Genomic DNA, 140673 nt, shown 5'->3' with positions numbered 1-140673 from the left:
TGCTGATTATAAATCATAGTGTATAGTATGTCAAGCCAATGAATGAGAATGTTTGATTTTTTTGGGGGGGGACTGCTTGTGATTCCATGTAAAACATATTGCACGGTTGCATCTTTGTGTGCGCATGTACTTGTGTCTATACTGTATGTGTTGCCATGGCATGTGTTGTCATAGTGCAATTATTCAGTGACGTAAGCCGCCTTCCTGCACCAAGCAGTGTCTGTTGCTGTACAGCAAGACCACTGTCAGGCACGGTAAATCAGACGTGTGTGTGTGTGTGTGTGTGTGTGTGTGTGTGTGTGTGTGTGTGTGTGTGTGTGTGTGTGTGTCATGAATGTGTGTATGTGTAAGGGAATTAATAACTGGGTCCCATTACGTACTGCACTTGTTCAATTTGTCTGCACGCACATACCCACACCAAAAAAAATCACATCTAAAGATATCGCAGAATGATACAGACAGCTGTAAAAAAAACAAACAAAAAAACACACACACATGCAAGCACAAATGATCATGCACAATGCATTAACATGTTTACATATTAAACACATTAGGGAGGTCCTCAACTCCTTTTCCTCTTGTACCTTTCTCTCAGCCAGTAAAGGTCATCTAACTTGTTTCTTTAGGCTTTAAGGGGAAGTCTGGATAGGAATGACTTGTATAACAAGTTTAGTACTCAAGTTGTAAAAAGAAATCAGGGGGGATGGTGGATTTTATCATATGGGGACATCATTTGTGCTGATAACGCGCAGAGGGTGGGAGACCAACCAGCATAAAGATAATTATTATACTCCTAAAACAACATGCATGTTATGGATGTTCAGATACTCCTGTCATTGCTCTTGACCAAGGCACCTCAGAATTGGAGTCGGTCCCCGGGCTGCCATGGCACCACTTACATTTAGGGTCAAATGCAGAGGACAATTAGTGCAAAAAAATGTTTTCACTTTCATTTAAAGGGGGGGAGGGGATCAACAAATGTGGTTATAATGGAAGTCTATAGGCGCTTTCACACCGGAGTACTTTTCCCAGTATAGTTCCGATATAGTTCCGAAAATGTGCGTTCACACCAAAAAAATCCGGAACGAGAACTTAGTTCATGAGAACCTTTTCACCCTCTTTCCCGTCCCTGCTAGAGAGCAGGTACTTTCATGGGAGAAAAAGGTTCCCATTTTTGATTGGCTGGGCGGATTGCAAACCACGCCTCGTAAAACTCCCAAAAAGTTTTGTGAAGCCGCCATTTTATTATCCTCGCATTAGCATTATTAGCATTAACATTAGCCCAGCGCACAAACGAAGAGAGACTAACTTATGGCAACACAAAAGAAAACATGGGAGCGGTGGAGATGAGGAGGTGTCGGCGTTTCTGGCAATTTACTCGGAAGGCTTCAGAAGCCAGTCCCCAACTCCGGGGACTTCCGGCCGGGGACTTCGGTTGGCAGTGAATGCCGTGAAGTTGTTTGCGGCCTGCCAGTAAACCCAAAGCAGAAGAAGAAGAAGTAACGTCAGCGGCTTAATTTGCCTAATCCTCCCTCAGGGACTTATTCTGGTGTGAACGCGATCTGCTCTTTAGTTCATCAGAACTAAAGAGTTCTGATGAACTAAGTACGGCAAAGTACTTGGTGTGAAAGTGCCTTATGGTACAAATTTTGTAGGTTAACAGTCCCAACGTACCTTTTTGTTCAATCTGACATTATACAAAAAGTAAAAATGCACCAAAATCAATCTTCTCATTTATTATTCAGATGGATCAGCTGATCATACTAATAATAAAGTAAAATTTGTTTTTAGAATATTGAATTATAGTGTATTTTTTCAAAAAAGCAGTTACTGGTATACGATCAAAACTGGTATCTAAAGGGTTAATTTTGTATCGTGATTAATTAAATCATTATGTAAATTAAACACTTCATGAAAAAATTGAGGAAAAAAATTAGAAAAATATTGATCCGTCATCATTTTATTGCAGTTCAAATACAAATATTTTATGTTAACATTCCCAATGCTACTTTTTTTAACAGGGCATTAAGTGCAAATTGAAATTGTTTACAAAATATGAAAATATATTAAAAGATTATACAGATAATACAAAATAGGACCAATTTTGTCAATGGCTGCCTACTCCACTCTCCCCATCTAATAGAAGTTTCCAAAGATTTTCATAATCATGCTTTTTGGTCTCAATTTTTCACAATCTTGTAAACTGTGCGAAATCAGTAGTTAAGAAGTGATCCCTCTGCATATCTGGTGTCAACGTTTCCATTCTTTTTTCTTTTTCCGTTCCATGGTTTTCTCAGCTGCTTGATGATAGTCTGACATTCTATGCTTGTGTATCTTCTTCCGAAGAGACTGCAGCTGTGCTGCTCTGGTTGCACCATAGGCTGTCACTTTAACTTTAGACCACTCATCAGCAATATGCACCTGGCTCCCACCAGCATTTGGCCCAACTGCTTTTATCTTCTGGCAGGTTAGACAACCAAGTTTTTTGTTTTGGCATATTAGCCATGGGTATTGCTCAGTTTTCTCTCTAAACATGTTAGATGTCCAGCATTCAGGGATATCTTGATCATTATTGCTCTCTCCCTGGTAACTTGGGCCGTCAGAATCTGGGATGCTTGTTTTTTCTGCACTATCTTGCCCTGCTGCTGCTTCCTCCTCTCTTCTTCTTTCCACTACAAAAACGAAAATAAAACTAATTTGCCTCTTGTCCACTGACATAATGAGCTGTATTAGGCCAATTGAAAAATAACAGTGTCTTAACCCAACATGTAGAATTAAGAATTATCAAACCTGTTCCTCCTCCAGCTCTTCGCTCTCCTGCTGTGTCATGTCCTGCTTCCTGGCCATGGTTGTCCTCTATGTGAGGAAAACAAGGTCATTATGGTTTTGTTAGAATGACTGAGCAGACTTGTCACGCAAGCACGTGACATTACTCTTCTAGTTGATTTATAAGAAAACTACTATTATTATTTTCATTAAAATGCCCAACATTCAAGTTTGGATATAATAGGCTAATAACAGTTTTGGGGCTGAAAAAGGAGTTTCTCACCTTCCTTTTAATATCACTATTTAAATATTCATATAACAACATATTCTGTGAGTCTCCAGAGATTAATATAAATGCCCAAAAATGCACTGGCTGGGAAAGAGTTCATTATTACATTACATTACATTACATTGCATTTAGCTGACGCTTTTATCCAAAGCGACTTAGCGAATGCACTTATTAGTGCATTCGACCAAGAAGGTACAAACTTGAAGAAAACAGAATCATATAAGTACATCAGGTTTCATAGAGCCACAACATTTCAAGTGCTACTCAACTGGCTTTAGATAAGCCAGTCCTTTATTACTATATAAGTGCTTTGTTAGCAATTCTTTGTTAGTAATTCTATCGCTCGAAGTGGAGTCGAAAGAGATGAGTTTTCAGTCTGCGCCAGAAGATGTGTAGGCTATCTGCTGGCCTAATTTCAATGGAGAGCTCATTCCACCATTTTGGAGCCAGGATAGCAAACCGACGTGTTTTTGCTGATGGGAACTTGGGTCCCCCTCGCAGTGCTGGTGCAGCGAGCCGTTTGGCCGATGCAGAGCGGAGTGCACGTGCTGGGGTGTAAAGTTTAACCATGTCCTGGATGTAGGAAGGGCCAGATCCATTCGCAGCATGGTACGCAAGTACCATTGTCTTGAAGTGGATCCTAGCAGTTACTGGAAGGCAGTGAAGTGAGCGGAGGAGCGGCGTGGTGTGGGAACATTTTGGAAGGTTGAAGACCAGACGAGCCGCTGCATTCTGGATGAGCTGCAGAGGTCGGATGGCACATGCAGGTAGACCAGCCAGGAGGGAGTTGCAGTAGTCTAGGTGTGAGATGACGAGAGCCTGGGCCAGAAGTTGCGTCGCTTTCTGGGTCAGGAGGGGACGTATCCTTCTGATGTTGTAAAGAGTGTATCTGCAGCAGCGGGTTGTAGCAGCGATGTTTGCAGTGAAGGACAGTTTGTTATCTAGGGTCACACCCAGATTCCTTGCAGTCTGAGTCGGGGACACAATAGAGGTGCCGATGTTGATTGTTAGGTCAAGAGTGGGACAATCTTTTCCCGGAAGGAAAATCAGTTCAGTCTTGTCAAGGTTGAGCTTGAGGTGGTGAGCAGACATACACTGAGAGATGTCAGCTAGACAAGCAGAGATGCGTGCGACGACCTGGGTCTCTGAGCGGGGAAAGGACAGAATTAATTGGGTGTCGTCAGCGTAGCAGTGGTATGAAAAACCATGCGGGCTAATGACAGATCCGAGCGAGTTTATGTACAAGGAGAAGAGGAGGGGACCAAGAACAGAGCCCTGAGGGACCCCTGTAGTTAATTGACAAGGGTCGGACTCGGACCCTCTCCAAGTTACCCTGTAGGTACGGTCTTTGAGGTATGAGGTGAGGAGGGAAAGTGCAGAGCCTGAAACTCCAAATTCTTGGAGAGTGCGTTTCAATTATCTTGAAATTAATAGTTATCAAACCTTCAATTCTGTTAGCTTCTGAATCCCCTCCAGATCCCCTTGTCATGCCAGCACCATCTTGGTACTACTGGGCATCATCTATGGAGAAGACAGCAGTGGCCAAATGTAGATTATTATTACGTTAGATTTACGCCCAAAGCAGTCACCAGATTTTGAGAGACTGTAAAGTTCAGCACATATTACTAATGTTCATGCAAATGCCTGTGTGCTCTGATTGCACTCTCTTGACTATGGTTCTCTTCCTCTTTTTAACATGATTTGCTGACGTTAATGCTAGCCTAGTTAGCTAATGAAGTTCAAGTCCTCATCTTTTAGCTAGCTAGCTAGCATTAGTCCCTCAGATCGCATTGTCCTCCTGGTCGCTTTGCCATTGTGATGACCGTTACCTGTGCTAGTGCTGCTATGCAGCTTCTAGCATCAATCAAACAGGCGCATCACGGCGCTCTAGCGCCCTCTAGGGCACTCGCATAGCATAGCGTCAGTGACTTGGTAAAAATGTCATTGCATGTGTGCGTGCGTGCTCCCTCGCCCACAGTATTTTACTCAATATGCGCAAAATTAATGTTGAAATAGCAGTAATACCAGTGCCACGTTCATTGATAAAATGACATAAGGGATGGAAAGGGGGGATGGCAGTTTTAGAAGGGGGATGATTTGACCGTTTTTATTTCAGGGGGGATGCCATCCCCCCTCATCCCCCCTCAACTTGAGTACACCACCGCTCCTTTCTTTTTAGTAAGTTCCCCTTCAAACCAATCCATTCCTTAAATTGGTTTACAGTTATTCACCATTGTTGCTATTGTGATCTATAAAACACTCAAAGGTTCACAAAAAAAAATGTAAACATGTATCTGTGAATTATCTTCTTGTATTGATTTTGGCATTTGTTTTGTGCATTTTTGGCGAATGGAGAGCTTTCCCACAGGTTGAGTAAAAAGTTGAATCACCATTGTGCCTTTTTAGAATAGAGAAAATGTGTTCATCCGACATGCCCTGCTTTACATTCATAAGGTTAGACACATGAGTGTCCAGTGAAAAAAATGGCTACTGGGCAAATTGGAGTGCACTGAATTAATTAGCTCACCTCAGCAGTTATTGTGGATGGAAAGGAGAATTAAATTACGATTTTACCCATTTAGATTTTGCAAACACCAAGAGAATCTGGCCAAAAAAACGTTGGTTCCAGACTTACTTCCAACCCTCTGGATATCGCTACATCTTCATGTATGCAGTGTTGCTGCCAGTTATAGTCTTTGATCTCGAAGTACAAGGAAATTCGAAAAAAAATGGTTTAGGAAAAAAGCAGTTTCCATCTGAAACTGCCTTGTCGTTGTGCGCTGAATAACCAAAATATATAAAAGGATCTTTTATCTCAAAGCTAGCTTTTTCTCTGACGGTAATCAAAGACTAATATTTGCTTGAATGGCATGGAGGTCCCCTGACTCCCCTCTGTGCTTCACATGTAACCTGCAGCCATTTGTAGAGAAATGTTTGATTTAAGTGTTGCAGACACGATGACAGCGTGGTCCACTTGTCTCTCCTTTACAGCTTCTGTCACCACCAACACACCAACAGCGGCTTGAGATCAATTACAGGGAAACCTCGAGCGAGCCCCTCCCCACTTCTCTCCCACTACAGATGCAATTTACTCGACCACCGTAAATCAATGGAGACAAGTGGGGCTAATTTAGACCATTTGATGCCAATTTGGCCTTGACCTCTCCCCACCACACACACACAAGCATTTCACTTAATGACTAGCTGCACTGGAGTTTATTACGCAGAACTGAGAACCACCTCTCCGTCTCAATGGCAAACACACACATGAACACACATATGCACAAAAGCACTCCTATTTCATGCACACACACACACACATACCATGTTGCGTCCATAACTCGTAGCCTCACTGCCTGGGATTTCCATATTGGTTCTGTCAGAGATAATTTTGTTTACAGGGCCCTTTGGATGAAATAACATCTACGGGCGCCATCAATTACTGTGTGAGAGGGAGGGAGGGGGGGAGGAACGGGGGAACTCAGGAAAAGAGAAAGACAGGGGAGAGCATTGGGAAAGGAAAGAAGGAGAGGGTGTAGAAGATCAGGACACAATGGAGAAGGATGCAAAAGAGAAGAACAAATTGAAGAAGTGGGAAAGAGAGGAGGTTAGGGAGGAAAGAAGGGAGGAGATGAGAGGAGGGAGACAGAAGAACAGAGTCAGAGTGAGATTTGGAAGGATTTAGTTTCTATACATACATGTCCAAGTTATATGTGAACTGATCGAGGTTTGTGAACCAAGGTCTGGAAATTACTCAGTGGCAAGCAAAAGTCCCCAAAACAAATCTCACACACAAAACTCACACTCACACAAAGCGCTATGCATTTTAAGCTAGGGATTTCAAAGGATGCCAAATCTGAAAAAGAAACAGACAGCATGAACAAATGTGCTTTATAAAAACATTGGTTATTTCCCAAGGTTGTTCAGTATTTGTATGTGGATTACTAGTCTTAAAGTAACAGTCTACCTATTTTTTGTATTATCTTATTTTCAAAATGAACACAAAAGTCCGCCAAAGAACTCACATTTAAACTGATTAGACTCAATATTTTTTATCAAAGTAGAGTGAATCAAGTCTTATTATACTGTGCAGCAGAATGCTGCATTAGACAGCAACTATAGGTAATCAAGTCAAAATGACTTGTTTAACTTCAGTGTCTTTTGAGCCATGGGTCTATATTTTCTGCTTTACATAAACATTTGTCCAAGGCAGTTTAGACTGCAAACTTTGTAAAAAGACAAGATAAATGCTTTAAAATAGTGCATCCTTCCTTAACAAATTCCTTACTGTATGTTTAGCACTACAGTAGTACAGCGAATTGTTAGCCTCTGGCAGAAGATGCAGTGACTCTGCTGTCCCGACGCCAGTGGGGAGTTCAACCCACCACTGTGGGGCAGGAGCAGAGCTTTGAATCAGAACACCTCTGGTTTCTCACAGTGACGGGGTAGAAAATCATCCAGAGGAGAGATGATTGCAGTGGTCAATATCTATATGCTTTGAGTTATTTAGAATTGATTAAAGGGATACGCAAAATGCTAATTACACAAATTCCTATCATAATGTTTGTTAATAAAGCTCAAATCATGGATGGAAAACCATGTATTTGCCTGTTTGGCTGTACAATGTGTAGTTCATGGACCTTGTAATTTCTCACATTTGCCTTTTAACCAACTTATCAATGGTAATTAACAATCTGTGCCAGATTTTACAACGTGTTTTTGCAAGTGTGTCAGCCCACATACACAACTTAGTACAACTAGAGACAGGTGTTCAGTTTGAAATTTCAATATCAGAACCACTTCAAAATGTACTCCGCCCATTCATTTTAAAAGACTGTGCCAATCGTCAGTTTTTTCATTTACTCTTGCTGATCAGACCTCTGCTATATGCATGCTGGGCATGCTTCAACAAATGGTCCAAAAACACCAACAATCTATGATGTTTGTGACAGCAGAAAACAGCAAGCTACTGCGTAACAGTCCAATGTTTTGTTGGCAAGATTCACAGGGCGCTTTCACTAGCCAACACATTGTCCGTTTTAATCAAGCTTTGGTGAGTTTAAACCCCTGGTGTGAACACAGTAATCATACTTCAGTTCAGAGGTGGTTGTGCATTGTTTCAACGCAAACTCTAATGCGGCTCAATTCCTGTGAGAAAAAATTCATAAAGCTGTGGTCAAACCCAATTGTGTTCCCCTTTCAAGTCAATGGGAAGAGACGTATTCTCTTCCAGATGCCCCTCGCTAGGAATGCTCCGATAGATCGGCCGCCGATCGATATCGGCCGATACTCACTCTCTGCCGATCGATCGGTGCTCTCTAAAAATGCCGATCGCGAGAGCAGATCGCATGACGTAAAATGATGACGTAAAATACATGACACTTTTCTCTGTGCGCGGCAAAACAAGCTCGCCAAAATGGCTTCACTAGTCTGGCAGTATTTTAAGGTGTACGAAAATGACAATAAAATAGCGGTATGCAACGTGTGTGTGAAGCAGAAATCCTGCAGCTCCACCCGCTGTGACGGACCGCTGAGCGGAGCAAAACACACACTCAGAGTTAGACCTAACACACTTAGCTATTTTATCTACCTCTGGAACAAGCTAAACTAGTTATGAATATATTTATTCTTCACTGTCGGTGTCGGGTCACTCATTACTGGATCAGTGAGCTGCAGGAGACGGATACTGACAGGCTGTCAGGAGAGAGAGAGAGAGGGAGAGAGAGAGGGAGAGAGGAAAAGAGAGCGCTTCCGCTCATTTCTCCCGTGTTATTATCCAAAGTGAATGTAAACTTGAATAATGTACTTCATTTGAATGAAATAATTATGTTGGTTGTTGTTTGTGGAAGCGCCAGTGAATGAGCCCCATTAACTGAGTTGTAAACATCACTTTAAATGGAAGATCCCCATAGCCCCCACCCACTCGATCGGATTGGCGATCGGTATCGGCCGATACTGATTCCGGCGATCAGCCCCAAAATTGGCGATTGGAGCATTCCTACCCCTCGCCACACAAGTAATTTCCTCTGGCAAAACCTGGCTCAACAAGAACTTTAGATTAAATGGTAAAAAAAACACAAGGTAGAGGCAACTTTCATGAACTTATGCATCTCATCACACTAATTGATTGGGAACCAAAGCATTGACCTTTTACATGGAGGTCTCAAACCAGTGCAGTTCCCATGCACCATGCTATCTTTATCCATTTGTGTTGTCACATTTTGACGGCACCATAGAGGGGCAGAGCAGCACATCACTATGAGAAGCTTTTAAACACTTCAATGAACAATCCTTTCAGATTCATGATATTGTTTTAAAGAAATCTCAGTCTAAGTCTTAGTGAATGCTCACGGGCCCTGCTGTCAGCAGATGTTGATATTCACCATGAGTCTTGTGGGTATCTGATTTCAATCTGTGTCTTTACTTCTTTATCTGTCCAACTGTGTGGTTATATATGCATGTGCGAGCATACATGTGAACCCTCAAAAAAAGAGAAGAGTTTCACAGCAGACGGCAGAAGAAGTACCGGATGATTACCCAAGCATTCTTCCCCCCATCACTTCACACAAACACATTCTCCCTCTCCATTTCTTACATGTGCTTTATGTGCAAACATAAGCAACGCAGACATGCTGACACTGACAGAGGGAGGGATATAAAGAGATATTCCCAATGTGTATCCTTCTTGAATCTTGTTTATTTGTTGGAAAACCTCCGAACACCACCCTCCACTACAAAATTAGTCTTCTTTCTATTACCTCCCTCATCTTTAAATATACAAAACATGTCATACTTGATTGACGGTGTCTGCTTTTTAATTCTGCAATTGTGTGACTCAACAAGTAGGACTTGCGTCAATAAATATTCAATCTTTTTTTAGTATTTTCAATTTTGTCTGCTCTCTGCCTTCAACAAAACACAATTCAGGTCAGCAGCGACGAGTTGTGTTCTCAAATCCACAGTATTTTGGTTACAGTATGGTAAGAACGATAAGAAACATGGTAAACACAAAACCTATAATACAACATTACAATGATAAGTGAATGATTTCAGATAATTTCTATGCAAAAGCATTCAATCAATTTACTCAATTTGTTTAGTTTTGAAGCTGACTGCACTTCAATATGTCTCAATATTTGAAAGAGCCTCTGATGTCCAAGTTAGCTACTGTCTACTGCTTTATTCACAAGTTAGTGTCTGTCAAAACCATGGGCGCATTTACTGCGGAAATGTGTGTCATTTTAAATAGGTTACACAATAGATGAATGACAGTTTTCTCCATCACTTAGACCTCAACGTGAACTGTTCCTTTATGTTGCTGAACCCAGACTTCACACACTTGCTTAGTTGCTAAAGGTGTTTGCTAATGATTTTTCAACTGGCAAAAATAAGACAAGCAATGCAGAATCATGCTTCATTTTATATCTACAGCATCAGCTCATAATCCTTGTTAATGAGCGTTGGGAGTTTGGAGGTAGTGAGTCACGTGACCGCTTAACTGTTATCTTGATGTTCACAGTTTGTCTAAATTAGCTAAGGAATATAAGTTTTTTTCTAGACCAAAAATGGTATAGTAAAGACTTGAAGTCTGTCATTGTAAGGATACTGAAGATTTGAGGCTTTATTCAGTCAAGTTGATAGTTTTGTTTTCTTGTTTGATAAATAAAAGACAAACGAAGGGAATATATGGTTTCTGTCGGATACAAAAAAAATAATTGTAATAACGAGTGTAAATTACATTACATGTTACTTGTTAGACGCTTTTATCCAAAGCGACTTACATACTCAATACTATGAGCAATCCCCACAGGAGCAATTTGGGGTGAAGTGTCTTGCCCAGGGACACAACGACATGTTGACTGCAGTGGGGTTTGAACCTGTGCCCCCCTGATCCGAACACCAACGCACAACCCACTGCACCACACGCCTCCCTAAATGACTAAGGCTTTGTTATAAAAACTTAATCGAACAGCACATTTGAAAGGGGACTGAGGGACATAATGGGAGAATGAGTCTGAGCGACATTTTCCACATTATAACATATCACAGATGTACACATTCAGCTGGATAGCTTTCTAAGACAGACAGACACACAGACACACACACACACACACACACACACACACACACACACACACACACACACACACACACACACACACACACACACACACACACACACACACACACACACACACACACACACACACACACACACACACACACACACACACCGTCCTGAGCTGGAAAGCGATTCAAACAAACATCCAATTTGCTGGGCAGATTACCCAGGGGGCCTCACTGTTTGCCACCTGAAAGGGGGTGGGAGGTGACTCATCAGTAAGATGCTAATATCAATTTTAATACACACACACACACACACACACACACACACACACACACACACACACACACACACACTAGACACAAACACACATACACTGCTGGTAAATATTAATTTTCGACAGAAGCCCGCCGCGACTGGCAACTTAATTACACTCATTTCGCTGTGATTGTCCCCCACAGGAGCACACTAACACGCACACTCACAGCTAAGACAATTTGGCCCTAACACCCTGAATTAAGGATGTTGTCATATTGGATCATTACCCCAGTGAATGAGTGAATGTGAGAGTGTGCGAGTCTCTGTGTTTGTGTGACCAAGGTCTGCAATTAGAAGCAGCAGAAGCACAATTCTTCTCTCACAGATATTTTTGTGATTTCCATTTGCAGAGATTCAAGTCACATTTTACATACTTAAGTTGTACTTGTCTCAACAATGGTGTACAATGACTCACTGCCACACTCAGATTAGATATTAAATTGCTACAGCAATCACAGAATGAGAATGTAGCATATAATTGAGAAGCCCGAGCAAAAATGAAAAAGACTTGTTGAGCAAACTTAGAAAAAAGGTTTTATTTGAATTCATTAGAGTAGGATGGTAAGGGAGATTGCGCCGAAATTACTTTCTACTTCCAAATTCCAGCTCCTATTATTTAAGTTTTGAATTACTAGTTTGAGATAAATCCACTTAAAGTGCCCTTTAAAAGCATAATTTCAAAACCAAAATACTCTTTAAAATCTATTCTGAGTTACTTAGAGTGAGTGTTGCTGATCTTCTCCACCTGATTTTGTACATGTGAATACTTGTTGGTATTTGTTACAGTCTTTAATTGTGTCAAAGGGCGTCACAGACCCACTTAAAAAAGGAACAAATACACTTAACACAAATAAGCAGGAATTAACTAACAAACCCCTTGAAAAACTCAAAAGAGTAAACTGTTTAATATGAGAAATGAAGTTATTGCAACCCCTTTTCCAGACTTTTCCTACAAGAAACTACTCACAATAAGGTCTGTTGATTTTCTTCAATAACTGGGACATGATTTTTTGAAAGAGACAATAGAGTAGAATTTCTCAAATGTCTGCACCTCAAGCCGAGTGCATGTAATTCCATTATTTTAGAGAAAAATGTCTCCCACTAATACAATCTAGCCTGATAAATAGCACTGAAGAGATGAGGAAAAATATGTTTTTATGATTTTAGGCTGTGCTGTTCCTTAAGGGGTTAACACAGTCTATTTGATGTAACTGAGACACAGCAGGAAGATGGGATTGTGGGGAACCTTTCAACTGTAAGAGCAGAAGTAACTCTGCAGGCAACATTTCCCTACAGAATGAATGGCAAAAGTTGAAAGTTGATAGCTCCTTTTATTCAAAATGCATGCCTATGCCTTTGCTTATATCCTATCCACGACTGTAGCAATTGATACTGTAAAATGTTTGGAAAATGGTGCAAAATTGTGAACGATTGATGAATCTTGAGATGTAGAGGGCTGACAAAAACAAAGAAATGCCCAGGACTTCTGAGATTATTATAGTCATCTTATTTTACATGTTTACTGTCATCATCTGAGCAAGAAATGCCACAAACTAACAACTCTCAGTTTGGCCAGTATTGAGAGTTTGTAGCACACTGAACTATCACAAGAGAGAAAAGGTTGAGCTACTAACTTTTGGTTCAATGCTTTAGTTAAAGTTGCTTTCGACTTTTTGGATCAACACAGAGAAAGATGGAAAATAAGACAAGAGAAAAAGACTGACAGATTGAGGTAGAAAGTAAGCAAACACTCAAAAGGTAGAGGGACGAGTGAGATAGAGGGCATAACGATAGAGACAGAGGCAGACAGGCAGATGGGGGGAAAAGCAAGCAAATAAGAGAGAGTTATCGGCGGATGGATGCTGTGATAGCAGTGAAAGTGAGCAGGACAGGAGTTGTTTTGAGCTGGTTGTTTGGACAGATGGCTGTCTGTGTGCTAATTACAGACTGAGTGCTTGACACTGAACACAATCAAAGAGGAAAATAGCTTTATTTGTTCAGCTTCACCCACACATGCACACACTGCACATGGAAAAAGTGACACTAACACACACACATAAAATACCAATGAAAACAGTTTGCCAATGCCACAAAGAGGCACAGGCAAACAGGCACAAAAGCACACATTTATACACACAAGAGGGCACAAATAGAGTCCAGCACAGAGGCAACTCTGCATGTTGGCCAATGCACACTCTTATCAAAAATGCACAAGGCAAATGAAAAGCCACGCTTGGCACAAATGCTGAAGGACAACCAGATCACACAGACCTTCTCTTTTGTCATTTCTCCTGTGAAACTCACATGTCATCCCCTTAAAGAGATGCATCATTGATTAACATTGAATCCTGGCAGTTCACTCTTTTTATGATTATCTCCTCTTAATTTCTACTGGGGAAAACGACAAGAACACTAGCCAACTTAGATGAAAAATCTGCTTTTCATTCCACTAATATATTTCAGCAGAGGGCAATATGCACTACAAGACGACTGGATATTTGTCAATTATCCAATAAGATTACAAACCTCTGAAGGATGCTGAACAGTAACACAGAAGCTTCAAGTCACCACACAACAAACTGTCAATACGGTGAACTATACTTAAGCAACACAAACAAGACTTCCCAACTCCAGCAAGTTCAGTTTTTGGAACATATTTGAACGTAAAAAACGAAATACAAGTGGAAAAGGGCCACTCAGACAAAAAAGGGTCACTTGTAGAACATGCTTTAACTGTTAAACATGTATATATCGACATCCAAACAAACTTTGCCTCAATAAAAGACTATATGTAAATAACAATGATCAATGACATTTAAATACATTGAAAAATCGCACCAGCCTTCATTCACTCAAGTTGCTGCTGAGCTAGCCCTTTGTTGACATCTGCTAAAGTGAAGGCATATATAAGCTTACCTTACCTGTACAGGAATCATGAGGCATGCATGATTCAAAACAGAGAAGGTAGTCCAAACAAATCGAAATGGCAAGGCATGAAATCCAAATTCCAAAAGATCAGGTAGATGTTAATGTCAACACAAATGTGGTAGAAGCAAACGGTAACTTGGAATAAATCTGAAAGGGATTTCATGGAAACGAGCCAGTTAAATGTTCAGCAGGAGAGCATGTGAGCAGGTGGGTAAGGAAGGTCAGGTCATGTGACTGGACCTGATGGGACAGGAGAAAAAGTCAGAGGGCATCTGGTGGACAGGAAGTGAATAGCCATGAATGGGTTTGAGGAATACGGTTGTTCATCTGTTTAAAATTAACATGCTGTGTGAATTAGCCATAGTTTAATTAAGAATTTTAATCTGCAGATTCCAGTTAAAGGGGTGTGGTGATGGGGTTCAGGCTGTTCATGAAACTAAGTTAAGTTAAAACAAATGTAGAGAGATGAAACACTATGAGGATGTGGAAATATGCTTCATATTAAATTAGTGTGAAGGTTACACGACACAACAAATGAAGATACAGCATGCTGTCTGAAGGGACTGTAACATTGATTGACAGGTATTATTGTTAGATGACAGATTTATCTTTAATCTGGGAACTGTCTCCTCTCCCTGTAAAAGTTGTCAATAACCTGTCCACCCCCGGTGCTCTCGCTCGTCTATTTTCAGTTAGGGGCCCTAATTTAGGGCTAATTACTCTCCTGATAAGGTCAAAGCTGTGTGGAGCTTTCCTAAAGATTTGAAGAAGAGGGCTCCAACTGCACATACCCAAAATACCCAGTTATAGCTTGAAGAGTTTAATTTGTATTGATTTTAAAGGTCCCATGTCATGGCCATTTCTACTGATCATATTTCCATTGTTGAGGTCTACTAGAATAGATTTAAATTGCGCAATTTTCCAAAATCACATTGGTTTCTCATACAGCATCTCTGTATAGTATGTGTATTCACTCTCTGTCCTAAACGGCTTGTTGGAGCTCCTGCCCCCCCCCCTCCCTGTGAGCCCACTGTGCTCTGATTGGTCGGGACGTTGCAAGGTTCGCTGCTGCTGTGAGCTGCTGCGAGGAACGGACAGGTTTCCGGGTCGGCGATACAGCGAGACACAGCGAAACTCATCCTGAGCACACACAAACACTCACATCCGAAGTAAAAACAATAGGTGTGGCATGATATTGAGTAAGAAAAAGGTTTATAACGCTGTGAGCATGGGTCTGCGGAGAGCATTTCTCCGCGATCCCAACTCGTCTATTACCAGCGTTCAGGGAGCTCTATGCAAGTCAATGGGGACTCCCTGTTAGTTAGCCAAGGGATCCTGGTGTGTGAGGTGCTGGCGTTTTGGGGCAGCATAGACAGGTCTTTTCTGTGTTAGAGTTGTACTCCCTACAGGGTGTACTTTGAGGGTTTTTGACTCTGCAGACCGTTTACATGCATAAAAACCTTCATAACACACATGGGGACGGGTAATAACCTGAAAAGCCCTTTAAAGGTCCCCTATTATACTGTTTTTCATCAATATATTATACGTCTCAGATATATACAAAACATATCTCTGAAGTGTTTGGCTCCAAATACCAAACAGATCATGCATTGTAGCATCCCATAAACCCCTCTGTTTCAGGCCTTTTTCAAAAGTGCTGATTCTGCATCTGTTACTTTAAATGAAAATAAGGAGCCCCTCTGCAAGATATTTGGTTAAAAACATGTTAAGCCCCAAGCCTGTTTTTCAGGTCTCAGGCTCGAAAATGACATTCCCAGAACAAATGACTATAGGCGCTTTCACACCGGAGTACTTTTCCCAGAAATAGTTCCGATAGTTCCTGAGATGTTGCGAGATATCTTTTTTTTCGGGAACCTTTTCTCCCCTTTCCCGTCCCTGCTAGAGAGGTGGTACTTTCCTGGGGAGAAAAAGGTTCCCATTTCTGATTGGCTGGGCGAATTGCAAACCACGCCCCGTAAAACTCGGAAAAGTTTTGTGAAGCCGCCATTGTATTTGCTGGCATTAGCATTATTAGCATTAACATTAGCCCCGCGCACCAACGGAGAGAGACTAACTTATGGCAACACAAAAAAAAACATGGGAGCGGTGGAGTGATGAGGAGGTGTCGGCATTCTGGCGATTTACTTGGAAGGCTTCAGTAGAAGCTGCTGGGAATCCCAGGCGATTGGTTCACAACCATCGACCCCAACTCCGGGGACTTCCGGCCAAGAACTTCGGGTGGCAGTATATGGCGTGAAGTTGTTTGCGGCCTGCCAGTAAACCCAAAGCAGAAGAAGAAGAAGTGACGTCAGCGGCTTCATTTGCCTAATCCTTCCTCAGGGACTTAGACCGGTGTGAACGCGGGTAAAACGCCGGGAACAAGAAGTCAACAAATATGTCCGTGCGGAACAATACCCCCAACCCGTAGTTCCATGAGTGAATTATGTCAACCACTACAAGATATACTTTTAAAGTCTTTGCTGCTGCCTCAAAGAGGAGCAGGGGGGAGAGGAGGGAGACAGGTGAGGCTAGTTCAGGAGCCCAGACACACTCGCAACTTTAAATGAACCGAAAATAAATAAATAAACAAGTTTCAATGTTTTTTAATATTGGAAATGGTATGTTATTGGTTATGGCCATGTTCTTATGATTTTATGATTATTTAAATGTATACAGTTCTGTTTCATATGGGTGTTTCCATAGATCTAGTCTCTTTATTTTCCCCTCAAAGTGCACCAGATTGATACATTTAACTCTAAAAATATATCTTACCGGGGGAGCATGCCCCCCGGTAAGATATATACACGTATTGAGAGGAGAGAGTAGTAACATGGAAATAGTAAATTAATGAGTAAAGAAGGTCTTCCTGGTTGAACTTGCGCTGAGCTTCATTAGTCTCAGATCACTTCCACATGTTCTCCATCAGCTTCGTATGGCACCTTGGACATAATACAAGAAGAACATCCTGTTTTTGTTTTAAAGACAAACCGTTAATAATGATCCAAACATTTAAGTTGATCACACATCCCATCAGTAAAGTCTGTTCAATGATTTCATGATCAGTTTCACTTTATCCACACCATGAATGTCTTTAATCTCAGCTATTTCAAACAGAATCATACATGATTTCCTTATTGATTATGATCATGATATGTTCTATAAAACATCAGAGTACCCAATTTCTATTTGGATAACAACAACAACAACAACAATTAGTCTGCAAAACAATAACATTTTATTTCCCAAGCAAAGACTCTAAGCTATTTACAGCAGAATAATAAATGAGGTACTTATTGATTATGATCATGACAGTAAGTAATATAATTTTGAATAAACATTGTATGATGAAATAAGTGTTATAACCATCTGGGGAACTCATTTGTTAGTTAATTTGGGCAACAATAACATTTAATCTGTCAAAATAATACATGTGATTATAAATGTCTCTATTGTTTTAGAGAGTGGCCAGAATAAAATGTGTACAATAAAAGAAGCTCTGCTGCTTTCTCTCTGAAGACTCATGCATTACAAGAGAAACAACAACATGAATCAAAATAAATATCCAACACATATTTAGAGCAAAGTTTACATATCAGTTGAGGTGAACAAGCATCCTCCTGAGCAGTGACAGCCTCCATGGCTAAACAGACACAGGAAGGAGCTGGAAGAAAGTCCAACATTTACAGAACAACTCATGAGAAGATGTTGAAGCACATCCCATAATGTTTGATTGACAGCTGATCTCTGCACAGTGAAGACATGAACAATCAGCTCTGATGGACACACGGTGAGTTTAAGAAGTAAAAGAGTTCCTCCAATGACTTCAGGCTATTTGAGTTTACAAAACTCAGCAGTGTCTCCATCATTATAATAAAGACAAAGTCCAGCATGTAGCGGCTGAGTGAATGTGGTCTGGACTCTGTGGAGGAGAGTCATGGTTTCAGAGACGCTGTAGAAGGACAGAATACCTGCTCTGTGATCCAGGTACACTCCTACTCTGGAGGACTGAGGACCTGAGACGGGGGTGTGGATATTGTTGTAACAAAATGAATAACTGTTTTGGTCACACTCTAAGGACCAAGATTTGTCATTGTTTCCAAAGACACTTTCATCCCCTGCTCTGATGATATTCTTGTATGTGACTGCTACATCAACTCCTCCCCCTCTCAACTCCACCTCCCAGTAACAACGTCCAGTCAGACTCTCTCTACTCAGGACCTGACGAAAATCAATGAATCTGTCTGGGTGACTAGAATAAGACTGATGTTGTTTCATGTATGTTGCTTTTCTGCTCCCCTCAGATAATACCAGCTGTGTGCTTGCTGGTTTTGGATCCAGTGTGATTTCCTGTGAATATTTGAAGAACCCAGCTCTGGTGGTGGGCTCTGCTGGTGACAGTAAAACATCCACTTCAGTCAGTGAGACGTTTGTCCATTCCTCTCTCAGGACGTCCTGTAGTTTGTCTCTGACTGCTGACAGGGCCGCCGTCACGTCCTCAAAGTAGCTCAGAGGACGGATGTTGATGCTGGATGAGTGTGTAGGTTCACTGAGGGCTGACAGTGAGGGGTAGCTGTGCAGAAACTGGTTGTGATCCTCTGTGTGAGACAGCAGCTTCAGCTCAGCGTCTCTCCTCTTCAGCTCAGAGATCTCCTGCTCCAGCTTCTCCTGAAGCTATCTGACTAGACTCACTTCCCTCTTCTGCTGAGATCTGACCTGCTGCTTCACATCAGAGCTTCTTCTCTCCATGAGACGGATCAGCTCAGTGAACATCTTCTCACTGTCCACCACTGCTTTATCAGCAGAGCCATTGACGGCCTCCACCTCCTGCTGAAGCAGCTTCACCTCCTTCTCTCCGTCCAGGATTCTCTGCTGGATGTTTTGTCGACTTCCCTCCAGCTCTCTCTGCCTCTCAGTCCTCTCTGCTGCAGCTGACACTGTGTCGTGGCCTTTGTGTTCGTCCATAGTGCAGAGATAAGAGATACACTGCTGATCAGTGCGGCAGAACAGCTTCATCACCTCGTCGTGACGAGAGCAGATGTTCTCCTGGAGCTTCTTGGAGGGCTCCACCAGCTTGTGTTTTCAGGCAATTCATAATGACGCTGGAGGTGTTTGTCACAATAAGAGGCCAGACACACGAGGCAGGACTTACAGGCTCTCAGTTTTCTCCCAGTGCAGACATCACAGGCCACATCTTCAGCTCCAGCATAGCAGAGATCAGCAGGAGCAGGTGGGGGTCCAGTCTTCTTCAGCTCCTCCACTAAAGCTGCTAACATGGTGTTTTTCAGCAGGACAGGCCTCAGTGTGAAGCTCTGCCTACACTGAGGGCAGCTGTGGATCTTCTTCTCATCCGCAGTTTCTCTCCACGGGCTGCGGAAGCGAAATGCTTGATGGGAAACGACTTGCTGGTATCTCGAGCTGAGCGCTCATTGGTGGGTTTTACCCCGTGCTGGTGATGAAACTCTCCATTGGCTCGGCAAAAGTGTGTTGTTGTTTTGTGTCAGTTTTACGTCGCCACTTCCATTCACATTTTTAATCATTGTTCCACAATGTTTATCATCATTAAATTAATATCTATATATTTGTATACTATACTTGCACTGCTTACCGTTGTCATACTTTATATATATTAGCATATTCATACAACACACTGTTCATACTAGGCTAGGCTACTGTGTATATAGTGTATTCATACCCCTCACTGTTTATTCATCATTCAATTCATTCTATATTTTATTCTGTAGATTGTGTACATTACTTTTCACTTTACTGCTTTATGCACTCCTGGTTAGAAGCTAAACTGCATTTCGTTGTCTCAGTACCTGTAATCTGTGCAATAACAATAAAGTTGAATCTAATCTTGAGCAGGAACAAATGTATTTACTTAGTACATATCTGACATTAACGATTAAACACATTTGTCCATTCTTTATCAATCAATCAATCAATGTTTATTTATATAGCCCAATATCACAAATGTTACATTTGTCTCAGTGGACTTCACAGTTTGTACAGAATATCAGTATGACAATACGACACCCTCTGTCCTTACGTTTCACATCATACAAGGAAAAACTTCCAGAGAAAAACCCACAGTTTAAAGGGGAAATGGGAGAAACCTCAGGGAGAGCAACAGAGGAGGGATCCCTCTCCCAGGACGGACAGACGTGCAATAGATGCCGTGTGCATTTATAAATGCAAACCGAGTCAAGCCGACTCCGGAGGTGGCAGTAGGCTATGCACCTTAAAGTTGTTTGAAATCCGCCAAAAAACCGAGAGAAGAAGAAGAAGAAGAAGAAGAAGAAGAAGAAGAAGAAGAAGAAGAAGAAGAAGAAGAAGAAGAAGAAGCCGACTCCGAGCTGTCCGACTTCAGGCGAGCTTTTTGAGACCTCCCCCGGCTGCGATCGGCTATTCTCGTCTACTTTCGAGGCGAGCCGCAGCTCGTCTCAAACAAGCCTACTGACTCATTCAAGGAGGAGGAGAAGCGCTCAGACTCTGACCTACACAGAGCCTCGGTTACAACCTGCTCTTCATTTGAAAAGAGCTTTTAGTTGTAAAATAAGTTGGTAAACTTACAAAATCTGAAGGGGGTTAAATACTTGTTTCCTCCACTGTAAATGTATAGCCTCAATGTCCTGAAATAGCTGATTGATTTGATAGTTGAATGTACAGTAAGTCGTTTTTTACTGTCAGTACTAGTAGTGGTGGTAGTATTGTGTGTGGGGGGGCTTTTATATAGGAAAAATCCTTGTCCTGTGCATTCGCAATAAATATGAACCTGAAAACTATACGTCCTCTTTAATTGACACCAAAATGATGATTTGTGGTTGAAACCTTCTTTTAAATATTTTCTTTTTACCCTCCAACAGATGTGTCTCAATGGAGAAGAAGAAACCTCCGATTCCTTAGAGTCCATGGAGGTGAGTTCCTCCGAGGAGTCGTCTCCCGCTATGTCCCCCCCCCACAGGACCCCATCACAGAGACACCCCTTCCTAACGTGATCCAAGAAACTGAACCTCCTTCTTCACTCCCTTCCTCCCCTCCTCATCTCCTTCCCTCCTCTCCTCTCAGAGGACCCTCAGACCTCCACAGACCCCCCCCCTCCGCTGACCTCCTGAACGTCCTTCCACATGTGGACGCCTCTACCTCCCCCCTCCAGAGTTTTCTCACCCTTTCTCCACGGCAGCCCCCCCCCTAAAGGTCCCTCTAAGCACCGCTCTGACCGGGGTCCCTGTTTGTGTCACGTTCCAGTTCTACACCCCCGAACCAGAACCAGAACCCAGAGGAGACAGCAAGTGATCCAAAGAGACTAAATGAAGTGTTTTGGCCGTGCTGCTTTCTGCCTGAGGATCTGTGAGGGTCTGAACGTAATCTGATTTTAAATAAAATACATCATTGCGGTCTGGTTATTATGTACTTTATAACTCTATCATCTTTATTTTACATTTCATTGTATTTTGGAATTACTTTTTTTATTGTTTTAATCTATTTTATTTTCACATTTTTATCAATTGCTTGTCAAACCCTTTGAAGTGTATTAGAGGAGCTCTAAAAGGTGCTATATCATTGTTTAAATGTGATAATTGGTCATCATTTCATCGTTATTTTTACTTTACTTCCTTTATTCTACCTATTTCTATTATTAAGATTTAATCATTTATTTTATCATAATTTTGAATTCACTGTATTTTCACTTAAATGTTGTTTCTTATGACTTTTATTAGTTTTATTTTCAACATTTTACCACTTTTTAACATCCTCATGTTTGCCAATTGGTCGTCAAACACAGATTAATAAAGTATTTTTGTTATATCATCAGTTTTATTTTCTATTTCCCTATAATTGTCGTTGATCATTATCCAATCCAATCCACTTTATTTCTATAGCACATTTAAAAACAACATAATTGAACAAAGTCCTGTACATCAACAACTGTATAAAAACTAGCATAAATACATAAAGAAGAGACAGGACATGAAACAAATGTAAAACACGAGACAATGAAACCAGATCAGAAGCCACAGACTGAAAAACTCTCCTACATGACGTAAAAACAGTACAAAACACTAGTAAGATAAAAACCCAAATGTAAAAGCACAAGTTTCACCAGGCCTGTAAATGCAAGGGAAAAGAAGTGGGTTTTTAAACGAGATTTAAAAACAGGCAGAGTTGGAGCAAGTCTAACCTGGAGCGGCAATTCGTTCCATACTTTTGGAGCTGAAACAGCAAAGGCTCTGTCTCCTCGCTGCTCTAACCTTGATTTAGGGACGACCAGAAGGAATCTGTCAGCCGACCTCAGTGACCGTGTGGGTGTGTATGGTTTTAAAAGATCTGCCAGGTACGTTGGGGCTAAACCGTTTAGGGTTTTGTATGCAAACAGTAACATTTTAAATTGTATTCTAAAACTGACAGGTAGCCAATGTAAAGAGGCGAGTACAGGCGTAATATGTTCACGCCTGCCTGTCCTTGTAAGGAGGCGTGCAGCATCATTCTGGACCAGCTGTAGGCGAGACAGGGAAGCCTTGCTTACTCCAATGTACAGAGCGTTGCAGTAATCCAGTTTAGTGGATATAAAACAATGTATTACTCTCTCAAAGTCATTCAAAGAAAGGAAAGGCTTGACCTTTGCTAAAATTCTTTATGACTTGTTTTATTTAATTTTTCACATTTTTACCACTTTTAACATCCTAATTGTTGTTGTTTGTCAAACACAAGACTAAATATCCGACTCCACTTAGCTTCACATTTATTACGTGTCCTTAAATCTGTGTTTTATTCGTTATAAATGTTGCTAATGATGGAGCTTTATATGAGCGTCTGAAAACGTAATCTGATTAAATGTCATTATCTTTGTCAATAAATCTATCCGCGGACAACACTAGTAAAACAAGATCTTCGTAAAATTCTGTATTTTATTGGGTATTTGTATTCATTAATACAAGTTCATTATTAATTAAAGGAAAAGGCAAGACATATCTCCATAGCAACAAGACATTTTCTCTGAGAGTTAGCACATTGAATCGTCCCGATCAGTGATTCCTTTTTAATCTGGAAGGTAAAACTTCTGTTCTTCTCTATGAAGTCTGAGCGCTTTGATTACAGCGAGGTGTCTGAGGGCTGGGTAAAATATTTACACTATGTAACACTTGCACTTCTATTGGCTAGTGCTCCAACACAGTTGTACGTGATAGGTTAGGGGGCGGGACATCTCTAAGTGGTTGACCAATCACAACAGAGCCAAACCTGCCTGAAACGCCTCTATTGGACTCCTGACATTCTAGTTATCTTTTAACGCTGTCAGCTATATTTTATTATCTGTAAGTAACGTGTTTTGTGAAACATGTCACAGTAGAGGCACAAGATACAACTAGAAAATGCATTTCCTGCTGAAAATGCGTGCAAATGCTGTAAGCTGTGCACATTTGTTGCTGAATTTAGCTGAAAATGCAGAAAAAGCTGAATATTTTAATAGTTGAATGGTGACTGTAGCTGCTTTTAGCTACAAACTGCTGAACTTAGCGTAAGAATGCAGAAAAGTGAAATGATTTGAATCAAAATTGTTAAAGCTCAAATGCACTGACTTTGTTGAAAACAGTGAAAAAAAGTGAAATGTTAAACTGGAAGAGTAGGACAAATAGTGATGAAGCTTAATATTTCAAAGAAAAGTTGAAAAGGTATAAACAACTACAGTACATTTGTATTAAAGCAACCCTCCTGTGATATATAACTATGCGTAAAAATATGTTTTAGTGAGGGAGGGGTCAGACTGAGTGATGATGAACACTGTGCTTTGTTTCAGGAGGAAACTCAGTTATAGGTTGCTGTCGAATAGTCCAAAAATCAGTTCCTATCGTCTATCCTTATCGTCTATTCCTTGACCTCTGTGTGAAACGTCACGTGGTTAAGGGATAGTGGATAGGAGATTTCAAAAGGTTTTAGGAGAAGAGACTGCAGTGCTTTGAGAATCCGACTGCACTTTCACTATCCGACGTGTTTATGATGCGCCAGCAGACGTCATAAATGTGCGTCTGCTGCTGTGGGGAAACTATGGAAACTACAGTTTTCTATACAGCGGAGTCCACCCCCACTCAAAATACCTTCCCGCGCCTCTGCATGCCTATTACAGCTGAATGCGGCATTACCATTTTGTTCAGCAAAACGCCTCACAAACTTATTAAGATCAGCTTTAGTGTGTTTTGATTCAATGTAGTGATGTTACGTATTGCGCCGAGGCTTCGGAGCGTGTGTCGAGTAATCCCCGAAGCTTTTTGTGAAGCTTGTATCGAGGCTTGTATCGTTTTGGGCCAGTGACGTCATCGATGACAAACGAAGCCTCGCTGCCTGTCGATACGACGTGACTGCTTCAGGAAGCGATTCAGATCGGTTGAACCGTTGAACCACAATGCTCATATTACCCATGGATGTATAATAAGAACCATATTACCCCTCCTGTACCCGGGCCCGGTGACACGATGGAATTAAGAGAGCTCAGACTCTAACTTATATAGAAGTCGGAACATGTCATAAGTATAAATAAATACAAGCATAAATAAATTTAGGAATTTCTGATAAATTAATAAATACAGGAATAAATAGGTTGCAGTGTTTTCAGGTAGATTCAGTGTGTGGGCCGTGGCTCAGCTGGAGAGCAGTTCACTCACAACCGCAGGGTCCCTGGTTCAACGACTGGTCAATAAGTATTTTTTTTTGTTTAAAAAAAGCTACAGCTAAATGAGATAATGTAGTTAATAAATGTATTCTTTGATATGGTTTAGCCTTTCTCAGGCTACAACATGGTTAAGTTTACGAATATTATTAAGGAATACAAATGCCTCTTTGCAATGTTTACCAGCCTCCTTCGGCTTTTCAATCACAATCATTAAACTGGAATAAAAACAATATTGTTAACATGAAAATATGATTGTATGTTCGTTTAGAGTTTAGAGTTATTCTAAGGCTTTACTCATTGGGAACTCGGTATGAGATAGCTGATAGAGCACACTGTTGAGATGTCCAATCTGCCTGTTTTACACACTTTGACCAACAGGGGGGTTTGTGTTCAAATGAAGCTCATGATGAAGCCTCATGAGATGAACCCTTTTGGCTGGAAAGCTTCAAAGCTTCATAAGGCTTGATCTCGCCATCACTAATTCAATGAGTACAGCCAAACTTGACAGTCTCTTCTCTGTCATTGTAGACCGCAAATACCTCATTCCTTCCGCGTCTACTTGGGTCCGAATGCTTCTCGTTTTGCGCCGTCCCGTTCAAATGAAATCGCCACCAATCATATTTCCAAGCTCGCGCCAGGGCCGGAGGAGGGGTTACAAGACTCGCGTCTCGTGCTGCATTCACTTGCACTCGGACATTAGAGATTTTCTCTCATAAATGTCCGATGAGCCACAACTTTTCTTTCAAAACAAAGATGCCAACTGGGGTGATATCTGGGGTGGCAAGGCTATTTTTTAGGGTGGCAGTTGCCACCCCATGCCACCCCAGTAGATCCGCCCCTGGAGGTGATCGACCCGAAGAGCCCTTCCGTGGATACGGGGGCCCCGTATCCACGGAAGGGCTCTTCGGGTCGATCACCTCGGTCACCCAGCGCTTCAGTCGCTTGGAGGAAGAGAGGGCGCAGCTCAGCCGCATGCTGCCGCTGGCTCGTCCTCAGGCTCTTCCTCGGGGGAGAGAGCGCCCGGCGGTGGTGAGACGGAGAGAGAGGCGCCGGTATAGAGCCCCCGTGGCTCCCGTTGCTCCCTCTGCCTCCGCAGTTCGTCCCGGAGAATCGGCTCAATACTGGCACTCGCGGGGACGGGCTGACCGACCCCGACTGCGCCGCGGTTTTGGTCCGGCCTCCTCCGGCGTCATATATCGGGCGCGTTTCAAAGCATTTCAGAAGCGGAGCGTCTTGCCTGCCGGATCGCAGTTTTTGTTGATTTGGGCATATTTCCTGGACAGGCTACTTTGTACAGACAAAGTTAATAATAACTGTAATATCCCAGTTATAAACGACATGAATCAAAGATGTGTTGCTGTATTTTAGTGGTAAAAAAAATGCATTCATCATCATAATTATTCTATATATATAATTTACACAGTGCCTGTAAACCGGAGGAGAACGCTGGCATTTCTCCTCCTACTTGAAAGACTACGGAGGGATAGGGTCTGCAAAATTAGTTTATTTTGGGGATGGGCGGATGCTCTGACCGGTCCACTTCCTGCCCGGCGCCTCTGCAACGCCTCTGCAACGCCTCTGCAACGCCTCTGCAACGCCTCGCGTCGAAAAATAGACTTGAATCCTATTTTGAGCGGAGCCCAGCGCTGAGACACTTCTGGGACGCTTCTGAGCCGTAACGCGGCGCGTCTGGTGGAATAGCACCCATTGACTAGAGTGTCCGCGATCTTTGCGAACGCCGCGGCGCAGCCGTAACGCGGCCGTAACATGGCCGTAACGCGACGCAGACGGACCCGGTGGAATCTAGGGGTTAGGGTTAGGAGACACACAACGCCGAGTGTAAAAACTCCGCTTGTTGCATTTCACCGTCTCCCACGAGAGCGCGCCGTGGTGCGTTCAAGGGCCTCAGTAGAAAATTGGCCCTTTCGGTGTCAGCCCCCCTTGGGCAGAACTCCCTTTCATGGAGAGTTTGGCGGCGGAGTGGGCCACCGGAGAGTACCACAGCTTCATAGCTGCGGCTCCACAGCTGATTGCACATCCCCTAACGCAGTGTTATGGGGAATGGAAGTGCAGCTGTGTATTAACGGAGTGGATGGAGACTGGGTTATTCACTCCAGTTTTGCAGCATGTTCACAGGCATAAAAGAGGCAAATCTATCATCCCGAGGGGAGATAGGTTTCCTCTCTGCAGAGATTCAGGCCTGGTTGCAAAAACAGGCAGTTTCTGTTGTGCGCTCTCAAGACAGAGAGGAAGGGCACTTCCTGTACTTCCTGGTTCCCAAGAAGACAGGAGAATTCAGGCCCATTCTGGATCTTCGCAGCCTGAATCTCCACATTGCAGGCAGAAAATTCCATATGTTAACTGTAAAACAGTTGCTGGGACTGGTGCAGCCAGGCGATTGGTTCACAACCATCGACCTGAAGGACGCTTACTTTCATGTTAAAATTGCTCCAAAGTACAGACAGTATTTGCGTTTTGCCTTCCAGGGTGTAGCCTACGAGTACAACAGACTACCGTTCGGCTACGCCCTATCCCCACGCACGTTCAGCAAATGTGTGGCCACAGCGCTTCAGCCGCTGCGCGACCGTGGCATGAGGGTGTTCTTTTATCTAGACGACCTCATAGTCATGGCCAGGTCCAGGGAATGGGCAATGTTTCACGCAGCCCAATTTATCCAACACCTAACCAAGTTGGGTTTCACGGTCAATTGGAAGAAGAGCTCCCCCATACCTCACCAGCAGGTTCAGTATCTGGGGATTTTGCTCGATGCAGGCAGCCTACGCGCCACCCTGTCAGAGAGCAGACAGGCATCCTTGCTTCGGGCAGTTTGCAGACTGCGACAGGGGGTAACGGTGACAGCGCTGACCATTATGCAGACTCTGGGTCTCATGGCAGCTGCTCACTTCGTGGTACCGCTGGGCTTGCTGCATATGCGCTGCCTGCAGAGGTGGTTTGCCAGCTTTTGGTGGCAGGTCAGCCTTCAGTCAGCCGCTTATGTCGCGGTTTTTGCAGGGGGTCAGGAGGCAGCGCCCAGTAGTGCACGCCTCCGCCCCGCAGTGGGACCGTTGGTGCTCGAGGCTCTGGTCACAGAACCATTTGAGCCTCTGGAGCTCTCCTCCCTGAAATCACTGTCATGGAAGACAGCGTTGTTACTTGCCTTAACTTTGGCCAGGAGAGTGTCGGAGCTGACCGCTCTGTCGGTGCACCCAGGGGCGCCGCCAGGGATTTTGGGCCCCATGAAAAGATATCACATTGGGTCCCACCACCAGGCCCAGGCCACGCCAATAAGCACAATTGCTGTAACCACACCTCCAGAACCTAACCCACTCATTTATGCTTTAAATAACTCTACCTGTACAGGCTTGCATCTATCTTGTAGTCCAATACTAACTGCACAAAAATGATAACACTGTGCAGACGTGCAACAATCTGCTGCAGTAGAATTCACTATTTGATATAAGACTAACATTCCTGACAATAGATCTCAATAGTCATCTTCTATGGTGTAAATGCCTTTTTAATAATAACATTTTTGAATGGAACATTCTCAACATGAATGCATAAATCCAAATAAATATAACTTAAATATGTGGAAAAATACAGTGTTTGAAATGTATAATTGAAATGAGATGTTAGCTTTTTGTTTTGATATATATATATATTTTGTATTCCAGTCTCCCTTCAGATATGTTAAGTGGCATGTCATTCAACACAATGCTGCTCACCTCCTTCAGTTGGGAGAAAAGCTGGTTCAGGTTCAGCATTATGGGGGGACAGCAGGGCTGCTGAGCCTAAAGATGGATCTGTTGGTCCTGGCATCAGGGGCAGGGACAACTGATTTAGTATGAATAGCTGCTAAAAATGTACCTGCATTTATGAAATGTCAGCTAAAAGAGCAGTGAAATGAAAAACCTCTGAAGCTTCTGTGAAGATATTAACAGTACCCGATAGCAATGAATATCTTAAGTGCTTTGACAAAAAATCCATAAAAAAATGTCATCTGTGGAAGCCGTAATACTGTAAAAAGCACGACCAATCATTTTAGCCGGCCCGGCTAAAATAACTGGATGGCCTACCTGAATGTCAGCCTTCCATCTGTGCACAAACTTATCTCGTGCCCTCATTGGTCATGTGCGCGTTCGTGTGTGTTGGAGGAGGGGCTCTGTAAGGAAGTGGCAGATTTTCTCAGGTTGTGTATTTTCAAATTCTAGCGATCTCGAGCCGGTTTCTCAAACTTACCTACCCTACCTTTAATGTCAGCTTAATAAATTATTATTTACAATGGACTACGCTTAGCTAACAGACTAATTTCCACCACTCATGGACCACACCCACCTTTTCTCTTGAAAAACTGGGTGACATACTGTCGCCCTTTAGTCCCGCTCTCTTGTCTTTCTCTCCTTTCTTTTCTTTTTTGAAAGCCTGACTTTGTTAGTCATTGAGACATGGTTCACACGTAAGTACTAGCATCCATCCTCACATGCTCTCACTCTCTGACTGTAGTGATGTGTCGGTCGCGAACGAGCCGGCTCAAAGAGCTGATGATGATGATATGATGATATGATGATCTCCGCGCTACAGCTGCTCCGTGCATGCATGCAGTGACATGTAATATCCAAGGATTAGAGACTGTTGGATGCTGCTGTTTTGAGCATTGCAATACATTTATTTTTATTATGTTTTTTTATGATTAGAGACGGTTGGATGCTGCTGTACTGAGCATTGCAATATATTTATTTTCACTATGTTATTTATTTATGATTATCCTTGGGCTCAGCAAAGATTTGATGTCAGCTGTTGCTGTCTTTTTTTCTATAGTTAATACTGAAATAGAGCCCTGCTGTTTTGTCAGGGCCTTTTCTTTAAATATAATTTTAAAATGTCGATACAGTAGCCCCTTTTTTAAAATGTCTATGCTTAAGTTTTTATAGGTGTTGCTATCTGCTTTGTGTAGCGTGGTTCTACAAGCAAGTCTGTGCATTCATTGGGTGGTATCAGAGAGATACAAGGGTCTGTAAATGCAATGAAAACAATTGGCCACAGCAAATAATTGATATTAAACATGTAATTTTTACTTTTGAATACTTCAGTACAAAGGATGTATTGAATAATTTAAGTGATATGTGTACACATATAAATCATTAGTCAAAACAGGGCTACATTTGATTGAATTATAAAAGGTATAATATGTGGTAAACTGAAGAGCCGTTTGGGAGCCGAAAGAGCCGGCTCTTCTTGGTGAGCTGAGCCAAATGATCCGGCTCACCAAGAAGAGCCGGAATTCCCATCACTATCTGACTGCTGGAAAGGGCCGGTGCCGCATTTGGAGGCAGGACCAAACCATTACATGTAAATAGAAGGGGGTGTACAGAGGCTTTGAATAATTAACTTTTGGAAGAAAATAAGTTAAATGAATCGTAAGTTTAGTGAATACATTATCAATATAACGTTATGTTAATGTTAATTATTGATGAATGATGAAAGGTTACTTAAACGTTTTTTTCTTAATGTTCTAAAATTGTTTGGGCCCCTGTCAGTCACGGGCCCTTAGAATCGTCCTAACTTTTCACCCCCTTACGGCGCCCCAGGGTGCACCCAAGTTGCTTAGTGATCCGGGGTGACCATAGCGGGGCGACACTCAGAGCGAACCGCTCCTTTGTTCCCAATAATTTAAGGAGCTCGTTCAAGTCAAGGGCTATTCAGTTAGGGGGCTTTAATCTTCCACCCCATGGTGGGGCCAGGGAGGCTAAATTGCACCTCCTCTGCCCGGTGCGTGCGCTAGCATGTTATGTGGAGCACACGGCTGCCACTAGGCGCACTGAACAACTGTTTGTGTGCTTTGGGGGCGGCGTGGCCGGGAAAGCTCTGTCCAAGAAACGCCTGGCAGGATGGCTCTGCGAGTGCATCTCACGTGCCTACAGACAGGCGGGGAGAGCCTTACCCATGGGGGTCCGTGCACACTCTACACGGGGTATGGCTGTGTCAACAGCCTTATTTAACGGAGTGAGTGTGGAGGACATATGTGAGCCGCTCTATCGAAATCAGTCGGAAGTTGCAACGGCTCATTTCAAAATAAACGTAGATTTTGTTTGATTTTAAACAAATAAAGTCTTGGCTTTCAGAATATGAAACTTTTATTTCCAAAATCACACGATCAATACATTTTTGAAGCTTGTAAAGGGAAGATGACAGCTCTCACGCGCCACTCTGCTCTTCCGTAGCGCCGCTTCCCCTCCCTCCGGCTGAAATTATGAATGTAAGGCGTATAGTAATCATAGATAACACGGCAGGGTCCGTTTGGCTTTCAGAATATTAAACGCCAGACCCCAAGGTTTTATCTCTTGGACATGTCTGGCTCCTTCTCATCATCTGTGCTTGCTGAGGCAACACAGGGGGGGGGCTGTGGGTATCTGACCCCCCCCCCCCCTGGACATAGTGCACTTATGAAAACAGGGAGAACCCTCCTCACTGTTTTCCAGGCACACTATTCACGAGGTAAGCGTGTCTGAGTGTGCCCTTCCAGCCAGGTAAACTGCGGCCCCCACTTCTCCACGGTCACAACCGGGGGAGAGGAGGTTGCGGTGCAGTGGCTGGTAACCAAAAGCCGGTCAGGGGCAGTGTGGTGACTCGATGTTGTTGGACGACAGGGCGTTTAGGCATCAGGGCTCCACCCACTGTACCCATAGAGTCCAGTAGAGGGCGGAGCCTGTGTGAAATATAATGTTGGGTTACGTATTGTAACCCTAGTTATATAAGCAAAGGCGGAGCCCTCTACTCGGGGCCCTGTCTGTCCTATGCTGCTCGCTGAAGAGAAGTGTAGGATGACAGCCAGGAGGCGAGGCCGCCTTATATACGGTGGGCTTGCGCGCGCATTCAGGTAGGCCCGCCCCAGGGGCCGGCTACGGTTATTGATATCTCAGTTGATGAATGCTTGCATAGTATGGTTGAGCGGTAGTACCCATAGAGTCCAGTAGAGGGCTCCGCCTGTGCTTATATAACTAGAGTTACAATACGTAACCCACCGTTTTGGCCCAGTAAAGTGAAGTTGTGTGTTGTCTTTGCCAGCCTTCGCTGCCACGCATTTTGATCGCTCAGTGATGATACTTATACCATTGGAATCAGCTTTCAGATGATATCTTGTTTGTGCAGATCCGATGACGTATAAAAGATCGCTAACCAGGGGCGTTTCCTGGACCTGAAAACATTCGGGGCTTAGCCCACAGTTCATTAAGGTACATTAAGGTACCGGGCGCTACAGTGGAAATGTCTACTGCAACACTCCCCACACGCACATACACAGTGTACCCGCGGCTGTTACAATGAAGGCTCGATAATCAGCTCACGGCATATAGGTGTAAGCAGGGTTAAAGTGCTATTTTTTTATAAGTGGGGGGCGGACCTAACCTCCTCTAGAGGAGGTCCCTTTTTTTCAATATTGAAATCAGATTTTCTTTTTCTTTATGGATATTTTACAAATCACTCCCCTGTGACTGTGTAAGGTAGCTTCTAGCTTCATGTCGAACACTCACAGTAAGTCAACATTTTCCAGAGAGCTTTCTTTGAAATCACCAGGTAACGCTAAAAAACATAACATTTATATTGTATGACAAAGTGTTAATTTAATATCTCTGGCTAGCTATAGCTACTAGCTAACGGTTTAGCTTACCCGTGCGATTCAAAGTAACGTCAACAACGTAGCTGTAATTTATGCTTTGCTTACATGTTCGCATAACTTGGAAGTTTACTGACATTTACATACCTTGTTTACCTGGCTCAAGTGGTGGCTCTGGGGTTGTTGTGTGAGCCACCACTTGAGAATTGTCGTCTTTTTTAAGAAATGTTTTTCTTATGTCCATCTTCAAAAACTCTGAGTCCGACTGACAGTTTAAACATTGTCACAGGATCGGTACCTGTCAGCCAATATTTCCATGCAACTCTCTGGTGATTGTCATGGTGTCTTGCCTCTGTTGCATTCACTGAACACGGGAAATTACAATCCTGCCGTCCTCTCTAGTGTCATGATGAGGTTCAGGTAAAGCACGCTTAATGTATTATATGATTGAGGGAGAATTTTCCGGGGCTAAAGAAAAAACAGGCCCAGGCCAGGCGACGCGCCTGTCGCTAACGTGAGTTATGTGCTAAGTGCGTTAGCACTCTTTCTCTTAGTGCTAATTCAGAGGCTCGGTGTTAGACTTGTGTTTTGTTTCGGTATAAATGGTTCATATCCTCAGTTAGCTGAGTTTCTTCCCGTTAAGTGGGTATGACACATTAATAGGTTGTTAAATGTTAAGAAGCCCTGAGACACAGTTTCGTGAATATTGTTGTGTTTTGCCCCTGCGGGCGGGGGCATGGGGTTTAACAGGTTAAAAATAACACAATGGTGCTCTAGGAGGAGATGCAGGTGATAAGGTGGGGGGGTGTTACCTTGGTTGGTTATTGGCTAATGGTTACACAAGCCAAAACATTGTTATGACATCATAAAGTGGCCAAAATCTGATCAGCTCATTTTCAGACAGGTTTTTATATAAATGGATCAGGACAAAAAGTGAGAGAATCTTTTTTCCTGAAACTTTCAGAATCTCTGAGGGGACACATATTTATGAATAAAAGACATGAATACGTGGATTTTACACTTCAAGAAGACAAACGTAGAACATTGTCTTCAATCAACTGTCTACCTTCTCAATCTTTCCTCTATTCTTTCATAAAGCCGTGTAAGCTTGTTGCATTTGAATGCCGCAGAGCACATTCCCACATCCCTCCATGTCTCATTCACCTCCATGCAGCCTCATTAGCAGAAAACATAACGAGCAGGGCTAACGAGCTTAACAAGGGCCTAACGAGGTGTTGGTGTCTGTCATTGCTGTGGAGTCTGGTCACACATCGTCAGGCAGGCAAACAAAACAAGGTGTCAGGGTACCACTTTACAATAAGACTACCCTTATAAAGGGTTTACGAATAGTTTGTAATTCATTTATTAATTAGGTTGTGAACACTTTATAAATCATTAATAAGCTTTTCTAAGACATGAGATAAACAGGGCAACTGTGAACTACTACCATTTATAATTGGTAAAAGGGAGCCTTATTGTAAAGTGTGACACATATCACCATTTATTAATGAGTTACTACCATTTATAATTGGTAAAAAGGAGCCTTATTGTAAAGTGTGAAACACATCACCATCTATTGATGAGTCACTAACATTGATAACTACTGAAAGGGTGCGTTGTTTTTAAGTTTAATACACATCCATTTATGAATGAGTTACTAACATTCACGCTTACCTAATACACATTTTTCACATGAAATGCAAATTAAGATGCAACAGAACCAAGCAAAACACTTTATTCACACATGAAGAAAATCAGGACTCAAAATAATGACTATTTAGTATAACTGATACACATATTTAAACATAAAAGCTGTTCTCAGACATAAATGAAAGACTTGGTTAGAAATAATTGTACTGAGACTGGAAAGGCTTTGTGTATGTCCTTGAACATGCGTCCAAGCAGTCCATCAGGGTGAGCAGAGCCAAGCCAAGAGGACCATTCAAGAACCTTGAGGTGTTCCTCCAACAAACTCTCTGTACGGTTTCCTCTCAGTCTCCGGACATGTCCTTTGACGGTCGACCTAGCTCTTTCATTATGTTGGGTATGACTGCCAGTCTGGGGGTTCACCAACCACCTGCTGTGGTTTATGGTGTAGTGGTTGTAACCTATGTTACTCAGCATTCTCCTGTATGCCCTCCACTCATCACTTATAATGCTACTTCCCGACTTAACATGCCGTCTAATCAGAGGGACAAGGTGTCATCTTGATCGTTTCTCCACTAGTATCAACACTAGTCTCCGCCTTTTGTCTTTAACTCCCATCATTCCGAAGACCCATTTCTTACTTCTCCAGGTATGTCTAAAGCGTCCACGTGCATACTTACAAAAAATAAATCATATAACATCATCTTAGTTAACAACAAAATGCACAATTACAGTAGCAATTGTTGCACATCATGTTTCAAAATGTCATACTTGTTTATAAGGTGCATTGTATAACATAATTTAAGGATAATTATACAGTAATGGTCCATATTGATTCTTGTACAAGAAAGCCCAGTCTATAACTGCCGAACATAGGAACTGGGTACAGTACCTTCTCCCAGACACGAATACTCAAATAAAATAGTTACTTTATCAGCATTGGTATTACCAATGCTTACTATTTATTAGATACCAATTTGGTAATACAATTAATAAAAATAACAAGGTTTGGGTTCGTTCTTCAGATTTGACTATGACGTTAACGTGTAAGCTCAATAATGAACTCCAGCTCAACCAACCATATATAATATCTAAGTAATCATCTTGAAATATGACATTATTATTTGTAATATACACACATCTTATTGTGAGGTTGATTTCCAACCCAGTCTCACGGCATTTCGTGTTATAGTCACAACATTTAATCTATTGATTCGTGTTCACACAACGATTTTAAAAGCAATGTATTTCTATTGGTAGTATGTTTTGTGCCTGCAACACGTCTTTTTGTCCGGTCGGGTCTTGGAAGACCGGAAGCTGTGTGGTTCATAAAAACATGTTCTTACTCAATATCAAGCCACGATTATTGTTTTTATTTTAAATCGTATAATGTCGGACTTTTTTTTGCCGTCAGTGAGGAAAATAAATGGGGCTCAGAGCCTCAGAATACTGAAATCTGTATTTTTTTAAATCTTTTTTTCCTTCTAATTTGTTTTTCTTTTCCAAATAACACACTGTTATTTACTCAACAATAACACACAATTATCCTTGTTTTTATTTATTTGTTTGTTTCCATAATCTCTGGCTTTTTTGCCATCCGTCAGGAACTGAATTTCAAAATAAAATAACCGGAAACAGATACACAGCCACTGAACTGATTACCCAAGATCCTCAGCTATGGTTTAAGCTCGGTGATTGGATTGTTTAGCCGCAATGCACGTTGGGATATGGTGTTTATGCGATATGAAATCCGAAAAACATAAAAAAAAAAAATAATAATACTTTAATCCGAGTGTGCTTGCTTTTCTCTTTGGAAGTCATCACATAACGGCATTGTAATACACGGTTCGGCTGCATTAAATATTACACATCTGCCGTAGTTCTCTGTTTATAGAGCCCTGATTAGAAGACTTCTAGACAAACTGGAAGAACTGCCATGGAAACTGAATACGTGATGTGGATCATAAATATATCAGCAAATAAACAACATCTTCCATTTCTCTTCACACAATACGTCTCCTTGCAGTATCAACACTAATTCGGCTGACTTTTATATTTGATCCAATTCGTAGATAGGTTATATTTACACCATAACGGTGCACAGCTGATATAAAATGATTTTTAAAGATATTACTGATTTTCTTTTAATTAAAGAATGTAAATACTGAGTCTGAAATAATATAGCAATATGCTGTAAAATTATGAGAAAACATGAATAAAACTGCACATCTTCAGATGTTATACATACATAAGTGTCCTACACTAATAATACAAAGTTATTATGGCTGTGTGTACCTTGTGTGCACCGCCTGGTTAAAGCACGTTATTGAATTATTGTTTTAATGTGTTATATTTGATGAAAAAAATATTAAGAGTACATACTTTCATAGGGGGAAAGTAGAAGGTCAATGATAGAAATATAGAATATAAAAAATCAAGAAGATACTGTAAGTGATCTTTACAATAATATATTGCTTTCCTGCAATGTTAACTATGTTGAAGCACTTATTTTAACTGATATTATACACATTAATTATACTCTTATGTATGTAGATAGTATAATAAATGTGCAGAATATGACAGTTTAATGGTGGAGGTATACACACATATTGATAGATGTCTTGTAATGCACTGTTGAGGAACCTGTGACTCAAGTTTTTCATTCATTGCATAACTACACCATAGTTGTGTATATGTCAATAAACCTTTGAAAATCTTGAAATCTTGAAAGGGATGTGCAAAATAGCCATTATATACAGTCTTTAATGAACTATTAGTAGAGAATAACGAGTAATGAATATACTTTATAGGGATCTGCAGATAAATGTTTGGTCTTCTCAAGCACCAACTAATATCTCGCCTGATTGTTGGCACTTGACAATAATCTTCCCTGAATTTTACTCAGGTGTAACTAAAGTCTGATTTAAGGGTTGTTTATATTTCACATCATTAATCAGAATCTGCAAAGTAACCTAAATAAATGTAGTGGAGTAAAAATACCAGGTTAACCTCTGAATTGTAGTGGAGTAGAATTACAAAGTAACAATGAGCTGTCATGTGGGTATATATTAATGGACACAAGCGATTTTCACCCATTTATTAATTATATGTTTTACATTTGATAACACCAATGTGTTTAATACTGGCAATGTGTAGTTCTGGGGGGGGGGGGGCTGGTCCCGTTCGAATCCAGTTTTGGATAGTCTGCCGTGGTTTCGTTCCATTTCAAAGAGCTGTTTGACGCTCGGCGTAACCTTGGCGCACTGCCACTCCAACATCCAATCCCAGAGTTTGAAGATTAATCACGGGGACTGTAGTCCCAAACGATAGCAGGGGATTATGGGTAGTGTAGTGTCTTCGGCCATCGTAAACTCCGAAATGTTTTTCGGATTTCATATCGCATTAACACCATATCCCAACGTGCATTGCGGCTAAAACATCCAATCACCGAGCTTAAACCATAGCTGAGGATCTTGGGTAATCAGTTCAGTGGCTGTATCGCAATGATGCTCGAAATGTCCCATATAGGCCTAGGCTACATCTGTTTCCGGTTATTTTTATTTTGAAATTCAGTTCCTGACGGACGCCAAAAAAGCCAGAGATTATGGAATTAAACAAATAAATAAAAACAAGGATAATTGTGTGTTATTGTTAAGTAAATAACAGTGTGTTATTTAGAAAAGAATAACAAATTAGAAGGAAAAAAATATTTAAAAAATACAGATTTCAGTATTCTGAGGCTTTGAGCCCCATTTCTTTTCCTCACAAACGGCAACAAAAGTCCGACATTATACGATTTAAAATAAAAACAATAATCGTGGCTTGATATTGAGTAAGAACATGTTTTTATGAACCACACAGCTTCCGGTCTTCCAAGACCCGACCGGACAAAAAGACGTGTTGCAGGCACAAAAAACATACTACCAATAGAAATACATTGTTTTTTATATCGTTCTGTGTGACACGAAATCAATAGATTAAATGTTGTGACTATAACACGAAATGCCGTGAGACTGGGTTGGGATTTCACATACACTAGGCCGCTCTTCAACACTACTTTGACGTTAGCTTGTCTACATAATCGATCATAGCGAATTTAAATTAACCGTATCAATGCATAAAGTTACCTACCTAATAAAATATCTCTCTAACTTACAAAGATGACCTTATTTTACCAACCTCAAACAGAAGCCGTTTGTTCTACAGTATTATCCCACTTAATGCTTAACACTTCTCTATTACGTTTTAACTTGTTAGCACAGATGTAGCTACCACTTGCTTACATGCCAACCCAAGCCTTAACATTCATTAACGTTAGCTGACTAAAAACATAAGCAACACATAAATAAAGTACTCGAATTTCACTTAGGCCTACCGCAAAACCGCATTCATGCACCGTCTGTTTTAACCGCAGAGCGAGTTACAATAGTCCGATATAAGCATGAAGAATAGTCCACAAGGCACCAGCACAACAAACACAGCTGAGTTCAAGTTATGTTCCCCGGATGAGCTGAGCCAGCAGAGTCCCTGTAGCCAGTGCTTGAATTGGAATAAAAAAGGTGCCAGTACTCTAAATCAGCAACTGTTTCAAGTTAATTTTATTTATACAGCCCAAAAACAAGAATTTGGATCAAAGGTCTTTACAATCTGTACAGCATACGACTCCCTCTATCCTTATCCTCATATCTTTGATTCAGTAATTAAAAAGAAAAACAAAAAAACTTTAACAGACAAGGAAAAGTTTTTTTTTTAAAACAGAATATTTACTGTAACGTTCAGAAATTCCATGTTTTTCCACGACTAATCAGGGAGGTGTCCGGGGCTCTCATAGAGAACATGATGTAGCCTATACATGTGCCTGCATCAGGTCATATAGTATATCCTATTATGCTGGTGGGTTTGTCTCTTTACTGTATATTTTAGAAAGGCTCACTGTACTTAAAAAAAGTATGAAAGGCAGCGGATATGGCTAAAGCCCAGTGACGTGCGGTGAGGTTCATGGCTGGTGAGGCACTGACTCTTTCAGAGTCAGATTTACAAATATTATAGCCTATTTTGACCTTAATCGAAATATTCTGTTATTTTCAAAAGCTTTTTTAGTCTGATGCTATGATTAATTTTAAACAGACCGATCAACAAAAGGATACCCAAAATCTAAATATTGGATTGTTCTTTCTAAGTAAGATCCCATTTTCATTACAGTTGTGGTCTTACCTTGACTTGAAGATGAATATAAGTCCATGCTATCCTTCTGGACAACAATCTCTATTACTGTTTTGTAAAAGTCCTCCTTATCTTCCTGTAGTTTCAAAAGTCTAGTTTGTTGTTTGCGGTAGAATAACAGTAGCAACAAGAACCTGTGGGCTCACGTGCGCCCCCTTCAGTGCGGCAGAGGTTATGGCTGCCTCTCCTGGTGCTTTTTTCATTGCCGTTGTACGATGAGACCAGCGAGCCTAAATATCATATAAACGTGAAATAAGTTATTTAGAGACTATGGATGGCGAGGATAAATGTAATAAAGGGATCTACAAACATTACATTGGTGACCTACAGTGAGATGGGAACAGGCATGCGCTTAGGGCCTGCTTTCCAGCCAGTTTATGTGGGGTGACGCATTCTGAAGTGAGGCAGAGCTCATCTGTGCCTCACCTCACCCCACAGTAAATGGCTTGAGCGCGCTCACAAAATAAGTGGCCGCGCTAAATTAGTGCCCGCGCTCCAGCAAGTTACTGTGGGCTTACGTGAGGCAGTGCTCGTCCCTGCCTCACTTCTCATCGCTCCCGTAGCGGAGCTCGGCAAATTTGTTGATTTTGACTATAAAATGCAATTGGAATCATACAGAAATCACATTTACACAAGATCAGTGGAGACATTTTATTATTATTATTATTTAGTTTTTCTTTAATTGTTTTTCCGTTACATTGGAGTATGACAGGTGAGGCTCTGCCTCCCTGCCTCCACTGACTGCACGTCGCTGCTAAAGCCTGACTCCTACAGTACTGGCGGCTGGTTAAATGAGTCCTCGTCCCTGAGTACACTCATGCATCTTTCAGCAGGAAAGGAGAGAGGGAATCAATGGAGCTGCCAGGGAGGACACATGCGTCATGAGGTGCCGGTATTCAGTCAGAAGTCCCGGTACTGCGTACAGGTGAGTACCGGCCCAATTCAAGCACTGCCTGTAGCATCACGGAGCTGCTAGCAGAAAGCTAACAACAGCAGTCACTGGAATGACCTGTCACTCAATGTGACCACGCCCTAATTTATGCATAACTTTAAGGCTTAATATAACTTAAACAAATTAGAAATGGTAGTAACTCATTGAAAAATGGGAATGTGTTTTATACTTTACAAGGCTCCCTTTTGGCAGTTATAAATGTTAGTAACTCATAACTAAATGGTCATAAAGAGATGTGGATCTATGAGTGGTACAGATTCTTAGTAATAAAGAGATGCCAAAAAACATCAAAATGGAAGGGGGGGAATCAACTCAGTGAACAACAGATACCAAGGATGTTGGCTGATGAAGAAGACGAAGTAAGCTAGGTAGCCAATATAAGGCTTAGTCATCTTGTCAAATAGTGAGCCTGTGTTGATGTATGAAAACTATGTTAGAACTGGTTTATAAATGGTTCTTACTGATTCAAATCAAATCAAATCAAGTTTTATTTATATAACACATTTTTAAAACGATTTTTGGTCGAGCCAAAGTGCTGTACATGCAATAAAAATACTTTACAACAAATACAACAGCACAAATAAAAAATCACACAGGGAAATGTCAGGAGTTGTGCTCCGCTCAGACTAGAAGGCCAGAGAGAAGAAGTGAGTTTTAAGTGTTGATTTAAAAACCCCTAGGGTCTGGGCCGACCTCACATGGAGGGGCAGAGTGTTCCAGAGCCTAGGGCCCGCTGCTGCGAATGCTCGGTGCCCTCGGGCTTTGAGCCTGGTCTTGGGCACTACCAGCAGCAGCTAGAATCTAGCTGTAACCCTAACCCTAACCCACTTTATTAATCTAGCTGCTAGATTAATAAAGTGTTTACAACCTAATTATAAACCATTTATCAATCCTTTATAAGGGTAGTCTTATTGTAAAGTGGTACCGGTGTCAGATACCTGAGGGTGTATTATAAAGCTAGAATAGTGGGTAAGCGAGGTATGTTGAGCTTAAAGCCTTATTCTTTTCCATATTGCGAAGGTGTCTCTCTTTAAGATGGCTAGATCATGGTATGGCAATGTATGCTGCAGACTTAACCTTGTTATGTTTGGAGTTTAAGCTTGAAGTTGGTGAATAACGCAGTTCACCAACTAGATCCTTATAAAATACGCTCATTATATATTCAATAGTGGATCTATGAGTGGTACAGATTCTTAGTTTAAACTCATTGAGCCATAATGTTCCAGTGGATCAAGATGTGCAGTTTCAGTAACACTAACTGAGTTTTGTAAGGTTAGAAAGATAATGACGGATTCTAACTTGACGGTTCAACAACTCATAAACAAAAAGTTATTTAAACAAAACAACATCTCTTAACAACTGCAGTAATGTAGACAACAAACCTATATAAAACAATAAAATCAATCCAAAATGTGGCTTTCTCCGAGCTGGTCAACTTATACTGCCGGGAGAAACGAGTGCCCAGGGACCATGGTTGTATACACGAAGAAGTTTAAAAATGTTTGCATAATTCGGGTGAGTTCAGGATGTTGTGGTCCAAAGCAAAAAATAGCACCCTTGGGTATTTGAAAAGCCCCCGCCATTGTTTTGTTATACATTCTTCCAGATTCTTTAGTTCCCAGATCAGTTCTATTATGGGTGTTAAATCGACCGAACTTCTTTCTGCAGATTTGAGCGTCCTTAACAATGGTCAATAAATCCTTGACAGCGGTCTGTCTGTTCTGGATTAACAACATGTCACGTGTTCTGAATTGACCAATCAGAATCGAGTATTCAACTAAGCCATGTAATTTTTTTTTTTTCACAGTACAGGTACTATGTAACGAAATTGTTCCTCTGCATTTGACCCATCCTAGTGTTAGGAGCAGTGTGCTGCCGTGGACGGCGCCCGGGGAGCAGTGTAGGGAACGGTGCCTTGCTCAGGGACACCTCGGTAGCACTTGGTCTTGCCGGGACTTGAACTGGTGACCTTCCAGTTGCCAAGCCAAGTCACTATCGACTTCGCCACCACCGCCCTATAATAAAGTTAAAGGGGACCTATCATGCAAAATGCACTTTTGCACGTCTTTTATACATGAATATGTGTCCCCGGTGTTGCAGGGAACTCACCGAGTGTCAGAAAACACAACCCTCTCTATTTTCCTCCATACCCAAATCTCTAAAAAAGGGGCTGCAACGGATCTGATAAAAACTGATCCAGATTTGAACACTGTCCTGACGTCAGGACGGTGGCGCTACGGCTATTGGGCCAACTCCACCAATCAGGAGGAGACCGCCACGGCCATTGCCGTTCGAAAGCGCTGGAGACGCTGTAGTACATATGCCAGGCCAGTAGATGGTGCTGTTCTCACTGAATCTGCCCCTGCACAAACAGAGCTATAAATTGTCAAATTGAGCAAAATGAGGCATGGCTAAAATGCATGATCTGTTTGGTATTTTGAAAAACCTTATATAGGTATGGTCCTACACTATATTATTCAAATATAGCATGATAGGTCCACTTTAAGCAATAGCTCACAATAGGCCATGGTATATGCTCATTATATCACAGCTAAGGGGCGTGGTTCGGTCCGACGCGAAGCAGAGGGTCGACAACCCCCTTAGCTGTGATATAATGAGCATATATCACGGCCTGAAGTGAGCTATTGCTTTTATAAAACGGTTACCAAGTGTGGCAATATGAAAGAAAAATACACACTCTAATTTAAATAGTTTTTATTACTAAATAATGATGTTCAAAATAAAATAGTCCCTCCATTGCCTTCTGCACAAAACATAGTGCGAGGTGGTTGCTATGCAACAACACTAACAGCTAGCGAACATATTAGACAGAGAGCGTTGATCCATTATTTGGCTATTTATTTACATTCATTTGTATGTTGCCGTTTATTGTGAACCCACTGAAAAACTGTCCAGCATCAGTAGAATGGCTTACGTGGTTACTTGCATAGGTTGAGGTTGTACTAGGCTGTTGCTTGGCGTGGCGAGAATATTGCTCCACTTTCTCCGGTCCCCGAGATTCGGCTTCCAGTAGCTCTGGAGAGAGCTTTCGCACCTGTGGCCACTAACGGTCATAATTTCTCTGCTTTGTTTCAAGACCCGCATCAGAAAGCTTTTTGAATGGTGGTACTTTTCCAGTTGGTCTACCTGCTCTTCACGTAGCTCTGCATGTCGTCGTTTCGTTCTGGAGATAGGCACTGCTCAATCCACTCCTCCATAGTAAGGCCAAAGGAGGTCGAAGTTAACCTTAACCTGTTAAGCCCTGAGCCTCTTTTTTAGGTCGCAGGCTCGAAAATGACATTCCCAGAACAAATGACCATATCTTCCCTTCTAAAAGGGTTAAATTAATAATCTTTTTTCTCAAAGTAATGATAAACCTGTGAGTTGGATGTAGAAAAGTCAGAATCAATATAGATGTTTTTTATTTTAAAGAAAATTCAGATTTTACATAGTAAAAAACTGTAATTTATAGTGTCCGTCCAACAATTATTTATTACTTATAGTGAAAACTACCCTTGGATGATGGTAAGGTAGACTAAAAGCTTTAGGAATCCAAAGTACAACATATAATAAGTACCCTGTATCAAGATTGATGCAAAACAAGTGACATTTGACCTTTTTAGAGAGGTTTAGATTTGGGTGAAAATGTTTTTTTTTCCATATCTCTGGAACCCATTGGTCAATTTTGATGGTTGACACCTCTTTCTGACCGTTAGAGCCAATAGAATCGAAGGGGGAGTCCCCCACACACACTCATTGTGAAACAAAAATGTGGGGGCTTTGCGCATGTAATTTTGCATTAGAGTGAAGCTACACTCTAGCTCTGACATCTAGAAACGGAAAAGCATGGATTATCCGTCTCATTGCTCATGGATTATCAGAAATCATTTCAAAGGGACACAGACACATTGGATTAACCTATGGATTAACTTCAGCAGCGTTTTTATCGTTTTAATGCCATTGAAGACCACTTTGGAGAGACTAAAGAGCCAAGGTAACCTTGTTATCATTTTTAGCTACCTAGCGCCAAATGTTTTGATGTCTGTTTTTGCTTATAACGTCGCGATTTCGTATAATTCAGTGATAATGAGGGTACCCATCGATTCTGTGTCACCTCACGATGTGAAACGATGTCATGGATGTGGAGAAAAGATCAATAATAAGGTTTTGTGAGTGATCTTCGGTGCAGTAATCTGTTAGCATTTTTCGCTCGTTGCTAATTCAGAGGCTCAGTGTTAGCATTGTGGGTTTTATTTAAAAGATAAAAATAAATGATCAGTTAGATGAGTTTCTTCCCGTTACATGGATATAAAACATTCATAGTTTATTAAATGAACATGCCCTCAGACACTGTTTCCTGCAAGATGTTGCTGCAGTGCCCCGGTACCGGGGTCTCTCAGGCTTAACAGGTTAAATATTTCCATCTTAAGCTTTGTTAGTTAGTTAGTTTCGTAACGGACGTAATGTAACAGCTGTAACGGTTGTAGCTTTTTCTCAGACGTGGAGGGATACTGACTTGTGAAAAGTAACTACAATTCTACCCATGATATACCCTCATTATATCACGGCTAAGAACCAATCAGATTGCTTGATTTGACTTGTCCGTTTTATAATTATATATTATACCATGGAACAGATTATTGTCCTCTGATGTGCTCTAAACAAAATGAATGACCTCTTGCCTTTGACCAGTATAGTGTTATCAACAGCTCCCGGAAACGTAAGTTCTAATATTTCACTAGATAGTAAATTAGAATGCTTTTCACCCATAAACCTTGAACAATTAAATTCAATGATTCTCTCTTCTAAACCATCAACGTGTATCTTAGACCCGATTCCAACTAAGCTGTTAAAGGAAGTTTTTCCATTAGTTAGCACTTCTTTATTAAATATTATGAATATGTCTTTATTATCAGGCTATGTTCCACAATCATTCAAAGTAGCAGTGATAAAACCGTTTCTTAAAAAGCACAACCTCGATCCAGAGGTGTTAGCCAACTATAGACCTATCTCTAATCTTCCGTTCCTCTCAAAAATTATTGAGAAAGCGGTCGCAAAACAGTTGTGTGATTACTTAAAAAACAATGATTTATTTGAAGATTTTCAGTCTGGCTTTAGAACACATCATAGCACAGAGACAGCTCTGGTTAAAGTCACAAATGACCTTCTAATAGCCTCAGACAAAGGACTTGTCTCTATTCTTGTTTTTGCTCGATCTCAGTGCTGCATTTGATACTATCGACCATGACATCTTATTGCAAAGACTAGAGCACTTACCACATTACTCCTGTTCTGGCTGCCTTACACTGGCTCCCTATAGAACACAGGATAGCATTTAAAATTATTCTTCTCGCCTACAAAGCCCTTAATGGGCAGGTGCCATCTTACCTTAAAGTGGACCTATCATGCTATATTTAAATGATATATTGTAGGGCCATACCTATATAAGGTATATTTATACGTTTCTGTTTTCAAAATACCAAACAGATCATGATTTTAAGCCATGCCTAATTTCGCTCTATGTGTTGTTCTCCAGCACTGTTTTTGCAGGGGTCTGATTCTGTGAGCTGCAGCTGACCACGCCCCCCTGCAGGAGAGGGGAGCCGCTCTGAACAGCTGCTGGGCTGTCAGAAGAGGGGGAGAAAAATAGATCTCCGTCTTCTGTGTTTTATTATAGCCTATAATTATATAGAGTCGTTATTCATTTGTTTTAAAGCTCCATAAATAACAAAGAAGACCTTTGACCGGCACCTTTCTAATTTTGTCCGGAAGATTTAAACTTTAACGGACATCTTGACCGGCGAAATAAACTGAAACTGAAACTTTGCCGCATGGTCCCCTCGTTCCTTGGAAGAGGCGGAGAGGTGGGTGTTTGTCATCTGCTGGTGGACTAACCGGAGAGAATTACAGTGCTTGCCTCGACGGGGAGGGATTGCATTGAATTAAAGCAGCGGGAGCAAACGCTTGCCTCGGGGAGGGAGAAAAAAAGCCACAGCGGAGAATAAACAGAAGGGTAACCATGGTAACTATGCACGGGAAGTCTTCTTCCCTGCTTTTGTGGCAGACTACAGCGCCACTTACAGGCCTGGCATATGTACTACAGCGTCTCCAGCGCTTTAGAGCGGCAATGGCCGGCCGTGGCCCAACCCCACATTCCCCTGATAGGTGGAGAGTTGGCCCAATAGCCGTAGCGCCACTTTCCTGACGTCAGTAAAGTGTTCAAATCTGGATCAGTTTTTATCAGATCCGTTGCAGCCCCTTTTTTAGAGATTTGGGTATGGAGGAAAATAGAGAAGGTTGTGTTTTCTGACACTTGGTGAGTTCCCTGGAACACCGGGGACACATATTCATGTATAAAAGACGTACAAAAGTGCATTTTGCATGATAGGTCCCCTTTAAAGAACTCATTATACCCTACTGTCCTACTAGGGCATTGCGTTCCAAGAATTCAGGGTTGTTGGTTGTTCCTAGAGTCTCTAATGGCGCATTTCCACTACAGCGCGGAGCTCGCTTTAAGCGTGCCGTGTCGTGCCGTGCCCGTTTTTGGTTGCGCTTCCACTAGGCCTAGTTACGGCCCGGCCCGGCCCGGGGCCACTTTTTCACCTCTTTTCTGGCCCGACAAAATTGTGGTTCTATCGGGGCCAACAAACAGGGCTGAGTCGGGCTGAGTATGCTAAACTAGAGAGAGGATCGCTGGCAAGGGGGCTACAACTACAACAAGATGGACATATTTGACCGTGATTTAATTGTAATACACGTTTCAAAATGATGCCGAAGTAACAACATACTGATACCGGTTAGTAAAAACCATGAATTAATGCTTTGGCAAGTTTGCAGACAGACGACAGGCGAAAAACCTTTTAAAATGTGTGTTTTCTAGATGGAGATTGGCTAAGCTAACGCAGTATATGCTCCGACCGTCCACACTCACAACAACGGCATATACAGACATAAATAAAGCAGCGACTGTATTCACCATGACACAGGCAGTCTGTGGTGTGTACTTGTTTAACTTTTGTCGAGTTTCTGAACATATATAAGGAGCTGTGAGCTCTGAGTGCTAACAGCTAACGGCTGTGTTGTTTTTCTGGGGTTCTCATTGAAGATGACGTCACGGCTCCGCCTACACTGCGTTACTATAGTAACTACCCCAGTTCCTAAACTGTAATGGAAGCGCAGCATGAAGTGAGTCGGCCCTGTTAAGGCCCAACGCGGCCAAGCCGTACCGAGCGTGGCCGAGGCCGACCGTGTAGTGGAAATGCGCCATTAAAGTACAATGGGAGCCAGAGCCTTTTCTTATCAAGCTCCACATTTGTGGAATCAGCTTCCAGTTTGTTTTCGGGCGGCAGACACCCTATCCGTTTTTAAGAGTGCGCTTAAGACCTTCCTTTTTGATAAAGCTTATAGTTAGGGCTGATTAGATTCAGCCCCTAGTTTTGCTGCTATAGGCTTAGTTTGTCGGGGGACACCTTACTTCTTCCTTCTCTCTGTCTGTACCTGTGTACTCTCATGTTCCGAATAACCCAGCTTCCCCAAATTTCTTTTTGGTGTCTATCTACGCCGGGATCCTGAGTCGTGGCAGATCCTGTTGCTGTGGTCCTGAGTCCTGGATCGCGAGCCTTGGATCTTGAGTCGTGGCTGTGCCTGCTGCTGTGGTCCTGGGTCATAAGTCCTGGATGGATATCCTCGTGGATTCATCTTCTTATTATAGACACATGCATTTCCAAACATTTGGACTACCTATGTTGTAAATGTATTATCTTTTCAATTTACACACGGCATCTATTGCACGTCTGTCCGTCATGGGAGAGGGATCCCTCCTCTGTTGCTCTCCCTGAGGTTTCTTCCATTTTCCCCTTTAAGCTGTGGGTTTTTCTCCGGAAGTTTTTCCTTGTACGATGTGAGGGTCTAAGGACAGAGGGTGTTGTATTATCATACTGATATTCTGTACAAACTGTGAACTCCACTGAGACAAATGTAACATTTGTGATATTGGGCTATATAAATAAACATTGATTGATTGATTGATTGATTGATTGATTGATTGATTGATTGATTGATTGATTGATAATGAAAAATGCTTGACTTTGGACTAAATGGTAAATGGGTTTCTGTCACAATCCTAGTTTTCTGTCACAATCTTAGTTGTCTGTCTTGTCATGATTTCATGTTGAAATTCTGGTCTCCCTATGTCTTCCTTCCTGTGTTTTCCCTCATGTGTCTGATTGTCTGATTGTGTTCACCCGTTGCCCTTGTGTTTCTGCCTCCCATGCCCAGCAGTGTCTTGTCCTGTGATTACCCTTCTTTGTATTTAGTCTTGTCTTCCCCTGTGTTCCTTGTCGGATCATTGTCTTTCCTGTCACGGTTAGTTTTGTCTGGATGCTACCTCATGTTACCTACTCTTTGGATTACCTCGTGTTACCTACTTTTTGGATTCATGGTTTTGTTAAGTATTTTTCATTGTCAACAGCATTCTTTTGTTAATAAAGCTCACTTTTTGTTACATTTTGAAACCCGCTTCCCTTTTAATCTGCATTTGGGTCCTACCTTTTCCCGAATCTTAAAAGTTTCTAGCAATTGGAGTGTCAGCAGTGTCTTTAGTGTCAAAGACAAGACGGCAAGATGTGTTACCCATTATTTGTAATGACGGCAAGATGACTTCCCATTCGGCCATTTTAACACCTCGAAGATACATTATGCACATGTTATTGAGAGTAACCTATGTCCATATGTTTGGCACTGATAGATGCAGGCACCTATTGAAAGAAAAACTGTAAGTGACATTTGGTAAATGACGCAACAACCTCAACACCCCCCCAGGGTGTCGGTGGCTAATGCTGTCGAGTGCATACTCAAGCAGGAACATTTAGGGTCAAGGAAATTACGAAAGACAAAAATAAAGTTAAATAAATAAATAGAATTGCTTCTTTGATTTCCGGTTAACTCTTTTCGAAATGCTTGATTGAAAGTAGTTTTTTTTTGTGTGTAATCCGATGTATTTTTTAAGGTTACATTGTTCAGCTCTTTTGGGCATTTTAAATTAAAGCAAAACTATAAAGAACCTGAAACAAAAATGCCCTTAAATACAAATGCAAAATTGTCAGTTTAGACGGAAACTATTGATGTGTCGTATAGTTCATTATCTCCAGTGTAGCCATATTAGAGACATCTGTGTCTCCAGTGGATATTCCTGTCAAAAACCCCTTAAAATATAACAGATTTGGGTAAATTCTTTATATAAAAAAAGAAGAAGTTGGTGATGGTGAAACTATTCTTCGATTGCACAAAGGAACTTTATTTATATTTTGTTTTTTTAGTGGATGTTTACTGGAGTAAGACAGACCGTTCTGCCACCGCTGCCGTTGCTGACAAGGCCGCTAGCCTGGCTCAGACTGAGCCCGTAATCCTTTAGTAAGAGCCGTTAAACCACCACAGCTGCGACAGGCAAGCTGCCACCTCAAACCAACTGGACTGTTTCATGCCACACACATGGAGAACACTCACACTCAAATATATACATCATATATATAAAGACAAACAAACATACTGCTCTTTCTCTCTTATCCCTTATTTTCATCATCTTATTGTGGATTTTATCCGCAGGTTGAGCTCCATGGTGTGTGTGTGTGTGTGTGTGTGTGTGTGTGTGTGTGTGTGTGTGTGTGTGTGTGTGTGTGTGTGTGTGTGTGTGAAAGAAAGAAAGAAAGAAAAATAGAGCATAACAGAGTTCATGGTTTGTGGTTTTTGTCGTGCTTTATGTGATGAAACATCCACGAGGGAAGTCTCTGTCCTAATTGTGTGTGTGTGTATCTGTGTGTGTCTGTACGTGCATGTGTGTATGTGGCATTTTAGAGAGATAACGAAATAAAAATAAAGGGGTAGAAGGGTGAGATTAGGGGGATAAGGGATAACCTGTTTATTTATTAATTTTTAGAAACACATACACTTGGACCTGGGCCAGCAGTGCAACAGCTTGCCATGAATAATCAGTGAATGAGTGTGTGTGTGTGTGTGTGTGTGTGTGTGTGTGTGTGTGTGTGTGTGTGTGTGTGTGTGTGTGTGTGTGTGTGTGTGTGTGTGTGTGTGTGTGTGTGTGTGTGTGTGTGTGTGTGTGTGTGTGTGTGTGTGTATTCATAGGGAGGGATGGTTATCGGCTCGTGTAATCCCACTCAACAGGAAACATACACTCCTGGGATGGGACATTTTGTCTGGTGTGTGTGTCTCTGTGTGTGTTGGTGTGTGTTAGTAGGTGAGTATCTCTGGGACACAGAGGGTACTTGTTCCCTGAGTGGAGAAGAAAATCAGCACAGCAAAACACTAAAGGTTAGGTTTCACAGGATACGTACAAAGCTTTTGGCCCCAGTTTTGATTAAAGCTGTTGTGAAGGTTTCTGCATCATGTGTCTTTCTATTGTAATTACAATCTGTGTAGTTCTTTCCTACAAGCCCTTTTTCCCATTCGCAACAATGAAGTGTTGAACCTTGAATAAGAGCTGGACTGACTCAGTTTTGAGCTCATCTGTCATTTTGAAAATGAAAATTGCTTTATGATTTTCATACAGGAGACAAAGCATGCTCATACTGTTTGGTTATTTTTCCTTATACAATATTAATGTTTTTTAATGGAGTACACCAGCAATAATACATCATTTTGTTATTTAGATCCTTGAAATGCACCATGTTTTCACCTTTTAATGTATAATTTCTGCCAAACGCAGATGCAAGACCTGCAAGACCGAAGCCATGGAGTCAACATGGAGGAAAACAACTCATACCCTCCAAAAAATACATATATATTCTAATATATATGTGGCAGTAGCCGCAGAGGGGAGGATAGGTGAATGTATTTGTTCAAGTTGGTTTGATTACACCATTCACAATTCCGACAACGCCACCTTGGGAGTTTCACCCAAGGAAATATTAACACTTTTTCAGAGGACACATAGGTTCGAATACTAATGGAGCCGGAGACGTGGTTTCAATTTATCAAAAATATACAATTTTATTTAGCACAAGTCAATAGTTTAAAATGCAGTTTAAAACAGTCACACAGGGCTGTAGCACAAAGGGGAAAAAAATGAATTAGGGGCTGAGGCTTACCAGTGGGGGGATAGGGTCGACGAGTGAGTGGAAGGATCCCCAAACAAACCAAACTTAAATCACCCCAGTCATACGTGCAGGAAATCAAATCCCGGGGGAGCACATCACACACAAAAGAAGAGAGGAAAACCACCACCTTGGACACCAGCACCACCACCTTCAGCTCTCAGTAACTAAGTAGGGAAACAAAGAGGGAAATGCAGTTAATGGGGGCTAAATAAGTAAATCAAAGTAATAAACAAACACAATAGCAAATATGTTCTCATAAACAGATAACTTGTGTAAACATTTAAGAATAAAACAAATCACAAGAGAAAAGGTTCAGTTAAACAAAATAAACAATTCACTAGAATAAAATAAACAAACTAATTTAAATCAAGTTGGCCAAAGTAAGGACAAGTTATAGGGGGGAGTTAGCCCCAGAGTTCAATGACTTCCACACTTCGAGTGTCGGCCCAAGCAAGGCAGCAGGAAGGCGTGCAGTTAAAGCAGCACTTTAAATGGTGAGCGAGCCTCCGCAGTAGGCGACGCAAAGCTGGCCAGAAGCAGCAATCAGAAGCAGCAATATAGTAGCAGTAGCCCAAACATTTAGGCAGGATCAACAGCAGTTGTGCCGATAAATACACTTTCTCCGGTGAAGCAAAACAGCAGATGTCCCTTAATCATTGGATTGGCCCGATCAGGCTTTCCTATCGATGACGCAGAGAGGAGAGAGCTTCATGCTTTCTATGGCTGCGTTGACAGGCTGCATCCGGAGGATCCTCCACTGCACCGGTGGCGGAAGCAAACACGGAAAACATGCAAGTGGGGCGGGTCTGTGTACCAACAAACAAGAGACCGCCAGCTAGAAACCTCTGCCCTTTTATAGGGTGCCCCCTGGTGGTGATATGCTCACAGGAGCCAAACGAGGAGAATATGCTTTACAAAGGATTAGGACTCTCATCCTGCCACAATCTAACCCCCCTATTTGTATCGTCGGCCCGACGATGAGCAAATCCAAGCCAATGTTAGCCAACCTAGTTCCAAGGTCTAAAGATAACCGACACAGAGTTAGACACGGGACCAGGAGAGTTTTCGGCCACAGGCACCAATTCTCCCAACGCTCTCGGGAGATGATGGACATTAGGATGCTGCCCAGCGGTTGACCGTGCTGTCCGTCGCAATGTCACTGCGCTAGAATCAGGGCAAGTGGCTGGAGGAATAGCCAAGCGGGAGGAAGGCAATTCTGGCATGGCAGCGAGAGCTACCGAAGGGCCGGCCTCAATGGAGGCTTCGTCAGATGGTGGAAACAGCAACCAAGGGGTTTCTTGGGTCACCACCGCTGATCTGGTAGAAGGAGGATTCGGAGCTTCATTTCTTGAAACCCATAGGTCACCGTCAGAGGAAAGCTCACCATCTGACTGTGGTGAGTCAGGAGGAATTGAGAGAGGGACAGGGACATCTTCTGGAGAGTGTGTTCCAACCACAGCTTTCAACAGAGTGCGGTGGACCCGTTTGGTTTTGGTCAGGTCGTTTGCCGGTGCAATCGTGTACACCGAACCGCCTTTTGGTGCTTTCACCACTATATACCTGACAGAACTCCAAATATCCCTGATCTTATGGCGCCCTCTTGCACCACAATCTCGCAACCAAACTAACTGGCCCTCGTTCAATGGGACATCTTTGACATACTGGTCATGGCACCTCTTTCTGCGCTCTGCTGCAGTTTTTAACCTCTCTTGAGCTCCTTCAAAGGCAATTTGCAATTTTGCCTGATGCTCCTGAATCCACTCATGGACAGGACCACCGACTGGATCAGGGACTCTACCCAACAGAAAATCAACTGGGAGCCTTGGCTCTTGTCCAAACATCAACAAGAATGGAGATTCACCAGTTGACTGATGGGGAGTAGTGTTGTAAGAATACAGTAGTTGTGGCAAGCAGGAGTTCCAATCCCGTTTCCGAGACACAGGCAGAGTACGCAGCAAGTTGTGAAGGGTTCGGTTGAACCGTTCACATCAGTGGCGAGCCGTCAGGGCCCTCTAGGCCCTCTGTGAGGGCCTAAGATATTCCAAAAAATAATATTTAAAAACATTAAAAAAATATATATTTTTTAAAAATATATATATTTTTAATATTATTTTTGTTATATTTTTCATTAGTTTTACCGAAAAAAAACTTGATTTAATAAAATAACATTTCCAAAGAAATAAATCCTTCGAATCTGCCTGTTCAGTCTCTGTTTGAATGTCAGTTACTATAGCGGGCCTCTCTGCGATTCACAGAGGGCCCGCTATAGTAACTGAACGAGAGAGTAATGTCAAATGACAGTACAATTGACCAATCATATCTTCCCTCTAAATGGGTGGGTTTTATTATCGCGGACTTTATGACGAGTTCCGCCCGCTGTGAAACTTTTCTTGTTTCCATAGCAACAACAACTTCCTGTCAACAGCGTGAACTCGCCTTCAAAATAAAAGCATGCCAAATTACACTTAAGACATACGAAAGTAACAAACACAATGCAATATCATTTTCAATGTCAAAGAACACAAATTGGGTTCACAGGTGTTGTTTTGTGTGGTAGAGGGTCGCTGTCATTGATGCGTTTTGCACCCTGGGCCGTTGTTTTGATATTCCGCTGAAGTATACACTGTGACGTAATAACTATTTTTTTTTCTTTTTTTCGAGGGAAGGGGTGGGGGTCAGAGGGCCTAGGTATAAAGCTCATGGCTCGCCACTGGTTCACATTGACCATTGCCCGTCGGATGGTAGGGAGTAGTGCGAGATTTTTCAATGTTATAGAGGCTGCAAAGTTGTTGGATAAGAATGCTCTCAAAGTTTCGACCCTGGTCCGAATGTATACGGGCTGGGACACCAAACTTTGAAAACCATTCTGTGACCAGAACTTGAGCCACAGTAGAGGCTCGTTGGTCACGGGTGGCAAAGGCCAAAATGTACTTGCTAAAAATGTCTGTAATTACAAGGACATTTTCCAACCTACTATAGGTGGGTTCCAAGACAGTGAAGTCAATCGCCAGAATTTCATTGGGTCTAGAAGCCAGCAAGTGTCCCATGGGAGCACGAGCCGCTGGTCGAGTGTCCTTGGCAATTTGACACCTCTCACAACTGCTGCACCAATGTACCACCTCGGAGGACATACCTGGCCAGTAACACCGCTGCCTAAGTAGCTCCAAGGTTCTTTCAATACCTTGGTGGCCATGCCTCTGGTGGACTTCGGTGAGCACCTGCTCTCTCAAAGCAGCTGGCAAAAGCAGCTGCAGAACTGCTTCAGCCCCATCAGAGCGAAAGATCTGGCGATAGAGGACCCCACTCCTCTCAACTAACCGGTCCCATTGGCGGAGCAGTGCCAATGCTTGCCGGGACAACTGCTTCCTCTCATCATTGCTAGGACGCTGCCTCCTTCTCCAGAACACCAAGAGTTCCTGAAGGAGAGGGTCCGCTTGCTGAAGTGCCTCCATATCAGACTGTGTATGATGAGGCAGGGCTATGACAGCCGTTTGTGTTGCCTTTGCTACTGGCAAGGCTTGCCGTAAAGGCAAGGGGAGCAACGTGCTAGGGAGCATAGCTTCAAGATCTTGCACTCCTGGTGGGTGCTGACGGGACAGGGCATCAGCATTTCCATTACTTCTACCAGAGCGGTACTTAATCTCAAAGTCGAAAGACGCAAGTTGGGCTGCCCAACGTTGTTCAGTGGCTCCAAGCTTTGCCGTGGACAGCTGGCTAAGTGGATTGTTGTCAGTGAAAACAACACATTTATGACCAAGCAGATATTCCCTGAATTTCTCGGTCATGGCCCACTTGAGCCCCAAGAACTCCAGCCTCATGGAGCTGTAGTTGGCAGAGTTGCGTTCAGTGGGCCTCAGACCTCTGCTGGCATAAGCTATGGGCCTGACCTTACCACCTTGCTCCTGTGATAACACAGCTCAGAGGCCACCAAAGCTTGCGTCGACCTCCAGAATAAATGGGAGGGAGAAGTCAGCATAGGCAAGCACAGGTGCCGTGGTGAGCTTTGTCTTGAGAGCCTCAAAGCTCCTATGACACTCCTCAGTCCAGTTCCCAGCGATTTCACGCTCTGATCTCCTTTTGGACTTGGTGCCTCCCAACTCAGCCACCAACGTATGTAGAGGGGCAGCCAATTTGGCAAAGCCCTCCACAAACCTACGGTAGTAACTGGCAAAACCAAGGAACGACCGCAGTCCAGAGATGGTAGTGGGGGGCTGCCAACTGGCTACCACCTCCTGTTTGCTGGGATCAGTAGAGACACCCTGGTCAGAAATCACATGGCCCAGGTAACGCACCTCTCGCTGGAAGAAAGCACACTTTGAGAGCTTAGCCTTTAAGCCTTCATGCTGTAGCCTTCTCAGCACAACCTCCAACCTCTCAAGATGTTGATCCACGGTGGAAGAGAATACCACGATGTCATCAAGGTATAAAAGCAAAGATTGGCATTGTTGGTCCCCGAAGATCTGCTGCATCAATCTTTGGAAAGTGCCAGGAGCATTGCAGAGTCCAAAGGGCATCCGATTCCACTCAAAGAGGCCAAACGGGGTGCAAAACGCCGTTTTTGGCCGGTCTGCTTCTGCAACTGGTACCTGGTTATACCCACTGGCTAAATCCATGGTGGAAAACCAGCGAGCACCCGTCAGCGCATCAAGGGACTCTTCGATTCGAGGGAGAGGAAAAGCATCTTTCCTGGTTTTGCTGTTCAGCTGCCTGTAGTCTACGCACATACGCAGGCTACCATCCTTCTTTTTCACTAGCACGATGGGGGATGCGTAGGGGCTGCAACTCTCTCTTATGATCTGTGACTCAAGAAGTTGGTTGATGTGCTCCTTCACTACCTCGTACTCAGACGGGGGAATGCGCCTATAGCGTTGCTTCACAGGGACGTCATCAAGAAGAGGGATGTCATGAGAGATCAAGGTGGTGCAACCCAAGTCCCCCTCGTGAGCAGAAAAGACAGATGAGTGCTTCGTCAAAAGAGACCGTACCTTAACCTGTTCTTCAGCAGGCAAGGAAGACAGGTCTAGAGCATCCAGCTGGTCAGGCACAGAGGGAAAGGCAGCCTGGGATGCCACTCTGGCCACACAGGATGGTACTTCGGTGACACCAACAGGCAAGTTGACTAGCCTAACTTCATCGAGTGTGCCTACCAGTGTGCGGGGATACAGCAACACGTCTGCGGAGCCTACGTTCACAATACGGATGTAGGCGGTGCCCCTTTCCACCCGAACCAGAGCTGGAGAGGCAAGCAATCCAGCCGGAAGACCCGAATCCAAGGGCTCAAATAACACAGTGCCACTTGAGTACTGCTCTGAGCATGTGGCTGCAACAATCTTCATCATGCCACCAGGGATACGACAAGCCTTCCTTCCACGCACTTTTACCCCTCCTGAAATGTCAGGAGGGGCCTGCACACTGGCCTGATGGCATTTTTGCAAAGCCTGAATGAATGATTCGGGGGCCTCCGATACAGGAGGCAAAGAAAACAAGGCCAAACCATGCTGACCAAAGAGCTCCTTGTAACATCTGCGAATTATATTCATCCCCAGAATACCAGGGACTGCAGAAGAGACACCACCATGGGGGTCCTTCACCACCAACACACCACAGCTTGCCATTACCTTTCCACAAAGCTCAACGTCTAGCTCCAAGTAGCCAATGTAAGGGATGGCCAACCCATTGGCTGCTCTGAGCTGCAGCCAGTGACAAGATTGGAGCCTCTCCTGGCCCCAGGGTTCAAAATGCTGATGGCAAAAGCTCTCTGTGATTGTAGACACCATGGACCCAGTATCTACCAAACAAGGAACCTTAACTCCACCCATGCTTACATATAAATGTGGACAAGAAGACATGAGCTTAGAAGCTTCTCCTGAGCCTGTGACTCCACCCCCCGAACTGTGGCTCTGTAATTCGGTGGGCGCTAGTTTTCCGATGGCTGAGTGAAATGGCGCTGCCCGCTAGACTGTTGAGCAGGTGAGGACGGCCGAGCACGAGGAGCAACACGTACCCCATCGCACTCACTGGCAAAATGACCGGATAGCTGGCAACGTCTACAAATTATGGGGCCACTATAGGGGGGGCGACTGCGCAGCTGAGAGCCCTGGAAACGAGAAATGCTTTGAGTAAGCGTGTTAAGCTGCTCTTGCTGGAGTTTTAGCATCTCTCTCATCTCACTCAGTTCAGACACCTGTGAGTCAGTCACCACCTGAGGACCACCCTGAACTCCATACTGTAGACCAAGAACTGAAGGGACAGAGTGACTTCGGCCCCTATTGCCACCAGGCAAACCCTCACGTTCCCACCTGATTGCTTCCGCCCTAGCATCAAGTAATGCCGCAGTAGGTTGTCGACGCACAAACTGTTTTAACTCTCGTCGCAATGCACAATCAATGACATGCTCTACAAATTGGTCGCGTAGCAAAACCTCTGCATTTTGCATGTCATCAGGCGCCCGCTGCTTTACAGATGACATAAGACTAAGCAACGCAAGGGAGAATTCCTGCAAAGTCTCCCCTTCTTGCTGCTGTCGGGAGAAGAAAGCCTCTTGTAAAGCTACGTAAGAATCAGAACAACCATACAGCTCTGTCAACACAGCAATTATTTTGACAGGGTCTTCCCGCTCTGCACTTGCTCTGTATTTTATCTCATCACCGGCCTCTCCTTCAAGATGGTCAAACAAGAAAAATGCCTGATCGGATACAGCCAAACGGCGCGCTCTCATACAAGCCTGTACTTCCTCGATCCACTCACTCAACCCTATTCCTGATCTCCCCCTAAACATAGGACATTTCCTATCTCGGGGCACAAAAACCAGTCTATCCGCTGAAGGGGCACTAGCATTGAAAGGATTAGAAGGGGGAACAGTAGCAGTTAAAGGGGCAGCACTAGGACCAGGCACCTCCACAGCCCGTTCCTGCAACAGCCTCTCATTGTCTGTTTTTAACTGGGCAACTAAATCCCTCAACTCTTGTAACTCTCCCTCCATAGCTACACCGTTGCTAATTCAGTGGAGATAGGGCACCAAAATAGACAGGCAATACACAATAATAAACACTGACTTGCCAAAGGTCCACAAGAAACCAACTGCTGTTTTGCTTCGGAACACAATATAAAACACTTAATACAGGGTAAACTAGCTTCTAGCAATGGCCACAATGCAACACTAATAATAATAAATAATTGAAACACACGTCTCTGCTCTCAAAAAGTAAATCCTGCCGACGACGCCAGTTTGTGGCAGTAGCCGCAGAGGGGAGGATAGGTGAATGTATTTGTTCAAGTTGGTTTGATTACACCATTCACAATTCCGACAACGCCACCTTGGGAGTTTCACCCAAGGAAATATTAACACTTTTTCAGAGGACACATAGGTTCGAATACTAATGGAGCCGGAGACGTGGTTTCAATTTATCAAAAATATACAATTTTATTTAGCACAAGTCAATAGTTTAAAATGCAGTTTAAAACAGTCACACAGGGCTGTAGCACAAAGGGGGGGAAATGAATTAGGGGCTGAGGCTTACCAGTGGGGGGATAGGGTCGACGAGTGAGTGGAAGGATCCCCAAACAAACCAAACTTAAATCACCCCAGTCATACGTGCTGGAAATCAAATCCCGGGGGAGCACATCACACACAAAAGAAGAGAGGAAAACCACCACCTTGGACACCAGCACCACCACCTTCAGCTCTCAGTAACTAAGTAGGGAAACAAAGAGGGAAATACAGTTAATGGGGGCTAAATAAGTAAATCAAAGTAATAAACAAACACAATAGCAAATATGTTCTCATAAACAGATAACTTGTGTAAACATTTAAGAATAAAACAAATCACAAGAGAAAAGGTTCAGTTAAACAAAATAAACAATTCACTAGAATAAAATAAACAAACTAATTTAAATCAAGTTGGCCAAAGTAAGGACAAGTTATAGGGGGGAGTTAGCCCCAGAGTTCAATGACTTCCACACTTCGAGTGTCGGCCCAAGCAAGGCAGCAGGAAGGCGTGCAGTTAAAGCAGCACTTTAACTGGTGAGCGAGCCTCCGCAGTAGGCGACGCAAAGCTGGCCAGAAGCAGCAATCAGAAGCAGCAATATAGTAGCAGTAGCCCAAACATTTAGGCAGGATCAACAGCAGTTGTGCCGATAAATACACTTTCTCCGGTGAAGCAAAACAGCAGATGTCCCTTAATCATTGGATTGGCCCGATCAGGCTTTCCTATCGATGACGCAGAGAGGAGAGAGCTTCATGCTTTCTATGGCTGCGTTGACAGGCTGCACCCGGAGGATCCTCCACTGCACCGGTGGCGGAAGCAAACACGGAAAACATGCAAGTGGGGCGGGTCTGTGTACCAACAAACAAGAGACCGCCAGCTAGAAACCTCTGCCCTTTTATAGGGTGCCCCCTGGTGGTGATATGCTCACAGGAGCCAAACGAGGAGAATATGCTTTACAAGGGATTAGGACTCTCATCCTGCCACATATATATATATATACTAAAATAACATGCACATGGGATAACATTTTATTTGATGTTTTAACATATGTGTAGTAGTGTATTGTTTTATCTTGAATGTTCCTCACTTACTCTGTAGCACTTTGGGCTGCATCTTGCATGAAAGGTGCTATAAATAAAGAGTATTATTTAAAAGTCTTTTTATCTTGCACTATGTTTTCTCTCAGTATTTATTATGTTGCTTGTTTCATTGTATGTATGGCAGAGCTTAGTTATTAAAATAACAGCTAACTTGGGAGCAGAAGCACTTTTGCTCTTCTCTCCTTCATTGTTCTTTACTGGGTCTATAATCCCTGCCCATATCCACTCATCTTTTTCCCTAACCCATTTTAGAATTGACCTGGTCTAAACAACAGAGAAATACATACCGACACACAGAACTGAGAGCCTGTGTGCATGCAAGCACCATTAGGAGACAGGTTCATCAGTCTTTGTTAGCAGACTTCTGGTAGCATTTGTGTCCCTAATTAGATGTGCGTGGTTTCGGAGCTTGTTTGGAGCAGATAACAAATTTGCTGATTATTGAGCTGGGGATCTGTGATTGGATAAGTTGACAGCATGGTAATGTGTGATCATTTTATTAGCCAGCTAGTTAACCAGCTGGTCTGTTACTCAGTCAGTCATTTAGTCCAAGATCCGGTTAGCTTGTCAATGAAACAGCCAATCAACCAGTCACTCTTCATTAATTCTGCTCCACTCAGAGGTTTACTCAAACAAACTGCCCTTTGTGTCTCAGATGTTGAATTTGTGCGTACTCATGATGCCGGTTGCCTAAACATAAATACTTCTTTTTTTTCAATGGGGGCCATCTTAATTGAGTTTCATTTAATGACACAAGCAGAACCAAACATAAAAATTATAATCTTTAACATTTTAAATATATACAAACCTTTTATTTGCCAGATTTGGTCAATACCAAAGCCATTCACATAAAGCGAAAGGCAACATGCACAATCTATGGTCTCAGACTTTATTGTTGACTGTCTCCTTCAGTGATCTTTACTAAAACACTGTGGTGTGATGAATCATTGCCTTCAAGTTTTTCAAAAAGTACTCTTCTTCTGTTGCCTTCTTTTACTAACCTTATTAAGTATTTATTTTGTCACTGCATTCAACAGTCTAGATCAGGTCACATTATAAGGCTGCAGATATGAAGTTGAATAACTATCGGCTGAAAATCAAAGAACAGTCGTGGCGGATATGCAGTGTTTTAGCTGCTGTGTATTGGCAGAGACAGTTCGGTAACTTTTCCATTTGGACACAACTGCTGTATGAAACTTGTTTAATTACAATGATGAACATCCAATTGCTTACTTTCTTAATTGAGCTGCCAGTTTAAGTTGGCAGAAGTGTCCTATGCTGTTTTGTGTGCTGACTTTAAATGGAGCGGAAACCACGCCCAACCGACCAAACCGCATATTACATTCATTTAGCATGAATAATGGTACCCAACAGGCACCTGTAATATTCCTTACATGTAATCCAAATCTATTGTAAAAACAAAACAATATTCAAATGAAAACCTTATAACTGAAAATGACCTTTTAGCTATTTTAATTGCTCCTTATTATTTAGAGTATGAATTATCTAACAATGAAACTGCAAAACAAAGACAAAGTGTGCTTTAAATGAAATGCAATATCACTATTTGTAGTTTTTAAACAGTAAAAGCAACACTAATGTACAGGATAGGGTGACCTTGATAAAACATATTCTATATGAGCAATGCTGAACCATAATAGTCATAATTGATGACACCAGAGGTGAAAGTGAGACAGCCCTCTCTTTCCTCCAGGCATGGGAACATCAGTGTTTAACATTAAAATCCTACAAAAACCTTAAACCCTCCCTTCATGCTTCTCTTAGCCCTCCCCCTCCTTTCCTTGCCCTTCTAAATCCATCCTAGTCTCCTCTGCTATTTCTGGGCCAATTAAAGCTGTTCCTCTGCCCGTTTTTCAGATGGCCGAATGGAGTGAAAGGCCTTCAATCCCAGAGAGAGGAGGGTAAGGATACATTCACAGCAGGTCATCGCCAAAAAGAGGGGGAGAGGTGTGAGGTACACTGTCTGAGAGAAGCATGTAGAAAAAGAGAAGCAGACAAATGGAAAATACCCGGACCACCTATACAGTACCTCCTCTGACCAGACTACTCTGGATTTATTACTTTAATAACAGAAACTGTTCAGAAGTTTTGAAAATGAACACAGTTAATACAATGATAGACAAGCATGCTAATGTTTATAGAAATACTATAATACTATCTACAAATCTATGGGCTTTGTTAGAGATTAAACTGTGCGAAAACCTCAAGTGAAAAATAATAATGTATACAGTTATTTAAATGAATCATGTTTCTGTCGCACATCCCAAAGAGATAGTGTGATCTGGGGTGCTGCAGTCCAACAATCTCTCTGCAAAGGGTGGATACAACTGTATTAGCCACATCATGATGTGAAACAGACTCGGGCATAACACCGTTTTTTTTAAACATTTTGAACTATCTGCACCAAGTCTAAAAATGTATCCCTGGGGTATGCAACTAAATTACACTTGAACCTCAGAATCTGATTGTTCAAAGACATCCACATTTTTTATTTAAGCCAATTGGATCTCGTGTAGATCTCACTGAGAGGAAGTATGTGCAATATAAATACCTTTACCATCAATACAAAACACTCTCTGCTATATAACATGTGCAATATTATTAATAATGTTCTATAATAATGTGCAATTACGTATCTGCCACAACGCTTTTTGCACTATTCAATACTGCTCGTCACTGTACAGTTTTTTACATAAATTATTTGACCATCTATGTTACTTATAGTCAGTTAATTGCTCTGTTTACTGCACTGTTAGTGTATAGTTTTATTATTATGCTGCTGTGTTTATTGTATCTTTGTAACTCAGGCACAACAATTTCCTTCGGGATAAATAAAGTCCTATCTAATCTTATCTTATCTATCTTATAGCCACAATGTGTGTTTTATTCTATCCAGACACATCAGCCAGTTTGTTACCAAGAACCATCGGAGAAGCCATGATTGGAAACTCTAAGGAAAAGGGCAGGCCTTTTATACAAAAATATCTTGCAGGTAATTGGATAAACCATCATTCAATCAAAAAGTTACCAAGGCCAGTCTGAAGAGGATCGAAAACATAATTCATATGAAGAAAAGCCCTCAGGGCTGTTTGCTCTTTTTCAAATGAAGAATCACTCTTTAGATTGAACTGATGTTATTGCAGAATCTAACGAACCCCTGAGGAGCGGCCATTGTTGTTTTGTATACTTCTTCTCTTGAGTATTCATTTTATGAACAAAGGATTTACTGAGACCTCACCTCAGACTTGTCAACATCAGAAAAAGTTTGTCTGCAAAACTGAAAAAATATGAAGTTTAGTGGTGATGATGGTGCCACCTCACAAACACAGGTTCTGAATCAATAACAGAGCTGTCGTTAACCGAACATTTGCTAAGCCTTTAATACGTTTATGTCAGCTGCACAATTATTAGCCTCAGCAAAGTTATTAGATGTCCATGAAAATATCCAGCTCTGGGAGACACTGACTAAAACACTCCCAGGTGATGATTCTTTAGCCCCCTTTAATATCTTAGATGGAGATGCAATCGATCCATAATCCCGTTCGGAGTGCTGAGGTGAGGATCTTCCCACAGTGAGACAACGATGTGTTATATAAAGCAGCTTAATATCGCTGCCGTATTTAGACTGACTATAATGATTTCTCAACCTCATTTACAAGACACTCTGCTGCACTAAATGTGTTCGGTCTCTACAGTGGATTCAAGTTTGGATGTATCTCTGCTTACAAGGATGCTTGTGAGTGAGTGAAGGCGAGAATGAAGTATGTGTCTGTGTGTGTATGTAAATTCACCACATGAATATGTTCGCGCAAAAACCAAAATGCGTGCTAATTTTAATTCCATGCCTCAGTGGTTATATGTTGTGTTTTTTGCATGCTATTTCAAACTGAAGCAAGCATGTGAAAAATCATATTTCACATTGGTGATGTGGCCTCTCCACTCCAATTTCATGCAAATATGCACTTCCTGTTCAGCTCAGTATGTGACCGAATGTGGATACAAACATACAATTCACTGACAGGCAGGCAAAAGCACTTACATGGATTCAAACATATGGCTTTATGCTACATCACTTTGGATTTGAAGACATTTCTAGCTTTACTTGAATGAGGGGCAGTTGTTTATACTAGCTGAACATATATTTAAATGAAACATTCTGGGACTAGTCTGGTCTATAGCGACTTTAACCTTGAGTAGGCCCGAACCAGGACAGTAGAGATAAAGAATATGAGACTAAAGCAGAAAAGGAAAGAGCAAGGATGTGTATAATAAACTGGCCTTGGTGGGTGGAGGACACACACTCAGTTCTATATGTGGGAATGTTGCTGTACACAGCACCATGAGCAAATGCGAAGTGTGTACTATATGTGTGTGTTTAGTCAGTGGGTCAATATCAGTGGAGTCAGCCTTATCCCTGTGTAATCCAGCTACTCTGATAAAGGTGTTCTCCTATGTGTGTGTATGCATGTGAAAGTGTGTACACATACATGCACTAAGGCAACACACTTTATCCCTGTGTAATCCACTGACCCTGATAAACAGAAAAGGAAAGTGGTATCTCAAAAAGGTTTGTGTGAGTTATGAATTATTTAATTAATTCATGTTTCCCTTCCACTTACATCTCCCTGTGAATGTGATTGTAATCAAGGACACAGATCGATGGTGAATAAACCGTGGGAAAATCAACATCAATTTGCACTGCACTTTAACAATTAACACATTCATCGGCCACAGAGCAATTAGATTTGGAGGAAGTGAAGGTCAGACGGCCAATTTTTAAATCTCTGCTCAGGATTGCTTGTGCTCTTGAATCTACGGTTTTATGTTGATTCATGGGTAAAGCATAACATATTACTTTAAAAAGTGTTGGATGTTACATCACGCCATGCTTGAAATGTACTTCCAAAATTCTAAGGGACAAATAGATTCAATATTGGTTAAGAATGTTTTTTATTTCCTTAAATTAAAAACATTCAATTGTTAATCCAATGACCTAAAATATTTACAATTACAAATTGGCAAAACATGTGTCAATGCAGATCATTGTTGCAGAAAATTGGTGCTCTCTCTTCTGGTTTCCTATAGTGTATGGATGGGGGTTTGGATTGGTCTTTGTTATTGTTATCACTCGTTTGTTGTTGGCTACAATAGCTCACTGGCAAGATTACAATACATTCAATATTCAGCTGCCTGTCTGCCCACCCACTCCCCAGCAGAGATCAGATCCAACCAGTTCTTCAAAACCTCCATTAGCTCTCCATTCATTAATGAATCGTGTTCAAATTTCTCCTCCTCATCTACAAAGCCCCCCATTAACCTAACCACGCACCTCACTGACCTCCTGCAATGTCACCAGATATGGCATACTCTGGTAAAAGTAGAAGTACTGACCACATTTCTTTACTCAAGTTAAAGAAAAGAAGTATGGGCTTCAAAATGTACTTAAGTCAAAAGTACCCATAACTAGCAGCTGTTTTAAAGAGTAACTGACCTCCCTTTATATTAATAGAACAATAATGTCATTGTTAGCTAATGAATGTTTCCATGCTGAACAACGGCAAAATGACAAAGTTCTTATTGGTCGCTCTTCTTTAGAGAAGACCAGGAAATGATGGATACACGGATCGTGTTAAAATCAATAGGCACGCAATGACTCTAAATAATAATGATCACGCCACCAAGCGCAGATTAAAACTAAAGTAACAAACCTGTTTTGAAAATGTAAGAAGTAGAAAGTACAGGTATTTGTGTTAAAAATGTAAGAAGTAAAAGAAAAAAGTCGTCAGAAAAATAAGTAGTGGAGTAAAGTACTGACACCAGAAAAATGTACTTATCTACAGTAACGAAGTAATGTACTCCATTACTTCCCACCTCTGATCGTCACTTCTACCTGCAACGACCAATCGGCTGACTTCAACCTCCTCACCTCTCTCACCCAATCAAATCACCCCCCCCCCCCCCTCCCTCTGAAGCTCACTCCAACACCTCAGACATTCCCTTACATTCTTTTTATACAACATTGCAAATGTTCAGTCATCATTAGGACCGTGAACTACTTCTGGGTAACTTTAGTTCACACGACTATATCTCTCTCCAGGGAACTGTGGCTTTGCTGTAGTTCTTCCATTGTGAAGTACCTGGCAGCTTGGAAGATTCTTCTTCAACACTGCCTTCTCTCCGGGTTGTGTCTCCTCCCATGCCATCGGGCTGTCTGTCTGTTTCCGTCTGTACCCCTTGGATGGATCCAGCTGTATCTGTGTGTCAATCAAATGTTAAATCCAAGAAGCCACTGATCCAATTTTGACAAAACAGGAAGGGCACCATATTCTTGTCTAAAATTCCAGGTGCAAAACGTACTCAAACAGATGGTGAGGTGGATAGACACAGTTGGCCACATCAACGTTATGTGAGGATTGTTCTGTAATCTACAAATAAATTGTTAAATTGAACACACAGATCAGTGGAAATATCTTCTCATCTTCCGGATAACAAATCTCTTCCCACACATGGTGAATGGAACTGTCTGTCAAATTCCCTGCCCAATAAGTACTTTTTGATGCCAATATTTTTGTACTTTTACTTGAGTAACATTTTGAATTCAGGACTTTTACTTGTAATAGAGTATTCCTGAATCTGGTACTTCTACTTTTATGTAAATGCAATATCTGAGTAGTTCTCCCACCTCTGTCCCTGTGACATGAATCCACCAATAACAAGTATGGCAGTAATTAAGGAAACATACAAGAGTACTTCAAGCAGAGACACAAACACACACACAACTGATTTGAATACAGATTGAAGGTGTTATTGTTTGGCTAGCGAACTCGCCAAAAAAGCATCCCACTCATTAACTATTTTTCCCAGAGCTAATCCTAAAATGTGAGAAAAATAACTGCATGACTTCCTCTCCCGACACGTTTGAACCAAACAGTCTCTAACTTTACACTCACACTGAGATTCTGCTGTCACTTAAGAGAGCCAGGATTTTTCAGGGAGTTAAACTGACGCACTTGGAAAGTCAATGATGTCTTCAGGAGCCAAGGAGAAGACTGTCACACACACACACACACACACACACACACACACACACACACACACACACACACACACACACACACACACACACACACGCGCAAACACACACTCAAAGAACACAAATCAAGCTGTGACAGTGAGAGAGAGAGCGTCGGTTGCCTCCACAAAGCAGGGAACCTACAGCTGAACAATCCCACAGAAAAAGACTGACAAGATTGACGGCTGGAATTGGACAAAAATCAAAATGTTCATGGCGTTCAGCCCGTATGGCTTATATTTATGACTTCAAATATGATTCATGTCTTTCTAATTTCTCTACCTTTCTTTTACTTTCTTGGTCTTTTGTTCGTCTTCCTGTTTCTCAGCTGCTCCATATTGCTTCCCCTGTCTCCAACAGATGATTGGGCTTTCTTTCTGTCTTACATTGCTTCTCATCCTCTTTCTTCCATGTCCCTGGCTCCCGTCGTCTCTCTCTGACAAAGTTTGTTGAAAGCAGATAGAAAAATGGAGATGGAGGATTTAGCTGCATCAGATAGTGCTTTTTCTATTTTGCATTTAATTGTTTTAAGCAGCTAACAGATACGTCTTGTTCCAAAATTGCAGAATTGTGGCTTAAACAAAGTTGGCTTTAAAAAAAATAGAATGCTATTCAAATACAATAATATGGGATTTTCTTTGGAAAAAGGACACAATTGTGACAGTCAAGATTGTATTTTTCTTTACACTGCTACATTTGGATTCATCGATGAACCACTATTCAAACAAATTACTAAAGGTTGTTTAAAGTTGGTTGGATGTTGTTCTTGTTATCCCTGAAATTTAAATGTGACCTATTTTATATCAGAGCATTACGTTTTTGTAATCTGCACAGGAACCACAATTGTGGAACTAAAAGTGAAAGGTTAAAGATCTCAGAAAAATAATACCGTTTACCATATTTCTGAAATAACAAAAATGTTGCAAGTTTCCCAACTCATCACATCTTGCGCGAGTTGAATAGAAACTCTTAAAAACTGCAGAGAAGCATCCGGAAAAAAATATTATTTTGACAGCATTGCTTTAGAGCCCTTATGGGGATGTGGTGATGTTATGCATTTAAGTCGAAATCTTTTCTCAGAAGATGTTATTGTTCAGATGCTTTTAAAAAGGATGGCATTTCTTTAGTGTTGAAAATGAATTGAATTGTGTATGTATTTGTGTACCACCATTGGTTTGCCTCAAAATAGTTTTGTTTTTATTCTAAATGCATATTCAAAACATGTATATCTTAGTTGAGCCCCTTGTCACCCACAGTTTCTCCTCCCCTACCAAGGTTAAAGGGTATTGATTCGTCTCATGTCACAGGAATGTTCCATATACGTTGCCCCGATCTATCATGATGGCCAGACACACTCCATCAATATTTGACATTTACTCTCTAAATTCTTTTCATCATTATCTTCCTCTCCTCTAGCCTTATTAACCTTTTTGTGTACCCTTGTATTTTTACATTATTCTGAAACAATGGATGTGGTGGTGACAGAAGTGACATGTGAAGAGGGTTAGATCACCCTGTATGTGAAATGTGACCGCTTCATTGCAGCTGGATGTAAAACTCTCTCTTTCAAAGACATTGCACTAAACACTCTGTTAAATACAACCATGTCTGGGAGCTCGGTTTTTGAACAGTTTTGGGTTGGAGACCTTATGAAAGCCTTACTAAGGTGGACAATAGAAACAAAATAAATGCCACTTCATGAGCCCAAGGTTGCAGGTGGACTGTACTGTTCCATTAATCAACTCTGACAACCAGGAATTTAGACTTTTCAAGTCATACCTGTTATAATTTCAGACCTCAAAATCCATTGGGACCATTTCAGTCCAGCTCTGCACTGGTATCAAGAAAAAAAGTACTTTATTTAATACAATGCTTAAAACACTTGGATCTAAATACAATTTGTGGGAAATATTACTTGAATAATATGACTATTACACTTTGCACAGTGAACAGGACACTAATGCATGCTCGCTGTAAGAAGGAGAAGCAAGCTATGTTTGCAAACCTGCAGCAGCTCAGTTATTAAATGCAGAAAATTGCAGTTGCAAACAAGGACTCTGCATAAGGTTTCGCGGATAATATCTGTCAAATTTAAGCCATAAACTCATTTATACAGCACAAGTTTAATGTTTTATAAAGTCATAATTGCCATTCCAGAGGACACAAAAACATTGTTTCCCTGCAGCGATAGAGGAATAAAAAAAAAGGACCGGAGCAATTTGCACATCTGCTCAACACAATTTGGTCCACTCTACCCAGGCACTAGTCTCTGAAGAGATTATTTTCCATTTTCATGCTTTTCATGTCAAACTCAATTGAATGACCACATAAAACACATTTAAAATTCATTTGTTTAAGGGGGATATGAGAGAATTGCTACGAGAGATACAGAAGTTGGGGAAATAGTCTCAAACAAGTTGTTGACAGTGAATATGAAATTAAAGCCACTGTCAGTGTGTTCCTCTGAGGATCAAATTGAAAAGGGAACACAAAGCAGATTGCTTGTTTAAGCCAGTTTATTTTGATGACTGAATATCTACCAAACAATTACTGTGTATTGCTTCTATCTCTGTCTCTCTGGAATTACTCCCTCTGGTTTTTGTTTGGCATAAATTACACACCATACATAATCAGGCGTGATAATTGCATAGATTCAAACATTATTTGTATTAGTGACAATAGAGTAGGCCTAAAATTAACAACATTTCCAAGGAGCAATATGATCTTTAGTGTAGCCATAAAGTACATACTGTACAGTATCTAGATAAAGGCTGAAACATGGAAATCTAACCTTATTGACCTTAAACCTTCCATATTTCAAAGTATAGTATAAAAACTGAGATTATAATGTATAGCCTAAAGCCATGGCAGCACAGATATGCTTTGAGCTAAATGCTAATGTTAGCATGCTAACATGTTCACACCGAAATGTTAAGCTTTTGATTTGTATCATGTTCCCAATGTTTGCAAGTTTACATTGGCAAGTATATGATTCTTCCGCTGATATTTGGTCAACTACAAATTGAAATGGACTGCAAGATGTTGCTTGACGAAATTAGCAATATTTCTAGATATTCCGGTAGAGAAGTACCCCTTAGACAAGAAGTTTCAAAAAATGCAGCTAGCTACATTATGTCCAACCTGGTCTCACCCGAATGCGTGACTCCACCACGACTCCTTAACACCGCATTGCGTGGTGGAGTCACAAACTTTGCTACATTGCCACATGTGGAAGAGCAATCTTGAAGTGAAAATGAAGCTTGTCGCCAACTCACTGACATTTTTAAATCTCGGGAACTGAAAGATGCCTGAGTTTTAGTCTGGTCAAAGGGAACAGGATCACCTCGGGGAGTAGGGGAGAACGAGAGAGCTTTATTTATTCTACAAACTTGAATCTAGCAGGAATGAGCTCCAGGTGGGGTCTATAATTGGAGGGAAAGAATCTCTCTTTATGTCTTAGCATGTTGAATCAGAGGCAGCACTGGGTGTGTGGGGTTTCCTTTTCCTATCAATTACTGGTTCCACATCACAACTGACTTTGCCTGTGCAAAATGGCAAACAAATGACATAATCAACCTGGTCTCACCAGAATGCGTGACTCCACCACGTCTCCTTAACACCGCAGTGCGTGGTGGAGTCACGAACTTTGCTACATTTACGTGTCTGCACCACGCAAACAACCCCAATGTAAAGTGAATGAGGCTCCTTTGTCGTGGTGCACACACGCATTTCTACAACGTCCAGCAGTGAGCTTTTATTCTATAAAACGTTTTTAAAATCTACTTTATAGCTTGTAGTAACTCACAGGAGGCTTCTTTTATTTTATTTGTATTCATAATAATTTTTATTTTTCGTCAGAATGTATTATGGTGCATTAGTTACGAATTTTTGTTCTCAAAAAACAGTGCATTGTGTGTAATACAACTGTGATTATTATTAAATTAGTTAGTTTTTAAGGAAGGCCAGAGCTTCAGCTGTGTCAAATTGATTGTTCCCTTTAGTTAACGTTATTTAAAAGATAATTATATTCCTATTTGATCATGTCCCCTTTATTGTATTACGGATGCAGAGAGCAATGTGAGCATCCATTCCCATTGGATAACGGAGGATTTTACACCCGGAAGTAAGTATTCTCCTTACTGTTGATTGATTTTATTTACAGTGATATCTGCACTACTCATCAACTCAAAAACACCAGATTATCGTTGTTAATTACACAACATTGATTGGTTTAAATTGTGTACAATGCTTTTGTAATTTTCCCCTTCGATTCGGAGAAACAAATATTTGTTCAGAGTTTAGGATGGCCGAAGACACTACACTACCCAGAATCCTCAGCTATTGTTCCGCTTTGCCTCAAGCTCTGTGATTGGTTGACCTCCAACTGCATTCCATATGAAAGAAAACTTTTCGTAAAAGATAAAATCATACTTTATTCAACAGTGCTTGCTTTACTCTTTGAAAGTCATCACATGAATGCATTGTAATGAATGGTTTGGCTGCATTAAACATTACACATCTGTCGTAGTTCTTTATTTATCGACAGAGATCGGGCCTCAAAATAGACGGAAAACTATTCTTTTACCGTTCTGTTTTAATTTCACAATAAAGTTAGTAGTAATAATTTGTTTTGATATTATTGTTTTTTATTAACTACTAGACCGCTGGGTCATGTTAAGACCATCTTTTCTGTGTTGCTGTGGGTTTTTTACATCGCTTTTGTGTTACAAATATCAAAACAATAACAGAATATATCCGTCGTAAACTAAACCAGAAACAGCAGTATATTTTATTTTGTTAACACTGTAAACTTGACAGCTTTTTAACCCGCACCTCCTACTGGTTAAAGCACGTTATTACACGTTTAGAGTAATTGCAATGCAGGTAGATTGTGTTGCTTTTTAATGACTGTTTTAAAATGCCTTTTTCTTAATGTCTTTCATTTTTGTAAAGCACTTTTGAATGTGTTATATTTGATGAAAACATTTAAATATTAAGAGTACATACTCTTAATATAGTGGGAAAGTGGAAGGTCAATGATATAAATAATATAGAATAGAAAATATCAAGAAGATACTGTAAGTGATCTCTACAATAAAACAGTTTAGTGCCTGATAGGAGGATGTGCAAAACAGACAAACTAATAAGGCTTTATTTAAACATTAAAGAATACTTTAGGTTAAGGTCTTCTTTTAAATAAGAAAAAAGCTTTGGGGGTATCTACAGATATTAAGCCTGACAAAGTACTTAACGTCTAATATATTGCATGGTTTGTTTTGGAACTTGACAATCAACTTTCCTGCAATGTTGAAGCACTTATTTTAACTGATATTATACATATTAATTATACTCTTATAAGATGTATGTAGATAGTATAAGAAATGTGCAGAATATGTTTAATGGTGGAGGTACACAAATATTGATAGATGTCTTGTAATGCACTGTTGAGGAACCTGCCACCCAAGTTTTTCATTCATTGCATAACTACACCGTAGTTGTGTATATGATATGTCAATAAACCTTAGAAAATCTTGAAATCTTGAAAGGGATGTGCAAAATAGCCATTATATACAGTTTTTAATTAACTATTAGTCGAGAATAACGAGTAATGAATATGCTTTATAGGGATCTGCAGATAAATATTTAGTCTTCTCAAGCACCCACTACCAAATATCTCGCCTGATTGTTGGCACTTGACAATCACCTTCACTGAATTTTACTCAGGTGTAACTAAAGTCTGATTTAAGGGTTGTTTATATTTCACATTATTAATCCAAATCTGTAAAGTAACTAAAATAAATGTAGTGGAGTAAAAATACCAGGTTAACCTTAAAGAAAGCCCTCAGGATTATAAAAGACCCCCATCACCCCAGCGACAAACTGTTCTGTCTGCTGCCGTCTAGCAGGCGGTACCGCAGCATCCGGACTAAAACCACCAGACTCAGGGACAGTTTCATCCCACAGGCCCTATCCCTATTAAACACCTGAACTTTGAAACAACATCCATAACATTCATCTGGCTGCTACTTAGAAATTATTTATCTAATATATCATATTCCAATCACTTGTATATAGACTCTTATTGCACTATTTCACTTTTTACTTCTTTTTGTATTTACTTGCACTATTCTGTGTATCTGTTGTATTGTGTTGCACTGTTGGAGGAGCCTGTGACCTAAGGGGGGGGGGGGGGGGGGGGTAGGACACGTTCTAAGCACATGGTGTAGTCCCATAGCTGAGGATTCTGGGTAGTGTAGTGTCTTCTGCCATCCAACCACTCCGAAAAAATATTTGTTTCTCCGAATCGAAAGGGGAAAATACAAAAGCATTGTACACAATTTAAACCACTCAATGTTGTGTAATTAACAACGATAATCTGGTGTTTTTGAGTTGATGAGTAGTGCAGATTTGTAGAATAAATAAAGCTCTCTCGTTCTCCCCTACTCCCCGAGGTGATCCTGTTCCCTTTGACCAGACTAAAACTCAGGCATCTTTCAGTTCCCGAGATTTAAAAATGTCAGTGAGTTGGTGACAAGCTTCATTTTCACTTCAAGATTGCTCTTCCACATTGATCTCCTACGTTCCTGTCAGCATGACGGTTGCACAGAAGAAGTAAAGCACGTGGAAACTCTCTATTAATGATGTGATCAGCCCTTCAGGAGAAAGTCTCTTTGGGATCCAATTTAAATTTAACAAGTCTCCTAGTGGGGTAACAGGGAGGGGTTGAGCTGCGGTGAAAACAAGTCACCTGGGGATCGATGGGAACATGGGGAAGATAGGTTACAATACGAAGAAACAATAACACATTCCCCACTTCTGGGGAGATAGGAAGAACTGATTCATCTGAGCTTGAAGTGAGGCTTGGTTATTTCGACAGTGAAAGGATTCAACTTGTTTTTTTGGGATCTTCCAATAACCATCAGGAACATTAAGTGTTTGTTTGAGGAACCCAAGGAAATGTTGGTGAACCAAGGGAATCAATTCATTCATCATGATTTAAGTCATTTTGAAAAACCTAAATATTTATTTCCTCAATTGAGAGAATATTTAAGATTTTTAAACCAAGCAACATCTTCTAAAAGGGCAAATAATTCATGAGTAATACTGAAGTGATTATCAGACATTTTAGGAAATGTGCTTAGTCTATTGCTTCATTGCAGAGTTAGATGAAAAGTTTGATGAGATGTGAAATGTGAGATATGTCAATAGATATGTAGTTGATGCCAACATCCAGTTAGCTCAGCATAAAGACAAGAAACAAGTAAAAGGAAGAATAGTAAAAAAAGGTAATATAATCCAACTGACATCACCCCTCCAGTTTATGATAAATGCAGTCGCTGTTATAGCACATTCTAGTTTGTTTTACATAAAATAAGCTGTGAGGAGACAGGAGTTTAGTACGTTCATTTATTCTCAGTATGGAAGAACATTAACACAGGTCCGTTTTCAAAATAATAACTGACTATAAAAACATTGGTCCATTCATTTTAATTGACATTTTAAATTGGTTGCACAGAGAGTGAATTAATCGTCAACCCCTGTAGTACTCAGTGTACAATGGAGCCGCTAACATTCATTTTATAGCTTTTGAGGTGCTCAGTTACTAGGTTGAATCGTATAACAAAAGAAAGTCTCTCTGGGGAACTGCAAGGCAATTACCACTCATGTTCATTTGATTGTTAATATTTGTGAATTTGGTAAACACTTCAGCCTTTAATTTTGACAACATTCCTACATTCAACCCTCTCTGCACCCCTCCCCTTATTTTTCCTCTGTTTGAATGACGAAAGGTAGGAATAAATAAAATACTAGGACACCAGAGTGTGAAACGTTTTATACGGAGGAACTGGACTCCTACTGAGACTCACTTTTTCTATTTTAATATTTCCTCACTGATACATTTTCAAGTTTGGTTGACTGGCAGGTGTGAGCGTTCACACTTATAAAGGTTACAGGGAGTCGGAAATCTGCCAAGTTTATTTTCTGAAGTAGATGTCTGTCAAAATGACTGGCTTATACGCTCGCACACACACAGACACAAACACACACACACCCACACACAACCACATTTAGAGAGGCAGATACTCAAACACACTGCTCTGTTATCCCAGCCTGTCATTTGTTTATTCTTCACCCTAAAGCAGAAGTGTACATGCTAAGCTGGTCAAGACATCACAAGCTGCTACGTGCTGCAACAATGCTAATTTAGTGATAGTATATATTACTGCCTGCTGAGGGTATTGAAACCTAAAATTGAAGCTATACACCACAGAGAAACAAGCAAGGTATTAATATAGACTTACATTATTGTTTAAAGAAACGGTTGATGAGCTTTTGGCAACTTCTTTTGAATTGCTTGTCGTTTTTGTGTCAAAACTCAAACATTAATATATCAGTAGATCTGTTAAAAAGTGTATCTGAGATGAGGGCTGTGTCCAGAACGCATGGGTCAAGGGTCTCACAGTGTATCCCGGAAAAACAATGTGGATGCATGGTGTAAATCTGCAGGCTGAAGTTTTGAAACACGTTTGTTTGTTTGAGCTTTTGCTCTCAGGGTGGCTCTACTTTATTGGGTAGCTGACAGTTGTCAACCAGAAAATATATCCTGCTGACAACAAAATCTCTCTTAGTACACCACTGAAAATTCTTGCAATACACCCCTGAAAACGGAACATCACTAAGGTGTGAATGAGATGAGTTCACATCCATTCATGGCTCCACCAACTTCCTACATAAACTAGACATAAACAATGACCATTATCAAGTTGTCAGGTAAAAGAGCAACACAAATCTACTGTAGAAATACACAAAAATACAATCAACATATTATGTGACAGACACCCTAGAAGACCTAACCTGCATACATACTGCAGAGTGGAAGAGTAGATCTGCCATCTTTCACCAGATTGCATTATAGACTATGTCACGTAGAGTATACATTACTAAAGTGCAAAGTGTACAGTTATCATAGCCGTCTCTGCAAGAGAAAGCGTACGAATCTTTGAGACTTGTAAAAGACAGTACCATGCAGGATTCTTTTTAGAGATATAAAGTTATGTTTACGTTAGTATTTCTTACTAAAAAGCTTTATGTTTATCCTGGAAGCCTTGTAAACCTCAGCATCAGAAGACTTAAATCCTGCATTGTTTTCATTGGCCAGTGTGCAGCTTGTCTTCTTCACGCCTACATCTTGCTGGACCATTGGAACTTTTTATGCCCCCAGCCAAATAGTGGAATAGTGTGACACCATTAATCACACATTGACAGGAATATTTATCCCGTCAAACAAAATGGGGACCAGGGTCCTCATTTATAAAGCCTTACGTAGGATTGACGTGGGAAGGTTGCAAATAAATACGCACAGGCATTTTCCGATTCATAAAAGACTGCGTACCGGCGCAGGACTTGCATACGGCACATCCTATGCCGGTTTCCCTTTATAAATCACAATCAACTCGAAATGCGGTGCAGCTTTTGCGGGCTTCACGTAACGCCCATATTTGCCTATAAATAGTCAAAGAAACGCCCATTCATTTGGGAGGTCGAGACAGGGCCGGCCCTAGGCACCAGGGGCCTCATTTATAAAGGGATATACTCAAAAAATGGCGTACGCCAGTTTCTACGCAATGTTTGCGATTTATACAATACTAACTTGACGGGAAAATGTGCGGTCCTCCACGCAAACTCTAACCCATGCGTACGCACTAAGCACAACAACGGGAGAGACGAGAAACTGCGACACCGTTGGCAGAAGGAAGAATGGAGAGAAATATGTGGAAATAATACCATAAATAAAATGTTCCCTCTCATTTATCATATGAAGAATTCATTTTCACAAATTGATTGAAGCCAATCTTAAAATGATTAAACAAACGTCTGTTTGAGACTCCTCAGTTCACACAAAAACATAACTTGGAGAAATAAATAAATACGGATATGTTATTTAAAACCACCTCGAATATGTTGTGTTCATGTTATGAAATGTTTTCTCATAAATGATGCGGTAAGCAGGAGGACAGAATTACGTCTAAACTGACGCCGTTTTGCATTTCTATAGGTTGTAGATACGAGCATGGTTTTATATACTATCACGTTTAATCGTGTTTTATGCCGTTTGCCAAGACTTGATAAGTCGCTGGAAAAACACAGGAGGTATGGAAACCAAGAACACCATAGGCCTATGTGGTAAATTGTACAGCTAATATAACACAACACATTAGTTGTATTTCCTTTAACTGGTGGATTATGGATATATAGTTGCTGATCGACAGCTGGAACACAAACCACCAAATACAACACAATAATTCAGATCCAGTCGTCATGACTCCACTCCGGAGGGATTCCCCGATCATTTCTTACAGTTTCTCATCAAGGGGGTGTCTCCTGTCCCCGGTACAAACACACTGGCCGTTTCTCAATCGCGAGGATATTGGCTTCCAAGCCAATATTTCAAGGATGCTACGTCATCGAGTGCCGCCGAAGGACTGTTCCAATCTCCAGCATACTTGGAATTCCACCGAGGCCGCGTCCTTGGTTTGGGGGAAATTTCGAGGCTGCACATGGGTAGACTTCGCGTCCTTAAAATCCCCACAATGCTTTGCACATGGACCAATTTCCCCAAATCTGTGGCGGAAGATGTAAGGCGGGGCCTCTCATATGACGCACACCTGCACACTTGCTAGCCTGTTCCACTCTTTGTTTTCCGAATGCCAGGAAGTATTCTTGCCTTGCTTCTGAAGCAAGATGCTCGGCTCGGCTGTGCTACCAAGCCAGCATCCTCGCGATTGAGAAACGGCCACTGCCTGAGGAAGGTTATGTGTATTTTTTTTGTCATTAACTTTTTTCGGACCACTTATTTATTTATTTTGGTGACGATCCGACCTCCATGCTGCTACTCTGGTTCAAACTGCATCCACCAAACAATATGATTTATCTCGACCTCCCCAAAATAACCAAAATCTGACACGATGTGAGATGTCTTTTTTAGCTGTTCTGTCATAATTTCCTGCGATCTTCTTCATGCAGTCAGTCAAAATGAATGAATGAATGGGCGTTTCTTTGACTATTTATAGGCAAATATGGGCGTTACGAGTCGATTGTGATTTATAAAGGGAAACAGGCGTAGGAAGTGCCGTACGCACTTCCCTCGCCGGTACGCAATGTTTTGTGAATCGGAAAATGTCGGAAAATGTCTGTACCTATTTTTTTGTTTTGTACTACGTAAGCAACCTTCCCACGTCAATCCTACGCAAGGCGTTATAAATGAGGCCCCAGATCTGGAGGGGCGCCTAATTTTCTGCCCTTGATGTAATACATTTACATGCATCGGTAACGCGGATTGTTGTTGGATTGAGGCTGATAACTACAGCTCAGTGAGGTAAAGGACTCTCTGAGTGTTTAGATAGTTCACTTTAGTCTAATGGCGCATTTCCACCGCAGGCCTCGCTTGACTTAGTACGGTTTTGTTAGGCCTTGTTAGGCCCCAGCTCACTTTAATGTTGCGCTTCCATTACAGTTTAAGAACTGGGGTAGTATCTATAGTAACGCAGTGTAGGCGGAGCCGTGACGTCATCTTCAATGAGCACCCCGTTGTTGAGAGTGTGGACGGTCGGAGCATATATTGCGTTAGCTTAGCCGATCTCCATTTAGACAACACGCATTTTAAAAGGTTTTTCACCTGCCGTCTGTCTGCAGACTTGTCAAAGCATTAATTCATGGTTTTTACTAACCGGTATCAGTATGTTGTTACTTCGGCATCATTTTGAAACGTGTATTACAATTAAATCACGGTCAAATATGTTCATCTTGTTGTAGTTGTAGCCCCCTTGCCAGCGATTCTCTCCCTAGTTTAGCAAACTCAGCCCGACTCAGCCCTGTTTGTTGGCCCCGATAGAACCACGATTTTGTCGGGCCAGAAAAAAAGTGAAAAAGTAGCCACGGGCCGGAACTAGGCATAGTGGAAACGCAACCAAAAACGGGCCCGGCACGACACGGCACGCTTAAACCGCGCTCCGTGCCATGGTGGAAATGCGCCATAAATGGTCACTGGCGGCCCCCAATGTGCAGCCAATAGGGGAAATGACGACAGAACAGCTAAAAAAGACATCTCACACCGTGTCAGATTTTGGTTATTTTGGGGAGGTCGAGATAAATCATATTGTTTGGTGGATGCAGTTTGAACCAGAGTAGCAGCATGGAGGTCGGATCGTCACCAAAATAAATAAATAAGTGGTCCGAAAAAAGTTAATGACAAAGAAAATACACATAGCCTTCCTCAGGCAGTGTGTTTGTCCCGGGGACAGGAGACACCCCCTTGATGAGAAACTCTAAGAAATGATCGGGGAATCCCTCCGGAGTGGAGTCACGGCCTCAGTTTAAAGTAATTATATCCTTCTGTTTACTGCATCATTTATGAGAATACATTTCTTAACGAGAGAACATAATCGAGGGGTGATCAATAACATTTCCGTATTTATTTATTTATCCAAGTTATGTTTTTGTGTGCACTGAGGAGTCTCAAACAGGCGTTTGTTAAATCATTTTAAGATTGGCTTCAATCAATTTGTGAAAATGAATTCTTCATATATGATAAATGAGAGGGAACATTTTATTTATGGTATTATTTCCACATATTTCTCTCCATTCTTCCTTCTGCCAACGGTGTCGCAGTTTCTCGTCTCTCCCGTTTTTGTGCTTAGTGCGTACGCATGGGTCAGAGTTTGCGTGGAGAACCGCACATTTTCCCGTCAAGTTTGTTTTTTATAAATCGCAAACAGTGCGTACGCACCGTTTATAAATGAGGATCATTAAAATATTGCCCCACAGTGCTAAAAGTGGACAAAACTCCACAGGATACCATAAAGAGGAACATGTATTAAGTCTACACAGTGAATATGACATTGAAGATGAACTGCAGAATTTTAGACATGGTTTAAAAATGTGAGACTTGGCCAAGAACCATAAGAAACGACACAAAGTCCAGCAGGAATACTAACCCTGTATCAGCATAAAACCCTACATTTCCCCCTATACATCAATTGCTTCTCTGATATGTATCTGTGAGTTTAACACAAATCACATCTCGCCAGGTTTTTTTCCAACAGGAAATGGAACCAGTGATATTTTGTATTGTTCACTGATAATGCTGAGTAGTGATACAGGTGACCTTTAACACTGCAGCTCATCTTTGATATCATTAACTAGCCTTCAGGCATTGCCTTACGGGATTAGGACAATTTTAATAATTCAACCAGGGTAGTCACCTTCAGTATATAATTGAGTTATTCTGATTTATTATTGTTGTTTGTATTTTCTATTTATTATTGAATAAACACTTTACAAAAGGTTTGGGATATTTAATTTTTGTTTGTATCCCTAGGGGGTTAAAAAAACAGAATCTTACAATTGAATTTCGAATACCTGCCAAACAAACAAACAAACAACCAAATACATCACTAAGCTTTGCAATGTACAAAGCAAAATCAGGCTGTTCTGAAGTAGGGAACACATTTTTATTTTGTTATGAACAACAATGAAATAACAATAAGAGGCTTTTATGGTGTTAACCTTTGCTCACTTTCACAACACACTTGACATACTGACTTGTTGATCATTTCCTGCCTTGATGTACCGAGCGGAATGAAAGAGACAATGGTTACAAAGTCAAATTATTTTTCAAGGATTTTAACATGTTTTATTTAGGCTTGGAAAAGTTCAGTAGGTTTTCATTTAAATCTAAAATCTCCTGACATGTTAGAACCCTTTACATCTGAGACTCATTTGATTAACAGTAACTTCAAAATGCATAATTATAATGTTATAACATCATTTAACAGTCTGACAAATATATACCCATATATATACATTCAATAAAGTACTACACACCACGTAACAATGATATGATATTAATCCCAGGTGTTTGTGTGCGACTTTATCTGCACACATCCATGGATTTTAAGTGTAGGAACCAACACTCGGGTTAAGCAGGTGACACAGGGAGATATGGCTCCTCACTGGCTCATAGCATCTAAATTACACTTCTCCATTATGGTGGTTTTAGAGCATGAGCTTATTCCCAAGTACTGCTGTGCACATCATATTACATCAGGCATCCAACATTCTCCTTCACAGCATGGTAGACTAAGAGCAGCTGCTGAATCACTTGATTACAATCTAGCCAATGGAGCAGTACGACTCTTCTTTCTGATACCACAGACTTATTTACATATTTGTATCAAGTTTACATTTTCCGACATACATATTTAATCTTTTTGTTATTCCCTGTACAAAGATCAAGGTGGCTTCCTTTCCAAACACTCCCTGCGATGCACTTTGCATATCTCCCTGCATCTGTAAATATGAATGAAGTTAAATTAAAAGCTAATGTCAGGTGGTTATATTTTCTTCTCTCCAGCTCAGTGAAGCCTCATCTCTAAAAGTGCTGCAGTTCAGGAATGTTCTTGAAGAGATCCAGTGAATCTGGGTTGGAGAAAGTGCCTCTTTGCGCCACCTCCCGGCCAGCAATCACCTGTTTCACGGCCACCTCCACCTTCTTTCCGCTGATGGTGTACTGCAGAGGGACGAAGAGAAAAAATGGCTGTCATTCAAGCTGGAACTGACTTTTATAGTTGTGACAGGATCATTTGACAGGTTCTCTGGTATCTGATTTGATGTTCATGTTTCTCTTACAGGAATGTCTCTGGTCTCCAGCATCAGAGCGGGGACGTGTCGGGCAGACAGAGCTTTTCGAATGGCTCCTTTAATCTTGCCCACCAACTCCGGGCAGAAGGGCTTACCAGATGCCATCTTTAAGAACAAAATAACTCGCTCTTCTCCGTCGTTATTGTACTGAGGAACGCAAAGACTGTCTGTCACCTCCTCGAACGCCTCCACTGCAGAGAGGAGAGGAAAGGGCAGAGTAGAAGACGAGGAGAAGAAGATGAGAGACGAGGAGAGGAGAGGAGGTAAGAGGTAAAGAGAGTGAGGGAGAAAAGAGAGTTTGACAGAGGCAAGAACAAACAGCAACAACTTCCAAACTAAGCACAGTATGAATAAATGTTGCCTTCAAACAAATGAACAAACTTCAAAAAATGGGATGATGGGAGGGAAAAATATTTTTTTCACCAACACAAAAACACAGTGTTCTTTCATCATATCATCCTTTCTTACTGTATATTGTTAAAGACTCACCAATGTTGTAGATTTCTGAGCTGCCAAATCGGACTCCGTTGGGGTTTAATGTACCGTCACTGCAGAAAAAACACAAGTTAAACATCTAAAAGACTAGAAATAAATCATGTTTGGTAGCTCTCCCAAGAGTGAAACGGTTAATGGCTGACCTTCTGCCCAGCATGACAATGCCTCCTGTCTTTGGGTTGATTTTACAGTAGTCTCCATGAGCCCACACCCCTAGGGAAAAAGAAAGTGGTGATATTAAAAACACATTAAACTAAATGTTGAATGCATTATATCCTATGAGTGTTTCCATTTCTGGGTTCTTTGTATATGTATACTGTCATTTCCTTTGTATTAAGATGTTTCTGTACTAACCAGGATATGTAGAAAAGTACGCTTTGTGGTATTTGCTCCTGTTCTCGTCATTCCAGAAGTGTGTTGGCTGGCAGGGGATCGGTTTCAAGCAGACGAGCTCCCCACTCTCCCCCCACACGGGCTTACCTGTCCACACACACACAGATTTCACAAGAAGAAACAATAAAGTTAGAGGCTTACAGATACACACACCTACACTTGGACACACACCTATGAACACACACATAAATCATTCTCCGATCAAAGAAAAGGAAACAGCTGGTAATGTATCCCCCACTCAGAGAAACTGATCACACAGACCACAGCTCCTCCCTCAGGATGGTGTTATAGACTTACAGGCCCACTCAAATAATCTCAAACTCTTCCTACAAAACTGCCTTTAAATTATCCCTCTATCCACCCTCCTTTGAGGTGGTGGAGACGTGCCAGTACAGCCTGCAGCGGGAGCAAAATCAATGAGAAAAACATAAAGGGCTTTGAAGACTCCCAGCAAGATGAAAATCTCTCCTTTTTCACATGGGCCATAATGGAAAAAAAAGTATTTCTTTAAAGTGTTAACCTATATTTACACGGGGAGAGTTCACTAATTACTCTTGCAATTTCAGCATGGCTAGCTTCAAATTCATGCCAATTCGTATGTACATCGACATATGGATGCAACCAAGTATAACTACAGTCTGATTCTGTTAGCTTCGAAGCAGTTCCAGAAGCAGATGGGAAGTTTGCTCAAGGGCATCCCAGCAGTTTTATGAATGGCTTCTGATTACATTTCATCATTAATATTCTTTTTAATTCCTTCTAGAATGCAAAGCCACTTTACAACAACTCAATGTGATCCCTAGACTGTTGCAAATATAGATTCAAAAATCCTCTTGATACACTTTTGGTTGAATAGAGAGAAAATCAATGGCTTTACATTTCTGAGCAATTTCAGCCACTCTGGAAACAAATACACACACCCATACACACACCATCTCTTACCATCAGGGCTCCAGGCTTCCACAGCAATGCCAAGGTTTCTGGTCTGGATCTCGCCACGGTACACTGGAACTGTTGGGTTCTGACCCATGAAACATGACACTATGTCTGTGCCGCCTGCGCAGGAGGAGAAAAGCAGACAAAGAGGGAGAGGTTTAGTGGCATGATGGTCTGAAATGAAAGGGAACATCTGCACCTTTAAAAAGTGTTTTGTTTTAAAGTGGTTGTAGTGTATTACACTGCCATCATTAACAACTTTTCCAGGAGAGGCTGTTTTCAAAAGGGTTCCAGTCGGATAATACTACAATGCCCAGCAACTGAACCCTATCCCTAACCCTAACACTAACCAGGTATTCTTCTCAGTAGGTGATGAAGACCAATACAGAGCTAATCATCATTTTGGAATTATAACAAGACATGATCATGAATGATAAACTTGCATCATGTCTACTGGATCTTTGATGATCTTTTGATATTATCCATAAAGATGTATTAAAGTAAACAGTATGTATATAGTGCATTTATCCAAAGTGTCTCATATTCACACACTTACACAGAGTGAGAGGTCATTGCAAGGCCCAGAGAGGCAGAGATTAAACCACCAACCCTGCATTTAATGGATGATTCAACCTCAAATTGCATGTTTGTTCCAAAACTCTAAATATATAGAAAATACTAAAATGTACCATAAAAGCTGGAGCAAAGCAAGGTCACATTATACAAATTAGAAAGAATATCTATGATTCATCGACAAACCTGGAAGTTAATAATCACATATATGTACTAATAATGTGAAAACATGTGTGGCAGTTCTTCACCCTACCCTTGATACAATCAATTAATTTAGCTTTAAGTTGAATAAAGCTGATATTATATATATTTCAAGAAATCAGTCTCAAACGGAAACAGATTTTTATACCAATGTGGTAAAGCAGGGGTGGGGAACCTTTTTCCTCTCAAGGGCCATTTCAATTTTTTCAACATCCTCCGAGGGCCGTACAAATGATTGACCTCTGCTTAAAAAAAACTAAAATCACAGCCCATTCATTTCGCCTTTCTTTCATGCTGTGCAAAGAAAAAGCAACCTCTTAATCCAGATATCTTACCATGACTCGCGCATGCATGCACGTGCACGGTTGTGGCATGACCACCAAAACAGAAAGATATGGATGGACACAAGATGTGTTTCCTATCCATGTGAACATGATTTAAGTGGGGGGGGGACCTAGCCTCCTCTAGGGGGGTCCGGGGGCATGGTGCCCCGGGAAGATTTTTTTAAAAGCATCAATCTAGTGCACTTTGAGAGCAACATTAGGAGATCTATGGATACATCTCTCAACACCCATATGAAACAGAACTGTAAGCAGATTTTCTTTTTCTTTATGGATATTTTACAAATCACTCCCCTTTCAAACTGTATTCTTGTTTATTAATAACAACTTTTTGTTACTGTCATATAGTATTTCATACCCGTTTACTTTATTCTCTTATTTTTTTATAACTATAATGATCATATAAAGATGTGCCTTTACCTTACTGGTTGTAGAAGCTTCTTATATTAGTTAGCATAGCTAGCTAACCAGATGCTAATAACAACAAAGTTATTGACTGTATGATCAGTATGACAGATGAACAGATCGCCACTGGGCTTTCAACTAAAGACACAGCCACGCAAAAACTGCGGCATTTGTACGGCTCCTTATGGGTAAGTGCAATTTCTGAAGTGGCGGAGTGGTGTTCTGGTGCTCTCCGTCAGAACTGCACCCCTGTCAGACCAGACATATACCACGTGATGACACGTTAGGCTCGTGTTATGTTCACGGACCCTGACCTTGGCCAGGAAAAACAGGCACTCGCTTGTTTAATTATTTTGCGGTCTAGATTTCTTTCTTTTTTTTTCTTTTTTGCGTGTGTTAAATTCAAATTCAAATAAATTACCTCGAGGGCCGTACCAAATGGTCGGAGGCCGGAGGTTCGCCACCCCTGTGGTAAAGCATCACGCTGACTGTCGACATGAAACATTACTTAACTATTAAAAAGGTATCAATCTCGCAAAAAACTAGCAGTGTCAGTAACCTGCTACACCTCCATCGACCTATATAAGACTTCTATACTGTTGTGGCACATTCTTAAAACACACACACACACACACACACACACACACACACACACACACACACACACCACACACACACACACACACACACCACACACACACACACACACACACACACACACACACAACACACACACACACACACACACACACACACACACACACACACACACACACACACACACACACACACACACACACACACACACACACACACACACACACACACACACACACACACACACACACACACACACACACACACACACACACACACACACACACACACACACACACACACACACACACACACACACACACACACACACACACACACACAATGCATTTGTCTCTTTCTACCTTCCAATCATCTACTTTTTCTGACACTTTCCATTCATCTCCCTTCCCATTGTTTCATCTCTACATCCCTGTTTCGTTCCCTCTCTGTATCGCAGGCTCCATCCATCTTGTTCCCTTCCTCTCTCTGCTCTTCTACCTCTCTTTCCTCCTCTCTTGCTTTTCATTCTGTTCTTTACACTTGTTTTCTCTCTGCCAGGTTCTTTATCAAGCTATAATTGGCTCCCGGGAGGAAGTGGATGGTCTTTTGATTAAACACACACACTTATAGTGCAAAGACACACAATTATTTTATTATTACACTCATTTAAAAAAAGGTGTGTACATAAACAATACCCACAAGAATATTTTGTGGCCAAGCAGCCTTCCATCATCAGCGACTGTGTGTAAGTGTATTGTGTGTATACACACTTATCACACTGATCTGATGTTTCAAACACCACTCTGTTCTGAACAGTGAGAAAAAAACAAAGTTTGAACTCCACAGATTGTGTGTTCATATTTGTGCGCATGTGCTTTCATTGTGTAGTGAGGGTACTTTGAGCAACCTCTGGCGCAGTTTGGGGTCAGACAAAGGCCCCGACTGAGACAGAAAAAACAACCAGCTAACCTACACATGCCTTCATGTACTCAAACATGATTTATAAAAGGAATGCACATGATAAAAGTCACAGCAAGACTTCTCCGCCACTAGTTCAATACTTGTGCAGACATTCATGTATAGCATACACAGCAACTCAACTAAGGCTTTTTCAACTTTTACTTTTCATAGTAAGAACAAAAGAGACGAGAAAGGGAAAGTAGAGAAGAGGCGAGAAGAAAGGAGAGAAAGAAGAGGAGAGAAGAGGAAAGAAAGAAGAGGAGAGAAAGAAGAGGAGAGGAGAGGAAGAAGAGGAGAGAAAGAAGAGGAGAGAAGACGAGGGAGCAGCAGGGAAGAGGAGAAGCAAAAAGGAGCAGAGGGGTGACATATGGGCAGTCAGAAGGAGGTATATTAGGATGGAGGAAATCCAGGAAGGAAAGTGTTAAAATTCCCCATTGAGAAGCAGAGGGGGTCTGACATCCCTGCTGAAAGGAACACACACACACACACACACACGGTGAAATCGGCAAAGGGGTCTATCACATATGTCACCGTGACCACCAGTCAGTCCCATATGCTGTGATAAATCCTAAGAACACACACACACACATGCAGAGTGAATGTGTTGACATCGCGGGTCAAGGTTAGGTCGGTTGGCAGCCAATAGAGGTGGAGCCTGCTGTTGCCCTTGGCGACAAGGAGGAAAGTGATGTGGCAGGACCTGCTGCTCTTAAGTATTTACACAAAAGAACATCTACTTTCCATGGTAGAAAACCAAAAAAGAGAATGCCAAGTTGAGTCCTTCCCTTTCATCTTTAATTTTTTTCTGCCCTTTTTCGTCTTTTCATCCTACTGGTTTTGAGCTTTTACTTTTACCCTTCTTTTCCTGCGCCTCAGCTCAAAAGAAAAGTGATGCATAAATACCCTAAAGACAAATATAGATGTAAATTAATAAATAATAATAATAATAATACATTTAATTTATATAGCGCTTCTCATCTGCCAAGACAAATCTCGAAGCACAGAATATGTCATCCACCCTTTTTCTCCGAAGTGACATTTTAGTCACAGCTTGTGTCCAATCCCTCGAACTGTATGTAATTGTGTGTGTGTGTGTGTGCGTGCGTGCGTGCGTGCGTGCGTGCGTTAGGGATGTTAAGATTCTCCGATTCGCATCGGTGCACCGGCATAAACGTTCAAAATGCGAGTGCACCGGTTGAAAGAGTGCACATCGGCTACAGTTTGGGTTGAACTCACGATGCATCGATTGTAGCGTCTTTGCATCGGTAAAAAAACGATTCATTCATATAATATCCTCTCATCCTGTCAGCACTCAGCAGAGACGATCTTTGATCTTTGCTTCGCCACTACGGAGGCCGAGAGTCTCAGTTATCAACAAACATGGAAGTTGAGGAGAAAGAGAAACACAGCGCACCGAAAAATACCTACAAATCAAACGTTTAGCAACACTTCGGATTGTTCAAGAAAGACGGTCAACTTGAAAAATTGCTCGCAAATTGTAAACGTTGCCGTGCCGCTTTAAAGTACACAAGTAGTAAGAGGAACTTAGCGACGCACATAAAGAGGCGACATGGGGTCTGCGGCTGAAAAGAGAAACCTGAAAGTAAGACATATGAGTTCAATCACTCAGTGAGGTGTTATGTCAGTGAGAGTGGTGTTTAGTTTACAACAGCCTGTGACTGCCAATAATAGTTAAATGTCTTCCTTACAATTGTAAGCCGTTATGAAATACCTGTTTGTGAAAGGTTCTTTGTATTCTTTATTGTTGATATAGAAACCACTGCTTTCTGCTCACTGGTGAGTTAGCCTATGAATGAGTGTTAAGCACATCAGGCTGGCAGTTGTATGGGCATTGCACTATGGTAGTTGTTATTTGCACATTGTTAATCATGGGCAATGCATTCTTAAATTGTTTAACTGTGAGGTGTTATTGTACTGTACTCTGGAGAGTTTTTTAAGGTAAAAAAGGTAAAAAAAAGAAACAGCATGATGGGATGCGCAGTACTAGTAGAGAGAACCAAATATGTAAAGCATAATGTTGAATCAAATCGTATCGAACTGTATCGCAACAGGGGTGAATCGTATCGTTTCGCATCGCCTGGTGTTTTAAAATGTATCGTTAATGTATTGTATCGTTGGCAACGTATCGAGATGCGCATCGCATCGGCCTCAGTGATGGAGATGCACATCCCTAGTGTGTGTGTGTGTGTGTGTGTGTGTGTGTGTGTGTGTGTGTGTGTGTGTGTGTGTGTGTGTGTGTGTGTGTGTGTGTGTGCGTGTGTGCATCCACCGCTATATGTGCACGTGTGATGCTCCAAGCTGTTACTTGATTTGTACATCCCTGTGTGTGCGTGTGCGTGTGCGTGTGTGTGTGTGTGTGTGTGTGTGTGTGTGTGTGTGTGTGTGTGTGTGTGTGTGTGTCCGTAATACGTCAGTCACCCAGGCTGTGCTAAATGTTAAACGTTTCAGGACTCACAGAGAGACAGATAGCATTCTATATGCCTGTCAACACAACAATGGGCTGAGAGGGCCTGAGTGTGTGTGTGATGGCATTGTGGGTGGTGTGGAAAATGTACAGTTCTATGCAATTTTTTCTTGCTTTGACTTTCCTTTGTGTGTGTCAGTCCCTTTGTATCGCAGATGCTTTGTTGCTTTGATTTGCATGTACAGTATGTGTGTAGCTGATGGGTTTATGTAGCGCACAGCAAAATCGTTTGGAAAAGCTGCTGCTATGTGTACCCTCAGATGGAACTGAATTCTTAGAAAAATGACAAAAATGTGTCAACAGCCTGAATCCGTCACCTGAGATGGAGCCCAGCAGCACGTTGCTCTTGATGCAGCGGTACACGTAGTCGTAGCTTTGAGGTTTGAGAGGAGATCCAGTAGACAGGATGGTGTGGAGAGACTGGAGGTTGTTTGTTTCCGCTGGGGGGAGAAAGAAAAATAATCAGAATCAGAAATTGTTTAGTTGACTGTAGAACATTTGAGAATGTCTAGCCTGTTTTGAAATACTGGCAAGAATATCCCTTAGACGTCAATAGGAACAAATGGCATTGAATGATGGGTTGCTTTTTAAAGGTCTCCTATTATGCTATTTTTAGGCATATATTATAGGACTCAGATATATACAAATATATAAAAAACCTGTCTATGAAGTGTTTTGCTAAAAATACCAAACAGATCACCCATTCTAGCCATGCCTCATACCCCTCTATTTCAGCCCTGTTAGAGAAGTGATGATTCTGGGTGTAAAGCTTTAAAAAATGTTTAGCTGAGTAGGATTCTACCCAGATACAGCTAAATGCTGCCGTGATTAAACGCCATATCATGTTCAAAACCACATTGAGGATTATTTCTGAAACAGTATGGAGCTCAAATGCTTTTTTTTTATTACGTCATATCGGCAGCAAATCTGGATCAGCTCCATTGTTCCCCCGTTTTTAGAGATTTGGGTACGGAGGAGAGAGAGAGGGTTTTGTTTTCTGACAATTTGTCCTACGTGTTTTGTTAATGTATTTTCCCAGCCTGATGTCACACCACATACACTCTTGCATGCACTACCACGCACACGCACACAGTGGGAACTCTTGCTACCCCCCACCATGCCTCCAGGTGTCTGGTCCAAATGTCAGCCCAGGGAAAAGGGCCCATCCGCTGGGGCAGCGAGGGGAGAAGGTCCCCCCACCCTTCCCAGCTCACTGGAGGCATGTGTGCCCGCACAAAAACACGCTCACACACACATTATGCAAACAAACAAAGAGACACACACATCTCCCTCTGCCCTTTTTCTCTAATAAGAATCCAAACAAACACACACACTGTGCCAAACGGAACAAGTGGCTGGCTGACTGAAGAGGGTGGAGCAGAAAAATACATTTTGTTTTTTGTGTCTGTTTAGCCACATAGTAGGGGAGCTAATGTGTGAACCTAATTTACAAGTTGCAGTCAGAGAGAAATACAAAGCAGGCAATATGAATATGGATTTGTGTTGATTAGAACAGCACACTGGGAATCGCGATGCAAAGAAACTGGTTATGCTATGCACATCGATTCAAGAGCTTATTTAATTTAGGAGGACAGAAAGTAAGAAAAGGTAAGGGCAAGAAGGGGATGTGGAGGAGAACATGCAAAACATTTGAGCAATAAAGAGCGAAAGCTTTGATATATAATTATGTAAACCAAATGCCAGCTTGTGTTATTCAATTATAACTAGCATTTGTGTTTTTTTACCAGAAAAATCACACTGCCATTGGTGAAAATCAGGTATGAAAGGTTAAAACTAAAGGTTGAATTTGAACTAAATTGATGATTGGACCCTACCATTCTGAAAAGTATGTGCCTTGATCTGATACATTACAGTTTGTATCTTTTTTTAAAAGAGCACAACACAGCAGCAATAGTTTTATCATGCACCAGAGGCCCTTTGGTGTCACAGACATAGCAACGAGGCAGTGTCATGTATGAAAGTTAGCAGGAAATCTAATAAGTACAATTATATGTAGAGACCTGGTTCCTTCTCTGGAGAGGCGTGACACTTAGTTGGCCCTGTCCATGACTCCTATGAATTATCACAGCCTTTTTATCCATTTGATTTAGTGTCGAACACCAAAACACAGGCCTAATAATGATTTTTGCAGCAAATGGCATATGGGACATTTGGAGTTAAACATCACTATTATAATGATTATTGTGACCATCCCATGCATGTCTGACTGGGTTTCTGCTTATCATCTGTTGTGTGTCTGTGTGCATGCTTATGTGTGTGTGTACATGTCTGTGTGTGGGACCACAGCTCACCTGGTTTCAGGTTCCTCTCCTGCAGCACTGACAGCCACTTAGCCCCGGTACCAAAGATAGTGATACTGAAGGAAAAAGAGAGAATTTTGTTTCAAATATCAATATGAAGGATCAGTAAAGCACTATTTCTATCAAAACATGCAAATAAAAATACATTATTTTGGGGGTAAAAAAGGAATTTGCGTCATCGTTGCGAACAATGGCAGCCATTGCCAAAGCCCTCCTACATACTTGGTCTGTATTCTGTATTATGACAAGTATAAACTTTTAACAACAGAACAAAATGAGCAAACATTATGACTCATCCTTTTGTATGGCAGGAATGTTGTTGCCAAATTCCATGGCAATCCGGCCGGTTTGGAATATTTAGCTCAAGACCATAATATTAATTGGATGAACAGAAAGGCAAACAAACTTTGTGACATCTATTTATAATCGCTATTTACGCTGGGAATTTTGTCCATCAAAATTAAACAAGTAGCAAAGCTCTACTCCAACAAATAAATTGACTGCATTAGGATGGGGACGAATACTATAGTATACATGGTTCCCAAAACTTCTTAAACATCAAATTCAAAGCACAACTCCTTCAATTTCATCAAGGATAATTTCTGTTGCACTTTCTCAAGTCATGTGACCGCTGATACAACATCGCAATTGTGAGGGACACGCATGCAGACATAGCCTATCTACTAAGGTTAAGTTACAAATAATATCAAAATAACTTGCATTTCTTTTCTTAGACAAAAACCTATATTGACCATGTTTAATGGCCCATGCCATTTTATGTTATTTTTTTCAAAAGCTTTCAGGGACTTTATTCTTTTCATTCAAATTCACACACTTTAAAGCCTTAAAAGGGCCCATGGGGACCAGGTGCATAGCATATTAGAGAAAGGTTGAAAGAAATGTTTTTCTTTGCTTTGTGTCATGGTTCTAAATGAAACTATTGTTTGCAGCATGTGGATAACATAATTCATAATGTTCCTGTCAACAAAACAATGTGGGAGCAAAAGAATTCTGATAAAAGGCTTTTATTCTTAAGCTCGAAAATGACATTCCCAGAACAAATGACCATATCTTCCCTTCTAAAAGGGGTAAATTAATAATCTTTTTTCTCAAAGCAATGATACACCTGTGAGTTGGATGTAGAAAAGTCAGAATCAATATAGATGTTTTTATTTTAAATAAAAATTCAGATAGAACATAGTAAAAAAATGTAAATTATAGTGTCCGTCCAAAAATAAACCATTACTTATAGTGAAAACCACCCTTGGATGATGGTAAGGTAGACTAAAAGCTTTAGGAATCCAAACTATAACATAGAATAAGTACCCTGTATCGAGATTGATTCAAAACAAGTGACATTTGACCTTTTTAGAGAGGTTTAGAAAAAAAAACCCACCTCTGGGGTCATTTGGTGTGTATTTGGGTGGATTTGCCGTTTCTCTGGAACCCATTGGTCGATTTTGATGATTGACACCTCTTTTTAACCGTTAGAGCCAATAGAATCGAGGGAAAGTTCCTAAATCCATCTAAACATTACCATTGAGGATTGAGAGTGATGCCCACACAGTTTGCCCAAAACTGGTCATGGAGTGATGATACTTATGGCGCGTTTCCACTACAGCCCGCAGCCCGGTTTAAGAGGGCTGTGACGTCAGCGGCCCGTCTTTGGTTGCGTTTCCACTTGGCCTAGTACCGGCCGGCGGGTCCTAATTCACAGTTTTTCTGGCCTCATAAAATCGTGGGTCCAGGGCCAGAGACAACGAGGCTGAGTCGGGCTGAGTATGCTAAACTAGAGAGAGCGTCGCTGGCAAGGGGGCTACAACTACAACAAGATGGACATATTTGACCGTGATTTAATTGTAATACACGTTTCAAAATGATGCCGAAGTAACAACATACTGATACCGGTTAGTAAAAACCATGAATTAATGCTTTGTCAAGTCTGCAGACAGACGGCAGGCAAAAAACCTTTTAAAATGCTTGTTTTCTAAATGGAGATTGGCTAAGCTAACGCAGTATATGCTCCGACCGTCCACACTCACAACAACGGCCTATACAGACATAAATAAAGCAGCGACTGTATTCACCATGACACAGGCAGTCTGTGGTTTGTACTTGTTTAACTTTTGTCTAGTTTCTGAACATATATGAGGAGCTGTGAGCTCTGAGTGCTAACAGCTAACGGCTGTGTTGTTTTTCTGGGGTCCTCTGAAGATCACGTCACGGCTCCGCCTACACTGCGTTACTATAGATACTGCCCCAGTTCCTAAACTGTAATGGAAATGCGCCATAAAGTGAGCCAGTCCTAACGAGGCCCAGCCATACCGAGCGGGGCCGAGCGAGGCCGTGTAGTGGAAACGCGACATTATACCATTGGAATCTGTGGAATCTCAGCTTTCATATGGTATATAGTTTGTGGAGATCCGATGAAGTATACAATATTTCTACCATGAGTTATGTGCTAAGTGCGTTAGCACTCTTTCGCAGACTTGTGTTTTGTTTCGGTAAAAATGGTTCATATCGTCAGGTAGCTGAGTTTCTTCCCGTTAAGTGGGTATGACACATTCATAGTTTGTTAAATGTTAAGAAGCCCTCAGACGCTGTTTCTTGCAAGATGTTCCCGGGCTTAACAGGTTAGAGTAAAGAATGTATCCAAGGATAAATATTTGCATTTAATAGTGAGAAGTAAGTGTGTTAAAAAATACATTTTTCTACATTTATAAATATATAAATGAGTGTTATTATCCTGCTAGGACTAGGATGGGGAAGCACAAATGAATGACGATGTAAGCATGACTTAAATGCACATCATGAACTGACAATGCTTCATTTGTTGCCATGAATCTATGCATGACAAGGCTTCATTTCAATGACTGTGAGCTGAATGTAAAACTATAAAAAAAAATGCAACAGTTACTGAACAGCCTCTGCCCTTAATCCCATCTGCTCCAGTGGAGCTGCTCGCTAGCTTGGTCGTACTAAGAAGCTCCCGTGAGAGGAGAGTGTGTCGCTGCGTTAATGTGAAGCAAGGTGAAGCTGAAACTGAGTTTGTGTGCTCAGTCAACCCTTCATGGACGGATAAGAAAAAGTGAAGAAAAACAACTGATTGGGAATTGACTTTAAATGAACAAACAAACAAAAAAAGAGTCAAACACAAAAATGGTCAGTCTAGCATAAGGGGACAACATGTTTCTTTTGTAAATGTTCCACAAGGAGATGGTTCAGAGTGGAAACTGTATTGACAGGATGTTTGCACACGGCAACTCTGTAATGAAATGATGTTTGAAGGTGTCTTTCTTCTGTGTGAATGGAAGTCCTCCTGACAGCTGACAACAGTTGGACAACATGTGGAAAGCATGAAGTGACAAAACGTCACTTCTGTGTTCCCCTGCAGTTTTAATTCTAAAACAAAGGGCCCTTTAAAGTCTGCCTCGGTGAATGGGTGTGTTTGTGTCTCAGTCTGTGTCTTCAAGTTATTTTTGTTGAAATCAAATCAATCAAATTGCACCCTATCACAACGGTAACCATGTCTGTCAATCAAAACAAGATCAAAAAAAGAATCCGTCTCTGGGATACAAAACAACTGTCTGATGCTTGATGTGAAAGATGTGATTTGCTCTCAGATGTTCAAATCAATAAGTGGTAATGGGGTGAGGGAAGCAGTGGGGGGGTTAGAGGGCAGAGGTTCAAAGAAGTAATATCTCAAAAGGAGTGGTGTGAATGATGCGTGCACTGGCCACACACACACACACACACACACACACACACACACACACACACACACACACACACACACACACACACACACACACACACACACACACACACACACACACACACACACACACACACACACACACACACACACACACACACACACACACACACACACACACTACACACACACACACACACACACACACACACACACACACACACACACACACACACACACACCACACACACACACACACACACACACACACACACACACACACACACACACACACACACCACACACACACACACACACACACACACACACACACACACACACACACACACCTCAGGTCAACAATGAACCTAAGCCAAAGTATTGTTGTTGAAATCATTCAATAGGTCATATTACTTCTTATCTTATTTACTTCCAAATCTCTGTGGTATATTCAGAAATGAATGTCTGTGTTGTCAAACTCAGCCAATAAACAGGCTTGGGGAGTAATGAAGTCACTCTCCATCCTATCCATCATCCCGCACCATCCGCACCCCGCACGTCTGTCTTTGTTCGTTGCTAGCGACAACTGATCGGGTCAGTGTGTTCTGATTGGAGGCAGGTGGCCAGGTGTGGCTGATAATTGGATGTTTAGGATGGACGGTTGAATAGTAGCTGTGTGTCTCTTGTTTATGAGTGTGTGTCTGCACTTGTAAATGTACGAGTGTGTCTGTTTCAAGGGAGACATGTTGCTGGAAGCTACCGGGCCAATAAGATACACTCGAAGCCAATCAGACACAAGAGCCCCTCGGAGCAGCTATAACGTTAATGTGTTTCTGTGAGTGTCATGAAGTACAAACTGAGGTCCCTCTTCTCAGTGCATGCTTTCTAAACTACTTTCGCACTTATCCTTCACCCCGGGAAGAATTGTAATATAAAAATGCACCATTACTTTCTTCTCAGACGTCAGGGGCGATGAGGAACAGTTTGAAACCTACGTCTGATGGTGTAATTGTTTACCTATTTGCAATATTAAAAGTTTGAAGCTCTACATCAATTTTGAGAATCAATATATGGAAAATGTACAAGAGGGATTGTTCAGTATCATTGACAGCCTCCATATCTCGGTGTTAGTGCTTTTGTTTCTAAAGTTAAACCAATTTCCTAAGAACCCTGTTGCTTTCACTCACTAACATGATTCTAATACTGAGCCCCCCTCCTGCCAATGTAATTGTTCTCTCTCGTGAGTTTCTGAAAGGACAGATATGTTAAGAATGACTCTTCCATCAGCCCTCAACTCTTTCTGTCATCTACTGTAGTATTACAGTACTTTTCTGTTTTGTTTTATAAAATATTCTCATTTTGTGCTACAATCTAACCCGGTGCAAGAAAATCCAAAAAGGCAAAGCAGAAGACAATATGGCTCAAAATGAATGTAGACATGTACAGTAAACCTAAGCACTTAAAAAATAATGTTATTGTTTGGTTTCTGAATAAAGATTTTGTGTAAAAGAATTGATGAAGACTCGAGTCTCTAGTTTACAAAATGTAGCGCTTGAAGACAAGAGGATATCTGAAACAGGGTTGGTAAGATGCAATCTGCTCAACTTTATCTGCATTCATGTCCTTCAAACTGGGAATTTTGCATTTGCAAGACACAACACTTTTATCGTTGAAAAAGTAAAGGAATGCTCTTTCTGACATCTTAGCTCAACGTATATTGGACAAAAGATGGAAGAGACAAGAAGCTCCTCAGAGAATACTGATGTCTCATTCAAACATATAAACCTGTCACAGAATACATGTTGTAACATTTTGCTTGCTTTTCACTCGGCTATTTCACACATTTTTGTGTTTTACATGAATATAGTTTATTTTAGAGTCATTGAAATCCATGTTATATGTAAACGTATGACAACGTTAATACATGTTGTGGCTTATGTTCTCTATATACAGTAAGGGTCTTTCTGGAAATACCATTGTGGACAGAGAACATCCTCAGTGGCTTGTATTAGTCTCTCTCAAGCATCCTTAATATGTCGTGAAGCACAGAAAACTACTGGAGAACTAAAAACACAACTCTGCTGAGACTTTACCAATTTGCAGGCTTCCAGCACCTTTTACTTTTTTTTCAAAAGCAGAAAGTCTGCAATAATCAATTTTTAGCAAAAGGGGCTTGTTGTGTAAAAGTACAGTACCAGTCCTTTCCTATAATTGAAAATGCAATCTTCAAAAACCTATCTACAGTATAAAGAGATTTAAATCTGGCAATGTCAGTTTTAAGGCTTGACTGAGCAGAGTAGTTATTACAATTCTAACTAACCAACAAAAGTCAAGGCTACAGAAGAAGCCTCAATGTAAGTTTAAGACTCTGACAGATTTAGCCCCAATTAAAATGTCCAACCCCAATTCAGAGGAGGGTGTAAAATATTTCTTGTCAGCCTCCCCCAGAGGGTCTTTCCACATAGCGTTAGGATGTGGAAAATGTGTCTGAGGTGGCAACATGAGCACTTAATTGGTTCAAAAAATCTCACAGTTGAAATGGTTTGGTCTGTTCATCAGTCATCCTGGCAGCCCTCCATTGAATTCCTCTGAGAGGATTCATTTTCTTTTTATATTTTAACCTTGAACACACTTGTTTTTCCAATTGAAAATATTTGAGGGAACAAAGCAGAGAGGTTAAAAGCTTTAGACATGCAAGTGATTAAACAGCTACTACAAACCAATCAAAAATGTTGATGTTACCCAATCCTGACCCAATCCCAACTATACCAGTTATTTTAACAGGATACCAATCATCAATGGAGGTACCTAATATATTGTATTTGATGTTAAAATCGACTAGTAAAGTTGTGGAAGGAGCTCATTATATTTGGGATTTACAAGCAGAGTTTTTGCAGGAGAAGTACTTTTGCTCTTTATTTCCCACTACTCTTTATATGCGTCAGATTTGTATCCCCATTATTCCCTTCCTTCCAATATGCCACTCCTGCTGCACTGTCTATGGTACCACTTCCTTAAAAGGGTATTACTTTTGCTGACCACAGTGCAAATGGTTTGTCATAATTTAACTACAGGTTGACTGAGATGGCTCTCAGGTTGCTTAAGGCGGTGGGGTTTAAGGGGGAGAGAGTTTCTCGTGCAATTCTTCCACCCCTTTTTTAAATAATAATTTGTTGAAAATATCAAAAAGGTTAGCAGAGGACACACATTTCTTCATTCCAGTAATGTTGGTGGCACTTAATTATAAAATAATTATATGTATATAAATATAAACAAGTAAATGGTTTGCATCAATCTGCGCTGGCAAACTGTATCGGTATCATTCCATTGAATTTTAGGCAATCTGGCCACTTTTATCTGGAGTCATATACTAAATAAATGACTGAGTGAATGCATTCAAATTGTGAATACCATATGACACAAGGACTTTCTTTAAAACAAATGATGAAGAGAAAACGAATGGCCTTCTCTGGGGAGAACTAACACACTTACCTATCCACCTTTTAGACGTATATAGACCTGAACAATGGAACACATTAGATCTGAGCCAATTAATTGCCTGCCTGCACACATTCACTCGCACACACTTTTGTCCTTGACCGTTTCCTCTCTTTTCTAAAGACAATAGAAAATCAATACTTGGTTTAGAATCCGCTGTTTATGTTGGCGATGGGGGAGGATTTCAGGACATTTACATACCAATCTGTTGGGATGTACACCTACAGTGTCTGAAAATATGTCTTGAATTAAAAATGAAGGGGGATATATAGTATTAAACAGTACAGTAGTGGGTTTAAAGTAGCATCTACTTCTCAGGACTCAGTATCACAAGTATCTTTTTAATTGTGTTACCTCAACATACATTTCTACGGTAGATTCTGCGTAGGAAAAGGGAACATTTTTCTCAAATATGGAATCTGTAAAGTCCCCATTGAGCCATTTTATTGTGTGAACAGCCTCTGACTAGATTGTAAACTTTAGGTTTCAGCCGTCTTGTAGTTTGACCCGGGTTTCACTATCAATCTCAATAACAACAGGCTCAATGGATGGCTGACCCTGCTGCCTTAAAGCAGCTTGTTCAGCTAAATACAGCACATCAATGCTCTTTCAAAATAACAGCCAGGCAGCTCATATGGGCTTATCAAAAGTTATAAATAATGTATTTGTATGCTTGATTTGTTTTTAAACCTGTGGAAATTAATGTAGGATTATGTTTCCTCCAATTCTCAAACTGGAGAAACTCTCAAAACGTCTTCCTGGTGACTTCACATCCAGTTATAATAAGTCTGTTACTATTTTCCAACCATACACCAAAATAATAATCGTTGTTATCTTCCATTTCCCTGCCTTTTTCATTCATTTTCTCCTTTTTGTCTATTTAATGGCCAAGACATCCTTTCCCCCTGTGTCTTCTCATTTAAATAAGTGATACATTAATAAGTAAATAATGAAGGGTTATTGTATGATCAGTTGCTGTGGATCTCCGTTCTCCATACAAATAATAACCAGCAGAAATCTTTATTCATAGGTCGGCTCTTGTGTGCGTGTGTGTCCAAGTTGTCAATTAGGCAAACACATTACCAATTCTGTGGTTGAAAACAAAATCTCCAAGGAAAACCTTACCCTTTGCTTGTGCTGTCTTTCCCTCTCTGTCAGTCTGTCCAAATCCCTCCTTCTCCTTATTGTCTGGGTTTTTTCCATTCTTTCTCTATGAGTCTCTTTTCTCTTTATTTAAACCAAGTATTATATTAAAGGAATATATAGTGGTCTAATGTCCGGTGCACCATTTGTGTTGACAATGAAACATGGGTTGGGCTACGCTACACTTAACAGAAGCTACACTATCTATCGGTTGAAAACTGTTGGATAAAAACAGATAAATTGAATTTGTATTCGTTACAAATGTGTTTTCAAAGGGATTTTATTTCATTATGTGTTTAAAATAATCATTTACCAACAGAAAGCAACAAACAGCACAACAATTCAGTTATTGTTTTTTTTGCGTGTGTGTGTCTATGTGTTAAACTCACCCCAGCTGGTCCGTCAGGTCCCACAGTACATTGGGTGTGGGTATTAGTGGTGAACCGTCATATAAAACCACAGAGGCTCCCACTGCCAGAGCAGACATCAGCCAGTTCCACATCATCCAGCCAGTCTAAGGACAGCACACATACACACACACACACACACACATAGACACACACACACACAGTGACCCAGTGGTCAGTTTATCTGGTAAAAACAGTCCTTTTCAACCAACACGGATAAATGGGGAGCAAAATTGAAAACCCCTGCAGAATGTGAGTTATGCTTCTGTGATTCACATAATTACAAGCACGGACAGCATGTGGGTATTGTTTCCTACCTTTTTCTCTGTGTGTGTTTGTGTGTGTGTCCATAAAAGCAATAAACTCTACTGTTGCGCAGTTGAGATCAAATTGAATTCAGATATTTTATTTTATATAATACAATTATTGTAATTATAAAATTACAATTAGTGGTGAAACAATAGGTCATTTAATATATTAGTTGACTGAAATAAATGCAATAAATCATTTTGGTCTTTTATCAACAAAAATGTGCTGGGTCAAGCTTTTGATACGATTTGCAGCTTTTCTATAATTTCTATAAATAAATCAATTATTTAACTGACGATCGCATAAGACAAGAAATAAGTTTACGTTATTTCAAATTGAAAACAAAACTGGTATATCGTAGAATAAACTAATAATCAGTTAAATGGAAATCAAGCGATTAATATATGATGAAAATAATCCGTAATTGCAGCAGAAAAAAAGCAGATATTTAGATACAGGTCTACTTAACAGACATGCATGGGTCATACTTTATTTTTTAAGACATAAGGCAGTAATCCTAAAACTTGACAGAATCAATTTCTTAGTCAAGATAATGTGAGGTTTGCCCATTTATGTATTGATGTGTAAAAAAAAAACATGACCACCATGAATTTAAAATGTGCACTAATCATGTGTAAAACCGACATAAACACTACCCCAAACAACTGTTTCAGCTTTAATCAACATTAAATGATGTTTCTCAGAGTGTATCATCAAAAGGAGCTAGATTCTTTGAGTAACAACAAGAAATGATGCGCAGCTCTGACCTTCTGTACTCAATGCTGCTCATTAGACAAGATCGGTTTGTGTGTCTGTGTCTGTGTGTGTGTGCGTGTGCGTGCGTGTGCGTGTGTGTGTGTGTAACCAAGTTCATGATAAAAAACAACCCACAATACCTGGTAACCAAGATGAGACGAAAAGGGAGCGGTGGATAGTTTGTCAGATATTAAACATTTTCCTAACTTTCCCTCAGTTTAATAGAGAAGGGATTGTGTACATACCGTGGTGTAGTATATGATGACATCACTGCTGGTCATATTGCCATGGAGAATGTGTTCTTTCAAGTGCTGGATGAGTGTTCCCTGCAAATACAGAAAAAGACAGAGAGATTATTGATCGTTTTTAATTGACTAGTCTGTTAGTCATTCAATAGAAAATAATAACTTACTGACTTTGTAGATGATCTATTAATCAAGTAATTATTCCTGTAAAAGTGTCATGAAATGTTTTTTCGGGCCTCTCCAATATGGAGAAATCCTGCTCTTGCAATAAGACTGCTAAACACCTGAGCTCTGTTAAGTGCCCCGATAAACATTAATCTGTTTGTCATCTTGCAATCTCCATATATATATATATATATATATATAAATAGTTATCACCGCAATAAACCATATTTAATTTTGTGTTAATATTCTGTTCTTGTACATATTATATTCTATTTACATGTATATAGACTTCTTGCACTATTTTTTATTTGTATTTTTGTATTCTATTATATATTTTTGAATTGTTGGAGGAGCTCGGGTCAGGAGATATTCTGGGGGGTGTGGCGCAGTGGGTTGTGCGTTGGTGTTCGGTTCAGGGGGTCACAGGTTCAAACCCCACTGCAGTCAGTATGTCGTTGTGTCCCTGGGCAAGACACTTCACCCCAAATTGCTCCTGTGGGGATTGTCCACAGTATTGAGTATGTAAGTCGCTTTGGATAAAAGTGTCTAACAAGTGACATGTAATATTCATTGCCATTTCTACACTGTAAGAGATAAGATAAGATGGACCTTAATCCCCGTGGGGAAATTCAGTAGTTTAACAGCAACAGGGTAAGGATGAAAAACAGGACAGCACAGATTCACACGGATTAATAAAATTAAGGATAAAATCAAAGATAAAAAAACAAATGATAAAATAACTATAAAATTATAAATGAATTAAAATGAACATATATATATGTATGTTATGTGCATATGACAATAAATCCTTTGAATCTTTTAAATCTTGAATCTTGTGTATCCTATATCACTGAATATCTTTAAGTTTTGGACTGACAACAAAAAATATCACCTTAAACTACATTTTCTGGCAGTTTTTTCATAAAGCAAATATTAAAGTAATCCAAAATGAAAATAATAACAATTGTATTGACTGTTTAAGGTTATTGTTAATAATTTCATTCATGACATGAAAGATGCCTGTGTCGGACCAAGACTTAACACACAGCACACAGTAGCACTTCTTTTGACAAAAGGGCAATTTGTGTGAATTGTCCCGCAGTCACGAACCTGTCACAGTTGGATAGGTTATTATTGCTGGTGTTGAGTATAAACTGTGGGAGCGTGTGTGTGGCTGTGTGTGTTTTAGTTTTGAGCCTTGATGTGTACTATCCTGTCTGCATTAACAGGTGCTCCGTGACGTGTGTGTGCGTGTGCGTGTGCGTGTGCGTGTGCGTGTGCGTGCGCGTGTGTGTGTGTGTGTGTGTGTGCGCGTGTGTGTGTGTGTCATCTTTGGCAGGACTCATCTGCCTTTTCCCATTCTTTGGAGCGTGCCATCTTGCTACTGACAGCATGTTAACAGAGCCATAACAAAGCAGAAAGCGCAACAGTGCCCGAGCTAATTGGTGGAGCCAGAGAGGACTGCCAGCCTCGCACTACGACATGTTTTCACCAACGCATTACTGTCCAATTATCGGCAGCATGGGGAGAACGAGGGGGCAGAAAAGAAAGAGACGGAAAGGAAGACAATGATGGAAAGTAGGGCTGCTCGATTAAGGCAAAAATCATAATCACGATTATTTTTGGTCAATAATTGATATCACGATTATTAAATACGATTATTCATTGACTTTGAAAACATCCATTTATTGAACTTTAAAACAAATAATAATTTGAACAGTATCTTTTTAACTGTTGATTACCCTGAACGTATAATTCAACTGAAAAACCAATACAAAAATAAATAAAATAAATGATATATGTATATCTACATTTAAATAAATAATATCAAAAATAATAAATACCAATAAACAATATCAACATATTTTGGAGCGCACTTCCACGAGCTACTAAAATTATATTAATATGATAAATAAAAATAAATTAGACTAAAATGAATTAGATCAAATTATGTTCTAGTGCACTGTTACAACCTAGCAAAGCAAAATAATCGTTTTTTTCGATTATGTTGTTTTCGTAATTGTGGCAGGCCAAAATCGTAATTGCGATTAAAATACGATTAATTGCACAGCCGGAATGGAAAGAGAGCTAAAGTAAGGGGAAAAAACATTATGAGGGGCTATGGAAATGCATGAAAACTAAGGATAGAAAAGCAAATCTGAAACGGTGAAAAACATTTCAGGTGTGTCAAAACACGAGAAAGAGGAAGACGTTTTGCGAGAATGTGTGAATGAATTTGTTTGAGTGTATTAACCCGTTTTTCAACGTTGAGTGTTTCAGCTTTCAAAGTGCAGTGGTCCTTTTAAAATCACACTTTCATCTGGCTGTCTCCCTCACTCAGATGTGATATGTAACAGGAAAGAAAATTGTCATTTGTGCACTCTCCTGAGAGAGGATAACCTTTCAAAGATCTGCTGATGGAGGTCTGCTGCCATCTTGTGGTGAAACATGTTATTTAAAAGACATTTAGAGTATATATATGTTAAGCTGGCCAAGAGAGTGTTAAATGTTTTATAGTTTGATTTAAAAGATACATTTTCTTTAAAAAACGAAGTAAAATAAATAAAATACAGTTAAAATGTAAGTATTATATATTCTCATCAGTAAACAATTGTTACGCTCCTAATGTGTCAAGCGATGGTATCATGCGACAGCTATAATATTGAAAGAGTTTAAGCTTCCATGAGCAATTTAGGAATCATATTCTCATGAACTAAAGCTCCAGAAAAGCTACTAATAGACATTGTGGTGAAGTTTTCTTTCAACCCTTTTTTCCAAGGTCAAGAACTTTTCACTCTGAAGTCAAAATGAATGAGACATGTAACGGTTTAGAAATAAATACTTGACTGAGCAAACTGTCTGCTATCTGTAGAAATGCCAATAAATTAGATGATCTCAACATTACTTGTCAATTTGTACAGATACTGCGTTTCTTGTGTCTTCTTCTTGTATATTGAGAACATCCCCTTCTATCTGACTGTTCATGTGTATTAATATAAATGGTGTGCAGTGAATAGCAAACTGTACATGTGGGCCAACCCAGGAGAGCTCTGCAAACAGAGGTGACCTGCGTGTGTGTGTGTGTGTGTGTGTGTGTGTGTGTGTGTGTGTGTGTGTGTGTGTGTGTGTGTGTGTGTGGTGTGTGTGTGTGTGTGTGTGTGTGTGTGTGTGTGTGTGTGTGTGTGTGTGTGTGTGTGTGTGTGTGTGTGTGTGTGTGACAGCTGTGGTCCATTTAACCCGTGTGGAGCAGCAACAACAAATTAACAAAAATGCCAAGCCAAAGGTGTCTCTTTGTTTTGAAATGTTAACATGTTCCTTATTCCAAATGTTTCTACATAATTGAATCAATGATTAATTTGTCAGTTACTAAGATGCTACATTCCTCACATTATTTATAAAATGATCAGCAGAGTGTGAAGAAATTGTGTGTGCCTACCTAACACATGATGGACCTCATGTAGAAACATTATCTCTAATGTTTCTCCTAAATGAAATCTGCTCTTCCCTCAACACGATAGAATAGCAGGTGGTGTGCCATGTAAAAACACTCTGGCACAAGAATTAGTGAGAAGAAAGGCTGTAAGAAGAAGAAGAACTTCAGCAGTAGTGAGATCGATGTAAGATGAATTATGAATGATACATTAAAGGGGACCTATCATGCAAAATGCACTATTTGATGTCTTTTATACATAGATATGTGTCCCCGGTGTGTCAGGGAACTCACGCAGCGGCAGAAAATAAAACCCTCTCTCTTTCCCTCCGTACCCAAATCTCTAAAAACGGGGCTACAACGGAGCTGATCCAGATTTGCGTCCGATATGACGTAATATCGTGAATGTAGGCTGGCCACGGCCCTATCAGAAACGTTGCTATCAGAAACAATGCCCGACTGTTTTGGATGTAATATGGTCGGTGTTTACATTAGCATCGCTAACACTCAGAGCTAACCTGTACTGCACAGAGCATGTGTGTGAAGAAGCAGGAAATAAAAAGGAACTCTCCTTGTGGTATAACCGGCAAGAGAGAAAGCCTTTGAGCTCCATACTGTCTCAGAAATAATCCTTGATAATCCATGATATGGCGTTTCATCACCGCTTTTTTTTAAAGCTTTATAGGCTACCCCAAATCAGCACTTTTGAAACAGGAAGTGAAATGGAGGGATATGAGGCATGGCTAGAATGGGTGATCTGTTTGGTATTTTGAGCAAAACACTTCATAGACATGTTTTTTATATATTTGTATATATCTGAGACCTATGCTATTGCCTAAAAATAGCATGATAGATGACCTTTAAGAGAAAATAAAGGTGTGTTTTTGGGAGATCCAACAGTGACTTAATAGGAAAATCAATAAGCATTAAAGAGCCGAATGTATGCCATTCAGACACTGAATCCACCCAATATCATCCTCATAGAGATTTTATATTCTTAAAATCTCAATGTGATATATAGTTATGCGTTCTTTTACATTTCAAAATAAAGAAAAATAAGTTTCCTGGCATTGGTACCAACAAAAAAGAATGAATTGTTGATACTGAGAGGAAATGTGTTTGTATATTGCTTATTGCATGAGACCCAAAAGGAGGGTAAGTGAACCATATTAATGATTAAAAGGAAGCCACTGTTTTCCTTACCCCAGCAGAGTGCACCATACATTTAGGAGCTCCTGTGGTGCCAGACGAGTACATGATGAACAAGGGATGATTGAACGGAAGCTGCTCAAACTCCAGCTGAGGAAAGTGCTCGGCCTCACCACCGCGCCCAGAAGCCAAGAAATCATCTATAAATACACTGTGAAGATAAAAAAAAAGAGTCAGGGAGGAAATTAAAGAAAACGATCAATACGATATATGAAAGAAAGTATATCTCTGCTCTAGTCATAATAATAAAAAAAAAGGGAAAAAAACAGTTTTAGCTTCTCAGTTTTATTACTTGAGAGCGAAGCTGTATTGAAAGACACACACCTGTTGGGGATCTTGGAGAGGTCGATCTCATGTTTGGAGCGAGCGTAGGGAACCACCACCACTTTCTTCAGGTCAGGCAGACCTACAGAGAGATTCAGATTTTTAGATATATTCAAGATACTTTGGTCAACTAAAACATGCTTAAATGTAGAAGGAGCCATAAGACCAGTAGAGTAAAATGAAGTTCCTCTACTATTATAAGTGTTAAAAATTAGATATAAAATGTACAAATGTATGGTCGGTTACATAGAGTTGGTGCTAACCTTTGACAACACTGGTCAGCTTCTCCATGTGGTCGTGTGTTTTTCCGTTGTAAACCACAGCTGCAACAGAGAAGATCAGCTTGGGCTGGATTTGAGAAAACCTGTCAAGGACACCCTGACACAAAAAAGGAGAGAGAGAGGGTTAAATCTTAAAAATCAGAACACTGAGTAAGAAGACAGGAATAAGGGCAGTTCATGTAAGACTTAAAAGGAAATACTTGATCTTGCTTTTAACATAAGACAAGACAAGACAACATTGTTTGTTACAAAACAGAAGCATATTTAAGCAGAGAATGAAGGGAGCAATGGAAGAGAACAACGTGATTCAGATGGTGGACATAAGCTCAAGACAAAATGCATGAGGAATGTAAAGTATAATTGCCCCTAAAATACCTCTATATTGTTCATCCTCACATGACTAGCAACATTGAGCGTAACATGCAGTGAATAACTTCTAACTAAAGGTGAAGACATGTTTTTATTGTAAGTGTAGTTCTCTGATCTGCCAGACGAGGCAATAGCACACAAGAAACAATAAGCATAGAAGATGAAAGAGTTTCTCTGGGATCACACACGAACTGATGCTTTATGTTAGTTTGCATATGTGGGTGGATTGATAAAAGACCATTGACCCAGTATGGCTCAGTACTGTAGCTGGAGCTATGAGTGTTGTTAGGATTAAGAGATAAAGACTGTTGTCTGTAGTGCTCAAGATGTGCTTCAGAGTCCACAGAAAAGTAATATGCCATGCCTAAACCAGCTGATTCCACAGGTTTATAGAAACAGTTTATCTTATAACATATAGTGCACAAATAAAGAGTTGATAATACAATGGATTAAAAAACTCAAATATATGTAAATAATAAAAAGAAAAGCCACAAACAGAATGACAGTCCTTACGTTGACTCCAAAGTCCACAGACGTGGAGCTCCAGATGGCTCCAATGCTGGCTGCTGCTAACATGCCCTCCACTGCATGGATACCATTGGGCAGGTAGCCTAAGGGGCAGAGAGAACAGCACGGAATGGGTTAAATTCCATTAAACTAGATATGTAAGGTTGTTTCTCAGACCCAACATCATATGTGACATGAACAAAATGCAGATTATTCAGCATGTACAGAAATAAAGTACATCCTTGTTAAAGGAAAGTCAGAAATACCAGGACTTATTCTATTGTTATATTTTAAGTCAGGTTATATCATATCTAAAGTAAAATAAAGACATTTGACTTGTTATATGTATTGTATGTATTGTGTGTCTTGCAGTATATCACACAGTAGGAAACCTCACTGAGAGAACAGTGGAAGATAGAGGTTGGAAGAAGAAGAGGTAGATATGGAGGAAAAGTCATGTAGAGAAAATGAGGAGAGAGAAAATGAGAATGTGAAAAGAGCAGGGGAGAGAGAGAGGGAGAAAGGTTATGAATATCAACCAGGGCCGTGGCACTATTTCATTCTTAACAAGCAGGGCTGAGATCATAACTGCTGTCTCGCTGTGATTTACTCCATGATCAATACAGGAAACGGTGCCCAAGGACACTACACATCTTTTCACTGGACAGACATAGAAAATCACAGGGGTGAAGGGAGAGAGAGAGAAGCTTTCAATTCAGCCACTTAAAGCCTACTATAAACTATGTTTAAAGGGGACCTATCATGCAAAATGCACTTTTGTACGTCTTTTATACATGAATATGTGTCCCCGGTGTTCCAGGGAACTCACCAAGTGTCAGAAAACACAACCCTCTCTCTTTTCCTCCATACCCAAATCTCTAAAAACGGGTCTGCAACGGATCTGATACAGACTGATACAGATTTGAAATATCTCTGACGTCAGAAACAAGGAGCTCCGCCTATATGGGCAACTCTTCACCTATCAGGGGAATGAGAGGTTGCCGTGGCATGGTAACAGCATGGTAACATGACGCTCGTGCCTCACCCCCCTCCTTTGCAGGGGGGCGTGGTCAGCTGCAGCTCATTTGCCACAGAATCAGCCCTTGCAAAAACAGGGCTGGAATACAGCAAATAGAGCGAAATGAGGCATGGCTAAAATGCATGATCTGTTTGGTATTTTGAAAAAAAAACTTCACAGAGATGTTTTATATAGGTATGGCCCTACACTATATTATTCAAATATAGCATGATAGGTCCACTTTAAAGGGGAAGTTATTTGTTTTCAAGTAATACAATAATTGAAAAATAATTTGATATGTGAATAATCGCTTCGAGTAAAAAAACATTTTCTGAGATATTTTAGACCAGTGATTCTCAAATGGGGGTACGCGGACCCCTAGGGGTACGTTGGGGTACTGCAGGGGGTACGTGAGATTTAAAAAAGAAAAGAAAAAAAAGGTTAATTAAAAAAATACCATGCATGATTACAAAAATAATCTTAGTACAATAAGTTAAATAGAAAACACAATCTTAAATAAAATATTCCTAGAACCATCAAGGGGGTCCTCATATAAACATGTCAAATGTCTGTATTGTATTTTATAGTTTTTCACAATATATCATTTTGTTCATTAGTTTGTTAAACATATATTACTTCAGTTGAAAAACTCCTTGGAAAAATCTGTTTTATAAAAACGTTATTTTCTTTCATGCATAAAATGAAAATATCCTTTGTTTGTTGTAATTCGTTCATGAAGGAGTTAATAAATCACACACTGAGGGAACATCACTATATTGTAATTATTTATATAGGCTTTTTCGATCAAAAATGTTCGGGGTCGGTCAGGGGGTACTTGGCTGAGAAAATGTTTCAAAGGGGGTACATTACTGAAAAAAGTTTGAGAAGCACTGTTTTAGACAACCAATAGATTCATTGATGTAACTGCAACCATTCAATCATGGCACAAGTTCAAATGACCTAAATGCACTCGGTAAGTAGAGGAAAACGGTGGATAGAAGAGGCTCAACACAGGAGCTCCCATATCATAAAAACTCATGCTATAAAACCTTCTAATCTAACAAGATAAAACCATAACACAGCCACTGACTGTGACCGGCCAAAGGCAACAATCGCTTCATATGGATATGACTAATAAAGGATTTATTGGTTGCTAGATTAGATTAGATAGAACTTTATTAATCCCGAAGGAAATTCTTGTTGACTCCTGCCGTAACCAGGAAGCTCATCCTGGTAAGGTGACGTCTCAGGCTGGCAGATCACCATCCTGATGATCCGGATCTACAGACACTCTCATTATTATAATCCTGTTGTTTGACTACTTCCGTCGCTCCTGCTTCCCTTCAGATCTCTGTCTTTCTACAATGTAACAACCCTGCTTACATGTCAATACAACACACTGCTATTTGATTAAGCATGCAATAAACGTTTTTGTTTTGTTGATAACTTGCCCTTCAAGACATTCATGTGTATTATAAAATGCATGCACCATATCTTAGCTATTGTTCTAACATCTGGCTGCTGTTTATGAAACACAATATAATTTCAAGCACCCATAAAAAAAAAAACAGAAAATGACTTTGTTGTCTTCTTCCATTCATTTAATAACGGTTAGAAAACCCTGATTTACAACTAAAGGTTTTAAATCTGCTGAGAATAACAAGTGACGGAAATTCTTCTGGTCAATTTCTGTCCAATTTTCTTTACAATGTATTGAGCAATATTTTTGAATTAGGAATCGTGATATGTTTTACTTCATAGCTGTTTAAATCAGCACTCCCCTTATGTTTTTTGAGACATTACCGTCAGCTAGTTGGTTTGGCATTAAGGCAAGAATTAAACACACAAGAAGGGAGGAGTGTCTTAAGCAAGAGTTAAACTATGTTCGCCCAACAGGTGCGATGACAGAAGAGCTAACAATAATACAAGTAATAAATCACCAGTCTAACGAGTATTTCCAGTCTTAATACTCTTCCAAGTTGAGCAAGTTCTGCCAGTAGTACGTGATTACCGGCTCAACATTCTGAGGACTGTGTGAGGTTTGTCTTTTAAGAGTGAGTGAAGAGTATCATGTCCTGCCGCTGAGTTCGTTGTTATAAATGCAAAACAAAACAAATCTGAATTACATGTTTTAGTATTTGCATGATCACATTTGGAACAACACACTGACCTACTTAACAACCAACATTTGTCACATGGTCTCACACTACAGCAAAATGTGTCCTGCTAGCTTACAATCTTTCATTTTAGCTCCTTTAATTTAAACATATACTCCATTTTGTGTTTCTATTCCAGTGGGTAATTTCTACAGCTTAACTATAATTAGTTTGTTACATATTACGTGCTAATGTTTGTTACATATTACGTGCTAATGCTGTTACAGTTTTGTTTAGTATTACTAAATAGATACAAGGCTATGGCTAGCTACAAGCTTGGAAACAGACTGAATGTTGTAGCTGATAGGACCAAGGAGAAGAGTGTGTGGTGTGTGTGTGTGTGTGTGTGTGTGTGTGTGTGCGCGTGCGCGCGCGTGCGTGCGTGTGCGTGTGCGTGCGTGTGTGTGCATGTTGGCTCTTTTCCTGCTATAAAGCTTGGTCGGCTTCATCAGCTAAGTGCTAATATATCTCCTGGATTACGAACACTGACAAGAGATTTTAGTTACCGCGTGGGGACAAGGACATCTATGAGGGGCCGTGTAGACCAAAATTCAAACTAACCTCGCGCACACACTACTGAAAACATCTGGCCTTGCACACACACTACTGAAATACTCTCACATTCACTACTGAACACCTCACACACACACAACTGAAAAGTAAACCTCACACACATACTACTAAAAATGAACCTCATACACACGCAACTGAAAATTAACCTCAGACACACACTATTGAAATCCTCTCACATTCACTACTGAACACCTCACACACACACTACTGAAATACTCTCACATTCACTACTGAACACCTCACACACACACACACACACAACTGAAAATTAAACCTCACGCACACACTATTGAAATATTCTGACATTCACTACTGAACACCTCACACGCACACACTACTGAAAACATCTGGCCTTGTACACTAGGGCTGAACGATTAATCGATTTTAAATCGAAATCGCGATTTGAAATGATGCGATTATCAAATCGCAAAGCCTGCGATTTTTTTGAAAAAAAATTGTTTTTCTTTCTTTTACATTTTTTTTTTTTTGTTCTTCTTGTGTGTCAGTCATCCACACCAATCAGAAGTGCTGTGCTCCACATGTACCAGTCATTGTTAACCAATCAGAAGTGGCCCATGATAGAAGGTGATAGACAGATTGATCCAATCACTTGCCAAGTATTTTTGAAAGTGCCTGCCCTTTCCAAATGGCTTCCAATGGAGCTTTCCTAGAGGTCAGGTTAGTAATGCTCCATCACATGTTTTACATCTATTACAGGGTGAATCTTAAACTGAAGCTTGACTTGAAAGCAACCCAACGGAAGTTTCATGTAAGTTTAGTTATTTCACTCGTAGCTCGGGCTGCGGGGGTGCTAGAGACGGGAGCATGTTGATGCGACCTTCCTAGCCGGAGATATGGCCGCATTTTACAATAAACTTCCGTTGGGTCGCTTAAAAACAAATATCGCAAATCGAATCGCAATCGCAATATTTGTCAGAAAAATCGCAATTAGATTTTTTCCCAAAATCGTGCAGCCCTACACAGTACTGAAAACATCTGGCCTTGCACACACATTCACTACTGAACACCTCACACACACACAACTGAAAATTAACCTCACACACACACTCCGCAAAACATTTTACTGAAAGATTCTCAGTAGGGAATGTGCATGTGTTTCACCTATGTGTGTGTGAGGGGGATTCTTGCTGTAACAAAAGTCATTGTAATGAAGGCAAGGCAAGGCAAGGCAAGTTTATTTATATAGCACCTTTCAACACAAGGCAATTCAAAGTGCTTTACAAAAATGGAAGACATTAAGAAAATGGCATTTAAAATCAGTCATTAAAAATAAAAGATAATAAACATTAAAAGAAAAAATACATGGATAAAAGTTACAGTGCAGTTTAAGATGTGAATAGTTCAATTAAAAGCAGCGGCAAAAAGAAAAGTCTTCAGCCTGGATTTAAAAGTAGTAAGAGTTGCAGCGGACCTGCAGGTTTCTGGGAGTTTGTTCCAGATATTTGGAGCATAATAACTGAACGCTGCTTTACCATGTTTAGTTCTGACTCTGGGGACAGAAAGCTGACCAGTCCCTGAAGACCTGAGAGTTCTGGATGGTTCATAATTTAGCAGGAGGTCAGAAATGTATTTTGGGCCTAAACCATTCAAAGCTTTATAAACCAGCAACAATATTTTGAAATCTATTCTTTGACACACAGGAAGCCAGTGTAAGGACTTCAGAACAGGAGTGATGTGATCCACTTTCTTAGTGTTAGTGAGGACTCGAGCAGCGGCGTTCTGAATTAGCTGCAGCTTTCTAATAGGTTTTTTAGTGAGACCTGTAAAGACACGTAGTCCAGTCTACTGAAGATAAAAGCATGGACAAGTTTTTCCAAATCCTGCTGTGACATTAGTCTTTTAATCCTGGATATATTCTTTAGGTGATAGTAGGCTGATTTAGTAAATGTTTTAATGTGACTGTTGAAACTCAGGTCAGAGTCCATGACTACACCTAGATTTCTGGCTTTATCTGTAGTTTTGAACATTGCAGACTGAAGCTCAGCGCTAACTTTTATACGTTCTGCCTTGGCTCCAAAAACCATTACCTCAGTTTTATCTTTGTTTAATTGGAGAAAGTTCTGACACATCCAGTCATTGATTTGTTCAATGCACTTACTCAGTGTTTGAATTGGAGCATAGTCTCCTGGTGAAATTGTTACGTAAATTTGTGTGTCATCCGCATAGCTATGGTAACTTATTTTGTTGTTTTTCATTATCTGAGCCAGTGGTAGCATGTAGATGTTAAAGAGAAGAGGCCCCAAGATGGAGCCTTGAGGTACCCCACATGTCATATTTGTCAACTCAGATGTGTATTTACCTATAGAAACAAAGTTTTTTCTGTCCTTTAAGTAGGACTCAAACCAATTTAGAACTGTTTCCGAAAGTCCCACCCAGTTTTCTAGTCGGTCTAGTAATATGTTGTGGTCAACAGTGTCAAACGCAGCACTGAGATCTAATAATACTAACACTGAAGTTCTGCCACTGTCTGTGTTTAAGTGGATGTCATTGAAGACCTTTACAAGAGCAGTCTCAGTGCTGTGGTTTGGACGAAATCCTGACTGGAACACATCCAAACAGTTATTTAAATGCAAGAAGTTACTCAACTGTTGAAATACAACTTTTTCAATGATTTTACCTAGAAATGGCAGGTTTGATATTGGCCTGTAATTGTTCATTACTGAAGCATCTAGATTATTCTTTTTTAAGAGCGGTTTAATGACTGCAGTTTTCAGTGCCTGTGGAAAAATACCTGAGTGAAGAGATGTGTTTACTATATGAAGTAGATCTGAGGCCATGCAATGAAAAACATCTTTGAAAAATCCTGTTGGAATAATATCAAGGCAGCAGGAGGAGGATTTCAGAAGTTGAATAATGTCCTCTAAGTTTTTATCATTAATCTGATGGAATTGTGTCATGGTGTTTGAATTGATATTAGGTGGACACAGGGACAACACATTTGCTGTACCTGATGCAGAGGCACTGACTGCTTGTCTAATTTTCTGAATTTTGTCAGTGAAGAAGGAGGCAAAATCATTGCATGCCCTGTGGATAGAAATTCAGATGCTACTGACACTGGGGGGTTAGTTAGTCTGTCGACGGTAGCAAACAAGGCACGTGCGTTGTTTTTGTTTTTGGTAATGATGTCAGAGAAGAAAGACTGTCGTGCGTTTTTCAATTCCAAATTATAAAGGCCAAGTCTCTCTTTATAGATTTCAAAGTGAACCTGGAGATTTGTTTTTTGCCACCTACGTTCAGCTTTTCGACACTCTCTTTTTTCTGTTCTCACGGTCATGGCCTTTCTCCATGGAGATCTTTTCTTGCCAATCACTTCCTTTACCTTAGTTGGAGCAATGGTATCTATAACATTTTTAATTTTTGAATTAAAATGATCTACTAGCTCATTTACTGAGATGTTAGCAGGGGCAAGTGTGGATGAAAAATTATGAGTAAACATTTCCCTAGCATTTTCAGTTAAATATCGCTTTGTGGTTACCTCTTTCTGAACATTTTTGTGAACAGAAATAGAGCTCTCAAAGAAAACACAGGAATGATCAGATAGTGCAACATCAGTCACCACAACTTTTGAGATATTCAGACCCTTTGAGATAATTAAGTCCAGAGTGTGCCCCTTATTGTGCGTGGGCTCCGCCACATGCTGAGTCAGTCCATAGTTATCAAGAACACAAAACAGTTCTTTAGCCCCTCTGTCCTGGGGGTTGTCAACATGGATGTTAAAATCACCAACAATGACTAGACGGTCAAAGTCAATACACACTATAGACAGCAATTCAGTAAAGTCATCAAAAAAGCTTGCACAGTATATGGGTGGTCTATAGATATTTAGGAACAGAGCTCGAGAGGAGCATTTCAGCTGAAGGGCCACATATTCAAAAGAAGCAAAGTCCCCATAAGATGTCTTCCTGCATTGAATGGAATCATTGAACAAAATAGCAACTCCACCCCCTTTCTTATGCATTCTTTCCTGACTCATAAAACTAAAGTTGGGAGGGGTTGATTCGATAAGAACAGCTGCACTGTTATTTTGTTCAATCCAGTGTTAATTTCGTCAACGAAAACTATGACGAAAAATGTTCGTCAACGACCTTTTTTACATGACTAAGACGAGACGATGACGAGCTAAAAATAGATTCTTGATAACGAAAATTTAACGAAATGTATATTTAGTTTTCGTTGACGAGACGAGACGGGACTAAGGTGTTAATGGTGGACTATCGGACATTAAAAATGCAGGGTATTTCCCCCCAATTGCCCGTCTTGTCTGTCAAAATGCATCTTACATTTCTAACTTGCAATATCATTATTTCCGCTCTCTTCACTCCAGAAGAGCGATCTCCTCTCTGTGTGCGGGGGCGGGGCCTAACAGACAGAGGCGGCACACAGAGATCTGCCGGGGACGGAGCGTTCAGAGAGTATAGAGACACTCGACAAGTCTCGATGTGGACAAAGCTCGTTTGCCATGTTTTCGCGTTGACACGAGTAGAGTAGTCTGTCCAAACAGCCGGCCAAAAAGCGTCATATTCAGTCGGAGAAATGCACAATTTTCGACTTCCTTAACTCGTAGCTCTGTTGCCCCAATTACGAGTAACGTTATCACATCAGGTGTGCAGAGGTGGGAGAAGTACTAAGATCTTGTAGCTAAGTAAAACAATACCATAGTGTAGAAAGAGTTCCTCAAGTCAAAGTATGATCATCAAAATATATTTAAAGTAGCGACAGTAAAAGTAGTCATTGTGCAGATTGGTCCATTTCAGAATAATATATATGATATGTTTTATAATGATTGATCATGAAAGTGTTCTCAAAGCTGGTAAAGGTGCAGCTAGTTTGAATGACTTTGTATACTGCAGGGTAGCTTGTGAATTTAAAGTCTGATTTAACACTTGATTATATTTCACATCATTCATCCACATCTGTAAAGTAACTAAAGGTATTAAATACATGTAGTGGAGTAGAAGTACACCATTTAACTATGAACTGTAGTGGAGTAGAAGTACACAGTAGCATAACATTTAAATACTCCAGTAAAGTACAAGTACCTCAACATTTTACTCAAGTATAGTACAATATTTAAAAATAATTATATATATTTCATTTATTTCACATTTAAATAAAGCAATTAATTCGGTTAACAATTTGTTAGTTTTTTCCTTTAAAAAAATAACAAAAAGTAAATACAAGAATGCCGTTAAAGTACCGGATCGATAAGCAGTATTGATAAGACTAGTAGTACCGTAGAAAACCTTAACGATACCCATCCCTAGATATTACACAAGTAAAGTGTTAAGAAAGTGAAATGTTGCTTTACGAATTTCAACACTTGATGCTGTCACATTGATTACAATGTCAGATACCTGTATTTGCCTAACTGAATTGGTTTAAAGAGAGAAAACATTTTGACTAAAAGTTGACTAAAATGTAATTTTTCATTGACTAAAAGTAGACTAAAACGTTTTGAGTTTTCGTCGACTAAAACTAGACTAAAACTATGAAGGATAGAAATGACTAAAATGTGACTAAAACTAATAACCATTTTCGTCTAAAGACTAAGACTAAATCAAAAACAGCTGCCAAAATTAACACTGGTTCAATCCAAGTTTCCGTTAAAAACATAAAATCGAGATGAAACGGAAGTAACAAAGAACAATGCTGCAGTGATACAGTAGGTCGCCATTAACCTGTTAAGCCCCAAAGCCCCCCGTCGGCGGGTCTTTTTTTTTTTTTTTTTTTAAAAAAAAAAAGAAAATTTTTTTAATTTTTTATTAATTTTTTTTATTTCATTTTTTTTTCTTTGGATGGAATGAATACCTATGGTGATAATTCAATGTAATACATCATTTTTATAGTCTGGTACCTGAAAAAGGTCAAATGGCACTGATGGAACCAGATGTACCCAAATGTGCCGAAAGCTTATTCCGCCTGGAACTTCTTTTTGCTAAACCTCTCTAAAAAGGTCAAATTTCACTTGTTTTGCCTCAATCTTGATACAGGGTACTTATTATATGTTATAGTTTGGATTCCTAAAGCTTTTAGTCTACCATCCCATCATTCAAGGGTGGTTTTCACTATAAGTAATGTTTTTTCTTTAGGCGGAGGTAAGAATTTACCTTTTTTTACTATGTTCCATCTGAATTTACTCTGACTGAGAAAAATCTATATTGATTCTGACACTTCTACATCCAACTGACAGATGTAACCTTGCTTTGATAAAAGAAATTATTCATATAACCCTTTTAGAAGTGAATTTGTAGTCATTTGTTTTGGGCATGTCATTTTCGAGCCTGGCTTAACAGGTTTTAAAGAAGAAGAATGAAACAGAAGGTCCAATTCAGCATGGATTTATAGAGAAACAGCACCGCGGCCATAGGCTGGACCCTGAACCGAGCAGTCTACAAACTGAGATGGTCTGGTCTATGGAGGTGTTCTTGTTTACATCACCTGGCGCAGCTCGTGAGGTGGCCTAGCAACCCGCTAGCAACATGCACAGCTGCAATAAGCTAACAAGCTAACTAAACCGAAATTGAGCCAGAAACTTTTCTTTTTTGTTTTACCATTTATTGAAGTGATTGATATTTTCAGGCTGAGAGGACAATGGCCAGTTAAATATGGTTGATTAAGCTTAAGCATATCCCTTTTACAGTGTTTTATTTAGTTAATTAAGGTGTATTGTAAAATGTCTTGTTTCAGTGTTGGGTTATACTTAGCTTCAGCCTCTCGTGTCATATCTGCTTCCAAAAAAATGACATGTCTGTTTTTTTTTGTTTTTTTTTGTTGTTTTATTGCCTGTCCTTGTTTGTCTACCCTTCCCCAAATGTAAAGCGTCTTTGGGTTTAGAAAAGCGCTATAACAATAACATTTATTATGTCAATAGTCCAAATGCCAAACTCAAGGCTTATTCTGCAATCCACTGACTTCACAGTGATTATGTCTAATTCTTATCTAAAGTGTATTGTGCTTTTCCTTAAACACACATTGCCAAACAATCTCTCAATAAGATTTCCATCAAAATAAGACACACAAACTGTAGCTTTTACCAGTTAACCTCTGCATAGATACGGGCAATCTGAGAAGTCTTGTCAACTACAAACATTGACATTAGTTGAAAGACCACTGTTTTGGTCCAAATTAGATTAAGTACCTGATAAGAGAGTGATTTATGACCCCCATAAACCTTAGTCCCACCTCCAAATCCCTTTGATGTGGCACCTGTCACTCTGACATCTCTGACCTTTGACCCTCTAATCTTTTATGACTTGTTTGTTTATTGTTTTATTGCCCCCTCATAAAGGATGTTGCTCAATAGTGGGGTGATAAGACTTTATTGCCCCTTTGATGTGAAACCTGTTATAGTGTCCTTAGTAGGTCATTATAGTCAACAATGAAACTATTATAGTCAATGATGATAGTATGACTTGTTTAGCTGTTTATTGTTTTATTGCCCTCCTCATAAAGGATGTTGCTCAATAGGGGGTGATAAGACTATTGCCCCTTTGATGTGACACCTGTTGTAGTATCCCCCTAGTAAGCCATTATAGTCAATGATGATAGTATGACTTGTTTCGGTCACCTGTTGTGGTTGTAATGCCCTCTATAAGGATGTTGCTCAATAGGGGGTGATAAGACTATTGCACCTTTGATGTGACACCTGTTGTAGTATCCCCCTAGTAAGCCATTATAGTCAATGATGATAGTAGGACTTGTTTTGGTCACCTCTTGTGGTTGTAATGCCCTCTATAAGGATGTTGCTCAATAGGGGGTGATAAGACTATTGCCCTTTTGATATGACACCTGTTGTAGTATCCCCCTAGTAAGCCATTATAGTCAATGATGATAGTATGACTTGTTTCGGTCACCTGTTGTGGTTGTAATGCCCTCTATAAGGTAATGTTCTTTAATAGTGGGTTAATATTACTTATTGACTCTTTTGTGGTAATATAAGGTTATATGACATTTAGGTATGTCTTTTGAAGTTGTATAGGTAGGTAATAATACTTTGACCTTGTTTGTGTTAATGTGGGGTTAAAAGGGTCATCTTTGCTAGTGTATTTTAAAAAAAAATGTCCCTTCTCCCCCTTTTTTTTTCTTCCTCCACCCATGCTGTCCCTCCCACCCTGCTGCACCTACGTCAGAGCCCTAAACCCTCACACACCCCCCTCCCACCCTGCTGCACCTATGAACACAGAGGGGGGGCTTTGAGTTTTTACCTGCGACTATGTCTCTGAAAGGTGTCCACAGTGTTGTTTTTAAAAAATAAGTCATCTTTTCAGATAATCTAGTTCCTTTCTCGCAGTAAGGATAAGAATAATTGACAGAGAGGGTGTAAAAATCCCCGTACTAGCGAAAGCCCTTTACTTAAATGTAACAACTCACCCTATACTCTTAACAAAAGTTTTTGAGATAACAGGGTCTCCACTATTAGACCTCAAGGTTGCTCACACACAAGACTAATGCTTGTTTTAAGTTTAGCTTAGAAAATATATTACTTTACAATAGCATCTAAAGCAGGCAGCTATAGGGGCTAGAGGAAGTATTTTCTCTCAATAAAACTGATATTATATTCTGTAGCAATAATAATAATAATTAAAGCTGCAAGCGGGTCTTCGACGTTCCGCAGGCTGTTGTCCGCACGTCGAGGTGTGTGTCTAGGTGTCTCGAGGACTCGAACGTTGGCAAACGTGGGAAGTTTTAGGCCGATCGGACAATGTATTTAGGAGTTACAGCAGTATCATAAACATTGTGTTTGATGGAAAGTGATCAGTCGCCATGTCAACGGAATTTGATGACACCCCATAATACGCCTAGATGTGTTGAGGGCTGCATCGTTATCAAACCTGTGACGTTTTGGGCTGTTTGGAGCATGTTAACTGGAGTTATGAGAAAACCGTGTTTCACGGCGACCATGTTGTTACCATAGCAACGACATTTGACGAAATCTCAAAACTGACACATATATGTGTGTCGAGGGCTTGACGGTTAGCACACATGGGAAATTTGAACACTTTTTACCATTTACACAGGAGTTATAGCAATATCGTGCTTAACGGCGAGGGATGCGTTGCCATGGCAACAGCTTTTGAGGAAAACTCACTATTGTCATATTGATGTGTTGAGGGCCGGACCATTAACTGTCATCTGAAGTCTGGTGCAGTTTGGACCATTTTCCATCGAGTTATGACAACACTGTGTTTCATGGCGAGGGATCTGTCACCATGGCAACGGCATATGATGACATCCCATAATTGGCGTAGAGCTGTTCAGGGCTAGGGTTAAGGACAAAGGAGCCTCATTCACTTTACATTGGGGTTGTTTGCGTGGTGCAGACACGTAAATGTAGCAAAGTTCGTGACTCCACCACGCACTGCGGTGTTAAGGAGTCGTGGTGGAGTCACGCATTCTGGTGAGACCAGGTTGGTCTTGCCACATGGCCTTCCCTTGCATAATCTCAAATATTTTGTATTTGTATTTAAGCTACCAACGTGTAACAGAACCATGTCATGTTTGTTGTTCTCCGACACAAAACATCATGTTGAATGAGTCAAAAACAAGATCATTGCCATTGGCATGATGACTTCTGGTTTGGAACACAAAGTTCTGTAAGTAAGTTTCACTTCTTTCGGCTGCTAAACCTTAACTTGTTTTTCACTTATCATCTTGTGTAATCTTTATCTTGTGTTATTTCAAGCTTTTAATTCAGATTGACATGTATGGTATGGGTGTTAGTGTCCCAACAATTCTGTATCTTGTGTAAGTGTATCTGATTATTGCAACACAGCAGCTGCAAGAGAACTATCGATATTTAGCCATGTGATTTCATGGATTGTTTATTTTGTTATAACAAAGGTCAAATGTTTCTCAGCAGAAAGTTAACCATCCAGTTCAGCAGTTGATATGGGAGCACCAAAAACTGAAGTTCAGGAAAGAGCCAACGCAAAATACTTCTCCGCTCATGTCTTCTGCTTTAATTCCCCACAGCTTCCAATAAATAGTTTAAAAAGTTGTATAGAATGAGTATGATGCTTTAAACCAAAGTGTTAATGACTGAAAACCCTGGTTAACATTCAGTCATGTGATTTTTTTTTAAAAACAAACAGTTATCAGAATCAGAATCAGAATATAATTATCATACCAGTATATGCACTTGGCTACCAAAACATGAATAGAGTGTGGTTAAAGTATGTGTGTGATGTTATGTCAATAACAACAGAGTGAAAAGGGTCAGGGTTGGGACAAATGTAATTTCCCCTTGTGGATTTATAAAGTATTTCTTAAATCTTTAGTCTTAATCCTAAACAATTGAAAAGGTAGGGAAAGCTTGTGTTCAAATATTCAAAAAGGTCAAGGAGAAAAATGAGCCATCACAATACTGCAGATAGCTGCATGTCCAAAGAAAGTTGCCATTGAACAAAAAGTAAATAAATAATTAAATTACGATGGTTTGTGTAGTTATAGTACTCAGATCCTTGACTTACTGTGATTAAAAGTATCAAACATCAATGCAAAGATACTTTTTTTAATGAGTAATATGAGCAATTATTTCCTGTGTTCAAAATCCTACTTAAGTAAAAGTACAGGAGTCTTCATAAAGTAGCATATGCTGTCTTGTACCTTGGTGGTACTACAGAATATGTGTTGTGTTTCTACTTGAATCTCTTTTTATATCCAAATCTTCTATGTACATAAATGTTTTTTTCTGTCTTTGTGAAGAAGTTTGGTCCAAAACCTGTTTGTTTTTGTGTGCTGTATGCAAACATAAAAAGGGGAAACTAACATCACCCTTTTCAAAGTTAGATCTAAACATCAGAGCTAGAGATGCTATGAGATACAAGACCACAGAGATGTGATTAGCTATGATATTGTGATACAATCATGGCGTATCTGCCCCTGAGGTGTGAAAGCATTTAAAGACAATGGTGACCTGATACCAGAGGTGTGGACTCGAGTCACATGACTTGGACTCGAGTCAGACTCGAGTCACCAATTTGATGACTTTGGACTCGACTTGACAAAATCACAAAACACTTGCGACTCGACTTGGACTTGAACACCAATGACTCGGGACTTGACTTGGACTTGAGCCTTCTGACTTGAGGTGACTTGATAATTTAATTCAGAGGTCTCCAACACGCCGATCGCAAGATGCCGCTAGAAGAGCAGACTCCTGTCGGGGAGAGCAGAATCTCCAGCCGCTTCTACTCTTGCTGAGAATCCTTGCAGGCAGGGGCGGGTCTTTATTTAGCTGGGCCACCATGCGGCCAATCATATGTGAGGACACACTAGGATCATACCATTATGTGAAAGAAGGGTGGGGGGCAGACGCTCCAAAGACAGCAGGTGTAGTGGTACAGGCCAGCTACAGAGAGCGACGGGGAGACAGATTTAAATGCAAGCGCGTCGGAAAAAGTCAAGAAATTAGCGAAAACCGAAAAAAGAAGCAGCATCTGGCTGCATTTCAATGATATTGGAGAAAGCAAAGCTGAGTGCAGGATTTGTAAAATGAAAATAACCTTCAGAGCAGCAAAACCTTTTTTTTGGTAACCACTCAGGATTTATTGTCAGAGGTGGGAGAAGTTCAGATCTTGTACTTGAGTAAAAGTACCAGAGTGTAGGAATACTCGGTTACAATAAAAAGTCCTGCATTCAAAATGTTACAAGTAAAAGTACAAAAGTATTATCATCAAAATATACTTAAAGTACCACCTGCAGAGGGATCTAGATTCAGGTGTTCTTTTCCCCATAAAGACCGCCTCGCTGCACATTATCCCTTGCATAAAGATAGAAGTGGGTCCCTTATAACATGTTGTACACAGTGGAAATAAACATTCTGGTTACCTCAACATCAGGGATCTTATCAATTAAACTCCTTCTGAATCAAACCGTCACGGTAGCATTACCTTACTGATCCCTCTTACAATAGAAGAAAACACGTTACTTTACCAGCAGAGAGAAAATAGATTATTACAGTATTAATGTGACTAATAAAGAGCAGTTTAAGTATTATTCTGTTGATGGGTGTCATTACATTTGGTGAAAAGCACATAATGACTTGTTTAAGACTCGTTTTGTCAAAGTTTAGGACTTGGACTTGACTTGAACTTGAGCACAAAGACTTGAGACTTGACTCGGACTTGAGCACAAAGACTTGAGACTTGACTCGGACTTGCAAAACAATGACTTGGTCCCACCTCTGCCTGATACAGTATCTACTACAGCTGTCGAATGTGTTTGAATGGACTTCTAAGAACTCAGTTTGATTATTTTTCATTATTAACTTCTAGATGATGACCACAGTGTTATCCAGTCTTGTTTATAGTGCTTTATTGAACAGGGAATGGGGGCCAAGATTGTATCAAGAGACTTTAAGCCCCCTCACTGTCCCTGTTGATCCAAAGTGGCGGGACTGCAGGGCCCATTATCTAACAAACATGATAAGCTCCACTGTGCAAGTCACCACAGGCTGTTGTCCGCACGTCGAGGTGTGTGTCTAGGTGTCTCGAGGACTCGAACGTTGGCAAACGTGGAAAGTTTCAGGCCGATCGGACAACGTACATGGGATTTACAGCAGTATCATAAACATTGTGTTTGATGGCGAGTGATCTGTCGCCATGGCAACGGCATTTGATGACACCCCATAATATGCCTAGATGTGTTGAGGGCTGCATCGTTATCAAACCTGTGAAGTTCTGGGCCGTTTGGACCATGTTAACTGGAGTTATGAGAAAACCGTGTTTCACGGCGACCATTTTGTTACCATGGCAACGGCATTTGACGAAATCTCAAAACTGACACATATATGTCTTTAGGGCTGTACCGTTAGCACACATGTAAAATTTGAACACTTTTTTACCATTTACACAGGAGTTATAGCAATATCATGCTTAACGGCGAGGGATGCGTTGCCATGGCAACAGCTTTAGAGGAAAATTCACTATTGTCATATTGAGGTGTTGAGGGCCGGACTAGTAGCCATCATCTGAAGTCTGGTGCAGTTTGGATCATTTTCCATTGACTTAAGACCAGTGGCGTCGCCTGGCCTGGGCATCCGGGGCTTTAGCCCCGAATGTTTTTTCTCTAGCCCCGGACAATTCTCCCTCAATAATATAATACATTAACTGTGCTTTACGTGAACCTCATCATGACACAAGAGAGGACGGCAGCACTGTAATTTCCCGTGTTCAGTGAATGCAACAGAGGCATGACACCAGACCAATCAGAGAGTTGCATGGGTGCACGTGTGCTTGTGTCATTCAAGCTCGGCTCTGTGTGTGTGTGACAATAGCGCATTTAGTGTGAGAGAGAGAGAGAGAGGGAGAGAGGGGGAGGGAGGGACCGGTGCCAGCATGGACCGTGTTGTTAGCATCTGGTTTGCTAGCTGCACTAATGGACATAAGGAGCTGTTTCCACAAGAAGCTGGAGGAGAGTCCTCTCCTCTCAGACTGAGAGACTCAGATGAGCTAAAGGACTCTCTGAGTGTTTAGATACATAACTTTAGTCTAAGTTATCTCAGTGGGTCTCAAACGGTTTGGTCACAAATTATTCAAAAGATTATTTCCACGGCACACCTTCATATGATCATTATAGTTATAAAAAAAATAAGAGAATAAAGGAAAAACAGTTATGAAATACTATATGGCAGTAAAACAAGAATAGAGTTTAAAAGGGGAGTGATTAGTAAAATATCCATAAAGAAAAAGTAAATCTGTTTACAGTTCTGCTTCATATGGGTGTTGAGAGAGGTATCCATAGATCTCTTCATTTTGCTCTCAAAGTGCACCAGATTGATGCATTTAACTTCAATATTTAAAAAAAAATCTTCCCGGGGGAGCACCCCCCCGGACCCCCCTAGAGGAGGTGAGCCCCCCACTCATAAAAAATACCACTTTACCCCTGCCTATAGGCCGTGAGCTGATTATCAAGCCTTCATTGTAACAGTCGCGGGTGTACTGTGTGTGTGTGCGTGTGGGGAGTGTTGCAGTAGAATATTCCACTGTAGTGCCGCCGCCACTGTGGGCTAAGCCCTGAATGTTTTCAGGTCCAGGCGACGCCCCTGCTTAAGACAACATTGTGTTTTGTGGCGAGGGATGCGTTGCCATGGAAACGGCATATGATGACATCCCATAATTGGCGTAGAGCTGTTGAGGGCCGGACCATTAGCCATCATCTGATGTCTGGTGCCGTTTGGACGTTTTTCCAGTGAGTTAGGACAACACAGTGTTTCATGGCGAGGGATCTGTCGCCATGGCTACGGCATATGATGACATCCCATAATTGGCGTAGAGCTGTTGAGGGCCGGACCATTAGCCATCATATGAAGTCTGGTGCAGTTTGGATCATTTTCCATTGACTTAAGATAACACTGTTTCATGGCGAGGGATGCGTTGCCATGGAAACGGCATACGGTGAGATCTCAGATTTCTCGTAGAGCTGTTGAGGGCCAGACCATTAGCCATCATCTGAAGTCTGGTGCAGTTTGGATCATCTTCCATTGACTTAAGACAACATTGTGTTTTTTGGCGAGGGATGCGTTGCCATGGCAACGGCATATGGTGACATCCCATAATTGGCGTAGAGCTGTTGAGGGCCGGACCATTAGCCATTATCTGTAGTCTGATGCAGTTTGGATCATCTTCCATTGACTTAAGACAACATTGTGTTTTTTGGCGAGGGATGCGTTGCCATGGAAACGGCATATGATGACATCCCATAATTGGCGTAGAGCTGTTCAGGGCCGGACCATTAGCCACCATCTGAAGTCTGGTGCAGTTTGGACAATTTTCATAGGAGTAACGGAAACATCAGGTTTTTTGGCGAGGGATGTGTTGCCATGGAAACGGCATATTATGACATCCCATAATTGGCGTAGAGCTGTTGAGGGCTGGATCATTAGCCATCATCTGAAGTCTGGTGCAGTTTGGATCATTTTCCATTGACTTAAGACAACATTGTGTTTTACGGCGAGGGATCTGTCGCCATGGCAACGGCATATGATGACATCCCATAATCGGCGTAGAGCTGTTGAAGGCCGGACCATTAACTGTCATCTGAAGTCTGGTGCAGTTTGGACCATTTTCCATTGACTTAAGACAACATTGTGTTTTACGGCGAGGGATGCGTTGCCATGGAAACGGCATACGGTGAGATCTCAGATTTCACGTAGAGCTGTTGAGGGCCGGACCATTAACTGTCATCTGAAGTCTGGTGCCGTTTGGAAGGTTTTCCATTGAATTAAGACAACATCGTGTTTTATGGCGAGTGATGCGTTGCCATGGAAACGGTATACGGTGAGATCTCAGATTTCACGTAGAGCTGTTGAGGGCCGGACCATTAACTGTCATCTGAGGTCTGGTGCCGTTTCGACCATTTCCCATTGACTTAAGACAACATTGTGTTTTATGGCGAGTGATGCGTTGCCATGGAAACGGCATACGGTGAGATCTCAGATTTCACGTAGAGCTGTTGAGGGCCGGACCATTAACTGTCATCTGAAGTCTGGTGCAGTTTGGAACCTTTTCCATTGAATTAAGACAACATCGTGTTTTATGGCGAGTGATGCGTTGCCATGGAAACGGCATACGGTGAGATCTCAGATTTCACGTAGAGCTGTTGAGGGCCGGACCATTAACTGTCATCTGAAGTCTGGTGCAGTTTGGAACCTTTTCCATTGAATTAAAACAACATCGTGTTTTATGGCGAGTGATGCGTTGCCATGGAAACGGCATACGGTGAGATCTCAGATTTCGCGTAGAGCTGTTGAGGGCCGGACCATTAACTGTCATCTGAAGTCTGGTGCAGTTTGGAACCTTTTCCATTGAATTAAGACAACATCGTGTTTTATGGCGAGTGATGCGTTGCCATGGAAACGGCATACGGTGAGATCTCAGATTTCGCGTAGAGCTGTTGAGTCATGGACCAGTGATGTAAAAGTGAAGATTGGGGGACGATGGGACCGTGTCCATTGGATTTAATGTCTCGAGATGCTACCCGACGAATTTCGAGTCATACGGATAAAGTCCCTGGGAGAAGATAGATTTTGCTACGCCCACGTCACTGTAGGCCGTGGGCTACCTACTGTCATGATTTAGGCCACTTTTAATGGGCTTTTACCCCTATTTTCCCCTGTTTTTAGTGGGTTTTGCATGGTTATCGCTCGCTTCGCGAGCGACTAAATTGATCGTAACGATATTAATTATGCGAGTTGCAATCACGTGGGCTTAATTCTACGTGACTGGGCTCGCGCGGACTATCTGCCGTCACTATTTCCGAACCTTTTCTGTGCTTTTGCCGGTCGGCTGCGCGACCGATTTCAATAGGGTCTTCGCCGACCTATGGTCTCAGACCCTAATAATAATAATAATACATTACATTTATAAAGCGCTTTTCCTGGTGCTCAAAGCGCTTACAAGCAAGTAAAACAAAATAACAACAAAAGTAGAAAGTGCTAAGCTAGGAGGAATAAGGACAAGGGGTTAGTTGATTAGGAGTTGAAGGCAAGAGTGAAAAGGTGAGTTTTGAGGGATTGTTTGAATGATGGGACGGTGTTGGCGGATCTGACGTGGCTGGGGAGGGAGTTCCAGAGTGTGGGGGAGGCTGCTGCGAAGGCCCTGTCACCCCAGGTCCGGAGCTTTGTCCTGATGGGCTGCAGTAGGTTAGCTTCAGCAGACCTGAGGCGACGGGTGGGGGTGTGTCGTTGGATGAGGTCACAGAGGTAGGGGGGGGCAAGGTTGTTGAGGGCTTTGAAAGTGAAAAGTAATATTTTAAAGTCAATGCGGTGTTTGATGGGGAGTCAGTGGAGGTCATGGAGGATAGGGGTGATGTGGTCGGAGCATCGGGTGGAGGTGAGCAAGTGGGCAGCTGAGTTTTGGACATATTGAAGTTTTTTTTAGTATGAATGCAGGTGATCCAAAAAGTATGCTGTTGCAGTAATCCAGTCGGGATGTTATAAAGGCATGGATCAGAGTTTCAGCAGCGGTCGATGAGAGGGAGGGTCTAATGCGGGCGATGTTCTTTAAATGGAAGAAAGCGTTTTTTGTGACCTGGTTGACGTGAGGGAGGAAAGTGAGGGTGGGGTCGAGGATGATGCCAAGGTTACGGATGTGAGTGGAGGGGTTGACAATGGAGCCATCGATGGTAAGAGAAAAATCTTGGGTTGAGCGGGTAAGTGAGTTTGGGCCAATGATTATAAGTTCCTATTTTTCACAGTTAAGTTTTAGAAAATTGTTTTGCATCCACATTTTAATGTCAGTGAGGCAGGTGCTGAGCTGGGAGTGTGTGGTTGGAGAAATTGATTTTGTTGAGAGGTAGAGCTGTGTGTCATCAGCATAACTGGAGTTGGTGTTGACGGAGGATTTGTCCAATTGGGAGGATATAGATGATGAACAGAAGGGGACCAAGTACAGAACCCTGAGGGACGCCATGATTGACGGGGGCTGTGGGGGATTTGGAGTTGTTAATGGAGATGAATGGATGTATGTCAGAGAGATAGGATTGAATGAAGTGTAAAGTGAAGGTTCCCTTTAAAAACTCCAGCAGACAGACAGAGGAAGAAACTATTTTGTGCAGACCTGAACATGACAACGGTAAGGAGGGGGGTTAATTTATTTACAAGTCCCAGTTTACCCCTTTAATCTTATCAATGTTTTTGAGATAACTATGAGGGGCCGTGTAAGCCAAAATTCAAACTAACCTCGCGCACACACTACTGAAAACATCTGGCCTTGCACACACACTACTGAAATACTCTCACATTCACTACTGAACACCTCACACAACTGAAAATTAAACCTCACACACATACTACTGAAAATTAACCTCACACACATACTACTGAGAATTAACCTCACACACACGCAACTGAAAATTAACCTCACACACACACTATTGAAATCTTCTCACATTCACTACTGAACACCTCGCACACACACACACTACTGAAAACATCTGGCCTTGCACACACACTACTGAAATACTCTCACATTCACTACTGAACACCTCACACAACTGAAAATTAAACCTCACACACATACTACTGAAAATTAACCTCACACACATACTACTGAGAATTAACCTCACACACACACGCAACTGAAAATTAACCTCACACACACACTATTGAAATCTTCTCACATTCACTACTGAACACCTCACACACACTACTGAAAACATCTGGCCTTGCACACACACTACTGAAATACTCTCACATTCACTACTGAACACCTCACACAACTGAAAATGAACCTCACACACACACACTCCGCAAAACATTTTACTGAAAGATTCTCAGTAGGGAATGTGCATGTGTTTCACCTATGTGTGTGAGGGGGATTCTTGCTGTAACGGAAGTCATTGTAATGAAACGGAAGTAACAAAGAACAATGCTGCAGTGATACAGTAGGTGGCGATAATTCTCGTCTACTCTGTAAGTCGCCATTAAAGAAAAAGAATGAAACAGAAGGTCCAATTCAGCATGGATTTATAGAGAAACAGCACCGCGGCCGTAGGCTGGACCCTGAACCGAGCAGTCTACAAACTGAGACGGTCTGGTCTATGGAGGTGTTCTTGTTTACATCACCTGGCGCAGCTCGTGAGGTGGCCTAGCAACCCGCTAGCAACATGCACAGTTGCAATAAGCTAACAAGCTAACTAAACCGAAATTGAGCCAGAACCTTTTCTTTTTTGTTTTACCATTTATTGAAGTGATTGATATTTTCAGGCTGAGAGGACAATGGCCATTAAATATGGTTGATTAAGCTGTGTACTTCTAGCCAACAGGTATGTTAGCATTAGTTAGTTAACAGTAAGTAAATATAGGAGTAACCAATGTACTCCAGCCTGATCCAAATAAGGCTAACCTACGTCTGTTGCTCCCGGTCTGCACGTTTTACGTTGCTTAAGGTATAAGTGAACATGAAACTATTCAGCAAAACGTTCATTAATAATCTAAAGTATTGAGTTTTTGGGATAATACTTGCATACAAATCTATAAATGCCTTCAGGTTTCTAAAATATATAATATGTGGTAAATTCAACAGTGGATCCAGCAAAGATTCACATTTTTGCTTGATTTTAGTTATTGACTTTTTGCTGTCACTTAATTATACTTTTAATAAATTCAAGTCAAGCTTACATGTGATGGTAGCTAGTTAGTGCTCTTACCTGTGTGCCTCCTCTGCAACCAGACTGTATTAAAACTCTTAAGTACCAGTTCTATCTACTTTAAACAATTAAAAAGACAAAATCAACTACATTTATTGATATACCAATCTTTATTTTTGGGGTCTCTTCTTCTTTTAAATTAAACTTTCAGACGTTAAAATACAGTAATAGTATTGTTTATTTAAAAAATACTGAGCCACTCCTAACAGTTAACTTCATATTTATTGTTGTCTAAAGCATTTATTACACACATTTTCCCCTTTCATATTCACAGTGTGGATCAATTGAGACAGCGTGGTATCCAGAGAGCTGCAGAGACTTTGGGAGGAACCTCAGTGTGACTGATGTCCTGTCTGTGGGTTTGGCCGGAGAAGACTGAGGTGGAGCGGTCTTTCTCTGGGAGGAGGACCAGGCTTGATGAAGAAAACCACCAAACTGCATATGTGAGCCCATACTGGGCACAGCTGTCACAAACAAATGATGGTCCTGTTTGACTACACACTATTCAGTGTGCAGATATTTGTGTTCACAATAAAAGTGTAGTTTCTTAGTGAATGTCCTGTATTGGTCTTTAATCTCATATCAGCTTTTCATTTTCTTCTTGCCCCTCGGAGAAAACGGTGTGGCAGTTGTGTCCTTCAGGTATGTCCTTTCCTAACAGAAATGACAAGAAACATAAAACCTAATTATTGCAGAGCAAGTGTGTTATTTATGAAAGAGGTTTGTTTATTAAGCGGCTGTAGAAATAATATATCTTTTATTTTAATGTGTTTTTTAAATTCATCACATTGTACTAAAAAGATAATCAGATTATGAATGAACAGTCTGCAGTTAATCAACATTAAAATATATGTTATTATTAAAATAATATTCAACTGTTATCAGAACTTAGTGTAAATGTAGTATCATGCTGTTCGGTTGTCTCACTGCAAGAACCACTTTTACCACGTCTTTTACAGACAATATGTAGAGACAAATGGTAGCAATTCTCACAATGTAAAATAATAATTGCCTTAAATACATTGAAATGTGAAAGCTGACAAAAAAATCATGTTGCTTAGTAAAATCGAAATGTAACTTTTTACAAGCAAGGAACACTCAACTTCCCTGATGTCAGTGTTTAGTCATGTTCAATGGAATGTATATCAGTGTATTGTTACTTTATCTATTTAAACCAGAACGTTTCTCGATTAATTGTACAGTATGAAAGGGGTCTTTGTACCTTTCACTCCATGCTGAAGTTCACTGCTTCTAGGAATATAGGTCTGTCTCTCGTGTTCAGCATCCTCTGGTCTGTCTGCATCACCTGGAAACTTTAAACAAACAGATAGTAAAGTAACAATGTGTTGGTCACAAACTTTTTTACATGCAAACGTCATGTCATAATTGTTTTGTTATCCTTATAAAAAGTGCTGGATATCACAGCCCTTACTGTATCTTATCAGTTGGATTGTGTATTATTGTATAGTTGGGGTCCTTTTTATTTTACTGTTATTTTGGAATCTTTTTTCATGAGACATTCAAATTAAATATTTGTCCTATGCCATATTCACATTCATTTGTAACACACACGTAAGGGTAAAAGACAAACATCTTTAACAAATGTAATGCAATGAATACGCTTAATTGTCACAAAAGCACACATAACTTCATATCTAATATTTAAACAAATCATTTCCTTGTCCCTAAAGCATTGACTGAGCCATTTTTCATCCTTAAATGCAGGCATTAAGTTACATGTTCACGTTCTGCTACCACAATAAGTCGGTGTCTCCAGTGTAATGATAATAAAATGCTAAGTAAGTATTGGTAATAATATTAATAAAAACAACAAGATTTGGGTTCGTTCGTTTAATATGATGAACCAGTAAGCTTCAATAATCAACTCCAGCTCAACAAACCATATTGCAATATCTACGTTAACGTTATTTCTGGAACCAACAGGAAATGTGAGATTCATATTTTTTTAAATACACAGATCTTATAGTGAGGTTAATCTCATATACAGTACGCTGGTCTTCAACACTACTGTGACGCTAGCTGTCTGCATCGTCGAGCATAGCTAATTTAAATTAACAATAACAATGCATAAAGTTACCTAACTAGCAAACTAACGAGGATGACCGTATTTTACCATCGTCACACAGAAGCCTTTTGTTCTACAATATAATCGTTCTTACATTTTTTACACTTCTCTATTATAACTTGGATGCTACGGATAGCATCGTTAGCACAGATGTAGCTTAGCTGAATAAAAACACCAGTAAGAAATAAAGTGCTTGAATTTCACTTACCGAAGAAACTGCATTCATGGACGGTCTGTTTGAACCGCAGAGCCATAAGATAAGTCCGATATTTCATTGAAGAATACTCCACCAGGCATCAACACAACAAACACGTCCAAGTTCAAGTTGTGTTCTCCGGATCAGCTGAGCCCCTGTAGCAGCCTGGAGCTAATGAAGCTAACGGGGCTAACGGAGCTAGCAGAGAGACCACTAGCAGTTTGGTACTTCCGTTTCATTACAATGACTTCCGTTACAGCAAGAATCCCCCTCACACACACATAGGTGAAACACATGCACATTCCCTACTGAGAACCTTTCAGTAAAATGTTTTCAGTAGTATGTGTGCAAGGTATAATTTTCAGTAATGTGTGCTTGAGTATTTCAGTAGTGTTTGTGCAAGGCCAGATGTTTTCAGTAGTGTGTGTGCGAGGTGAGTTTGACATCTATAACACACACATTCAAAACACACACAGATTGGAGGGGAGATGGGGGGGAAGGAGGCATGAAGTACCTTTCTCTCCGTCTATCTCTTCCTTTTGACCCTCCCTCGCTCCCTCCAATCTTTCTAATGAGATTCCCACAGAGCTTGAGTCATTTAGCTAATGGATTTCCCTCCCGCAATATCCCACACACACACACACACACACACACACACACACACACACACACACACACACACACACACAACACACACACCATCTACACACACACACACACACACACACACACACACACACACACACACACACACACACACACACACACACACACACACACACACACACACACACACACACCACACACACACACACACACACACACACACACACACACACACACACACACACACACACCACACACACACACACACACACACACACACACACACACACAACACACACACACCACACACACACACCACACACACACACACACACACACACACACACACACACACACCAATGTAAGGCAATATGAGCTATTGAACCGCAACCATAGACTTTAGTGACTTTGAAAATGAAGGATCTTTTCCAAACAAAGATTGTGTCTTAAGTTTGCATAATACGATTTGTAGGCTTTGACATTTCTGCACGACCACAATACTTAATTCAGAATGCTATTTTGACACATATTTTACAAATATGGAGCCTCCAGGGATTTGGATATTGCACTAGTCCATATAGTGATGTCTATAAAATTGCTATTAATTGTTCAGCCCTAAATTTGAGCTTCAATTACCCCTTTTATGAAAATAAATCACACTTTAACTCTTACATTTTCTCCAGCCCCGCATTTTTACCCTTAAGTATTTCTATAACCTCTGAACTATTGAGCCTGTTCTGTCATCTTCATCCACACAAACTGTTTGTAACAAAGGCTTGATATAGGACAGGGTCAATTCAACTTAAGCAAAAACAACAGTTGCTTCAAAGATCGAAAGGTTCAGACATCTTAGATGATACTATTTGACAACCTCAGTGATACTGAAGCCCCAGATACTGACACAGCACAAACAGCTCGATACACAGCGAGTTGTGTCACAGTACAGAAAATGAAACCGAGACAGTGATGGATAGGACTCGGTGAAGTTAGACATTCATACTGGGTTCATACAGACAATGTACAAATTAATAGCTGAAGACTACTTTAATATGTTTAATACTTTCTTGTGACAAACTGCTAATGTTAAGCGTGTGGGAGACATTGTTGTTACATTATAATAATTTGGTTCTTGTAAAAGACTACTATCAAAATAAATATTGTTGGCAGTACTACAAGTGGAATAGATGGTAAATGGACTGTACTTATATAGCGCTGTATCAGGTCTTTTCAACCCCTCAAAGCGCTTACTACAAGTAATTCACCCTTTCACACCTCATTCAAGCAGTACCACTTGCTCTAGGGAAGCTAACATTCACACACACCGTTGGCCATCAGGAGAAACTCAGGGTTAAGTATATTTCCCAAGGATCGACATGTTGACTGCAAGGGCTGGGATCGAACCCACAACCTTCTTGTTGAAAGAAGAACGCACTCCCTCACAGCCACATTCACTCTTAGATAGGTGCAGTATACATTCATAAAAAGTTAGATCTAAACTTGAATTGAGCTAATTTACCAAACAGCTAATTGTTGATGCTTCTGATAGACATTATTTTGACCACAGTATGTTGGCCATCTTTTAGTAACTTAACCCTAGATAGCTGAGCAGTTCGAACAGCTCATTATGCATTTCCACACCCGGCGATATGGCAAAATACTACGAAAGTGAAAGAGATAAGCTCTTCAAAAACTTTAAGACTTACACATTTCAATAACTTGCATAAGAGCTCCAGTTGCTGCATAGTGCTGCTCCATGGCAGTTTATACTGTTTAGTTTGCAGGTATGTGTAGCTCAGGATGAATGTACTGTACATTGGGGTGTTGCAGAGAAACATGCATCCTCAGCCTCCTTGTACAAATATAGACTTTGAAAAAATAAATGGAGACTTTGAGAAAGAGCAGCGGCATGTGCCAAGACACACAGATTCAAACCGAAAGAGCCAATGTTTAGGTTGTGTTGCAAAACGTTTCAAATAAAGAGGCAATAAGGAAGGAGAAGATTAAAAAAAGATTGGATACAAAGGAGAACAAAGGAGAGCCCTTAACCTCTCTTCCTGCTAATTCTGTTGGTTATTAACTATCACTTGGCTAATAGAAAAAGTTATATAGAAATGGCTGATGCTATTTCTCCATACTCTCTCGTTTCCCTCCGTTACGTCAGAGAGCAATTTAGAATAACTTTAAGAAGGGCGTAAAAACCTTTCTTTTTAAAAAAGCCTTTTATTAAACTTGTGTTTTTAAAGGTAGGGTAGGTAAGTTTGAGAAACCATCTCGAGATCGCTAGAATTTGAAAATACACAACCGGAGAAAATCTGCCACTTCCTTACAGAGCCCCTCCTTCAACACACACGAACGCGCACATGACCAATGAGGGCACGAGATAAGTTTGTGCACAGATGGAAGGCTGACGGGCAGGTAGGCCATCCAGTTATTTTAGCCGGGCCGGCTAAAATGATTGGTCGTGCTTTTTACAGTATTACATTTTTTTATGGATTTTTTGTCAAAGCACTTAAGATATTCATTGCTATCGGGATGTTAAGAGCATTCCATGGAATATAACAAAAAGTGTATCTCGAGCCGGTTTCTCAAACTTACCTACCCTACCTTTAAGTAAGCATTTTATGCCCATTGTAGCACTTTGGGATTGCTTTTAGTAAAGAAAGGTGCTTTACAAATCAAATGTATTATTATCGTTATTATTTATTCATCTGAGACTCACCTACGACCCGGTCTCCAGTCTGGATCCCCATCTTCCTCATGGCTGCAGCAAACAACGCCACATCGCGCCTCAGCTCCCCATACGTCACCTTCACAATCTCATCATTTGCTTCCGCTGGTAGAAACAAGGAGGAAGTGAGACAAATGCACAGGAACAGATACAAACATATACATTTCTAAAAATGATTGTGGAAGCCGAGGACACTTTTATATATATTCTGATTGGTTTAGATGTATTAGGATTTGTGTAACATTTGATTTAAATTCTAACAATACAGTTAAAACTAAAATCCAAAACACTGAAAAATAAAAACAGGTAGACAGAGATGGAGACAGTAATAGAGATTGATAGTGTGCCAGGACAGAGACAGGCGCAGTCCTCCTTGTCTCTCTAAGTAATAGTTTCCTGACATTCACCGAGGCTCCACGGATTGATACAAATGAGCCATCCCATAATTACATTACGGCTCCTGCAGAAGGTTGTGTGCATGTGTATATATACACACAGATAGGGCAATAAAGAAGAGCCTGTCCATTATAATATGCGACAGCCCTAAGAGATAGAGGGAGCAGTGGTTAATATATTGACAAAGTGACATATGCAGCCTTGTGTCACCGCCATTTAGATTCTGTGCTCAAATGCTCAATTCTGTTATATGTTCTTGACTTCTTTCTGTTGATTTTATTTGCAAATACTAATTGTAAAGATGACAAAGTAGAAACCTCATCTCTCCCTGTATGATTTGAATGTGTGAAGGTGTTTTCTGCAGGAATATAACAAAAAATGACCGCTGTGTTGTGTGAAATGTTTTTTTTATGCATGGAATTAACACTGATCAATAAAGTCAGCATGCAGCACTGTGTAAGATTCATTTTAATCTGCATCAATTTCTTTCAATACTTACTTGCAGCATAGAGAGCTACTTTGTCTTGGTCTGCATGTTTGAGCAAGTTCTCAGCGTAGTTGAGCCGAGCTCCTTTAAACCACTCTGGCACATCTGAGACCCGTTTGGATACATCCACCACCTTGTACACACACACAAACACACACACACAGGAGAGAATCAGCACTGTAGTCAATCAAGGCCATGTATTTTAAGCTTTGGTGACCTTGCTATCACAGAATGTGAGTAAACAAATGGGATTGTGAGATAAAAGCACTAAAATCAGAAAGTAACTACTCTACACAATTATCAAGTCATTGCAACAGCTGATATTTTTACTGGACAAAATCAGTAAGCGATATGACAATTCATCATGGAATTGAATAGCCCAGCCCACTGTGCATTAATGTTAAAAGCAATTTAAATTAAAGATAACTTATCTGCTGGGACAGCAAACCTAACAAAGGGTTAAGTGGCTGACAAAATGAATGCTTGAAAAAAAATAATATGTGATGTGGAATTATCCATGTGTACAAATGAGGTGTCAACCTTTATTACATAACACGCCCACCAGATGACTTTATCCTGTTTCTAAACAGCATAAGGAGGCTAGACAGTAAATGAAATAATTTAAAGATAATATTTGATAAAGATGCGGTCATTTAAAAACAATCAGTGAAACCTACTTTACCAAACAGACTTTTAATGTAGCCTTGATAAGGTAGGTGCAATGCTAATGGGAACAAATGCCATTATATTTCTATATATTTATTTTTCTAGCAGCCCTTGATTAAAAAAATTTTTTTTTTTGAAAACTACTGGAAATTATGATAATTTATTTTAATTGTATTTTTAGATTTTAGTTCTTCATGTAATACTGAAAGTGGCTGTTGGATTTATGGCTGAGACCCCTCTCTCATCCAATGCTCCAGCAGAGGTTGGACTCACCTCTTCATAAGGTTTGGAGCTCACTACTCCACAGAAGCGCCACACTTCTGACCAGAAATCTGGGTAGCTGTCCACCGACCACTGGTACAGGTCATTGTAGTTGGCTAATGGACAGAGAAACAGCAATTACTAGATTCATAACACAAATATATTAATACACAGGTATGACCATCCTCTCAAACGTGAAGTTTGTACAGTTTTCAAATCAGATATAAGAACAAGTTAGTATAAGGCCAAAAAGGCAGAGTACCAGATTGTAATTCACTGATTTAAAGAGAAAGTAGTTCCCTCTATCAGCTTCTATCGGCTTTGATTACTAACCCAAATACAAACTCTACTAATAGCGTTGATGCCTGGTAAAAAGAGAATCTCCCATAAGGAATACACACATCTGCCACAGCTGTCCACTGCTCCCATCTTTCCCTCATGACATCTCTCTCTCTATCTCTTTCTTGTTCAGTACCCAGCAGAGGCCGGTTCTTCTGCATTCCTTCAACATTTCCACCTATTTGACACGTACACGTTTCAAATATGCAAATTAATTATGCCAATCTCTTTCATCAGGAACTGAGAGTGAGCGGCTGTGTGTATTGTAACAGCTATTTCATGAATAAGGGAGGGCTGACTCACATGCTATAAAAATTAATAATAGCATTAGTGTTTACGCCTGCAGTTTACTATCTCTTGTTTCTGTTTCTTAAAGCTGTTTTACAAAATGTAGAGAGGTTTTTATCAAGCAGGTTTTTATCCTGGGTTTAAAATACACAAAAACACAAGTGACAGCTTTGTTTTAGGGCAGGCCAAGATGGTGGAAGAAAGTGTTGACTTTGAACCTGTCACTGTCAGTATTAACATGATGAAGTTCAGATTGATGGTTGATTTTAATTTAATTTTTTTTATAAAAGTACTGGAGATCTGGACACATTCCAGCAGGTCTGGGGTTTCGAGGAAGTGCTCTGCTCTGTATCAGAGAACAACACTAATAATGGGGAAAGGTTCTTACGTAATTAATTTGGGGGAAGTGCTTTTTTATGTGACGTATTGTGTTTTTGTACACTGTGCAAAGACAGAGTGGCAAATAGGTTGACTTCAAAAATATTATCTAAATATGTCTCTATCTCCCTCTCTTTTCAGTACCCAGCAGAGCAGGTTATTTATAATTCTTTCAGAATTCCACCTAAATGAACACGCTTCAAAGATGCAAATAGAAAATGCTGATCTCTTTTATCAGGAACTTGGAGTGAGCTGCTGTGTGTATTTTAACAGCTGGTTTGATCAAAAAGGGAATGCTGAGTCACATGTCATAATTATTAATAATACCATTACACCTGCAGAGTGTGTATACCGGTGCAATATCTCTACAACTGAGCACCCCCTTTACATGGTTGCAAACCAAAGCTAGCTTGAAAAAGCACTGTAAAGCAGCTTTAGACAGTGGCAATTTAGAGGTATTGTAAGCCAATTGTAGGTAAGGTTATTAGATAGCAGGAGGAGGACACTGTTTCTAATTGTATATTTGACTCAGATATCCAGCTTCAGACGCTCAATACTAGCCGACATGTATAACACACTGTGTCTCTCTGTCTCTCTGTCTGTCTGGGTCGTTGTCTGCCTCCTCCCCTCCTCTCTACTCACCCAGATTAAGCCCGTAGTCCTTGTTGACCTGTATCCTAAACTTGTCCATCTGTGTGTTCTTCTTGGAGTCCGGGTACCACAGCACCTTGCTCTCCATGTCCATAATCTTCTCGCTCTTCCCTTCCGTGTCTCTAGACATCTTTTACTTTGTCACGTCCCTTTGTCAGATGAGAACCACCGGTAAGTGCGAGCTCCTTGCTGAAGCTAAACTGTCCCTGAGGAGAGCGCTTGTGTTGAATAAGATCACCGGCTATCTGCTTAGTTTGAAATGCTGGGGAATTACCGTGCGCGACAGCTAGCAGGGCTCTCTGTCAAAGGCAAGCGTGAGGCGGCCGAAGAAAACCGACAGACCACGCCCCGGCGTCATGACGTAGCAGAGCGAGCTGCGTTCAAGAAAGCAGTGTTCAAATCGTTCATTATGTACATATGGAAAAAACAAATATCTGTACAACAGTTTTCTGAAAAGCTCCGATTCCGAAACAGGGAAAAAAGTATTGTTTAATGGAGCTTTAAGAGGGTTCCGAGCACATTAATGTAAGTATGTTCCAGAAAGCTATATATCCACCTTTACTGTTAACCATTTTTAAATTCAAAAATGCTAAACTGAAAAGATGAGTTTGGTCAATTAAAAGCTTGCGAAAACCAATCATAATTTCCTTTGTAT

General features: G+C 40.7%; 1 protein-coding gene across 2 annotated transcripts; it reads right to left on the bottom strand.

Annotated features, from left to right (window-relative positions):
• Positions 1-80594: 80594 nt before the first annotated feature.
• Positions 80595-140345, bottom strand: aacs (acetoacetyl-CoA synthetase). Of its 2 annotated transcripts, XM_034118191.1 has the most exons (18): positions 140010-140341; positions 138375-138478; positions 137448-137568; positions 136544-136657; positions 108026-108123; positions 107126-107240; positions 106863-106944; positions 106533-106689; positions 101735-101815; positions 100407-100531; positions 91653-91717; positions 89658-89780; positions 83785-83898; positions 82804-82929; positions 82593-82662; positions 82444-82502; positions 81943-82145; positions 80744-81823 (listed from the first exon to the last, which is right to left on the bottom strand). In XM_034118191.1, the coding sequence occupies exons 1-18, from the start codon at positions 140146-140148 to the stop codon at positions 81686-81688; spliced, it is 2034 nt and encodes a 677-aa protein (XP_033974082.1). In that variant the 5' UTR covers positions 140149-140341; the 3' UTR covers positions 80744-81685. The 2 variants fall into 2 exon arrangements, with proteins under 2 accessions (XP_033974083.1, XP_033974082.1); XM_034118192.1 differs by lacking the exon at positions 81943-82145 and having other exon boundaries at positions 80595-81823; positions 140010-140345.
• Between the last annotated feature and the right edge of the window lie 328 nt (positions 140346-140673).

Source organism: Trematomus bernacchii, unplaced genomic scaffold (genome assembly GCF_902827165.1).
Source record: "Trematomus bernacchii unplaced genomic scaffold, fTreBer1.1, whole genome shotgun sequence".
Classification (NCBI taxonomy): Eukaryota; Metazoa; Chordata; class Actinopteri; order Perciformes; family Nototheniidae; genus Trematomus; species Trematomus bernacchii.
The sequence above is the reverse complement of the archived record's forward strand: the minus strand, read 5'-3'. Positions and strand labels throughout refer to the sequence as shown.

Bases quoted from the DNA above. Each gene is read 5' to 3' on its own strand.
- aacs (XM_034118191.1), bottom strand. From the start codon at position 140,148: ATGTCTAGAGACACGGAAGGGAAGAGCGAGAAGATTATGGACATGGAG. The intron at 108,124-136,543 runs GTGAGTCTCAGA...TCTGCCCCTTAG, and splicing joins GACTGGAGACCGGGTCGTAG to GCTACCTGCCCAATGGTATC. The intron at 82,663-82,803 runs GTTAGTACAGAA...CTTTTTCCCTAG, and splicing joins GTACTTTTCTACATATCCTG to GGGTGTGGGCTCATGGAGAC.